At 41.0% G+C, this 112,591-nt stretch overlaps 6 protein-coding genes across 9 annotated transcripts; 4 read left to right on the forward strand and 2 right to left on the reverse strand.

The window, feature by feature from the left end:
• Positions 1–2,065: 2,065 nt before the first annotated feature.
• rbm15 (RNA binding motif protein 15) lies at positions 2,066–5,125 on the forward strand. Its single transcript, XM_006628441.3, has one exon. It carries the CDS (start codon positions 2,244–2,246, stop codon positions 4,854–4,856), a length of 2,613 nt encoding a protein of 870 aa, XP_006628504.1. The 5' UTR covers positions 2,066–2,243; the 3' UTR covers positions 4,857–5,125.
• Positions 5,126–21,609: 16,484 nt separating this feature from the next.
• On the reverse strand, positions 21,610–59,795 carry slc16a4 (solute carrier family 16 member 4). 4 transcript variants are annotated; one of them, XM_015342781.2, is made up of 11 exons: positions 59,201–59,795; positions 57,544–57,609; positions 52,824–52,975; positions 45,524–45,659; positions 44,615–44,747; positions 43,716–43,883; positions 41,674–41,835; positions 39,027–39,665; positions 30,518–30,729; positions 26,872–26,965; positions 21,610–24,259 (listed from the first exon to the last, which is right to left on the reverse strand). In XM_015342781.2, the coding sequence occupies exons 1-11, from the start codon at positions 59,201–59,203 to the stop codon at positions 24,054–24,056; spliced, it is 1,971 nt and encodes a 656-aa protein (XP_015198267.2). In that variant the 5' UTR covers positions 59,204–59,795; the 3' UTR covers positions 21,610–24,053. The 4 variants fall into 4 exon arrangements, with proteins under 4 accessions (XP_015198267.2, XP_015198269.2, XP_015198266.2 ...); XM_015342783.2 differs by having other exon boundaries at positions 57,544–57,614; XM_015342780.2 differs by lacking the exons at positions 57,544–57,609; positions 59,201–59,795 and adding an exon at positions 53,100–53,398.
• Positions 59,796–62,641: 2,846 nt separating this feature from the next.
• Positions 62,642–65,849, reverse strand: lamtor5 (late endosomal/lysosomal adaptor, MAPK and MTOR activator 5). Its single transcript, XM_006628442.3, has 4 exons — positions 65,694–65,849; positions 65,159–65,220; positions 64,434–64,551; positions 62,642–63,688 (listed from the first exon to the last, which is right to left on the reverse strand). Exons 1-4 carry the CDS (start codon positions 65,726–65,728, stop codon positions 63,628–63,630), a joined length of 276 nt encoding a protein of 91 aa, XP_006628505.1. The 5' UTR covers positions 65,729–65,849; the 3' UTR covers positions 62,642–63,627.
• A 15,851-nt stretch (positions 65,850–81,700) lies between these two features.
• On the forward strand, positions 81,701–88,839 carry prok1 (prokineticin 1). The gene is made up of 3 exons (XM_006628443.3): positions 81,701–81,917; positions 84,175–84,300; positions 87,271–88,839. Exons 1-3 carry the CDS (start codon positions 81,843–81,845, stop codon positions 87,388–87,390), a joined length of 321 nt encoding a protein of 106 aa, XP_006628506.2. The 5' UTR covers positions 81,701–81,842; the 3' UTR covers positions 87,391–88,839.
• A 1,603-nt stretch (positions 88,840–90,442) lies between these two features.
• On the forward strand, positions 90,443–95,578 carry LOC102685307 (pepsin A-like). The gene is made up of 9 exons (XM_006628444.2): positions 90,443–90,531; positions 91,717–91,867; positions 92,202–92,319; positions 92,798–92,916; positions 93,020–93,219; positions 93,637–93,753; positions 94,173–94,317; positions 94,761–94,859; positions 95,381–95,578. Exons 1-9 carry the CDS (start codon positions 90,476–90,478, stop codon positions 95,528–95,530), a joined length of 1,155 nt encoding a protein of 384 aa, XP_006628507.1. The 5' UTR covers positions 90,443–90,475; the 3' UTR covers positions 95,531–95,578.
• A 7,009-nt stretch (positions 95,579–102,587) lies between these two features.
• LOC102685508 (pepsin A-like) lies at positions 102,588–108,384 on the forward strand. Its single transcript, XM_006628445.2, has 9 exons — positions 102,588–102,646; positions 103,855–104,008; positions 104,829–104,946; positions 105,067–105,185; positions 105,545–105,741; positions 106,516–106,632; positions 107,172–107,316; positions 107,654–107,752; positions 108,247–108,384. Exons 1-9 carry the CDS (start codon positions 102,588–102,590, stop codon positions 108,382–108,384), a joined length of 1,146 nt encoding a protein of 381 aa, XP_006628508.1.
• Positions 108,385–112,591: the final 4,207 nt, after the last annotated feature.

A 112,591-nucleotide genomic window follows, 5' to 3' on the forward strand; every position in this document is an offset into this window, starting at 1 on the left:
GAAATACATTTAGATGATAATATTTTTAGTATAGTTTAACAAATATATTGATTAAACATAATAGGGTATTGAATAACATTATTGGAAATGGTGTGTGTACAAATGTTAGCCAGCAATTGTATCACTTAATTTTCCATCACACACTCTGGCTATTAAAAATGCATAAGATCCGTTCAAAAGCCATTTTAGCAATTAAAATTGTCATCCAAGTAGGATGATTTTGAACAAGTAAAAGCACATAAATGCAGTTCACGGTTCCCCCTGCTGGTGGTTTGTAGACTTGTTCCCTAAGTAAGACGCAGTCAGCTGTATGATTTGTACATTTTAACTTAAAACATAAGCACATTTATGTCAATACTTTAGAGTAATTATACTGCTTACAAATAATAATAACATTGGAAGTGTTTAAGTAACCCACTGATTTCACCTCTGATCCTTAAACGCTATGTCTTTCATTCCAAATGAACAGAGCCCATAACGACTTAACTGAGTTCACAGATCTGTATTACTACTGCTATCAGGTTTTCAACAATGGAGGCTTGCTCACCCATTTAAACCTGGCTTGTAGTACCCATTATCTGCTGGGCTGTTACTCTCATAGACCACGCATTACTGCCAGTGCACAAGTCCTTCAAAACCTTTGCAAAGACACTGACCTGGGAATATTGCTATTGCTGAGCTGCAAACTTTTGAGAACAGAAGAATATTTCAAACAATTAACAGGAACAGTAAGCATGAAGAATGTTATGAAATTTAACATTCAGATCAAATGAAAGCTGCTTAAAAACTATAGGCCTACCATTCATAATGCCATGCAATACACCATGAATATCAGCAAGGGTTATTCTCAGACGAGGGACAGAAGCCCCTGGGAGATTACAAATAATAAACATTACATTTATTATTTTGATCCTTTCGAAAATCAGGTTGCACTCGTGAAAACACAAGAAAAGTAGGTTGCATAAACTTACTGGCGCAGGAACATATTACTTACATTTAAATGTGTTTCTAATACATTTTTGTGGTTTATACAGTTTACCTTCTAACAACAGGAAATGGTGTGCCCGATTTAAAAATCCCTTTAAACACCACATAGCCCTAAATTACTCCAGATAACGACTGATTTTTTTTTCTTTAAGAGATGTCTTATATTAGTTACATATATTTCAGGAAGACACATAATACACAAATACACATTTTCATGCTACAACTTAATCGATGTAACGATACACATAGAAGACAGAAAGTATATAAAGTATTCGGGTTGATAGACAAAATATTAAAATGCAGGAACGCCCAGCATTTCTCGAACTCTTTCAGTTTATGTTAAAAAAAAAACACTTTGTACTTTGGGTGATAAACTGTTTAGCACGCTTGGTTAAAACTACCACAAATACAGTACACGACACGTAACTGAAAATAAGAAAAAAAACGTACTTTGTTAGACGTTACCATAGCCACGACTCACTAGGGTATGATGTACCAGGTGTTCCGAAAGTGAGAAACTGGAACAGTGTCCTCGCCATTATGGATTCTATTCTACATAGAGTGACACATAATGCAGCTACCACTACTGGAACCGTAATGGCTGCCATTTCCAAAAAATAAAAGAACCTTTGTAAAGCAAATATATGACGGTAGCAGAAAAATAAAAGCTTATCTTCAACGAAGACATTGCTGTTTTCTTATGAAAAAATAAAATGTCTTAACTTTATGTAAAAATACATTATGTTATTTAAGAATTAACATCAGCTTGGACGGGGCAAAGACCCAAGTCATGTGGGCGGGTGCTTTTAACACATTTTGTGCCAATAAAATAAGCTTAATTTTGAGAAAACGATTCCTGTTTAAAACAACGTTGTTTTTAGACAGGGTATAATAGTGCCAAAAATTAAACCGCTTTACAGTTTCTCAATATAAATGCAGCGTGCTACGACTGAAGCCGAGTCCCATAAAGCAACACAAAGACCCGTATTGAGTGGCATTACTTTTAGCCAATAACATTCTCCCAACCGACACAGTTCCACCAGTAATAACGCGAAGGCGGGGTCTATCATGTGTTGTTCCAAAATGGCGTATGCGGGCTTTTTGCTGAAGGGACAGTGAGGGGTGGAAAATAACTTGAATATTTGGCAATAATATAATAAGAAAAGTAACTGAGAGTGGCTGCCCGTGATAACGTGTTTAGTGATTTGCTTTTTTCGAGTGAGTAAAAGCCGGCCTGAGGGAACAATAGTTAAAAGATGAAGGGCAAGGAGAGATCACCGGTGAAGAAGCGCTCTCGGGCCTTGGACGACATCCGAGACAGAGGAGGAAGCCACCCCACCAGCAAGAAAATGGGGACCCTCTCAGCGGCCGGAGGCAGCAACAATGGCAACAGTTCCGTCAAAAGCGAAGGGGGCTCTGCTAGGAGGAGTCTGCTGGCCGAGAAAAGAGAAAGTCGGGACTTCGACGGACACGTTTCCAGCCGGGCCGGGGGCAATCACAGCTATGCCAACGCCGCCGCTAGCTCCAGCAGCAAAAACCACAACAACCTGACTCTCGACCCGGCCGCCACCAGGACCAATTCCCGCGGGGAGCAGCGGCCTCCGCTCACCAGTACCGAAAGTGAGTACAAGACTCTAAAAATAAGCGAACTGGGTTCGCAGCTGAGCGACGAGGAAATAGAGGACGGGCTGTTTCACGAGTTTAAAAAATTCGGGGACGTGAGCGTTAAAATCAGTCGGATTAACGACGAAAGGGTGGCGTTTGTCAACTTCAGGCGGCCCGAGGATGCCAGGGCAGCCAAGCACGCCCGGGGAAGGCTGGTCCTCTACGACCGCCCTTTGAAGATCGAAGCTGTGTACATTAACCGGAGAAGAAGTCGCTCTCCCATTGAAAAGGAGGCTTATGCAGCAGTGGCAGGGCACAGACATTTGCATGCCCAGAGACCTCTGTCCCCCACTGGGCTTTGCTACAGAGACTACAGGCTGCAGCAGCTAGCCCTGGGTCGCCTACCCCCTCCCCCGCCCCCACCTTTACCCAGAGATCTGGAAAGGGAAAGAGAGTATGCCTTCTATGAAGCACGGGCACGCCCAGCTTACAACATCGCAGAACGTGCCGCCGCTTTCCGTGAGGAAGAGCTGATTTCGCCAGAAGATGACCAAAGAGCCAACAGGACTTTGTTCTTGGGGAACCTGGATATTGGCGTCACAGAGAGCGATCTGCGCAGGGCGTTTGACAGGTTCGGGGTGATCACCGAGGTGGACATTAAACGGCCCTCCCGTGGCCAGACCAGCACGTACGGTTTTCTCAAGTTTGAGAACCTGGACATGGCTCACCGGGCAAAACTGAGTATGTCGGGTAAAGTGATCTGCCGAAACCCCATTAAAATTGGCTACGGTAAGGCCACTCCCACCACGCGCTTGTGGGTGGGCGGACTCGGACCCTGGGTTCCTTTGGCTGCCCTGGCCAGGGAGTTTGATCGTTTTGGTACCATTCGGACTATTGACTACAGAAAGGGGGACTCGTGGGCCTACATCCAGTACGAGAGCTTGGACGCAGCACAGGCAGCTTGCACCCACATGCGCGGTTTCCCGCTGGGGGGACCGGAACGGAGGCTGAGGGTGGATTTTGCCGACACGGAGCACCGCTACCAGCAGCAGTACCTACAGCCCTTGCCCCTGCCTCACTACGACATTGTGGCGGAGTCGTTTGTGCACCGCGCTGCCCCGGAGTCGCTGCGGGTTAGGGAGAGGACTCCTCCGCCCTTGCACTTCAGAGAAAGAGAACTCTACCCGGCCACCGATTGGGCTGCTCCTCCAGTCCGGGACAGAGTGAGGGCGGCTTTCGATCCCCTGGACCATCTGGACCGGGAGCGCAGGCCGAGGGAGGCCTGGTCCCTGGAGCGAGAGAGAGAGCTGCAGAACCGTGACCAAACGCGCAAGCGGCGGCTGCTGGAGGACAGCCGCCACCTGGACCGCTCTCCTGACAGCAGCGAGCGCGCCCGAAGGCGTCACTGTCCCTCCCTTGAGCGCAGCCCAGGGGGGAGCAGTGGCAGAGACGGGGGGCGATACAGCGATTCGGAGCGGCCCCTGCGCTCCGAGAGGCCCTCCCCAGCACGGGACAGGCATGCCAGCCTGGAGAGGGCTGCTGGGGAGAAGCGGGGAGGAGAGAGGTTAAAAACTGTCAGTGCGGGGGAAGCGGCTGCAGGCGGAGTCGGGGGTGGGGCAGGATCTGGTGTGGAAAAAGAGCGCAAACGCAAGATCAGCGAGACCAGCAAGAGCCCAGCCAAGAAGGAGGAGCGCTTCGAGATGAGCTCTTCCAAGGGCAGCCAGGGGCTGAAGCAGGAGGCAGGCCAGAAGCTGTGCCTGGCCTGGCAGGGTATGTTGTTGCTGAAAAACAGCAACTTCCCCTCTAACATGCATCTCTTGGAAGGTGACCTCAACGTGGCAACCAGCCTGTTGATCGACGGCTCTACAGGTGGCAAAGTGGCCCAGCTGAAAATCACCCAGCGTCTGCGTCTGGACCAACCGAAGCTTGATGAGGTTACCCGACGTATCAAGGTGGCAGGCCCCAGCGGCTACTCTGTCCTCCTGGCGGTACCAGGGAACTCCGAGGGCGGGTCGTCTTCATCTGAGCCAGCATCGTCCACCCAGAGGCCGCTGAGGAACCTGGTCTCTTACTTAAAGCAAAAACAGGCCGCAGGAGTTATCAGTCTCCCCGTAGGTGGCAGCAGAGACAAGGACAACGCTGGAGTCCTTCATGCTTTCCCTCCCTGTGATTTCTCTCAACAGTTCTTGGATTCCTCTGCTAAAGCTCTTGCCAAAACAGAAGAGGACTACCTGGTGATGATCATTGTTCGTGGGGCATCATAAAAAAGAGAAAAAAAAATCTTGTAATCTATCCACAGCACTGCATGCGCTCTGTTCTGCATTATGGGATACAGCAATCTCTAAATCTGGGGGCTGCGGGCCCTCAGATGTTTTGCCAAAAAGAAAAACACCTTCCTTTTAGAAAAAAAAATATTGATCCACAGGTTTTGGGGGTCCAAATAGCTAAAAACAAAAAGCTCTGAAAACTTCAAATTCATTGTCATGCATGGAAAATTGTTGTTGTCTGTCTGTTTATGCTGTACCCAATCAGATGTTAGTCTTTCGGGTTCACTGGATTAAGGAAGGTAATGGCAATGTGACACAGTGCTCAGAAAAAATTAACAGCAAATCCTTACAAAATTAAAATCCTCTGCAAGTCACCTTGATTTTGTTTTAGGACATTGCTTTGTTTCATGTTTTATCATTATAACTTTCTAGAAGATAAAACATTTGGACCTTTTATCATCTCAAGGATAAAATATATCATTAGACTTCAGTACTTAAGGCTTTGTCAAACATGATAAATTAAAGTTTACAGCCCTTCTAAAATAAGTATAACACTTAACAGCTGTAATTAAAACACCAGTAGTGTTTAACTGTTAGCTAATGATAGCAACGTTTATTTGCTTGATTTGCAGCTGTCCAAATATAACGGGTCTCTATTTTCTTTGTGTTTTAACATTCTCTAAAATATCAGAATTACTACAGCATTTAAAAAAAACATTGCAATTTAAGATCTTAAGTACCTTGCACATTGCTCAGTGAAGTGCTTACCTACCACTCTGGGAGACCCCTTGTAGAGTTCAGCATTTCCTTGTACACTTAATAAATTGTTGACTTTTATTTGCATAATTAACCATGGTTTACTCCAACAGTCAAAGCATTCATAGAATGTGGATATGTGATGACCTACAAGAGCAAATACATTTGTATCCAGTGCACAATTTCTTAAAGGGGAGCTTTTGTTCATACTAGTGCTGAATGTTTTTTTCCAATGGCATATTTCAATATGTGTGATCTAAAGGTTGATTCTGCTCTCAACAGTAGTGCTGTTGTACATCCTTTGGTTTTTTTTTCTAAAAGGGTTGCCTCAGCATGGTCAGCTGCTGGTGATTGGTTATCCCATAATGCATAAAGATCTACTGAAATGACAGTGTTTCAGTTAACTCTCAAGTAGAAAAAACTACAAAGCAAGCCAGTTACAAAAGATGATTTGCATGCAATCCTCTTGTTTAAAATAATCTTCATGGTTCCATCATTTTTAAAAAGTTTATCTTGTTGGTGAAGCTAACAGTAGCACTGTAGCTGGGAGAAGGATGTTTCTGGACAGCAGTGTCTTTGCTTGTAAATCATCCTTTATGGCTGGACCTCAAGCTGAATGTTTGTGCTTGTATTACTTGGAGAGGAATATCTGGTAGGTTTTAGTCAACACTTCAGTGTCATTTTTCTTTAAAGAAACACAGCAACATTTTTTTTAAACAAGAGGCGGCAAAGTTCTTATATAGCTTAAAGTCTGATCAGGGGACCATATGTCTCCTGCTATATTAGATTCTAGGTGAAAAAATAGTGTATTGAGAATTGTTTTTTACTGTAATTGCACAAAGCTGTGTTTCATTTTTTAAAAAGATTAATCACAGGCTGATTTTAAAAAAAGCCATGTCAGCCTTTTCAGTTCCCAGGTTTTTTGCATTCATAACATTACAACACAGGTGTCGGAGCACTTACACTGCATCTTGAAGTCCAACTCTGTAGCAAAACTCATTTCATTTGGGATGAGCATGAACTGTTAGGACTTGGATCACTGCCATTTTGGTTCTCTTGTAGTTTTATTATACTAAGAATTCCACAGGTAAGGGCAGCTAGGTGTAGAAAATCAAAGTGTTGTCCTATGTGTTTTTGGGGAAATGTAGCAAATGAGAAATCCAGCTGCAGGACTTAGGCGTACTTTATTCACATGTTCTGAAGCAAATGTCAGCCTTTTGCCTTTTCTGTTGTAGATTTAAGTAAAACGACAAACCTTCCTATGTGTTACATTGCCATAGAGGAGTGAATAATTATTCCCTCCTGCTTTACATCTGTGAAGCTGACAACCTTTCTTTCTTTGTTGTTTTTGCTTTTGAGTGTGGGCTTGGCACCAGCAGCTGTCGGGGTACAGGATGAATGAATAAGGGTATAAAATGCAACAGAGGTTTAAAGTGCTTGTGCACATGGTTTACAGACCAGACATTTTAGCATGAGCATCTGTGCATTATGCCGTAAAGTGAGCAGCAGGCTAAGGAATTAATGGAAAAATTTGTGTCAACATAAGGTTGGGGAAGATGGTGGGATTTCATGACTGGATCTTTTGGGCAGACTTTGCTAATATCTGCTATATTGACTATCCCCACAGACGTGCTATAAGAAATAACAGTTGTTCTTACTGGAGCTCAAACTGTAGCTCTGTACAGTAGGGGTGTTCCTTACTGTTTAAATTCAAGATATGTTTGCCTTCTCATTGTGAGTGTGAAGCATTGCACATGTAAAACAGCTTTATGACTTCTGTCTTTCATGCAGTGGAACGCTACACATTTGGGTATATTTAATCAAAATTGTGATTATGAAATCCTTAAAACAGTATTTTCCTGTTTGATCTTATCTGGAACAACCCCTATCTTAAAATCTTCCTAAAACCTTTTCAGATTTTAGTCCTTAGTGTTTCATTGTGGAATGTGTCTGGGGTGCAATAGTTGTCTAAGCAGAATGCAAAATTCAGTAAAATAACTGCCTGTGTTTTCTAAATTTCTTTTATGTGGTTGCCTTATGTTCAGAAATATGAAAGGCAAGAAACATGAAAGGCATAGAGGAGTTATCTTAGTTTAATTTCCTATAGTTCAGTCATGCTATTCTAGGGGGTAATTATGGACCGTAAACTGGTCATTGATTCTTCACAAAGCTTTTTACTTTATATTCGGTGTTACCCATTCTCCTCTACAGAGAAGATCACTTTGAATTTTGCAGCCTGCTTATATAAAATTAATAAAAAAAAATGGTTTTACCCCTTTTCGGCTCGGTAAGAATTGGTCAAGTACTTGGAGCATATTGAAAGGTCTCATTGTATCAAAAATAAAAATCTTTTGGGAAAATTTGTTTTAATGCCAAAGCAGTTCTTTGGCAAATTCTTAGCATTTGCTCTGTAAAGCATGCATCTTAAATGTACATATTTCATTAAATGTGCCCTTGTAATAGTGGTAAAGAAAAAAATGCATATTTAAAGTCATAGTTTTCTGCAAATTTAGCAAACCAATATGAAACCATATTTTTTAATGTGGTTAGGTGGGTGGTACTGCTCTGGGAAGCAATTGTTGAAAGGTTAAAATGACTGGAAGCCTGGTGAACAAGGGGAAAAACAGTGTACAAGTCTAGTGTTAGTTATACAGTATGTAGGCCTTGCTTGCATCCACCTTCAATATAGATACTCTTAGGTAGGCTAACATGAGGCTTGAAAGGGGAAGGGTTTATTAGCATAAACATGCTGGGTGAGACTAATTCCAATTCTGTTATAATAACCATTTGAAAGGATAGGTTATTTATCTGGGCACGTGGTTAGCCTGTTAATCTTGGTTAATATTCATATTCCTGCCATACTTAATGCATTATTTTAATCATCTTTACCTCAGTGACTGGTTTTGTGTACTAATGTAGTTCTTTTACATTTAGAGTTGAATATTTGATTGCAGAGTTGTACAGATCATTATCACTGGGACATTTTTAAGTTCATTTTCTCTAAAGCCAGTTAGTGTTCTTGTAGACATTTATTCCAAGCCTTATTTATGTCACAACAAACTGCGGTCACATTTATGACATCTTAAGTATGGAAGAGTGTAGATAAGAAAGCAGGTATTTTTCACTTGTCATTTCCTAAAAGGTATTAAATTATACCTTTGCGTGAAACTGGTCATTGAGGTAGGATGAGTTTGCTGTCTGCCATAATAGTAGGTTAAAAAAAGTTTATTCAGTGAGCTGAACTGAAATTGACATTGAACTGAATGTATAAAGTGATTTGTTTAGATGAAAAATGTCTGTCCAAACTATTACTTTAAATTGAGAATATTGTAAATTTCCCTGAGCTGTCCTTACAATAATTACTGTTTTTCACAGTGGGTTAAAGGTGATATTACAAGTTTCAAAAGAAGTATATGCAGATTTGAAGCTATGCCTGATCTCTCATTGAAAAGCGTATTGTTGGTGCCAATGCCCTTTTATGTTATTTTAATTTTACAGCGAATGCTAAACATTATCTTTGTAAAACATTTTTCTTTGTTGTTGCTGAAAACTTGGGTTCAAATTTGTCTGTTGGGTAAAATCACATGTACCAAAAAAAAGTTTTTCTTCATCTGATGCATTCTTCGGCTTCAAGCAATTAAACAGGAGGACTGGAAATCGTCACACCATCACGATTGGACTGGATAACCGAAAGCTTGTGTAGAATCATACATGAGCCTTTTTCATGAGGAGAGGAAAAAAGCTTTCTGTTTAGTATTTGTGCATTTTCACTAAAATGGCAGCTTAAAAGTTGTGTAACTGCTTTTGTGATGCCAGTTCCCGTGTTTTAAGTGGAAAAAATGACCTTTTGCTTTGTGCTGTGTACACCTGATTTCTGGAAAAATATATAAGGAAACCTTTCACACAGCTAAGAAGTAGCTGTTAACATACGCAGAAAAAAAGTGCATAAGCACTTAGTTGATTTTGTTTCAGTATCAATAAATTGTGTTTCTTTTGAGGAAAAAAAAATCTGTTTCTGCCTGGAAGTGAGTTGAAGACAACTTTTCTGACCTTTTGTTGTTTTGCAAAGGAATCATTGCTGCACTTAAAAAGCCGCGTTTCCATAGGAGCAAAAACTACCCTTTTCAGACCAGGAGGGGGAGAGAAAGAGAGAGGGAGAGTGTGAGCGAGGGGAAAGAGCACCTTTACTGCGCGTTTTCCGGTATTGAGCACCGTGTGTTGCCCCTTTCGAAGAATTCCTGGTGTTGTCTTGTTAATTTTCAACCCCTGGCCTCCCTGCTTTGCCTTCCAGTGGAGGGGTGCTGTAATTGCTACAGTCATGCCATCCCTTGTGTTGCTAGAGATGGAAGTGTCCTGCTTTGCTAAGTGAGCATGGAGCAGGAGACAGATCCGTTCTTAAGAAAACATGGGGAAGTGGCAGCCCTGCCGGCCTGATGGTGACCTGGTTTCGCGATCAGCTCTGATTGAGTGTCCTGGGTTTTTTTTGCAGCACCTAAGATTTGGCCCGACGTTTCCTTTCCTCATTTGAGCAAAGGGATATCCTGAAAGAGAGGAAAAGCAAATCCACATATACCGTTGGTGGTCTCGCACACTACACTTGGGTACTATGCTAATGGTCTGCAACAATGTTCCTGCGCATCTGTGAAAGTCGCCTTGAGAGAGTCACCATCGCTGTCGCACCCTTACGTGATGAGGTGGGGCTGGTTTGTACTTCATTTTCCAATTTGAGGAGCAGTTCCATTATTGTTTCATTTGTTCTTTTTTGTATTATGATTTTATTTTATTTTTTCCCCATTCTAAAACTGAAGGAAGAGGAGTCCCTTGTTTGAGGGCTAGGAGATTTTATTTAAAACACTTTCTTTATTGTCCTTGCTTTGGTTTGAGCAGCTGGCGAGTCCTTTGTTCTACGCGATGCTATACGGAGATTGGAAAGAAAGTGCATGCGTCCTGCCAGTGGCTGTTTTTTTCCTCCTGGCAACCCCGGCCACATTATCAACCCGTCATTACAACATCAGCTTCTTCCTAGTCATGAGAACAAGGAATTTTAAACAATCATTTCTTAGTCACTGTGTTGTCCTGTAGAGGAATCCATAGTTTTTTTTTTGGTTTTGTTTTTTTTTTTTTTCTGTGATTTGATGTCCTCAGTGCAAAGTGTGATCCAACTGGGAGCCCCCTGAGGCATAAAAGCTTTTCATCACCGATCTGCTCAAGAGGAAGCTGTTACAGATGGCTGCCTTCCATCTTCAGAGAGGGCATATTGCTCAACCTTCCTAGTAATGTCTTAACTAGCAATGACACCTTAAGGGTTGGCGCAAGGGATCTGCCCAGAGACATCTTACCTGCTCTCTGTGAGATTCTCAAAGTTGTTTGCCTGGCTGTGGAAGACAAAATGGGCTTTGCTCCTAAATGCACTTGACAGCAAGACGGACGCTGGGCGTCAGCTCCTGTTCTCTCCTGGAGGATGGAAAGTGCATGTAAGGTAATGTGTGAGCTGGAGGGTAGAGTTAGGTAGCTGAAATCATTCAGCAGCAGCACCTTACATAGGTAAGTATCCTGTGCCAGAAGATTTCTGTTGTTTTTGTGGTGAAAGTTTTGCAACATTGTACATATTCAAAAACAGCTGATGGATTTTGTTAAGCTTGGAGCTGAAGTGTTATATGAACTGTGTTGTGATATCAAGTTGCTGAATGCTCTTATCATTTTGTTCTGAAACAATGTAGCAAAGTACATTGTAGGTGCCCAAGAAGAAAATTATAGGTAGTATGAATAGATGCATTGTGAGTGACCCCTTAAGGAAACACTTTAATCCTCTTATGTTTTTTCAGTTTAGTACGTCAAAAAAAAAAATCTAAATTTTGCATCCTTATATAAGTTTCCTCTAATACTACTGAGGTTTAGGGGTAACTCTTCTATAATATGCAGCTGTGCTGCAAATTAAACAATACTTTTTATAAAATAATAGCTTGTTTGCACTTGTCTAAGGCAGCAGTTTAGTTTTTGTGTATCACAAGTGACCTTTATCATGTAGGAAAGTAAATGCTGTAATTATCACTGTTATAAATGTTTTAGCTCAGGGGAACTATCATGGAAACATGGATGGACTGTTAATATGTTGATGCTTAAAACAAGATGGTGATTATAGAGTGTTTTTATTTGGATCCTTAATGCTGATCCACAGTGAATAGGAAATCTTAAGTGATTTCTATGAATATGTATAAAACTTTTTTTTTTCTCCAGTGGACCTGATATGAATGGATGTGTAAACATGGCAAATATATAGTAACTGTAGCCGTTACTGGAGCACCAGCGATTGCCAAATTGTGGACAAATTTGATCCAATTTTACCTGAAGCATAAATATTTGCATTGGGAAATCGCCTTTGAAGTGTCACATAAAAGAGAAGGTTAAAAAATATATTGGAAAACAGCAAAAAATACAAAACTAATTTAAGAAGCCAAACTTATTTGCTGTAACAGAAGATCTTCTCGGATCAGTGCAGTAACAATTTACACGTAAGAGTTCCTGGTCATCACATATGGCCAGCAGCCATATCACCCTGCAACTCACAACTGGCAGCCCACTGAAGCTCAGCAGGTGTGAGCCTGGTCAGTACCTGGATGGAGACCTCCTGGGAAAAACTAAGGTTGCTTCTGGAAGAGGTGTTAGTGGCGCCAGCAGGGGGCGCTCACCCTGCGGTCCATGTGGGTCCTAATGCCCCAGTATAGCGATGAGGACACTATACTGTAAACAGGCGCCGTCCTTCGGATGAGACGTAAAACCAAGGTCCTGACTCTCTGTGGTCATGAAAAATCCCAGGGCGTTTCTCGAAAAGAGTAGGGGTGTAACCCCGGCATCCTGGCCAAATTTTCCATTGTCCCATACGAATCAAGGCCCCCCTAATAATCCCCATCTATAAATTGGCTTCATCCCCACTGATAGCAGATGTGTGGTGAGCGTTCTGGCGGATGCTGCACATTGGTGGTGTTAGAGTGGAGTCCCCATTACCTGTAGGGCACTTTGAGTGGAGTGTCCAGAACAGCGCTATATAAGTGTAAACAATTATTATTATTGAGTGCCAAGTGTCAGGTGTGGTCTTTGTGCAGGTGTGCGAGAACAAGGCTCAATTTATAAATGAATAGTTAGAGCTGATTGACTTACAGCACTGAGGCCTGTAGTTTAAAAGTACAACAGCACTAAGGCCACTCTTGAATGGTGAGCCTCCAAGCCAGTTTAGATGCTGAAGAATTGTATGGAACTTGTATGGTGTGATCTGCACAAAAACATGTTAAGAAACTTACTAGTCAGGAACCAAAGCACTCTCTTGGACATTAGTACTAACTTACTTTAGTGAAGTGTTCAGATAGCTGTTAATTTGTCTTTGTTTTTGGAGGAAAATAGGTTAGACTCTTAATGTTAGTCTTAAAATAAATGTGATTTACTACAGGAAGGTTCACGAAAAGAGGTGGTGTGGTATACAATTCATGTGCTGTTAATAGAATTTCATTCACCCCCAGTCTTCACATACCTTGCCCCATTTGTATTGTTTTAGCTTAAGGTAAGTTGTAACCATTATTCTCTTTTGAAAGTAGACCTACACAGATTACATAATCAGTGCATTGCATAGGCATGGTATACATGGATGTAGTAGCACATACAGCAGGCTGAGGCCTGTGAATTATACCTCCAACGCCTTCAACGGGGAATGTCTGGTGGAATACCAGCAAGGTCTGATGACAGATACACAGGAATGTACAGGAATTGCTAGGCTGCAGGGTCTTTATGCTCTTCAGGCCTTTCATTTATGTTCCAGGCAGCCTCATTTATAAATAGTACCAATCACAGCCATTCTGTCACCTCAACTACTTTTAAGATTCAATTATAAATGCCTCAAAGGATGATTAGTGCAATACAGCTGGGATATTTGTTTGTTTTTTATGAAAAGTCATCTTCCCTTGAGACTCTTAGCTGCCCACCAAAATTTGGCAAGAAGGTGGTATATTGTGAAGGATTAAAGTATTTTGTACAATTTACGCTAAGCTCCAGTGTCCCTTGCGCTGCTGTCCTAAAATAATTCATTATTTCCCCCAGTATTTGTGGTGGCTACATGTTCTATATTATATATTGCTGTCAAGCAGGGCTTTCAGTCACAAAGCAGGTATGATTTAAACAAACACATGCCCTTACAGTATGTCGCAGTTTTCTTGCTAAAATTTGCTCAGGATGTCCTAGCTGCCCCCTTAGGCTTTGTCCAGGCCACACCTGCTGTGCTTGGCTGACTGAGGCCATTACCTTGCCATGTTTGTTTTGCTAGTATTTAGCGCCCTGACTTGTTCATTGTAAGAGACATGATGGGGATGCAGATCACATTACACCATGGGCTCACCAGTGCTTTGGGGGAGCTAGGCAGTTGTGCTGATTTTTCAATGGACAGACTTATTTCACTGCCGGGGCTGTAGTCATGATGCTTCTGAAAGCTCTTACTATGGTTGGGCTATTTTAGAAGGATGTAATCTTTGGAAAACGCTCCAAAGCTTGCTACCGGAGAGAAGTGCGCCAAAGTCTGTTCGGCCAGAATTTATTTGTTCCCTTCGGTGCCTCGTAGGTCACGTCTTGGCAGGATCTGTGTAAAAGTTTCTTTTCTGGAGCGCCCAGTTGGAATGCAGATAGTATCGGTGAACTAAGAATTTTAGCCTGCCAAAGAAAAGGACCTACAGCAATTAAAATAACTGAATGAAAGGCTAGAATGTGGTATGCTACGCAGCTCATTCTAATAATCACAGAAAACAAGGGCAGTATCCATCTATGTAAGCAGGCCCGAATAGATAGTCCCTGTCTTGCTGTCTGACCCTGGAGAATGCTCCGGCATCCTTGAAGGGCTGTTAATCCCTATTCTCCTGCTTTCCGTAGTCACTGGCTGGCAGGATGGATGCGTTTCAGACACCCACTTCTAATCACCGTCGTGGTCAGAGACGGAGCCAGCTGCCTGTCCCCACGGACCAGATTCCGCCTGTTGGAGTTTCCAGAGTCTTTCAGCACTCCGTCACATTTGCTAGCTGTTCAAGCTGCCTGTGTGAAACGCCTCTCAGCTGGCTACGGATCTCTACCTACTCTAGTTGTTCCGTCAGTACAATGGTTTACTGCTGTTAGCTTCTCACTGCGTTTCCCTTCCCAGTTACAGAAATGAGTTATGTTTTTTAACGGCAAGAGAACACAATGGGGGCTCAGCTCACAAGTATCGCAGCTCAGCTAAAACCTGTGGTGCTTTAAGGAGATTGCCTCTCCTGCTGCTAACTTTCTGCTAATTTCATCTGCCAGCAAGGGGCAGTAAGTATGTCCTCTGTAAATGACAAGGTCGACAGTGTTTAGTTTGCATTTAATGCTTATCTTATGTCCGATTAATTTTTAGAACATGGAACTCCCATTAGTGTGAAGTCTATTTTTCCTGGTGAAATGCAGGAGACCACCTTTTCAGAATTAAATATTTCAAATAATATTTCAAAAGAGAACTGGTGGTTTAAGGACAAATCAGTGGTCAGCGGGGTGGTTCTTAGTGATGGGCCCTGCGTTATAGTGACAGCGATTGTGGTCTGTAGACCCCAGCTTGCCAATATTCTCTTTCACCTTTCGCTCTACAGCCAGCGCTGTCTCCTAGTGCTTACACTTAGGAATTTGTTCTGCACCATGAACCCAAGTGTGTGACCCAATTGTTTTATTGTTGTTCTCTTCCTAAAAGAACTTCTAGGAAATCTACCGTCGCAGAGGACTGAACGGAGTCCTGCTTCGCTGAGGTGGAGTGAAAGATTTCAGAAATCTGCTCTGTAAGTAGCAGGTACTGTCAGAGCAATCTCTTTTGGTGAGGAACATTTTAATCAATGCTGCTCATTATACTGCTGCGGGCTCCCTCCCTCCCATACGCCTTGTGACTGCAGTAAGCTGGGAAAGAAGAAATCTTTTCACGTCTCCTGCTGGGCATTCCAGCCAGTTTCGTCTGGCTCTTATTCAGCTGAACTCGGATGTTTTCTCTTGGGTCCGCTGCAAATGCATACTCTTACTCTGCTTTGAGCAGTTTGGGGATACAGTGAGCAACCTAGGAAGGACGAAGGCTTGTACTGAGTGAATTCACCTCTCTCGCCAATACTGTTTCTCCTCCTCACTTTTTTTCTGGAGTAAGAGGCACCATTTGACTTCCATCTTTTTGGTGCTCATATCCTGTAGGCAGGTTCATTTCAGCATCCAATGCTTATGTTCAGGAAAATTATCATTTTCAATATGATTTCATAATCTAATAGTAAATAATCAAATAAGTGACATGGCACACCCGGGAGAGAAAACAAATACCAGAATTCTGCTGTTACAGTGATAAAACCCAGCAGCTACAATGCAGGACCATTTAGAATTGTATTATGGGAAGAGGACATGAAGACCTAAAAATTACAACTCGGCTTTAATGAATGAGCCGTGATTGAAAACCACATGACTCACACTTAACAGTCTTGTAGTCAAGGAGGTCCAGTAAGGAGTAAGTTTGTGAAAATGTTGACTCATCCTAGCCAGGACACTGTAGCAGCTGAAAAAGGCAGAGAGACTGGTTTGTGTAAGCTGACCATACCTTGCAGTGCTTTGTTAAAGGAAAAACAAATCCAGTGTACTGAAAGCAAAAAAGATTTTAAAGTGTCTTCTGGGACTTTTAAGTGGGCCATTCTGAGTGATCATTGCGACATAATACTATTGTTTCAGGGTTTTTTGACAAATGAAGGTGTAAAATGAAGATACTGTTAAGAGTGACCAACGCCTAGTCTACGTTGTGATGTTTTAATGCAGACCTTGACGTCAAAGCGCTTGCTCTTTTTTTTTTTCCAGCTCCTGAATGCTGCTGAGCTAATTCCCTGGCTGCTTGCAAAATGGGAGAGCAGCTCATTGATAATGGTATCAGGTAATCGGGTAAATTTGTTATGCAGCAGCGTGAGGAGAGATTTAAATTTTTCAAGTACTAAGAACAGAATTGAAAGCAAAACAACACTGAGCTGTGTAACATATGCGGTTATGCTGATTTACCGGTTTCTGTTTCATTTAATAAGGTTTCACAGCACTTTCGCTAATCCATTACCTGTCAGTTCTCTGCCACTTTGGTCATTAATTGGTTAAATATGCTGGAATGCTGAAGTATACTTACTAAATAGACTATGGAGCAGAAGGCACCATAGTATATTTAGTATCGGGTTTAAAATTAGCACAGTGGTTTGGTTTGTTATTGTCTGTACTGTAAGGATATTATTGATTTGGTTCAGTGTGTACGTGCTTTTGTCTTTTTTTCCCAGTGCTTAGCCATTGGCTTTTTGTTGCTGCAGTGGCAGAGCAGCTCTGATCTCATATTTACTTAAACATTTTCTCCTGTATATTTCTTAGGATGTGTGCTGTTTCTCAACGTTTTTAGTCTTGGAACAGAGAAGACTACACAGGGAGCCAGTTCCTTCATTCAGAATCACCTGAGACATTAAGAAAGTCAACCCATTGGACTTTTTCAGAATCAACAATGAAACATTAACCAGAGGATGGACACAAGTGAAAACTGTGAAAGTGCATTGAAAACTGACAGGAGGCACTTCTTTACCTAAAGGGTTGTGGGAGTCTGGAACAAACTGCCCAGCCAATATCCTGAATTCTTTCAAAGAACAGCAGGATAAAATATTTGGATTAATTAGCTACCAGTGATCAAATGTGCTAGATCAGCCAAATGTATATGTGCTTGTTGTTAGCCTGAATTAGAATGCAAACATACCATCTCTTTTGAAGCATTTTTCTTGCCCTGGAGAATAGATTGTAAAAAGAGCTCTCAACCTCAATTTACAGAGCTCTGCAATATTGTGAAAGGCTTTTAATGTATTTTAACCAGTCATGTATTCAGTATAGTTCACTGTCCTTTTATGTATATTATGTATATGTACATTACAGCTAATTCTAAAAATTAAAATAATAATGTCCTATGAAGTCCACTTTTTTAGAACAAACAAGCATTTCAGTTAACCTTTTAAGGTAAAAGGCTACTTGAATTTTAGGGTGCTAAATTCTCACATTATTTGTTCTCCCACAGAAATTAAATCAGAAAGGAAAATTCACAGAAAACCAGAAGGTGAGTACACTGTCTTTCTATAAATTGGAATTTGGTTTGTGTTTCAGTTTTATTCAGAGGAGCCATAAAAAACAGAGTAAGATTCTATTCATTTGCAAGAAGTAATGCTAAATGTTTGAGTGTTTTTGTACATCTTAATATCTAAATAAAAGTGTATTTCTGCAACATAGCCTCTTGTCGTATCATTACAGTAGTAAACAGCGGGTACACTCTCTGTGGCTTATTACCTATAAAATAATTAGCTCAGTGAGAATATTTCAGACATTCAGAGGGGTCATCGTAGACAGTCACTGACAATCTCCATTTTCATCACTACAGTATTGATTCTCTATAAAGAAAGAACAATTAAATAGTCAAAGGAAGATGCTCTAATCTAATATGGTGAATAGGGACTGGGGTGTGAGAGGTTAATGAACATTTGCGTTACCTCTAAGGAAGCAGCAGAGGGGTCTGAGCTCTCAGGCTCAGTGTAATGGAGAATAGATGAGCCTGGGACTTAACTTGAACTACCGGCTGCTTTAAAATGGATTGCAGGTTATCAGCTTTTTCTTAAAAAATCTCTCATTTGCCCATCCAAAACTAAGGGGTTAATAACCAGTTGATTTCTCAGTAAATATGCTGCTGGTGATGCACACCAGTTAAGGCTGGAATTTCATTTTAAATTGTAAACGTTTAGTTCAGTAGTTCAGTGACCTAACTGTAGAAGCTTAGTTATAGAAAGGAAAGGGTATTTAAATCTTGTCACTTTCACTAGACATGTTAAAAATTTGTATTTTTTAGGATTTTTTTATGTTACAAAGGAACAATAATAAGTGCCTTAATTCTTTTTTAAATAAACCATTGGCACTTCTAACAATACATTTCAGAATTTTTTTTTACTCCACTTCCAGAAGGCTGTAGGTTTTCATTGTTCCCGAGCTCTTAACCAAACTGATCTAATTGTTGGGCATTCATTTAACAGTTCCCAGCTGTGTTAGGTGCTAGAGATCTAAAGAAACTTACAAGACCTGCTTGGTTGCAGTGCTCCAGTGCTGGAATTGTGTGCCTCTGGATGAATTAATTGCCTCAGATTGGATAACACACTTCTGCTCTGGCCTGAACACATGTAACAGTGACTGTACTGCAAACTGAAGTGTCTTTTCAAACAAATTAGGGTCTAAGAGAATCCACTAATTATGTCAGCTGAGTAAATGGAAGACTTAAGCTGGAATGAAAAACAATTCTAGGAACTGGAGTTTGACAACCTGTACGTTAAGAGGAATCTGAAGAGAGAAGCTGTAGGATAGAGACCTTTAAGCAGCAGTATTGCTGAACCCTGGCTTGTGATTAAGATGGAACTTATTTGCAAATTTTTCAAGCGTGGGACTCTTGAAATCTGATCCACAATAAAATAAAAACTAACTCATGAAAAAAATCGTAAAAAAGTGCAGGATCTGGTAAGCTGGTTTTAGGAGGTGAGTGGTGGAATTTTAGTCTTTGTTTTTTTTAAACAAGTAAAGCAGCCTGTATCCCTCACAGCCCTGGACCACTTCAATGCAGCAGGTCTTGGTAAAATAAACTCCAGAACAACCCATACATGTTCAAAATTTTATTAACATCAACAGTTGGTACATGTTGCTAAAATTAAGACAACCCATCAAAAAAGGTTTTGCCCCAGTCCCCAGAATCTACTGAGCCCAGTAACCACCTGTGAGGCTGAGATTTCTCTCCTGCAGGGGGCAGACTTGAGGAATCCAAGGATAGAGTGGAGTATATATAATAACCTGAAATAACAGTTCTGGTATCACAAAGCTGTCTTCAGCTTTTCTGAGAAACAATACTCCTTTCATTTTATCGCAGCAGCCACTCCAGTGTGGAACAAAGGAACGACTTTCATTCACACCTCACTCACACTTGAGAGTGGATTAACTGCAATCAACACCTGTAACCAAAATACATAGCTGAACATTGAAACGCTCCCACGAAATAAAAACCTTCCAGGCAACAATAGAGAGGAACGAGATAGAGGTCACTACAGGTACAAACACCTCAGAGCAACTTTCAAAATTACAGATATTTCATAAATCAAAAAGATATAAAAACCCACGCATTTTAAAGTATCCACCAGTATTTTTAAACAAAACATAGGATACTTTTAATATTTTTTCTAAGGCGTTAAATGGGTAAAAACAATACTCTTGAAAAATCATGTGTGTATATATAGTGAGGTTTCTATATACACACGTTTCTATGCTTTTAAGCAATTTTAAGATTTCTAAGCAAAAGAAATAGCTGATTGTGAACAGAATGAGCACAGTATTGTTGTCCCAGAAGATACAACAATAGAATCCCCCCCAAAAATGTATACTTTCCAATACAATAATCATGGGGGACTACTGAATTAGGTCCAAATAAAATGCTACATGCATCAAATGTGTGCGTCGTGCTACCACTAGAGGGCAATAATAAATAATTGTGCTGCAATTACTGCAGTTCAATGTATTTACAACTCTTGCAATACTATATAAAAAAAAAACAACCTGCAGTGATTATGGCACACGTGTGGTTCATTCTTGAGTGAAAATGTGTTGAGAGTAACTGATCTAGGAATTTGCAGTCCTTCCTCGGACTCTGCATTTACTTGCACAACTATTTGGTAAATGAAAAGGAACAAAAATGCAGATTACACCTTTGCAAGTCAACAAGGAAGCATCACTGAGTTCCAATGGATCCTGTTGTTTAAAAAGAAAACTAAACAATTTCGAGAAGAGCTTTTTCAACAGACTGTATTTTGGCAACCTTTGAATAAATACACACTTAAAAGAATCGAACGTTAAGAGCTGGGCGTATACACAGTATATTGGTCTCTTCTATTCACATAGTTGCCGGACTTCAAACCCAAGCAGCAGTCTCATGATCATATCAAAGTATCATTAGCCACCAATAAAATGGCCACTAAGACCATGGCATAAATTATTTAAAACAATGTCGGGCTACATACACAGTAACACATGAAAGTTCCCGCAATACGTTTGCGGTGTTTCTGTCATTAGGTCTTTATAACACATCATGAAGAAGGAAACCTCAGGGATCTGCTCTTCAAAGAAGGAGATAAAGAATTTACTAATGAGATGGGAGCTTAATCTTGCAAGATCCCAGGAGGTTACAGGCACTTATAGATAGATTTTCTTCAACATAAGTGTGCTAAGAATTAATCAAAATTTGGAAAGCTGCAAAACGGACAATAGCCAAAATTTGATAAAAGCAATATATCACTAGTAAGGGGACAAGAGAATGGTCTGAAGGTCTGGAGCAGAAGTGTCCAATCCTAGTTCTAGAGGGGGCCTGTGTACCTGTGGGGTTTTCGGGGCTCGTAAAAGAAGCAGCACCAGAAGAGCTGGGGAAAGAGGCTGTTAAACTGGTCCCAATAATTAAACGATGATCTGGACAGCACTGCTCTGTACCTTGGTTCCAGCAAGTAATGGGCAGCTGTACTACTGTAGCCCTATAAAGTGAAGGGCATTATTTATTAACATAGAGAAAATAGAGGATAGTGGAGAAAACAAAAGGGGGTTTTATATTTGAGGCCTATTTCTACATTTGTAAAGAGCTTAAAGCATTTTTTTTTTATTTACAGGGTTTTTGGCATCAATAACAAATTGATATATGAATTAGTGACCGATACTGATATGACTGAAATCTGTTACACTGTTGTTTCCACCTGTGTCTTCATCATAAACTCATCTAATAATAGCTTGTAGTTTTTAGTGAGAAATAGAACACATTCTTAATTGGCACTTTGAGGCGAGACTGCATAACCTTCTGTATGCTGAAGGTGTTGTAACCAAGGCCAGAGTGCAAACAAATTCTAGACAAGCAAGTAGGTCGGTTACAGGCATTTATTAGCACCAGTGATCAAGGGCCCAGTTGGAACAAAAACCCAGGGACTCTGGGATTCCTCAGGAGCTGGATTGAGAACCACTGGCCTGAGTGAAGGCAGAAAAAGAAGACAGTCATAGATTTTAACACGAGGCTGTCTCCTTGGGATTGATGTCAGATGGGGAACATGAAGGACCATTGCAAGGCACTGTCCCAAATCCCCTGGGCCATGAAGGATGACGACAGCTAAACAGCGTGTCTTCTGTAGTGTCCATGTACAGTGCATAACACATTCTACTTTCTCATTTCGGGTACAGAATTGGAATTCTGTCAGAGTGTGTAGACCACTTATAATGGGCTGGTTTCCCTTAACAAGGACTCTCTTTTAAATTTGCCGATCAGTCTGAAAACAGAAAAGCTGTTCAGTAGTTTTTCTTCTTTATACAGTATGTATAAATGTAATTTCATGACCACATGAAACAAAATTCCTCCAATACAATCACACGTCTGCTGGCCTGGTGGAGGTTGTTAGGGTTCAGAAATACACTTCCAAACCAGGCTGTATTAAGACATTATGTGCAATGGGCATTGTTTATTTTGGTCTTGAGCTTTACAGTTAAAGACCCAAGAAAGGCATTGTGCAAGTCCTTTCAGCACAACTAAGACAAAAAGTGTACAGGAAAGGCACTCAAAGTCACACCTAGTAAAAAGAAAGGCATCAGTAAATATGGAAAAATTGGAACTGCCATGATTAAATTTTTTGAGTGAACTGGTACATCACCCAGGATACAGATGGAGCTGTACTGATTATAATTAAAGACCCATATTCTAGAGAAATTTCATGTTCATAATTGAAGATGAGCAGAAAATATAATGAAATGAGCAAGATTAAACCGATAGTTTTATGACACATACCTACTTCTTGGCTGAAGAACAAAAATTGGATGCAATATACATTGACATTGATTAAAATTACCAAGAAAAAATGCACCTCAAATACATTTGGAAGACTCAGGTAATTGCAACAGCTGGATGAGAGGGTGTTGTGTGAACTGTGTGTTTCCTAGGTTACATTTTTCATGTTGCACTTCAGTTGCAAAGCCTTCTCGAGAGTTAAATGAAGCAGTTGCAGAGGATATTAGGCACAGAATTCATAAGAATTTAATTACATGTGGTAGAGTTTTCTGAAGGTTTGTTTTCATGACCCCAACTGCTGTTCATTGAACTCCAGAAGCCTTGGCTGAGTTTATTTAACAACTCCATCTTTGGTTTATAGATTTATATTCTGTCCACTTACTAAAAAAAACCCAAAAGGAGAACAAAAAATCCTAAATGTGTTTTGGCAATGCTAGGTTAAAAGAGAGAATAAAAATGATAACATTAAAAAAATCTTCCTCTCCCATTTAAAAGTAAACCCCAGAAAATCTCATGAAATTCTTCTGCCCTAGCCCATCTTGTTTTTCAATAGCACTTATTATTACATTTGGTAGTGCAGATTTAAAGGCATGCTTTCATTTCTGTTAATGAATTCAGTGTTCTAATGACACAAGTGTAATACATACAGTATATACAGTATCAATTGAAGAGAATGCCTGCACAGCCAAAGAGCTCACCAGTACCGTGCAAAGTCTGGGAGGAGAGCTCAAGGTGTGCTGGGTAGCTACTGGGAATAGGTCATGAAGGTGCTTCAAGAAAGACAGGAAAATGAATTCAAGCTTCTTAAGACAAAGTCTGACCATCTCACATTAGTGGTAACATGATTACTTGCAGCGCATATGGTCTAGGTTGAGTCCGAGTGATGCTGCATCTGAAGACCTGAAGATTGCAGGTGAGCACATTTGTACTGCAGGTTAAGGTAACAGCTTGGGTGGTTGTTCAGAAAGATGCATGGCAGCGCTGCAGGAATGCTGGAATCGACAGCTCGTACAATTCTCAGTTTCAACATTTCTTTCTCGGACAGTTTTGCGCCTCGCTTCCAAGGCGTCTCGGACACTGCCTTGATGCCCCAGCTTTGGGACTCTCGCCATCTTCTCCGTCTTGTTTTTTTGAGGACCGGGCCAATCAGGCGCAATCACGGGCTTTCTGAAGAGTTGCAAAAATCAGCGAGAATCATTTTCTGGACTTAAAAATCCAAATATGAGAAAAAAAATAATTATGATTGTAGTCTCGGTGCCTCCAAAAACATACATCTGGTGCTTATCCAGACGATGGAAAATTGGATTTTCCTTTTTCTTTTGTTTTCATCATCCATGTGATAGAAGAGGATGTTTACTTAGAAAGTCATGAATTGATTTTGTAATGTCTGGGTTCTTTCCGATGTCAAAGGTCCTACCTTTCCCCACGGCAATGAAAGCCTGGGAGCCCCAGTGATGCCCATGTGACTTTCCCAGTCCCACCCAGTTCCTCTCCCCAAGGTTCGGTTTGTGCAGCAGGGTTCCGGTCCAGTCCTGTTACACCACCCCATTCTTGGCAGCGTCTGAGACGAAGCAGCCATTGGTTCTGCACTCCGGCTCTCCGGATCGGGCTGCCCCCCACCTCTTTGCCTTCCAGCTCCGGGCGAGGGGCTCCAGGAAGAGCGAGATGGAGGACAGGAGGTAGCACACCCCCGCCAGGTAGAAGGAGCAGTCGTACGTCTGCGTGTAGTCATACAGCAAGCCTGGAACATACGACATGACAACACGGTCAGTGCCACTGATGGCCAAGTCTCCACCACTGCACAGCAAATACTGTACACCTGCCCAGACAAAAGTGGCCCAGACTGCCGTATTAGACACAATTAAGTATATCGGATATAGAAGACTTACGGACACTTTTACCCAAACTGATTTAGAGATTTAGAGAGACTAAGTGAACTATACATCAATTACAACCCCTGCAAGGTACCATGAAAAATAATTGTCTCCTTGGACCAACCAGCCTCAGTAGCAGCACAAAGAACAGTATGTATATACAGGATGTACTGTATGTATATGCACTTATCTGCCTTTCTTCTCCTACAAGGTAGTATTATGCATTCTCACCACTAGAGGGCAATCACAGTCCAGCAGCTGTCCAGACAGCTGGGCCAGGCCATGCGTTTCACCCTCCTGTGTACCCAAACCTCAAAAGGTCAGATCCTGTGGTTTTCCTGGTAAACTCAGCCACTCTCTATTTCCAGGACATATCCTTCTCTTTAATTGGGGCCCGTCCTGAGCCCTGGTACATTTATAGTGTCGTAAATCACACCAAACTCTGCAAGTCTGGCTGGCTGGTGCCGTTGAGTTCACGTGGGATGCCAGGGAAGTGCTTTCCTTTAACGAAGAGGCCAGGGTTCACTTTTCAGCCCTTCCTCAAAGCCTCAAAGATCATCTTTCATTTCTCTCGCATAAGGCCAGAGGCAGGCAGCCGGTTACCCCTAGGTATTTCTAATGTTAGAAGATTAGAACGTTTAAATAGGTTTAACTGAAAGAAAAAAAATCTGACTTAAACCTAAATATCAGCAATATGTATTTATGGGCTGTGAAATATTTCACATTCCACCACCAAAGAAGTTTGTCCTTCATTGGGCTTGGCTCCTTCTGGCATTTTATATTCAATAATGAAACACTGCCTTTTAAATTGAAGTCTCTCTAAAATAAACTTGTTAATTATCCATCACAGCTGAGTGCTTCATAATTTCCTTTCCTCCTCCTGAAAACTGTAACACCACCACAGCAAATTTCAACTGCTAAGCTTTATCAATTAACACCCTCCTTTCCTAATATAACAGAGGTGATCAGACAGGTTAAAATTTAAAGAATCTCTTACCCAGTTTGATCAATGCTGGGATGTGTTACTTCTAAGATTGAAACTATTTAGTGAGAAACAAACAGTGGAATGGCTGACAAATATTGCATTAAATAGAGAAGCCACCTGCATCCTCAGTCAGACGCTGCTAACATAACTAATGCATGTCAGACTTGGCTTCATTTGAAACAATGAGGTCTAAAATTGGAATTCAAAGAGCAAGCCTACTAGAATGTCCCATAATGACAGATGCGTGGTTACCGGCTGCCGGGCTGGATCTATCAGATTGAGCAGTGCATACTGAGGTCAGAGCCAGAAGTTCAGTCCTTGCTACCACTTTATTACCCGATTTCTTCTGTGCTTCAGAATATGACACAGACTTATACAAGTTAATATGGAGAGACATTGCAAATGCAGAAATGGTATTGGTTCCATCATTCGTTACATTTTAAACCCTGTCTGTATATACTGTATAATGGAACAAACATTTACCCAAAGGGTTGTGTGAGTGTGGAACAAGTTATCTAGCTATGTTATTGAAGCCTAGTGTCTTTCAAGAAACAGCTGGATGAGATCCTTGGAACAATTAATTACTACCAAAACGTCAGATGTGCCAGATATGTAACTCTTTTTATGTTATTATATTAGTCTGAATCATCGTATTAACTGATTCATTTTTGTTTGCTACTCTTTTACACTCTTTATTTGTTTTAGTTAATTCATTTCTTTAAATATAAGTCACATCATTTGAGAACAAATTGTGTTGATTAGCAGTTACCTCCTAGAGTTGTTCAGACAGCGGACAGCACACAGATCAAAGCTATCCTGGGTTTAATGAGATAAAAGCTGCTGCATATGTAACACGCTTTCAGGTGATACACTCTGCTTCTCTCTCTGTGACTGCCTTGGCTGTTATCAGTGAAAAGAGATGGGTGGAGGGCACCTTGCACGCAGCAGTTTCAGTCAATAGATGGATAGCAGACTGCCCAAATCAATCCCATCTGCTTGTGATGACAATTCTTAACATCTCTATGCAGACGGACTTAGAATTTGCCTCTGTTGCTCTCAGGAAGTGTGCATTTGTTGTTTTCGTTATTATTGCTGGTTCATGGGGTGGTAAGTTTTGATTGCTGTAGCAACCCTGCAGGCAATACATATCTAATAAATATCTATAAATATCTAAAGATCCCTGTCATTATTGAGGGATGTTGCTTGGTTTTCCTCTTGTCAACGTGCAGTAAAAAAACATTTGCATGACCACATGTTTTCAAAGACAAAAAATGATTCAGTTTTTCTAAAAACTGTACTGTGCAGTCCCATAATGAAGCATCAAAGATTCCAAAATGGGGGCATGAAGAGGTTAGGGAAATAAAATAGGCAGGAAAAATATTATCGCATCAGGAAAAATATTATTGCATAGACAGTCTTTGGAACACACACAGGGGGGCCTATCCACAAACTGGTTTCAGGACATACCAGTGATTGATCCCACCCATCATTTACCTGCAGTAGGTGGTCCTGTGAGGCAACCAATCCCTACAAAGAACATGGAGAAGCCCATTGAGTTGTTCAATTTTTCCACCCCAACAAGATCTACCTGAAAAGGAAACATAGTAGCAACAATTTATTGATAACCTTCACTCCTCAATCTGTTGCTGGCTGTATTGCAAACACATTCATGTGAATTCAATGTTTTTTATACTCAAATAGGAAAAGGAATTTGATTTGCACAATTTAAGCACTGAAACCAGTGTGCTCAGTGTTCCTCTGAGTACATCACCTGCGTGTGCTTATGGCTACTGACTGTAAAATTGACCTCAGGTACAATGTGATACATGTCAAAATCTGCAGTATTTTTTACTTCTGAGCACAGTTAATGTGTATTTCTCTTTACTCAATGAGAAAAAAGCAGAATGAATTTGATGGTGCCCTGGAAATCTTTCAGGGTGGATATTTAAAAAAATTAAAGAAGTTATTTTTCATCTGGAATCTTTCTCCTTTCAAAACTGTATCTTACCATATCAATATTCTGTGAATCTGAGGTTCTATAAAATCTATAAGACGTTGGGATTGTAAATTTTATTCTGAAAAACAAAGTCTCAAAAGGCCACCTAATTTTTAGTGTTGTACCAGGGAACTGAATGCCAAGTGGAGCAGATCATATTTACCATCTGCTGTAGACCACTAATATGGATTTTATTCTCAATGAACTTTTACAGTGAGCTTAAGAAGTCAAAAGCAGGCTTGTTGTGTTTGTGCTTGTGCTCAGGGCCAGGCTGAGGCATATGTTTCAGATTGGAAAACTTCAAATAGGCAGCCCCATCTCCGGAGGCGCAGGGCAAGGGGAATGCTGGCCGAGGGCAACAAAACCACAGACACAGGGGCTGGCGTATCCAGAGAACGCCATCTGAGAAGGGAAAGTGCCGTTCAGATCGCAGCGTGCTTTATAAAACCTCAAGGGCAAGCACGCACACACATGCGCACCCTCCCTGCGCCACTAAGTGCGGCTGGAATTCCAAATCTCATTAGCCTCCAAAAAGGCCCCAGTGTGGGCTCAACAGCTCTCTTTAACAACCAATTAATTCATAACCTCTTGCCTGAATGCCATATCTTGCACTGCCAAACAGCTGTGGTAGGGGTATCTTTCTGGCTACTCGCAGGCTTTAAGAACACTCTACTCCCTTTAGCTCATCAGTTACTTTCAGGGGCCCTGCTGGAAGACAGCCTCCCTTGGATTCTTCTACAAACATCTGCCTCCAGATCTCCTCATTCGGCTTCCACCTGCCTGCAAACCTATCCAGCTGGTTTGACACTGGACTATGGGTCATTTTAATGTTTTTTTGGGAACTCTTGGGATCCAGTTTGGAGTTGTTTTAATGAACCTACTGTATTACAGAACTGTTAATTGCACATTTTGCATGGCTTGACTCGCATCTATGAACACTGAGGCCTTTCTCAGGGGAGACAGAGGAAGTGGAGGCAGACTCCTTCCGCCTGCCCGCCCTCGAAATTCTGCAGAAATGAGAGCTCACATCCCTACCCGAACTGACATCTTTTCCTTCCCGGTTACGCCTCGATTAGCCACACGGACCCGTTTTCCAAATAAAACGCTCGGTTTAGGTTTCGCCCTCGTTTTAACTCGCTTCGAAGACTTTTTCACCAAAAGGTGAGGAACTCAGAGCAGCTCGAGAGAGCAGCACCCTTCTACGAACTTGTAGGAACAGATTTCTAATCTGAGGTGGAGGCATAACTTCTCTGACCCCAAACCAAAATAAACACGCAGTCTGCTGAACGCATTAACAGGACAAGTCGTATAGTCGAGTCATTCAGTGCCTTATAGATTTTATGATTGATGGCTTGGAGTTCTGAATACGTTTGTATGATACCATGAGAGAAGGAACAAGTCCTGGCAGGAGGCAGCGCCTCAGTCAGTCTAATATAAACACAAGAAGTAGGTCAGGGAGAGGGCCCAGCTGAGTCTAGGCAAAGCAACAAAGCAAACCTTCCTACTCCAGCTGGCGCCACCACCTCCTTGCTGCTCGGCCTTTCTTTCAAGCTGAATCAAATTACAAAAGCCCCAGCTCACAGGCGTCCTTTACTGCACACACACGGTCACTCAGTCAGGCCCCTCTGGCCATCATCAGATGGACATTCCTGCCGAGGGTCGCAGCAGCCCAGAATCTAACCTGGAAGTACTGCTCTGTCAAGGCAAGGATGCTTGAGACAGCAAGAGCCAGACACACTTAAGCATCATGTCTCTGGACAATGGGAGGGAACTGGAGCACTAGAGAAACCCACAGGAATGTGGACAGAACATGCAAACTCCATATACTGTATAAGCTATCCCAAGGCAGAATCGAACCCAGGACCAGAGAGCAGCCATCCCCAAACATGTACAAATTAGTGTATATATATGAAAGAATAGAGACCCCTAAAGTGTGTTTATATGTAGTTCTGTCATTTTTCAGTGTTTTAATTTGAGTAGTTCTCTACAAGGCCTGACAAACATATTTCAAGTAGATTATGTCAAAAAGAAGAACTCTCTCCTAAACAAGGGGATCAGGCTACAACAAGAGATCAGCTCAACATTCTTATTTGTCACCAATGGGTTTTTCTCCATTTTTTCTCAATGCAATAGGGACAGTGGCACGGAGGGCAGCTCAGATGCATCCCGGCTCCAGGGTCCCAGGTTCGGTTCCAGTTTGGCATGTGCAAGTTCTCACAAAAACACAGGATGGGTGTTTGTCAGGTGCTCTGTTTTTTTCTGGCCATGACTGTAATTTCCTATGAGGACACCAAAGTCATGTCCCCGGTTGGCATCTTGTACCATGAATTCAACACACAGTCACTGTGATAAACACCAATACTCAAAACAGCATTTCACGGGACATTCCTGATGTCCCCCTGTCTCTGCATCTAATAGTTTTCAGAATATTAAATTGAGACCATTGCAGATTTGCAGTTCTGAGTGCTGCCCTGCCAAAGATGTTTTACATTAAAACTAAACTGCACCCAGTACAACCAACACCGACTATGGGAATATTGAGAAACAGAATGAAATGAACATGATGGAGTGAATGGCCTCCTGTCATCAGTGGCCTTTCTGATGTTTATCCATACTTGTTAGTACAGTGTTTTTGTTATCGAACAAGGAAAAACCATGAGCAGAAACAGGCCTTAAACATCCACTGCAAAAGACATAAACACGACAGGGAAACTGTGAGAAACTGGCAGGACTCCTGATAAGCTACAGCAAATATGCAGCTGCAGTAAGGGGAGAAATAGGCACCAACTGTACTGTACTATTACTTTTCACTTCAAAAGTGAAAAAAGTGTTAAAAGGGTGAGCTTTGACAAAGATCATCTGCATTTCACACAACACCAAGCATAAAAAGGGAGGCAACACAAATTGCTTTCTTTTCTATGGTTCATGCAGGGTCTGAAGCTTGATGCAAATGCCTAACATTTACACCGCAAAGTCAATCACAATGTACCGGGAGTCTGGGAGGCGGGTGGGTATGTATTTTAGAAAGGAGTGGTTCCGTATCTGGAGAAAAATCGCCCTATTCTTTTCTCATTGGTTTTAGTTTTATCTGTCAGGTACTGTAGCTAGGAAGAGCTACAAAGGAGCTATGCGTGAAGTACCCACTAAGACTGGAAGCAACAACGCCATGTATCCCCCACAGAAAATGGCGAAGAAGACAGCGTAGACCATGAGGTGGATGTAGGTGGTTGCCAGGGGTGACAGCAGGTTGACGAGGCCACAGAGGATCAGGTAGGCCTTGTGGTAGTGGTACTTATGGACCAGATTCCTGTCCGCCACCCAGCCAGACACGAGCTGGGCCACCGTCTCAGTAATACCTGGAAGAGAGAAGCAGTGTACACTTCAACTGACTTACCAAAGCCACTGTGATTGAAACAGCAGCATCTCAACAGTGCTCCTGAAAGGCTTTTTTGAGTTCTTTCACACTCTGACAAATAACGTTCTGAAGAAACATGTACCTTTTGGAAGGGACTTTGTTTGCAGAAAAAAAAGAGTACAGGACTGCATGGCTGACACTTTTAAAAATTAGTACAGTTAAACTGACTCATCATTTTGACAACAAGTGCTCCAATAGGAAATACTCAGGAAGCCACAGTGGATTGTGCTCACCCAGCAACAACACTGGCAGCTCTACGGAAACTGGGGATTTTCTTTTTTAATCTCAACAAACATTTTAAGGGAATCTTCTCACAAGCATTTGCAGGTTGTCGGGTTATTTACAGGTTTGAGGGACACAGAATGACATGTGATCAGGCCTCTGTCCTGCAGGTATTGACGAACACTTGGCAGCTGCTTTATAAAGCATGCTTCTGTGCACGCACTGTATGTCCCCTTTCACTTAAAAGCTTCCTTTACATATATGATGTCTTTTTGAAACTGTATACTATCTGTTCATTACATAACAGCTATAGGAGCCGAGCCAAGTTTAGTGAAATGTTATATATGTATATATTTAACAGTTTATAGTTAGCCTACCATGCCCAGACCGATTCCTTATGCAGAAATTAGTGTGATCAGGATGATTCTTATTTAGAGAGAAAAGTACAAATATTGTTTGTCTCCAGAAACTGTTTCAGCCCTGACAGAGCCTTTTTTAATTACAAAATGTAGTCAAATACCTCCCTTCCTTCATTTTTTTCTTCCACTTCACTCTTACTGCAAGCTCTTTCTTTTACGTTTCTATGCTGTGATCTGTACTTATGGTATGTTGAGCATCAGAATACAACCTAATAATCTTAACTTAATTAGCAGAAATAATTTTGAAATACAGCATAATATACAGTATGATGGGCTTTGAAAGTTCACAAAGTTTAAATGCCTAATTGCAGGCCAAGAAAGACAGTCCCCCTGCACATAGTCATGAGTTCACCATTTTCCCTCATCTGTTCAGGCCTATACAATGAGCTATGAGCTATGAGCCTCAGTAAGCTCATAGCTGAGTCACGAGTAAGGCTCTTGGATATTAACACACTTTAACTTCACTAAGGTCTTGTGTCAGAAGGGCTCGAGGTTGGCGTCTCAAAGATAATAAAGTAAGCAGGTGTTAAAATTCCGAAGAAACCTCTGACATTGCACGCTGACGTAAACAAGTCAAATGAGTTCTCTGGACAAATCCCAGGAAGAAAGGCCCCACAATGACAGTCTCGGCTAACCTGTCAAAACAGAAACCGCCCAATTTTCTTCATTCTGATGGCAATCTCCTCGCCAGCTGACTTTCAGAGGCTCCAACACTTGATAAGATCCAAAGCAGACGACTGTGAGACTAAGCTGCTGAGTTATTTTCCACTGCAGGGTCTTTACTCACGGTACCAGGCCTTAACAACACATTTACTTTGCTTTTCCGAAGTTATCTCAACTCTTTAAATGAAAATGATTTATTGTGAAGTCACAGTGTTTTATGGCAGTTTACACAGTGGATTTTCTAAAGGAGTGGAGCTTCACCCTGACATGGTTTACTCCTCTGGTAACGCAAACTGCATTTTAATTGTATTTCAGATCTGTTTTCAATTTTTTTGAAAGAGCATATGTAATATTTTGTCACTGTCTCCTCCCAGACTCAGAGCATACAGTATCTGGAACTAGAGGGAGTTTTTGGTTGTTTTTATTCCCTCCTCATGCTGCTACAGTTTTCACGGCATCACTAAGTTGTTCAAAGTAAATATGGTGTGTCGGTCCAGACCGCTCTGACTTCACATTCTGAGCTGCACAGAATGTCCTGGGCTGGCCTCAGTGATGGCTGGCTGCTGAATCTAGGGTATAATACTGAAGAAAATAACCTGAGAGAAAGCAAACAATATTTCTTCCTATGCTCTTTTGAATAGCCAAGCTGGTTTAAAAGGGTAAAAAAACATCTCAAAGAACTGTTATGTTCAGAATGATCTTGAAAAAACTGTGTAAAAGGATCTGGAAGAAGCCAGCCAAGATGTTTGTGTGAGCTACAATCCTTAGAAAAGTCATTCTGTGGTAAAAATATAGTACAGTGTAGTAAAGCACAAAGAAATTATTTTAAAAACACAGTAAAGCATGATTAAAGTGAAGGAAATGCAAGGTATAATCAACCAACTGCATAGCTGTAATCCTAATTGTTTATGCATGCCAAGTGCTATGAATGCTTTGATAAATTGACACAGTAAAATTCAGCTTAAACTCTGCTGCAGTTCAATCATTCAAGGTGATCAGCCAAAGACAACATATATCTGACACAGGATGAGATATGCTCATGGAATGATTTCTAAAATTCCTATCTGAAAAGCAAGTGTTCTTCATTTCCTAATTCTGCTGGTCTAAGTTATCAGAACTTTGTACGGTTCCATTGACAATGTCAGGGACAGCTATCAATAGCATTTTGACTTTCAGTCAAAGCCATGATTACTGAATAACTTCCCCTCCACAAAAACACAGAAAAATCAATTGCACCAATTGGCTCAGCCAAGTGAACCAATGTTCAAAGAAATGCTGACAGATTCTCTTTACAGCTGCCAGTCTGTGCTTTATGGTGACCGTTACAGCAAGGTAAAAGTGAAAGTGGGAGAGAAGTCATCAAGGGGATATCTCAATATGCGTGACTGTCTTTGTAATCACAACTACTGACTACGAGAATTAATTTCCTTTCAAGTGTTCCAGTTTCTTAGTAGCTCCACTTCACAACAAATGTGCCTTTTGAACCATCATGCATAACATGTGCTGTTGAAAAAATGAACAGATCAGTTAAGAGACCAGAAGCTAAGATGAACCAGATGTTGTGCTGGCTCCTCAAGAAGAGGAGCTTGACACTAGATGTTTTTAGATCATTATACTATTTTTGTCAATCATTTCAGAGGTACACATCCCTGGTCCTGGGGGTCCCACATCCCTATGGAATGGTTTTCATTCCAGTTGAGCTCTTGGCTACAGTTAATCGAAACCTTCATTAAAGTAATGATTGGTTAATTATAAGGTTAATATGAACTCGGTTTTCAGTTCCTAAATGCATTGAAGGTTGCCTTTTAAATATTACACTGCTTAGGGAATCTAAGATCTGCTCTGTTTGAGTAGAGAAAACATCTACAAAGGTTCCAGTCAAGCCACCCGTTAGCCCAGTTAAGGGCTCAGCTAGAACAAGAAGCAGCAGATGTGTGGTCTGCAGGTCCAGAGCCTGAAATCTCTGCATTAGGTGCTACTGCTGCGTGTAGCCCCCAGGAAGCATGCAGGAGCTGTGCAGATATAGGCATGAGACAAGCTCCAGATCCTGAATCCTATATGAAAAGTGCACAGCCACACCAATCTGGCTTGGAAAGAGCTGGGTACATAGAACTCTAGGCTTTGTTTGTGTTGTTGACACTGAGCTCAGGGGTCTCCTGTTGCAGAGACTTTTTTTAAAATGACAATGTGTTATACCTAGCTTCTCTCTAGCTTCTCTGTAATTGACTCTAGTCATTCTGCTCTTCTCCTCAAACAAGCATAGAAGCTTGCCATGTCCCCTCTTGGACACTACATTTTCAAGAATGTGCTGACATACTTTCATGGAGGTCAGTAGTTTTGGTCTTCCAGCTGTCTCTATCTATACATACATATTCAGTTCCCTTTATTAACTCTCTGCCTGTCCTGGAAGCCCGGTGACACCCCTTGCTTCGCTCCCAGAGCAGCGATTTTCGGTTCCGGCTAAGAGGGAACACAGAAGGACTGGCTGCCACTCCTGTCACCAGTTTTCACTTTTTTCTAGTTTTTATTTACATTTTACTTTCATTTGTCTTTTTTTCTCCTTCTCCCCCAGTTTTAGTTCCAATCACGACAAACCAGATCTCTTGTTTAACATAATAGTCCCTCCAGGTTATGGTTTCTTTGAACAACCTCACCCTTCTGGCCGTGGTGGGGGCATAATTGTTCTGTTGAAGTCCTGCTCTGCTCTTTTGAGTGTCTTGTTTCTTTCCCACTACTATTATTGTTAGTGTCTATAGACTCCCCTGGGCCTCGTGGTGCCTTTTTAGATGAGTTTTTATCTCCGATTTTAGAGGAGCCGTGTTCTTGGTGACTTTAATATGCATGTGGACTCACAGTCTTCCTATTTAGCTTCTATCTTTGGCATTCCAACAGTTTGTTCTTAGCCCAACTGATCACAAAGGACACACCCTGGATTTAGTAATTGAAGACGACTCTTTTGTTTCTCACTTCTCTTATTTTGAACTGTGCCTCTCTGACCACTTAGATATTCCCTTCAAGCTAGAACTCTTCCCCCTCATACTCTGTGAGGTTTTGCAACTGACAATCTGTTGACCAGACAAGTTTGAGAACTCTGTTCTGTTCTCTTCAGCTTGCTTTTCCTACTCTGATCCTTTAAAGGACAAACTTAATGAACGCAATGATGCAGTAGAGTCTGCTAGATCCAGCTGCTTCTCCCACATCATTGGGAACAACCATAACAAACCTAGACATCTGCTCCCCACCATCAACTGATTGCTTAAGCCAAACTGCCCCACCACATTACCTGCCTCATTCCAACTCTGTTCTATACAGTAGCTCCAAGATCGACAACATCCGACATCATATTCTCTTCTGGAGACAAACAACGCATGTTACCTCTATGCCTCCTCCCTAGTTTAACTGGCTCCCTTCTCTCTAGCTTCTCTCTATGTGACTCTGAATGCCTCAGTAAACTGGCTTCGTGTATGAAATCCACTACCTGCATTTAGATCCAATTCCCACAGCTTTATTTCAATCCTGTTTAAATTCACTCTGCCCTATTATCCTTAACATAATAAATGAGTCCTTGAGCACTGGCGTGGTACCAGTGGCCTTCAAAACTTCTGCTGTTACCCCAGTGTAAAAAAAAAAACAACAAATATGTCTCTGGAAACCTAAACAATTTTTGTCCAATATCTAACCTACGCTTTCTTGCAAAAAATGTAACATGCTGTTACAAATCGGTTAAATAACCTTTTCGATCCCCTTTAATCTGGTTTCTTACAACTACACAGCACAGAAACTGGCCTAGTTAAAGTCACTAGTAATCTTCTTATGGCTTCTGATGCTGGTTTACTGGTTTTCTTTCTATCCTTATTCTACTTGACGACAGTGCTGCTTTTGATCCTGTTAACCACAATATCTTTTCTTTCTTGTCTTCAGACTGTTCTTAAATGGTTCAAATCTTGCTGATCACTGTCACTTTATCTCTTGGTGGTTTTAGTTCTGAAATTGGACTCGTTAAGTCTGGTATTCCTCAGGGCTCATCACTGGCACTTATACTTTTCAGAACCAATAGCTACTTGGTCAGCTGTTAAGATTGCACGGTCTAAATGATTATTTCTACGCTGATGATACTCAAATCTACATCCATACTAAACCTGACACTGATGTAGCTGTCTCTGCTATCTAATTACACCTCTGACAAAAACATGGGCTTTTATTTAACTGGTCTTTTGTCTGCCCCTTTGCTTTCCTACTATTTCCCAAACCTCCATCTACTATCTCCTCTCAATGTGTATTTTTCTGTTCTGTAAAGGGCTTTGAGAAGCTACTTTTAAAGACACTATATAGAATAAAGTGTATTGTTTTATGTCACCCGAAGGAGACTCCACAGCTGAAAAGTTGTTTCTTTTCTTCTGTTTTCAGCATGGAATAAAACTTTAGTTGTTCCTTTGCAGCCTACGCATGCTGACGCAGCTACCTACTTGAACTACTTATTATTTTATTATTATTAATAATAATACGCTCTACAGAGATTAGCTCAGTTTTGTAGCTGCATACCATTTTGTAAGAAGAAGCAATAGGTACATTTCCATGCTGCACATTCTCCCTGCTCTTCCACAACTGCAAATAACAAGGGAATGAACGCCCTCAGGGACAAAGGACAATGACAAGTTCACCATGTTAACTAAGTCTTCTCCAAACATTCCCCAGCCCACTTCTTAAAAAAAAACACGTTCAGGCCTTTCTTCCACTGTACCCGTCGCAGACACAATGAATCTCTGTATAAATTCAGCAGCCACTTCAAAGCTCTGCAGAATTTAGAAACCTCCCGTCTCCAAGGTAGCGGCTCCTGTTGGAAGACGTTGCCTAGCGATTTTCTGGGCACCAGCAGCAGCCATAGCAAGGGCCTGTTTGGGAAGCCTTAGCTGTCTGGGTTGAAAGGAATCCTTTGAGTAGGGGGACTGGGCTGGCGGTCTCTACTGCTCTGTGAAGAGCTTCACACGCAGATGGAATCTGAGAAAGCAGGCTGCGTCTCACTCAAACACGGCAGGCACTCACACTCACACAGACTGTTCATTGTGAGCGTGCTCTGTAGCCCAGGACCCCTCCGGAGCTTGGCAAGACCCTGGGGTCGGATGGAACTCAGGATACAGAGAGAGACTCCACCATCCCCTGCACTACCTCCTCCTTGACTGGCCTGGCATCGACAGGACCCCACTGAGATGGGGCCAGTGTGATGGACACTGTCATTCGGAACTGGGGGGGGGGTGGGGAGCTGTTGGCAAAAGCTTAGTTTAGCCACATGCAGTCTATGGGGTTTCACTACTGCCTTAGTCAGCCAGTATGAAAACAAAGCATGAGTACATACAGTTGAGTAGTTGTGATCTCTTCAATCATGGTTTTAAAACCAGGTCAGGAGTACCTAAGGGACTTAAGGCATTTGGAACACAGATAAACCACAATAGTCCAGGTGAACTTCAATTAGGTCACTAGCTGACTAAGCAAACAGCTGGCCAAAGAGCCGCCAGGGCTGGGTGGGCATGAGCCAGCCTGCTGATCCTCAGCTCAGCGTGCAACAGCAGCCCCTGGCAGCTGCCAAGTGTGCCAGTGCTCAGCTGGTACGAACTCTCCCCTGCCTGTGCAGCTAGGCATATGACAAGGGGACGAGCTGACGCCCAGGCACTCGTTACCTTCTAACTGTCGCATGACTGCAGCAGTGAGCCGAGATGATTTGCAGGTGCAGGATATACAAATAGAAGATTGTTGGCCTTTTACATTAGAAAAACAAAAGAGATGATGGCTGAGTCCCACCTGTCAAAAGACTTTAATTCCTCTGTTTTTCATGAAAAATATAAACATTTCACAACTTATTTCCTTGCCAGTGTCAGAGTATCAGAGTAAAGGGGCACCATTAGAAATATAACAAGACACATTCAGATGGGGATAGAAATTAATAATAATAATAGCAGACATTTTAACTCATTGGAATTTATTTCCCTTTTTAAATATATTGTTTATATTGTAAAATAAAAATTATTAGTCCTGAGTCAGTCAAAGACGCAATCAGGCAGACGTGGTGTGAGGGTCTGTCTGGGCTGATACTGGGAGTCTCTTCAGGACACTAGATAGCAGCAGCCTCGTGCAGGTGGAAGGAAGGAAGCGGTATCAACAGAAAGCACTTCAACTCCATTGCTTGGGCCACTGTGCTAAAGTTCAGCAGCTGTTACATAAGACAGCAAACACTGAGCTGCTCACAAATAACTAATGAGTGCAGGTTCACAGAGGGCTTTTCTTAAATCGGACCGCAACTTTAAAACACATTTTCTGGCAGTCATCACTCTATAACAGGCTGGAGTTTAGTGCTTGCAATTCTTAAGGGAATATTTTATCAGTTAAACTGGTAACTGTCCTGTCCTAAGGATTGGTTATGGGTCTCTTAAGAATCAGACAATACTTAATTCTGACTTGTACAATTTTATAGTTTACTAGATACCCATGTGTTATGTTCAGGCATAAATAGACAAAGCATGGCAATGGGTATGTAAGAACCACAGAAATGCATGTTACTTTGTGTCAAAATCATTCAACACAAACTTTTTTCTCAGTTCTACGAATTGGAAAACTCCTCATGCAGGCACTCACACATACAATTGTGTGCAAACACTCATACCTATTTGACTTCCAAATCCTACCTAAAGATAAATCAGAAGCCATGACCCCATGGTAATTTACATGAAGCACCTTTGGTCCTTGGACACATTGGATTCACTTTTAAAAAACAAGAATGTGCAAGTGAGAACCAGTTTTTTCAAACAGCTTAGGCTCCATGAAAAGCAGGTCATGCAAAAGCCATTAAGATTTGACAAAGGAAGGGATTGTGTGTGCAAGTACCAGGTCTCTTTGCCCACAGTAAAATTCAAGCATGGCATGCAATGTAACTGTGACTTACCTGCCACTGAAATAATAAAGGAAGCATCCATGGGGTCAATCCCAAGATTCCTGGCTCGGGCTGAAAGGTGGAAATAGGGGATAAAATAGGCCAGCTGGCTGAAGACCAGTGACCATGTGTAGATGCAGAAGAAAGGGTCTTTTAGTAGTGAGAAATCCAGGATTTTGGTCTTTGGGAGTTCTTCACTGACACTTTTGCTTGTTGACATCTCTATTGATAGAGCCTTGCCATTCTGCTCCAGGAACACCTTCGTTTCCTCTGGCATGTTGTCCCCATTGCAGTCATTCTTAATATGCCTATTTTGGAAGATGCCGTTTTGGATGACACCGTTTTGGATAAGGGTGTTTGCTGGCTCCAGGGTTTGCGAGGCTTCTGGGTTGATGGGTACTTTTTCAGGTGTGGACACGTTTCTCTGCTCTCCTGACATGGAGTCGGTCTTGATGCTGCCGGTTGTTAAAGGAATGCACCCATTAAAGCAGTTCTTATAGTGACCCTGAACTTTTTCTGCTTTGCTTGCATGGTCCTTCAGGAGAGAGGAGGAAGAGGATGGCAGCTCAGGAGCCTTGACACTGATGGGTCTCAGGAGCATTCCAGATGCCACCAGGTTGAGCATGAGGCCTCCTAATATTAGAAGTGCTCCTGTGAAAGAGGAAGCACTTACATGTCAGAAAGCTTTAACAAAATAAATCTATATATATATAAAAACAAATACAAGTGGATCTTTTCACTATTAACTTTTGATTGTTACAAGGGGACTAGTGACATACTTAACATTTCAATTTAATTTAAAGATTGCGAGGAGAACTGGGAGGAGAATTTGCTCTTAATGATCACTTATGATCAATAAATGATCAATTCCAGATCAACACTATGTTTTTGCAATTAACGTCACCTGTTTTTAACAGTTCAAATAACATGACTACATCTGAAATGCTGCACTTCCTAGTACTCTTATAAAAGGAGTTTCTGTGGGTCAAACACTTTGCTTGACGCAAAAAAGTAATTTGTAGTTGAGGCAATTTTTACTAAATCTTTCAGACTTTGTTCAGAGAAATTGGACAGATTTCAGCTTTGAAACGTGTATCATGTTGTTAAAGTACTGTATCTGATTAGCTCCACGGCATTTTGGTATCGTGGGCAAACTGATTACCTACCAAGATATACACACTTTACCATAAAATCCCCTTTAAGTCTATTAAAATGTGTCCTTTGCAGATTCGCAGTGGCAACACACTGGAACACACTGGTGCAGTTGCTGTTGTCTCTGGCTTGGAATCCTATCCTGATCAATGCTGACCCAGAATGGCCCTCAAAGCAATTGACATGACAGCATACGCCAGTTCTAACCAGACTGCTCCTTCCCCAGGGGTAGGTTACAGACAGGATATGCTGAGATCCAAGGACTAATTTTCAGTTTCCCCTTAGCCAGTCCAAACTAGAGGGCACCATTTGTGTCATCTACAGCATGTTCACAGAACAAAGTGACATGTGCAGCCCATTTAAAAGCCTTGAACTGCAAACGGGAACAGAAATAAAAAGATCTAATAGAGTGCATATGGACCATCTTTAAAGATTTTAAACCCTGTTTCAACGGTTGATTTCTAAAGGCAGCAGGCATGCAACTACCCAATATTAATTCAAAACAGAGAAAAATTAGACAGAAAAACTCAAATCAAAAGTTTCAACATAAGAATAAAAACTCAGTAAGGTTTGGCAGGGGCAAGTTCCAAAAAGTACGCATTTCCCACACTAACTTTCCTCTGCCCACCTCTATATTGACCCAAGCTGCTGTGCCAGGTGAGCCTCTGCCTAGTTGATAGTCCATCATGCCAGACTTCCTGGTGTTTTTGTAATCCTGGCGAATGTCCACCAGGAGCTATTCAAACACATTTCACTCAGACTCAGCATGAACTCCGTGACACCTGCTATGTCCTCATTGCAACAGCTGTTATGCATTATAAATACTTACGTTATGTTTTGCCTTTTTGATTAATGGTTCTTAAGGATTATAAATTTTATTATTTGCAATCATACGAATAATGCAAGTAATACATCATATGAATAATATAAGTATCATATACAGATCTGTGAAGGTATTACTCAGACTACATAAAAAAATATTCAACTATTCTGTCTCACCGTTGATTAAGGCTGGTGTTCTGTCAAAGGGGGAAACTCAAATTAATGATCTAGTGCTAGTTCCTTACAAATGTATGTTCCAGTTTTGTTAAGATATTGGAAAGTTAGATGGTTCTCTATTTTTCTTGCTGAGAGATTTGGAGTCATGTACGCCTTGATGTAATCCTCAGATCAAAAAACCACTAACAACTTACTGAGCAGGACTTTTATATACGTTTAATAAATCAGTTTCCATACAACTAATGTTTTATTCCCCCAAACACTAATTTCTATATACTGTAGATTTTATTAGAAGACAGGATTATGTCATTTACCCTTAGCCTCATATTTATGTCCAATAGTGTTATATTATTGCTCTTTTGTTTTTTGATAAGCACATAATTCACTTATGATTCCCCTGGTATCTCCCTTATTTCCCATGGTCTTATTTGGTCCACATACAAACCCAAAGGGAATATTCTAAAGGGAATATTTCATTTTGGCACCAGGCACACAGAGCCCCACATACCTTCCCAGCCATACTGCTCCAGCAGAAGCTGAGTGAAGGGAGCAAGGGCAAAGGTCAGCCCCATCCCCGAGCGGCCAATGGAGTAGGCAGTCGCCAGCCTCTTTCTGAAATACATTGCCGTGACGACAGAGGTGACCTGATACAAGAGAGCAAATCCCGTGCCTGAGGAAGACAATGACAATGTGAGGCTGATAGCACATCTTGACAATATCGAAGCCTAAAATGAAATGATATCTCAGTCAGAGGTCCCAAAACCAGTCCTTTAGAGCCACAAGGCCCGTGTTTTGGTTCAACTTCAGTTTCTCAGTTAAATGATTCTTGCCTGGAACAGGAGACTAAAACATGTTAATCTTGAATTTTTAAATTTTCCAAGCCAATCAGGATGTGGAAAATACTTCCCATTTCTAAAACTACGCTTTGAAGTACTGAAATGTTGATATACAGTATCATAGTGTTAAATTAGGAGTGAAATCAAATTATTGTTTTCTATTGATTATTAGAGTATCATAAGTACTGGACTTCAGTCGCAAAGCTGGCAGGGGAAGTATACATTTTACCAGTATTTCAGAGGCTGTGCACCAACACTAGATAGAAGAGAAAGAGATCAGACTCTTGGCATTTTGGTGCCATCTTGTTTGGGTTGACTAAATTAGTCACCTTAAGTCAATGTCAACCCCAGGCATCTTTTCTCCACCATCAACAGACTGCTAAAGCCTAACTGCCCCACCACATCACCTGCCTCATTGCAACTTTGCAACACATTTTTAGATTTCTTTAGCTCCAACATCGACAACATCCGGCATCACAGGTCAGCTTTTAAGATCACATGGGCTCAACTATCATTTCTATGCTGATAATACTCAAATATACATCCATACCACACCTGACACTGATGTGGCTGTCTCTATTCTATCTAATCTCTGACAAAAAAACTTGGATGACTCAAAATTTCCTTCATCTTAACTATGACAAGACTGAAGTCATGCTTATTGGCACCTCCCCCATCAATTTGTAAAGCCAATTCTGCAACCCTGTCTGTGGATGGTACTGTACTTGAGCTTCAGTCTAAATTGAAAAACCTTGGGGCAATATTTGTTTCAGGCTTAACATTTAACCCACATGTGCAGCATATTGTAAAAACATCTTTCTTTCACTTCAGAAATATCGCTAGACTACGCCCAATGTTATCACTAACTGTGGCTGAAAAGCTGATCAACACATTTGTCTTCTCCCAAATTGACTGTAATGCTGTACTCACTGCAGTATCTAAATCCAGACTGAACAAGCTCCAGTATGTCCAAAATTCGGCAGCCAGAATCCTGACCAGATCTAGTGCAAGTGATCACATTACTCAGATCCTGGAGTCCTTGCACTGGCTTCCTGTCAAGTTTTGTGTAGATTTTTAAATCCTCATGCTCACCTATAAGGCTCTGCATGGCTTGGCAACTGTCTGATCTATTATAACCCTACTTCCCATCTCCCAACCTTCGCTCCTCTAATTCTGGTCTCCTATCTGTCCCCCAAGTCTGTCTACACTTTATGGCTGACAGAGTTTCTCCTGTTATGCCCCTAAGCTCTGGAACTCTCTCCCCAAGGACATCAGAGACTCACCTTCTCTAAACCCCTTCAAATCCAGACTCAAAAACTTCTTCATTAGAAGAGCCTTTACTTAACTGGTTCCATTCTTTACCCCTCTGCTCCTACTGTATTTAGTACCACCATCTACTGTCTCCTCTGCATATTCTCATCGTGTTTTTCTTGTGTATTTTTTATTGTTTATTTTTAATTGTTGTTGTTGCTGTTGTCATTCTGTAAAGAGCTTTGAGAAGCCACCTTTAAGGGCACTATATAAAATAAAGTGTATTATTATTATGTCATAACTGGATCAACTGGAAATTTAGTTTCTGTAGAGGAGACCTGGAGAAATGTTAACATACATCTGTCCACAGAATTAAACAGTCAGCCCAATGAAGGGAAGATGACATGGCTCTACAGGTATGGTAGGAAGCACTGTTGAAGCCCAGCCTCTTCCTCTCACTTACCGACAATGATGCCCATGCTAATGTACAGGAAGATAACGTTGGTGGCGAGGATGCTGGTCAGGAAACCGGCACTGACGAGGACAGCCCCTACTATGGATGTCAAGCGGTTGCCCAGTTTACCACAAGCAACTGACGCCAGGGGTCCTACAGAAGAAGAAGAGAACTGATCTGCAGGAGAAGAAGACGTTGCTTCAGACCGGTTACTGATGACCAGAATTCCTGCTCTTTTCTTCATTTTTCCACATGAAGAGGCTCCATAGTCGAAACATTGTCTTCTTCTTCTCACTGTGGAATTATCCTCTGCTTGTTCCTATTCTACTGTCTTGTCTTACAACAAGTTTTGACATGTTCAACACTCCACTGTATGCAAAGGCTATCACTCAATGCAATATTGTTTAATTAAACAGATGTTTCATGTTGCACCATGTTAAACTGCCTGAAAGTGTTGCCTACCTATCACAAGAGCTGAACTAGTGTAAATACATCTTCCTGACAGTTTACTAAGGCAAGTGGATTGTTTTACCCTTTTACCATTTAAAACAAATTTACTTTCACTGCACTTTCCTTCATTTTACCATGAATGTACTCTACAACAGTGCACTAGACTAATGCTGTACCATAATTATTGTGATAACAGCAGTGTGGTACAGCAGCTTCTGACATTCATGAGGGTAAATCATAACGATGACTTTCTAGTGCAGTGATTTACACCAAAAATGTTTGTTGTGGGAGAATATGGTAAAAGAAAGAAATAAGTACCCGATGTCCAGGAACAACTGTGCTAAAAGTGCTGAAGTGCCATGTTCATCTATTAAAATTTCATAAGGGCTAAGAAAGTAAAACAGCGAGAATAAACTTCTTAATGACAGTGACAGAGCTGTGTGATTGGCAATGCTGACCAGCAGAGAGCCGTAGGCTAGACATGATGGAACCGATCCAGCTGATTTGCTCCGAGGAGCCTCCAAAGGCATCCTGGAATGCCACAAAGAATATCCCAAATGACTTCAGAGTGCCCATAACCAGAATGTTCACCTGGAACAGCAGAGACATATACATAAGTCAGACAAAATGGATGTTACAGGAGAAGAGTAAAACCTGGGACATTTCTTTCTGTTCTTATGAATGTCCTCTATAAGGAACATTTTCTCATTTGAGTGTCTCAGCACATCCTTATTCTTATCTTCTAGAGTGGGCAAACTGTGCTTCATATTAGACTGGCAATTATCCCATCAGGTCTACTGATTCAAAAAACATTCAGAATCCAATAAGCCAATCTAGAGGGAATCTGCTTTGTGACAAATAGTGCAATAATGTTTACTATAAGAACAGAAGAAAAGAGAAAGCTGTAAAGTGCTGAGAATTAAGACAGAAAAGACAGACAAAAAAGAAACAGAACTGTACTTAGAATGGAAATCAGTGTCAGAGGGTCAAAAAACATGGTTATAAAATCACTCTCTATATATTAGCTAATCTGCATTTCTGCAGATACACAAAATAATTGGTTAGTGAGGTGAAGGCAGTGGTTTGGGGTCTCTTTGGAATTCTGTTGAGAGAGCATGAAAGACAGAAAGCTATTCATGGCAAACTGAAATGTACACAGTCCATATCCAGATCTCGAAGAAGCCATCTGACAGAAAGAATGGTCTACCTTTCTCTATTATTCAGCATCATTACACAAAATAGGGTGGCACAGTTGTTAGTATTGCTGTCTCACAGCTCTGGGACCCTGGATTGAATTCCAGACCTGCGGTGCTGCGGTGCTGAAACCTTGTTGTTCTTGATCACCGAGCGCCTCTCCAGTTACTTACCAGAAAGCAATGCAGCACAATCATCCAGCCCCAGCCGCCATCTGGAGGGTCCACATACTGCAACACGACGCCTTCCTCCTCCTTTTTCACCATGGTCTTCTTCTCTCCAATGGCCATTTTGGCTGTCTTGACTTCGCTAGAAGGAATCACACAAGAGTCCGAGGCTTAGCCAAGTTGGAAAGGATGACAGGTGCAAAGGCAGCACAGTGTATCTCAGAAATGGGAATTTATTGTGCAGACATGGCGCAAAACTGGAGGAAGGCACAAAGACAGGTAACTGGGAAATGTACCTCAAGAGGGAGTTTCACAAAGATTATGACATTCAGGAAATGGGTCTCTTTATGTTTGTTTCGGCTATGGTCACTGGGACACTCCAAGGTGTGTCTGAAATGATGGTCTATTTCTGCACCAAAGCAAAGACAAACCAAAACCAGCTCGTCCTCCTAGTAGCTGGGCACCCCAGTTGAGTTATGCCATAGAACTGACTCAATTTCATGCCAAAGATGGCAACACCATCATCAACATGAAGGCTGCCTTCAAAACTAGTTCTTAATTACAAATTACTGTTAATAGTCATTGTAAGAGGTTTCTAAAACTATAAATGTACTTGTCTTCTACAAAGCAAAACCTGGCTGTGTGTTTCACTGTGGTGACAACAAAGTGTGATGTCGACAAAGGCAAAGTGGAGCAATTGTGTGGTAAAAACATAGTAAAACCTTTGCCTGCACAAAACTACCATTCAAATGTACTGTGGAAAAAAGTCACTTTACAATTAACCTTATACCTTATAATAGACCTTCCCAAGGATAAAAAAAAATAATAACAGTGTATTAAAATGCAAGATACTTTAAGCCTTATCTATCTGCAAAAGACTTGAAAAACATGTGCAGTTTTCCCAAAGTTCTGTGCTGCCTGGTCCTAATTATATATGTTCTTTATTTAACCATATGCTGGAACGCCTCTGGGTAACATTTCTGATTTAATCAGAATTCTCAGATTGCCTGGGAGTTCACAAACACATGCCACGTACTCAACTGGGATTGTTTCTGGAGCTAACTCTTTATTTTCTCTGCTCATCCACATGGTCCTGACACTTGTATTGCTTAAAATGGATCATGCATTTATTATGTTCACCAAGGTTACATTTCGCCATACGACTTTTATAACAATTTTCAATGCTTCACTCAGTCTAGCCTTTGTCTAGAGTAGTTAAGATAAAGTTTTATCCTTTTGATGCAAAAGAGTAAGATATTAAATAAATATAAGCATATACAGTATATATAAGCATTCTCTGTAAATAAAGGCACAAAACCTACTTTGGCGTATTAGATGAAGCCTGTTTTACAATAGTGCAATATTCAGTACAAAAAGAAGAGACTAAGATGCCCTGTTAAAAAACACTTTTCCATAGGCTTAATTTTGACAATGTCTAATCACATTCATCCCTGTTTATGCAAAGATCTGAGTCCTGCCACCACCACCAGCAGATTGTGTTTTTAGAACTGAAAGACCCACCAAGTTAGATCTTTAATAAAAGTGTGCGTGCAATAAATTCTTACCTGTTAAGGTAGTTGTTGTTGCACTTCTCAGAGCCAACAAATAGGACACCTTTTGTGGTGAGAATTTCAATATCATAAGCTTGTGTTTAACACAACCACGCTGCATAAATGCCAGAACAATCCAATGAATCTGTGTTTTAGCAGGTAGTTATACAGTATTATCTAAAAAACAGGTGCTTACATAAGGCAGAGTCAAGTCAACAGATGACACAGTACAGTGGACAACACCACACACAGTATATTACAAACATAATAATAAATTCCTTTGCAAATGAATTTCTTCAGGAATGTCTTTTTCACCTCCACAATTTGCATCAGGACACCAAAAACTCAAGAGTGTGAGAGCAGGTGAGACTGGAATGTTACAGAACCGGATAAAAGAAATGGCAGAAATGACCTCCATTATGAAATGGAGGATAGAGAAATGCCCCCAGAAATTCGCTATTCATGGTCTTTAATCTGTTGCATTTGAATGCAAAAACCTCTGAGACTCTGAAAACTAGGGAACTGCTGGTGATAAAAAGAGAGTGAAAAATCATAAATGTATCAAGGTAACAAGGCACAAGTGTTGTCCTGCTTTGTGATATTCTAATGCTTTGGGCCATGCTGCTGAAGCACAACTCCAACACGTCTATAGTTACTGATCTCTGTAAAATTATTAATGTGTAAGAAAAGGGGTAACACAGTTCTGGTCAACCGGTTTACTGTGACCTTCATTGGAATCCATCCGGATCGTCGTGGTTAAATTTCAGCAGGTGTTAGACATTTTTTTACATTTATAATTAAAGTTAAATATTAATTTCCACTCCAACATGCACAGGGATTTTTCGAGGTCTTTGCATATCAAGACCAAACGGGCCTTTAACTAAAGGTTCTGAGAACTCTGGTATTTTGTATCATAGTACAGGTAAAATGTTTTGCACAACATAATAAATCTATGTGGTCAAAAAATTAAATAATAATTAAATAATAATTTTAAAATTAAATAATAACTTAATTTCTTTAATATTTTGGAACCCTGTCACCGTTTTCATATGTACTGTACATCAAACGAAATACATCAACTGTAATTGCAAAAAACATTACAAGGTAATCAAAAAATGAACATATTTTTTCGGCAAAGGCAGGCAGACATTTTATTGAACAGAAAGATAAAATCCTTATACAGATTATCATCTGTCACATGTCTACTGTGAAAGTCCCAGGCCAGTAATGAGCCTGGCCACCACAGCAAACAACACAATCAGTAGATCAGGGACTCACTCGTCGCACCAGGTTGCAGCTGCTGTTGTGTGAGAGTCTCTCCCCTCCTTTCATGCAGTCTGGACAAGCACCTGTTCACTAGTCTCGATGCCAAGCGTCAGGCCAGCTCATAACACAAATGATCAGTGAGGCTTGAGTCTGGCATGCAGGGCTGAATGGCACACTTGAACCATCACATTCTCGTCTTGCAAGAAGGCCACTGTAATACGAGCAGCACGAGGATGTGCGGTGTCCTAATTGAAAAGCTGTCATGTCAGGATGAGCCCACACGAAAGGCAGCAAGCGAGATTCCTTGACTTGTTCAGCATAGTGCCATGCAGTTAGACTGCCATCAAATCACCATGCGAGAAGCTCCATAGGGACAGACACTCCTGCCACACTTGGACTAACACACTTGGATCTCCCCATAGGTCATGCTGAGGTGCTGTGATTTATGGTTGATCATTTTTGGACTATGTTTGACTATACTAAGCTAGTTGGTTGTTCCTGGATCTAAACACCCCAGGCAGTGAGGGACAGTGTGTCAACTCCAGCTTAGCCATCAACACACATCTGGTATGAAGAGTGACTGACTACATTTATTGTGTAATGTACTTTCCTGCTTTTCAACATTTTTTTCACTTTAGCTTTGCTTCATTCATTCTTCACCTGTCTTCCAAAAACTCATTCTGGCAATTTATCCATGAACAGCTTGGAGTAGTTGTTTATATATTGTTATTGCTAAGTTGTTGGACACACCTTGGATATAAGGAATATCTGCAAAGCCTTGGGAGACAGAACATGTGAAGGTACAGCATACTAGGGATATCATCCATGTCTTTTCCTACATTTCTGAAAACACCTTAATGAATTTATTTAAATATTACAATTTTTTATTTTTATTTGAATTAAATATTCTCTTGTTCATTGTGCTCTTCTCCGATATCCAGGAGACATCTTCATAGGGATTAGGATCAACTAAATCCACTTTACTCCAGCAGCTCTCAGCCCATGATGCACTGTGTCTTAAGGAATCCAGTCTCAGGCAGCTTTGACATGATCCAAACTCATCTTACGACATGACATCTGGACCACAGAGCTCAACTGAAGATACACAGAAATGGTTATCTCATTTCGCCTGGTGGTCACTTCTGACACTGGGTCATTCTCTGGTTTGGTTACCAAAAACTGGATTGCTTACCCCAGGTATGTTTTACACATAAAACAACCTAAAGACAAACACGTTCTCATTATTATTCATTTATTGATATTCTAGGCCCATTTTTAGATTATTGCTGGACCACTAGCATGAAACTAAAGTGACCACCACACAACATAACATATTTCTGCGTCTCTTCCTTTTAGCAAAAAGCCTGAGAGCACCCTTTCTTTCCATTACAGGTGGGAAATGGATAACTTATACAGTCCAGTTTATAGATTTTCTGAGCCATGTGGGCCTATCCAGCCCTGGTCATGTCTGATTCAGGAGACTAGTAAGTGGATTAGCACGAAATGAATCAGGCCAGTGTCTGACAGCAGTCCCGCTTCTTTCCTGAGCATTTCTCAAGCAGTCTGGGAGTGAGCAGGAAGGGGAAGGTAGAACTGTGTTAAGTGGTGCTCAAAGTATGATCCATTGACAGACCTATAATATCCTAATCCACAATAGCATGACCCTTCCGCCACCTCCTCCCCACAGACTACCTTTGTAACTAATATTTCACCGGACTCTAGTTATGTGCAAAACGAACGAATATTTTTCACCCAATTAAAAAAAGAGCCATTGCATAACTTATTTTACAAATTGTTACAGTCCTTGCACCTTCTCTTTCACTTTCCCTTTGTCAGCATAAAATGCTGCAGCTAAGCAAATCTTCTTTCTCCTCCTTTCTAATTGGCTGGTCCCTTGATCCAGTGTTGCAAAGCACAGTGAAAGCGCATTGAAGCCATAGGAAACTGCAACAAACCTCCAGGGAAACCATAATAAAAGTGCAATGTAGCCTAATGGGAGTAAGCACAAAACTCAAACTTCATCTTTGCCATCTGCAATTAAAGTAGCAAATCCCGGTGAGTCCAAATTTTCACACAAATGTTGAATCTATTCAACCCACCCATAGTGGTTTCCCTTTAGGTTTTAGAAAGGGATCTTTGTAGGCTTGGAAGAGGATAAGAGGTCACCCATTCCTTGGAGCTCCTCATTTTCTATGTCTTCTATCCAGATCGCTCCAGCCTTTTTGGTATGCAACAGATTGGTATGTCATCTTTACTTAGCCTCAGCAACAGCACAAAACAGTGTTTCGAGGGGGAAGAAAAGTCTGCGCCCAGGGGGGCCTAATTGAAAGCAGAATCTGCTTTACAAGGGCAAGCAGCTGCTTAGGATAAAACCATAGGACGTGGGTCATAAAGAGGGGAAACATTTTCTACCTCAAACTTTTCAAGCTCTGACATTACTGGCAAAAGAGAAGTGACTGAGATGGTGGGGGGATGTAGTTTCAATGCCTGCAGGGATGTAAAAATTCAACCTTAATGGCCTGATTAAAATGCGCACTTTGCATGCAAATGAACATTTTCTCAATGCACAATGAGAAAAAAAACAGGAGGGCTTTTTGCACTAGGTTTGATTACTAGTTTGACCAACTCACTATGGGACAGTGCTCTGTGCCCCATGTCCAGAATGAAGCATGTGGCTTGTATGCAAATCGGTTTTATTGCTGCGTTTTTCTGTTTTTCTAACCCTCAGTCCAAAAGGCACAGTATGGCCTTTATAGAGCAGTGCAGGAAATCTATGACTGTTCGCTGACCGAAAATCCAAACCTCCAACAATTTTCACTGGTCATGTAGCTCCATAAGACGTCATCTTTTAAGCAAAATACAATTTAGGCATAATTACAATGTTTTATAGTTGCTGCTTGTCATTTCATTTTCCATCCATCCATTTCCTAACTGCTTTAACCAATCCAAGGTCATGGGTGAGCCGAAACGTAACCCAGCAAGCAATGGGCTCAAGGTGGGTACACTAGACAGGACGAAACAGAAAACACACTCTCGATCTCCCTCCTAAGGCCAATGTTCCTAAAAGCCAATTATTCGACCTATATCTTTGAACTGGGAGAGAAAAAAGGAGCACCCAGGAGAAACCTACGTAACCACAGGGAGAACATACAAACTCCACCCAGATAGCACCCCAGGAATTGAACCCGGGGGCCCCAGTGCTGTGAGACAGCAATGCTTAGCGCTGTGCCACCCTATCATTTCATTTTAATCAGACTAATTGTCCAGTTTGTAGACAAGAAATAAATGGTCAGTGAGCGAACAAATGTAACAAGCAGAAAACGCAGCTTGTTGAGTATTATGCGTTTGAAAAACGCTGACACGCTGGCATATTTTTCATACATTCTTATTAAGATCACATAAACCACCCTGCTATAAGAGAAGTGGTAAGGAGCTCACTGTGAAATTTTATCACGCTTCGGTTTTGTAATTTGCACCTGCTGTTTCCTGCCAGCTCTGCACAAATTCTGAAAGGCGGACGGATTAACGAGCTGGAACCACGGCAGTGACTAATTACTTTAAACCTGGTCCGAATCAAAGGGAACCCCACTGACCAGAAAAAATTCTTAGCAACAGAATCCAGGCATGAGCAAGCAATCTGGCTAGATGATGTGTTCACCCTTTCACTTAACTGAAATGTGCACTTCTTTCACAAATTGGTCCCTAAAGCTCAGAACTGTTAATCAATCAACACTTATGCTAGATGAGGCACTGCAATCCTTCCCCAGAACCTCTGCTGTTCATTATCCGGGCCTGGTGCAGTTTAAACAAACCTCACCCATTCCAGAGATTCACTCCCCGAGAGAACACTGCTTACAAAATGTGTTAAAAGGATTCTCATCTTGCAGCCCTTCCAAAAGTGTCCTACTCCCAGCCTCTTAGGCTGATTTATTTTAAAAAACCTGGAAGCATGTTAATTTTTAGATATTTACACACTGATTACCCATCCAGTTTAGTATCACCAATTATTTTAAGATGTGGGTTTCTGGCAAAAACCTCCTTAATTTCTTGGGAGAAAACAGGACATGTGGGGGTGTCTACACAAGAGAAGTGTCAATCTCATTAACTACTGCAAGCCTGCAGGCACCCAGGACGTACCAGGATCCTTGGGATAATAAATTCTGACCACGGGTGCTATCCGTGTGGAGTTTGTATGTTCTCCGCGTGTTTGTGTGTGCGAAGCACCAGTCTCCTTCCACAGCCCAAAGACACACTTGTAAGTTAACTGGCTTCTAGGAAAACTGTCCCTGGTGTGAGCGCGTGTCTGTTTATGTCTGCCGGTGGACTGGTTTCCCACCCAGGGTGTACGCCGCCCTGAACCCATTGCTTGCTGGGATAGGCTCTGGCTCCCCTGTAACCCTGAATTAGAAGAAGTGGTTAGAAAACGGATGGACAAACGGAAGGCCATCGTAACAGGCAGACATGAGAGCAAACCGTAACAAGGGACCTACCTGTTGTGCTCTTTCACTAGCATGGTGAAAATGCAGCAGAACTGTACTGAACTGAGTTTCGGAGGGAAAATTATATTCTTTCCGTCATTCTCCCCATCGGTGGAGGAGAGATTGAAGGCTGTGCGCTTGCAGTCTCCAAGGTCTTCTGCAACCTAGACAATGAGAAATAAAAAGTTAGAAACCCTGACAGGAAGGAGAACACTACACATAAGGGATTCTGTGTCCTCAAGGACATTGCCCCCACACTATAGAGGAAACCAGCAAAGACCTTCGCACCCTGTTCGCTGTGCTTGCCTCCTGTGGAGCCATCCTGATCTCATAGTGGGACCAGACACAAACCCCCAAAGGCATGCACAGAACATCTTTGCTTCCCAGGTCGTCACTGCTACTGACAATGGCACGCATCAAATATATACAACTTGCATGCTAGAAATCAAAAGCTAGAATTATCTTAAACTAGGTTCACACATTCCTGCAACATTCACTGGTCTGTTAATACCTTTCTAACCTTTCCATTTATTTACAGATTGCTGCCATCCGTGCATTCTCTGGAATTTGTCGCTCAAATTTCCAAGAAAAAAGCCTCCCCCTCCCCCCCCCTCACCTTCTCATTACCCACTATCATGTTTTCTTTCATATTCTCCCTTTGCCTCAATCCTGCCCTCTGTCTCTCTCCTCTACATCCAAAACACTCTTCTCTTTTTATCATGGTAACTTTTCTTTCTTTCTCTTTTTAATGTGAAATTAACCTCTACTCGTTCCTTTGAATGTCCAACACTGTCCAACAATGTCCAGCCATTTAATGAAAGATGCCAAAGTACCGGCTTCAGCAATATGGCTGAGTAGCTTGTTCCATAATCCCATGACGCTTTGTGTAAAAAGTGCTTCCCATTCTCAATTTTAAATACACTTCCATGTAATTGTAATGCCTTCATCAGTTACACACACAATTGTTTGTAATGTTCAGCTTGTTACAGTTTCTAAACACATGACTCGGACGAAGAACATTGCAGGTGTGCTGGATTCAAGAATTCAAATTCTTTGGTTATCTGAAGAAATTGAGGAATGAGGAAATTCTGGGCTAAACCAAAGCCTTGTGGCTTCCCTTGATGTTTGCTGCAGTGTTGGAGAAAATGTCAGGCGGAGTCCGACAGGCATTTCAAGTTCCATCCACAACACAGACACAAATTTGGGTCCCACAGAATCTTATTCTGTCCTGCCTGATTTTGTCAAGTGTGATTTTTTCCGTTTTAACCTCAGGGCAGTCTGGAGAAGCAGAATATTTTGGTGGTGGGAGGTCCCAGTTAGTTCTGTTTATTCTTGATGCTAATCCAGCCTAAGAGAAACGGACACCGCCCACACTGCATGCCTGCAAGCGCCCTCTGTGAGCCGAGGGAGCCCTGACAACTGATCCCATCCCACCCTTGCGGTGCTGAGACAACCTTGCTCACTTGAGCACCGGCAATGCCTTTGTCATACTGGCAGGAAGGTCTCAGAGGAGAGGTGTGGTGTCAACGGACACACCTTTGAACTAGGTGCGTCTTTAAAATTGTCGATGACAAAAGGGTCAAAAGGGCTGGCTGGGCCTGTAATAAGATCTGTCAACTCATTAACCCAGAGGTTAAACTCACGTGCGATGGCAGTTCCTTAAGGGAAGGAGCAGGAGCAGGAGTCCCTTTTAAAAGCTGCCCTCCCAGGACAGCCACAAAGACAACGATGAAAACGAGCAGGAGCAGTTTGTGACTGACTGAAATGTTGCTGAATTTTTTGTAGAAATTTAAACTGTACTGAAAAACTCAAAAACGGAGTATGGGAACCAACAGAACTGGGAATGCCCAGTATATATATACTATTAGACTCTCCCAGACTCTAAATATCACCTAATAATACATTGCTGGTAATTCCAGGATCAGTGTGTACTTTGTACTCTTCAACCCCATTTTTACCACCAGCCCTGCTCATTGGCAAGTTTCAAACCCATCTGAGATCTATTGGTACTGAAGAAGACAATTCCATTACCATTGATTGTGATATCAATTTTATATTGCTTGGCTACAGATAGTTTAATCCTGACTTGGGGTTCTAGTCCAGCAAATTAGAAAATTGGGAATCTGGCTCATGCTTAAAATCCACCACTTCAGGACCACTGTAACCCTTTCAAACTGATATTAATTGTGCTTGTGCAGCTGCTGATGTCCAACCCTGGGTGTTTCCCACCTTGCAGCCGTTGTTTGCTAGGATAGGCTCCGGCTCCCCCACAATCCTGTAGTATTCTCAAGCAGAGTCTGGGGCTTGAGAAGCAACCAGTTTTATTATGCTCTGTAAGGGCATTTTCCAGAAGTGAATCTACATATTTTCCAGTGCACTGAAGGATGGATGCTGTTACATCCGTTTGTTTAAGGAAATTCCATTCTCAAAAAATCCAGTCTAATACACCTCCTGTTCTTTTATTTTTCTTCCCTCTTTCTGACTGTGAACTCCCTCTTTCTGGGTGTTTTTCTTTTTTTTCTTCATCTCCTTAAAGGTTATGTTTACATCGCATCTTTGCACTCACAAAACCGAAGAAAACAAAAAAGCCTTGCTTTTTTGGCATGAGACTCATTTGTGATTTAACTACACTTGTTTGCGTTTACACGTGAAACTGTATCAGCTTGAGGTGGGTCGATGTGAAGACCAAACACCTCCAACGCCCTTTTCTGTTCTGTAATTTCACATTGTTCGTGGCACTGAAGAGAACACATTGAAAAAAAACATTCAGCGTGTGTTCTATACCTGACATCTTTATTTAGAAAGCCCTGGGTAATCACATAATGTTCACCTGCACACTGCTTATTATCTAAACTTCCCAGAGTAGCAGCTTTGTTCCAAAGTATTAACTTTCTACTTCTGGAATAGCAGAGTAAAAGAGACCAACAGTGCCAATTTCCTGGGCAATCATCATGGCTTACAGAGCAATTTCACGATCCCCCAAAAGCAATGCTTTTAGTCTTTACTGCCAGGTTACTTTTCTTATTCTGATATTCCAGAACTCTTCACCAAGAGCATTTGAAGTCTCTTAAGATTTTCCCTTCAGTTACGACAGATTTGTTTTAATGTTGGAGCCCTGCACTTACAGCTTGACTTGCAAACAAGAGTGGTGATAGAGTACCTGTTGTTCTTCCGTTTCTGTGTTATTGTACTCCAGAAATGAACTTCTAGATGTACTGCTGCCATTACAACTCTTAAACAAACTCCAGCGTTCACTGAGAGAAAAATAGAAATCTGGGAGACCTTAATTGAAAACACATGCATACTCTGCCTTTCCAGCAAATTTACTGTTATATCACTGGTGAACTGGGAAATAATTTGGGTCATTAAAACAGCTTTGCAGTTTGAACGGAATCCCTCTTTCTCAGGGTGATAGCACACCACTGGTTGAGAGAGCGCTGCCCTACTTTTCACTCTAAAATAACAGTATTCACAAGGAACTTCACTGGACCCTATTTCTCAATTGATACTATATGTCACCCACAGACAGTTTCCCACTATTGTTCCATACATATCAGGAAACATCTCTGAAAATAATTTACCTACTCTTTGTTTTTCTTATTAACACCTCCATTCATCTTAATTTTAAACTGCAAGCTTACAACAGTAAAAGAAATGTCTCAATAATTCATGATTAAGTGAAATTATGCTCTTGTGTAATACTAACAAAAATGTTAATTTTGTGACTCAGTTTCAGTGTCACTAGCAATAGTGGTAGTATTAGTTGTAGCTGCAGCAGCTGTTCTTAGTTTCAGTTTAAGGAGTTAAACAGTTTTAGCTTATTTTCTGTATAAACTGTGTATCAAAACCAGCGAAGTGAGGATAAAATCTTATAAAAGTTCTAACAGCTGTTCTCAAAACTTGGCCTTCAGTGTGGCAGACTGAAACATTTAGGTCAGTGTGAAAGAAAAACAGAATTAAGTAGTGGGCTCTGTATTCACAACCCAAAAAAAGCATCCGGGCACAGCAGTGAAAGGAAACGAGGTCTGGTCAATAACCGCACTAACAGGACGGGCTTCCCAGGATTCACCTGATCTGCTTGTATTCTGCTCCTCGTTACAGTTTGTCCTTATCACCAGCGTCGGACCATTGATCCGTTTTCTGCTGACCATTCCGCCTCTACATTTCAAAACGTTCCTGTTGCACCACAGTCCACAGACAAAACCAACACTAATAACTCAATAGATTTTGCACGGGGGTCCGCATTTGTGCAACAGGTTTTAAAAAGCTGTTTAAAAAGGCTCGGTGGAGACTCCTCTCTGTAACATTAAACGGAAGACGTGCGTTATAGTGGACCGTGAATCAAGCTAACCGCTCACTTAGGAACGCGCGCGTTTTACTAATATGTGGTGCTTGAAAGTGCTGCGTACAGTTTGTTTCTGACTGTGAACCTAACATAGAAATACTGCATTTATTTAACAGCCATCAGGAATTCAGAAGAAAAAAAATATTTCCTTCAAGAAAAAAGTACATTTCTACATTAGAACGTAAAATCTATGGGGTAACTGTCAGTCTGATATTAACTTACCAGAAGCTTTTTTCTTGCGGAGAATTGTATATATTTCATTTCAGAATAAACGATCTTGTTCTTAAATTATGTTAAAGCTCCTAAAAATGGCATCTATTTGTGTATTCGTGAACCCGTAAAGCCGGATGGGATTACACTGTTAAGTGGGACAAGGAAACTACTCACCAAGCACTCCAGTCGCTGCCGTGCGCTAGTCTGAGAGTCGCCCCTTGAGTGCCGCATCTCACACGACTGCGCTATGCAGAACAGATTCAAAACACAATCAATGCATGTGTTAGATCGATTACGTCAGGAAAAAAAAACGTTACGTCATCCATGGATGCCGGCAGTTTGGTGCCACGCACGAACAATTCAAGACGAGCGAGTAATTGAGTGTGGTACAACCGGTAATTTAAGGTCGCATTTGAGATGCGGAGATGTATACCGGCGCAGCCCCTCATCAGCTTTCCTTCCAGCGCCAGAGAGACGTCCGATACCTATTGAAACTATTACACTGTCCGAAGGACTTGAAGAAGGACAGGATTTAGTTTCATGAACGCCGAATGGAAAAAAATGCTTGATCAGTTGTTGTTTTTTTTTATGTAACAAACTTCAGATGAAAGTTCTTGTTTTACTTTGTGGTGTTCTCTTCCACTTGTCTGCGGCTCTTTATAAGCGCTTATTCCAAATGTTTGAGGTTCCAGGAGGTGGTTTGTGACTTGAACATCGCCCGGTTTCATGTATTTTTTTTTTTTGGGGGGGGGGGTCTCCGCCTTTTTAACTCTTGTTTCTGTGCTTGAGGGTTTCGTCCGATCACCTCCCACTCGACTGTTCACACCTGAAAAGTTCGAGAATCATAAGCGCAAAACCGCCTTCACTTCATTTTGACTGCAAATGCTGCAATGGAATAAATATGTCCTGATGCATTTTGAAATAACGAATCTGATATACTGAATAGCTTGGTAGTTGTCTGACTTCACACGTCGGGTTCACGTTGACTTCACCAAGCGCTTTCCCACATAGCTCGAAACATTTCCAATACACACATGAAAGCGAAGCACACCTTTGAGAACCGACGTGTCCATATGCGCCGGCCTTTCCACGGCGAAGGCCAGAAGGGGACGGAATCCAGGGACGTGGTTGTGACAGTCAAGGATAGGCTGGGATGATAAACCAGGTGCAGACAACCCAGTTTTTCAACGACGGCCTCCAAGCGTTTCAGATACCCTTTAATTAGCACTCGAGTAAGACAGACCTGCAGAACAGCTCTTTTGACGTTATAGTCACTTAATTAGTCCATTAAGGGTTGAGACGGAATGAAAATCCGGAACGGATATCGTTCTGCAGGACGGGAGTTGCCTTCCCCAGCGACAAGGAATGTAACAGACCCCTGCATACCAAAACAAGTGGATGATAATAATTTATAGGCACCAGGGGGAAACTGCGAAGGCTACCAGGAATACAATTATAATTACTCGCTTTCAACATATTTATTTAAAGTTTCTCCTTTCCTTTCTTAAGGAGCCAGAATTCAGGGTGGAAAAAATAGGTCAGGTCAGCATTATGCGAGCACTTGTCGGCCTGCCTTGACCTAATTCTGGATTTCGCGCAACTGGACAGCCTACAATTGCTTGGAATTGTATCAACCCGTGGACAGTGTTAGAACAGGCTCCCGCCGCATGCGGGTATCCCAGCCACAAATCTACCATAACTGACTCCTCTTGGAGTATAGCGTGTTAAAAAAGAATCCGTCACCCCCTGACATGATTAAAAAAGACATTCATAAGACTGAAACTTTTTCTGTTATCAATAAACGTACTGAACAGCATTCAAAGGGACTTACCATCTTTGCGTAAAATTCTTTTCAACAGAGAATTAAATCTTCGTCATTGATACAGGCGAATTCATATATATCATGAGCGCGTCCCGTCTTCTATATTGTAATTAATTGGATCTCCCCTCTCCCCTCTCCCAGGTCCGCAGAAGAGTAAAGCAAGTGCCAAATTATTTGACAATAATATCGCTTTACCTTTTTTTTTTAGGAAAAACAAAAGCGGCGGAGACGCAGAAAGGTCGCCGCCGTCTGAGAAGTTAGTAGAGCTGCCCGTTCAGTTACTTTTGCAAGTAACCTTGCGGGAAAAAAAATAGCGGCGGCCACCAAGGAAGCCTGCGGTCTCGCGACCATGTGACCGAGGAATGTTACTCGCTCCGACCCGCAGAAAACCTGCCCGGAGCGCGCGCGCCACCTGACTCCCGAAAACGACGCGTTTCAGCGACTGGAGGGACGTTAAGAGGTTTGGTGAAAAGGACGACCAGAAAGAAAGTGCAATTAGAAACGAATAAGTTGCCATGGGAAACCTTGTGAAGCTCTGAAAAGGAAATATTTCTTTCCCCCTTTTATCGTTCCCTTTATTTTCGAGAGCCGCTCTTAACCAAGTGAAGTTCGGTTGTCCAGTCGCCTCAGTAAATAATCATTAATTAAAAAAGACTCGTTCCATCTGGATTGCTGTACAGTTTGTTCGCGTTTTTGGTTAACGACATATTGTATAGCGATTGATTTAACCTAAAAGAGAACTTGCGGAACTTAAAAGAAATATGCTTTTAGAACACAAAAATGTGTTTTAAACTAAAAAAAAAAATTAAATGTGTGGTCAACATCCTTAGCAATTGCTTGCAGGGGTCCTATTCTGCACAGTGTACGGAAAAGTCCTGCTCTGCTACCTTTCTACAGCAGATAAACAGAAAACGTGTTCTGATTTATCAATGAAGTGCTTCTATAGAAATTAAGGGTGATTTTTAAACTCTGAAAATCGGGTTTCAATCATCTGAAAGTTGAAAAGCCAGTGGAGCTTTAGTGCTCCACGTGCAAGACATTTCTAAAGTACTTTGATCATTTTGTCACATATCACCGATCCCGACCCCCTGTTGTTCCATTCCAGAAATCAGGCGATATTTCTGTGTCCCCAATGAAGTACCCTACTCTGTTTGCTTTGCGATAAAGTTTGCAGAAAAGGGAGCTGGCGAGTTTTTCTCGCCTTTTGACTGGGGTCAATTGAGTTCTCTCTTGACTGAAGCAGAAAGGGGCGAATTAAGGCGCAAATCTCCCAAGAATGACCAATTGCGACGAGTCCCCCAAACTGCCCCCACGACACGGTGTCCTTTTTAAATGGACCGAGAACGAAAGAGGATGCGTTCCAAATGTATGTAGAATTTAAAAATCCAAAAGAATTCTGTATGATTATGAAATACATTAAGAGTGCATTCGAGGAGTGAGGCTTGGTGTGTTAATCTCAAATCATTAAACAAAATTCGTGAATTATTTAAAAAAAGTTGGATTGCAGGTAAAACACGTCATAAGTAATACGTCAGTTCATTATATTTTTTTCTGAATCAATTATAAATACGTCATATTTTATTCACATTACTACCAGTTCAAGAATTCAGGTTATTTTAATTTTAACGAGTAACACTTTAAAAAATGATAACCAATGAGTACTACACATTTTATTCTCTGTCAGTGTTTTGGATAATTTAATTAGTTAATTGTAATCACCGTTCCATGTGTTTATGTAGCATCCCCCCCAAAGTATCAGGTGTTCTGCATATATACTGTACAGCACCCAGCAAGTCGAGACATGAGAAACTGCTTCACCAGCTCTATTAAAGGGGATCTTCGGACAAGTCCAGTGTGGAATGTAACCAGGCACTGAGCCCAACACAATTCCTCATACGTGGAGCTTCATGAGATCTTTAATGGCCAGGTAGTCGAGATGTCAGTGTAATATCTCATGTGATGGATGCCATAATGTCCCTGGCCGCCCCACTGGGGCATCGGTTTGGCACATCCGGCCCACAGGGAAGAGTGCCACCTACTGGTCTGCAAGAACCTCAGCCAACAGCAACCTGGTTTTTCCAAGAGATCTTTTACCTTTTCTGAGCTCAGAAGATAAGGATCCACAGCACATCTTGACACTGCAGGAGGTGTTGAAGAAGTAAGGGTAGTTACAGAATACAGAATGGTACGCGTGGAAAATAATTGCTGTTTCAACCAAAAATGACATGATTGAGTTATACAAGTGTCTAATTGCTGACTTATCCATAGTAAAGGTAGGCAGATGCAACCTTGTACAGCCAGTTTGTAACCTGGTTATTAGATTTTCTTTCCATAATCACCTATAGTAAAACACAGTGAAGCCTTGTAGAAACCATGGTTAAAGCAAAGTGACTGCCCCCATCCACAAAGTCAAGCTTCTAATTAGGAGTCATACATTACATTCCTTCATTCCCTATTCCCGGAGTATTTCCAAGGCGGTTTCCAGGTCGACATACCAGACGAGTTGATTGGAATCAAATTCTTATTTACGATGACAACCGGAGACTCGTTTCTAAAGGGCCTTTCCTGGAGCAATACGGGCAAAGCACCAGTAACAGCATTGCCACATGGATCTCAATGTACGGACCTCCTGTCCGGAGGCCTGACCACAAACCCGTGCTGCTGCTCAGACGCAGCTTCCTTTAGCGCTATCAGGTTTTCACACTCACCTTCCAATAACTTCACACCCTTGCTTAAGACCTTACCCAAATCTCAGGACTCCTTCCAGTCTCAAGAGCCCATTCCTCCACAGTCTCAGAGTACGTGCTCTTGACTGCAGTTTTTTTTTCAAATTAGCTTCTGGTGATTCATGTCTCTTTTTTTAACTTTTTTATGATGTTCTTTTGGTCTTGGCCACCAATATTTCAGTAATAAATTAAAAGTCTAAATATACATGAATATGAAGGGAATTAATTTTATCCAGCCATGAAGGAAGGTCCTCAGAGGACTCGACCTCTATGGCATTTCAATGAGAATGCGCTGCTGTAGCCCAGCTGTGCAGGACTGGTCTGCCCTCTCCTGGCCGAACCCTATTACTACAGTTGGCACATGCTGGGATGCCACCTATAAGGAGATCAGCAAGGTCACAATTTACAGATCAATTATATGAATAGGAACATTTTAGGGCTAAATATAAGGCTGAAAACAAACACTAAATGATACTCACAAATTATTGCAAAATAACAGTTATATTAGAAATGACAAAAAGAAACCCCTTAAGTTAAAAATCCAGTTGAGATCTACAGAGAGATGCGGAATTATCCTTAAACACTTTCATGAAAAGAGATTTCCAAGCAATGATAACTTCAGTCTGTTGATTCTTCAACATTCTTCAGAGCAAAATACTATAAATAAAAATGAAAACGGGATACGGTAAGAGATGAAAAATTAAACAAGCCAAACAGTATCGGGTTACAGATTTCAACAGAATTTTATTCTTCAGATATTTCATAGTTTAACATTACCTCTGAAATTCTGTCCAATTCATTTTCTTGTTTTCACTGGGAAATGAGTTAGAGTTAAACATTTACAACTTAGGTATTAAATGCAGGAAATCCACCACACACTCCCTCTATTGACTGTCTCGACATAGACATGAACGACACAGAACTCGCAGATAGCAAAGCACAGCAGAAAACATGCTTAATGACAAAAAGAGTTCAAATCCTCTGCTAAGTGCCCAGTGTTTCTTTCATAAAAGTCATGATTCAAACCAACAAATCATAAAAATATGCCCTTCATTTCTATGATGTATGAGATTTTGCTACCTGTCCATTTGAAAGTTCCATTTTCTGCCACTGAATCTCCACCAATGGTGTGGTGGACAAAAACACATTTAAGGGTAACCTAGAACTTGTTTATTAAGACTGAAACTAGCAAATTGTTTTCCCAGCCCAGTGCTGGCCAGACTATGACATAGCTGTCATTTGCTTCAGTTTTCAGTAGCATGACCTCATGCTATGCACCTTTTGGCGACCTTGGGCAAAGTTCAGATCAGTTGAACTTATGAAACATTGTACTGTACCTATCAGGGAGGCAGCCAGCAGACATTCACCTTGAAAAGCTCGTGTACATACACAAGCATTCCAACAATCCCCAAACTATTTGTAACTAGTTGCTCATTAAAATGGAGGAGCTGAGCACAAATGACTGAGAAATGCAATGTCTAACTTTGTGTCTGAATGACTGACGCCATCCTTCTATGAAAACAAAGCAATATGTTACTAAACTGTTAACACAAGAAATTGTATTCCAATGGTCTCAACATTCAAATGCTTATTCAGTTGTTTTTTATCTTTATTGGAAGATGACCATTTGGAGTTTGTTATGCGCTTCATAAAAAAACAAAGAAAAGGGGGTGGGGAAACAAGTAAAGTGTTTTCTTGTTGCTTGAAAAATCAGGATGCCATCTTGTGCACAGCTACTGTAATGGTGCCATGTGTCCTTATTAAGATGTTCCTACAGAGAGAAGAGAAAGTGTCTTTCATAATTCAAGAATAAATAAACAAGGACTTTAGTTCCAGGAATAAATGACCCCAAGCATGAGATGAGAGAGGTTTAAACATCCTCTTTTACAACTAGTGCCATGGTGTCATAAGACCTGTTTAATGCCCAGTTCCTCAGAGCTTTGGAAAAAGAAAAACTTTGTAGATCTGAGACAGGCAGCTCCTGCAGTTTTCATTCGCCTCTGACATTTATTCATTTAAACAAATGAAATATTTTAGCCAAAAAAAAAATCCTATTGTTTTGGTCTTCCGTTGTTGAACGGTATAGCCCTTAAGGAGTGAAGTTCTCATCCCCACTGCAGAGTTTTCAGGGCGCTTTGTAAAACTCAGAGACAACTAACACCCCAGTTTCTTAGTTCAAATCCACAGGGTGGCAGTATAAGCAAAGAAGCAAATACAGAAAAAATCCCTTCTAACAGACACTGAACACAAGCATTTTGTACCTACAGTAGCATGCCTAGAGAGAAATGGAAAGAAAATGTGACAACATGTAGAAAGGTATAAGAAACGTTTTGCAATCATATAGAACATTAAGTAAGACGACTCTGCATAAATTAGGCAATGTAGTTGAACCGCACCAATGAGAAACGAGGCGTTTTTAAAGAACTGGGTGTAACTTAATGAAATAGTAAAAGCCGTGCACTTAACAAGCCCAATTGTTCAGCGAGGCAGAGTCAGAGCCTCCTGCCCCCTCTTACCCAGCATCCGACTCCAGGCACACCGTGGGGCAGTCAGTGTGGTCCGCTGTCAGCTGGGCCGCCTGCTTGGCCAGCACTGACACCACTCCGCCGTGCTCATCAGACAGCGTGCCGCGGCCTAATGGCAAGACAGGAGCAGCAGGAGAGGGCAGGTCAGAGCCGGCACACAGATACCTGAACCCTGTGTATTGAAACGACTGCGCCCCCCTTTTCGCCAACACTCAAAGTCACAGTTGTGAAGGCACTGCCGTGCTTGTGGAAGCTCCATTCGTGCGTGAACAGCAGCAAGGCCATCTGATCTCCGTGCTGAAGCTTCCCATTGGACTAATGTACCGTTCTGAAATTCAGGACTGCCCGTAGCTGCGACCCTCTCTCCTGGTCCTAGAGAGCTCCCTTTTTAAAGGGAACCCAATCCATACTCCTTCACTCTTCAATAAATGATTGATTTAATTTCGCAAGTAACAGCTCAAATGGAATGAAAACCAGAATCACAGGAAGCCTTCCAGAACACGAAGGAAGGACCACTTCTCTTTACTATATTTTTCATTCTGCAGGCATTACAGAAAACTCTATGCAACTGAACTCTTGAAAAAGGTGGTAAACTGTAAACAGATTAAGTAAATTAAGAAGCACTGCGGCTCTCCAGGACTCTGAAACAACAGGTAGTGGCAAAGCGATGTTTTCAACAAAGCAGCACAGCCCGTGGGACAGGTGTGTGTACTCACAGCCCAGGTTGTGGCCCTGCTGGTCAGTGCAGAGGATCCCCACGATGGCAGGGTTCTTCATTCTGACAGGCAGAAGACAGATTTGTTTCATTTAAAGAGCGCGTATGTACCCTGATATCGCTCAGAAAGTAAAACGTTTGAAGTCTTTCTCTGGCGACATTAGTGGTAAAGGCAGGCGATCAACTTTTGGGTCAACGAAAAATAGAAATACTATAAAAACAAATATTTAAATAAAGCCATATTGAAAGTAAACAAATACATTATTTTAACTCAGATAACTTGTTAGTGAATCCGTGGGTATCTATTTTTTTTCTTTCAATACTAGGGTATGAAAATGTAAAAAGGAACTACTTTAGTACCGTTTTTGGAATTAGCCAATTATGTTTAGAACGATTATATATTAAAATCGCTGTCTATGTATAATTTATATTTAAAAAGGTCAAATATTTTAGATAATTAATTATTCCAGATCGCGTTTGTTTTTTCCCCAAAGTAAAACACTTAAAAAGCGGATTATATTAAAAAAAAAACTCACGTATCATCTAGATGCTGTTCTAGTGTTGACTCCATTCTTTAAAGGCTCACAGTAACATAAATTACAAAAATAAAACAATGTAAATTGTGGAAAATACAGCACAGAGACGTTTTCCTCACTATGGGCAGCAGTCAGCTGACAGTTACACACGTGACTAATACCTTATACGGAAGCCCACAAGAGTCAAACCAGCGTAGCGATATATACGATTTAGACAAAAGTATTGAGTCAACCTCAGTGACCACGTAAGATGTAGTTTTTCATGTATTAAACATTAGAGACACTATTAAACATTAATCAGCTTTTTTCCTGCCATCCCATGGAGTGAAAAGTGAAAAAGTGTTATTATTATTTATAATTAATAATTAATTAATAATAATAATAATTGCTAGAATTGTTTAGAAAATCAGAAGGCGGCACTCTGCGCCACAAAGAATGACTCACTGAGGACTGTTGGCAGGGTATTTGGATGTGAACTCAAACTATGAACCTAGATGTTCCTAAACATGGCCATCTTCATTCATCAAGTTTGAAAGGGTGTTTAATAAATTCTGAGCTTTGGGAACAAACATTATAAAAATACAGTGGATGCACTAGAATACAAATGGTCTTGATTTGTTTTTTTTATTAAAATAATGAATTGAAGTGATTAAATTTAGAACAGTTCATCCCTATACTCTTAGAAATGATGACTGACACAGTAATGATGTTCCTCCATTATAACTTATGGTCTGATGAGGATGGTATATCTCACACTGCTATTAAATTAAACAAACCTATGAAGAGAAAAGGCATTACTTTCTTGTAAACATTTGGATGTTGGCATTAAGATTCATAAGATTCTTAAATTGCTTTCCATAGTACTTTCAGGTCTGCCACCCAAAATGTCCTACAAAATCAATTTCAAAGGTAACAGCAAGGTGACAATAACACTGTTCATCGCAGTTTATCAAGAGCTGACGTGAGTCTCAGATTAAGCTCTTACATTGTTTTATATTACATTCTCGGTATGAGTGTGGCTGTGCCAGTCGCCCAGGTTTTAGAGAGAACATCATTTGTGCCTACAACTCTGTGTGAGTAGTGCAGTGTCCTGGCCCACAGAGCGCTGATAAATAACCCTGAATTAGTCATGGAGGAGTGATTCAGACCTAATCAGCCCTTGGCTTCATTAATTTCCCTGCGAGGAAGAATTATGGATTGAAATTGGAATCAGGCCAGCTGTCAAAGTCATTGATCAGGGAGCACAGAGATCTCTATTCTTGTATTCAGCTCCCACTCTCCTCACATGCCCAGCTGTGGATTGAGCAATGCAAACTGGTCACTGTACACAGGGGAGCTTCAGCCGTATGACCATCGTACTGGTCGCTGTAGTTACAAACACAAAACAAATCATGATAATAGTAATAAAAAAGTTTTATTTTCCTCAGAAAATACCATTTTAGTTATTTTCCCCATTTTATATTGGAATAAAACAATTCAGGTTTGATTTCCTTAAGCATTACTACTATACATTTTAATGTTTTTCCTATGCCTGTTTTTTTAATACATATCATGAAGGCAATGTCACAGTATCTTTATTAGTGTAAAGTACAAATGAATGAATGTACCATGTATAAAGTATATCATTTAACCTACAGGATATTGTAAACATATTAATATGGTAATCATCTTCCTGTGTTTCAAATATGCACAGTACATGTGTAATAGCGTTTCACTTGTGTGTTGTTAAATCAATTTTTCACTCATTATAGACTATTTTTCTCAGCTTCATAACATGCCTGATCATGGACTAATGCACCATACAGAGCCTTTCTCAGATGAGCTTTTTGACATTAACAGTCTTTAACATTAAATACTGGATGGACCCATAATGGAAAGGTGAAGAAGTGATGCAAACTGGATGAACTCACCAGCCCTCTCTTCTGCGGTATCATGGGGATTCCTTTCTAATTTGCAGTAATGATACCATATCTCGTTATAGTAAGGTCAGCCACAACTAGAATTAATTATTTTCCACGCATCTACCCTTAAATGGGAATGCAATACAGCATACAGCATCTATCTCAAGTCTGGCTATTTTTAGTCACACTGAAAGTGCATTGTATTTCATCTAATAAAAAGGATTACAAAAGTCCTCATCAGGGCATTTTACCGAAAATACCATCCAAGCTTCTGCACTTTTAGATATAACCTTGTTACAAAAAGGCAAGCATACATAATAAAGATGTTATCTACTGGGATTCATTATACTCAGCTTCTTTCCTAGAAAAGCAAAGGAGTTGTTATGTACAGGGATTTTATCAGAGCTAACCCATCCATCCCTACATGATTAAGATTCAGGACTACTAGAACTGTCCGCCCTTGGAGACAGTCAGTCTATTCCTGACTACACATTTTGAGAGGGAGATTCTTGCCTGAACTACATTCCCCAGAAGGCAGTAGGGGTAACTTGCCATCCTCAGTCAGCTGACTATTTGAAGGATGACAATTGGTCAGGTTCTGTTTAAAAACACAGAAGAGGAGTGGCATCCAATGACCATTGACCTCTACCAGCTCGAGATTTAGCAGAGCTTGAGCCAGGGAAAGAATAGAGCCTGGAAGGAAGTGAGACTGTTATTTGAAAACCACCTGAGAATTAGGTTTGGCATATGAAGGTGATGAAAGGGGAAGGTGATCTGCCCTTGATCAACTGTAGCAATTCAGGGTGTTTTGGAGGGATGGGAGGTTGTGCAATATTTAATAATGGAATTTGCCTTTCAAAGATCTTACATGGCAGTGCTTGGAAACACCAGGAGCTGTCAACAATTGACTTTCTCCAGGACAAATTTCTCAAGCCAGTCTACAGGCCCTTACTGATTTCGCAAAAAGCTGTCTTTGTTGTGATTTTCGTCTTTAGAGTCCCTTGTTAATCTGTGGGTTCAGGCAATAACATGGACTTTTTGAAACAACAGATGTGTAGAAAATGAAAGATCTCCATCCTGTTCGATTTGTAAATGTAATTAAAACAGTAGTATTTAGCATTTCTGCTATGGAGTTGAAGCAGACTTTTTTTCCAAACGACAAAGAAAAATGAGTTGATCACAAAGATGTCTCAGTGATTATTTCAAATTTCTTCTAAATTCTTGTTTCTCTCTCCAGTTTTCTTTTTAACACAAACTTTTTTGCACTTTGTTGAACTCTTTCTGAATGTGTCCTAAGCCAATTAAAGATGCAGTATAAAGGATGTTATGGGGGGGAGGAACAGTTAACTTCTGATTTTATTTTTAAGCTAGGAACAGAGATTTAAAAACCTGAATTCATCCTGTACCAACCACACTTGTGCACGTAATAGTTGAGGAGTTTTACTAAGCTCTGCTTTCTGATTTTCATAAATATGGATTTCTTCAGTGCTGTACCAGGATTCCCCTGTTATAACTAATGCAGACCCACTTTATTCAGACGTACCACCATCTGCTTGGCCCTTCCTCAGGTCAGCAGTTCACTGCAAGACCACCGATAACAGCATTGCCACGCGATCTTCTTTACAGATTCTCATCTCTTGTGAGTTCAGTCTTTTGAAAAGAGCAGCTCTATTTTAAGCATTGGTGGGAGTGCTGTCTGAAACTGCCTTGTGTCATGGTTTCAAATGGATGAAACTCCTTATCGCGAATCTATGCTGTACAATAGGTCACCAACAGATGCACCATATATCCAGAGATGGTGACTCGGGTTCTTTTGTGTTGATACTGGAAAGTCTTTTTATTGCAGTCCGACAGGTTTAGCTGGGCTGTTTCAGCTTCACACAGCTCTTGGTGGCAGGATGGTTTGTTTTACCTTATCTACCCATAACGTTTCTTGTCTATGCCATGTTGGAAGAAATAATGCAAATTATTTTCATTCAAGAATTTATGACAAGTGTTTAGAGTTTAATGTTTGTATCCATGTCTGTTTTCTGAATCTTGTGTCAAATGTTTAAAGATTGCAAACATTTTCTTACAAATGACTTCCTCACATCCACAGGGTGCTCTGGTTTCCTCTCACATTTCAAAGGCCTACTAGTGGGTTAACTGGCTTGTGGGTAAGCTGGCCGTGGTGTGAGTGTGTGCATGTCTGTGTCTGTCTGTGTCTGTCTGTGCCCTGCGATGGACTGGTGTTCCGTCCAGGGTGTGCCCTTGTTTGTGCCCATTGCTTGCCAGGATAGCCTCTGGCTCCTCCACAAAACCAAATTGCATTAAGCACTTCTTTTTAAAAAGATGAGTATTGAGGTTAGTCAAGTACTGTAGAAAAACCCAAAACCCAAAACTAGTGAGGCTAACTACCATATCATTCTAATGCAGCTCAAACTGACACCAAGTATTCTTTGCAGCATGAGGTGATCAGAAAAACAGATACATTATGGCATTCAAACCACAGGTTTTCCATCCAGGATCATAGCTGAGGTGAGTGAAGGTTCCTAGTTACAAATCCAGGGGGTAAGATCTTAATTTTCATTGTTGTCTCTCTACCAACCAGTGACCTTTCTTTAAGACATTGTTATTAATTAACTAATGGAACATCTGCTCATTCTACTTAGTCTGCAATTAGTTGAGAGACAGGACTGAGCCATCTATCATCAGAGGCTCCAGAATTTTCTCCTGGTTCATAGTGTTAAGCAGGTTGTTACGGCTATTTACGATGCATCTTCTGAATCTCTGAAGGGAGAGATTAGTGCTGTTTCATGTAAAGAATAAAGCAGTCTTCATGTCATAACACTTACAAATACAGTCAGATTAAAACTAGAGTAGTTCAAAATATCCTCTTTTTTGTTGAAAATACTGAGGACAGGTTTTCATTATTTGAGTTATGAATAGTGTATGAATTATTAATTTATTCCTAAAACCACTAATGGAGGTAAATTCATTTACTCTTCTTCTTATTATAAAACTTTGAGATAATAATAATTGCATTTGTATAGAGTTTCTTCTACCCTAAAGGACTTCATAAACAGTACATGTGAGGGGACCCACTTCATCCACTTCTGAAGTACAGCCCCCACCAGGGTGACGCAGAGCAGCCATTCTGCCCCAGCTGCCCCCCTTCACTGATTGAAATAAGGGGAACTTTAGGGAGACCAGATCAGGCCCATAGTAACTCCGGAGTTAAAAAGACAAACATTGCCACGTGTTTTTTAATGTTCTTTAATGTTTCGTTTTAATGATTTATTTCTATGTATTTCATTTTTTGGTTTTGGTGATTTTGTGGTAGGTATTTGTTTCTCTTGAGGAAGTACAGTAAGGTCACCCTAGACGCAGCTGCTGCTGTTGATTTGTATTCATCAGAAGCGCCACTTCTCAGATGCAGGAGATCAAGTGTCCAGAGGCCAACGACCACATTTGCAACCCATTATATACTGGTTTATGGCTCTGATTTATCTTGAGCTCTGGTATTATTTATTGCAAAGTATATGTTTTCTTCCCTGCTCTTTCTGATGTATAGCTTTAATAAACTGCAATCTAGTGTAACATTGTCATTATTTTAGCAGCCTTTTTAAATCTAACCTGAGCAGATACCCTTTGTGTCTCTTCTGGAAGACAGTAAATCACACAGTTTAAAAACCTTCTTCGATGTAGTTCGTATATATGTTAGGATTGTATTTGAAATAAATAACAAATTACAATACTAAACGTTGTTATTTTTCATTTAGCAGCCATTAAACTAGTTCAATATTGTAGTTAGCACAATGTCAATAACTTATACTGTATATTGTACTACAAGAAATCGGCATTAAAAGCATTTAGCTTTTCAATAATACATAGTGCATGGATATAATATTCTTTGCTTTATTATATACAGAAATCTCCAGAGAAATAGAGGATTATTTCTGGACATTACAGTCACCTAGTTTGAAGCAATCTTAAACATCCCAGAAAAACACAGAACTAACACTGTATACAAAATATTAAAAATATTCAGCTTTTATATGTAAGCCAAAATGAGAATTTTTTAGCATGTATAATTGTAAAATATAGTGCTCTGCTCTTACATACAGTACAGTTGGTACCTAGAGGCAGTAAAATTGTTTTCCCAGAGTGCACCATTAAAATCTATAAGGCACAAATTTGTTTAATACAGGTTTCAGGGAAAATTAATAAGAGTGATGATTAAAATTGCTTTCAATGTCTTGGGAAGATGAAATTAAAGAGAAGGATGCTGAAACGTTTTTGAAAACCATTTTTTAAATATATCTAAACTTTAACTTACTGAACATTATAAAAAAGCTATTTCACACATTAATGTGTGATTTCTGAGCAATGGCTATAGTACATTTCCAGGGATGTTTAATTTATTCCCAAGGTTTTGCAATGGCTGTATTCTATCTGCTTTGGCCCCTGTAGTTTGTATCATGATTTACCAGCTCTCTGTGCTTTGCCGTGATAACACTGGGCTTAACCACCATCACTCTGCTGTTCCCTTGTCATACTGCAGTAAACATTTATCAGGAGCTGCACTGTACAGTATATTGTAAATACATTTTGAAAAGTTAGCACCCTTCAAGCAGGCAACTTATTCTTTATTTCCCCACAAACCAATCTGCTTTTTAGCCTGCGTCACACTGCCAGCAGGGAACTAACTTATTTACCTCTTAACGAAGATGGAAGATTGGTCTGTGTTTTTTTAACCCCAGACATTATTCTACAGAATCATATAAATAAAAAGAGATTGCTAGTAAGAGCTAAGCTGCATATCTGATCCAGAGACACATACTAGATCTTGGGAGTGTTATCAGAAGGATGTATGACTCCATTCAAAGAAATAATGAACCAGTAATCCTAATGCATTTACTGGGAATGGTATTTGGGCTGTTGAGATGATTATCAGGGCTAGTTATCACTCTTAAATGTGGGTCTGCATTACATTTTTTAATGTTTCATGCATGGAGGTGTGTGGTCCTGTTTGTGTGCTTGGCTGGCAGCCTTAGGGAGTGTTGCAAACTTGCAAACTAAAGGGCCAATCTTTGAGAATTCACGAAAAGTGGACCAGGTTATTTCCTGGCATGAATATCTTTGTATCTGGGATGTAAAAGATATTGCACCATGTCAATTATGTGATGGAGATTCCTTTCTTTAGCGTGACAAATATAGTTTTATTTACAGAAAATATGAAACCAATGTGTGTCCTTTAGGTGCGCTACCTAAGCACAAAATGAAAAAAATGTAATTGTCCATTTCAATTACAAAGTTCAAATTTCAGTTTAGTCCAATCTCAAAAGGCTTTAATGACAGCAAAGATAGAGACAGGATTTTGAAGTTTATCCCATTAATAGTAGGACAGCAACTACTTTGTAGCTCCACAATAGGACACTGGTTGTTCTCCTATAAATTTCCACAGTCTTGCAGCTCTTTGCATCCCTGCAATAAGTTACAGCATCTGTTTATTATACGTTTAATAGTTTATTTCACTGACCCTTTTATACCACACAACAGACACTTGCACCCATTAGCTGAGTAATATTACTGGAACAATTCCGGTGAACTACCTTTCTCTACAATACAACAGCAGTATCTCATCCACAACCTTGCAGTTATAAGTCGAGGGCCATAGCTCAGTCCATTCCATTACTTGCTATATGAGCCTGTTGCTTATCAAGTACTGTATAAGAAATGGAGAACCGGGTTGTATTGAAATTCTGGAATGGAGCAGATTGGAAGAGCCAAAAGTTAAGTAATCCCCCTGGAGCCAGTCTGTCATAGAGGGTAAACACATAGCACACAGTGACAGGTAAAAAACAGAATTATCCCAGCCTGTAAATCTCCAGATTGCCACCACCCTGTTTTTTTGAGAATGGATGGATATTAGATAGAGCATGTGGCGAGAAGTTTGATTTACTCTCTTATTCTCCAAACTGAATCTATAGTCCATTTTTCCTGTTTTTTTCTGCTTCAACACAAAATACACGCAAGCTCATTTGTAGGCAGTACTCGGGTAGTCTTGACACAATATAGCAAACCTGAACACCCTGCCTTGAAACTAGTAGTGTTCTGCAAAAAGACAGGAAAAATAAAGTTGTTTAAACATTAGAATTAAATGTGAAGGGTGTGAAATAGAAAGCCATCATTTTTTTTGTATTAGCCAGAGGTGGTGGCAAAATTTATTTGTTAATATATTATTGGAGAGACAGATTTATGATTGAGAACAGGTTTCTGCAGTGAGAAAGAGATGCAAATCTCTCTCGGATGTTGGCGCCTGTAAATATATTGCACAATTTCCCCCTGGACATTATTCCCTCACACAGAAAATAAGGCTGTAATAAAAGGACTTCCACAAAATGTATTTAGTTTAGGACTTTTACACCTGATTCATTTTTTCAGCACCCATCTTCAGATTTGTTTTCTTTTTTATCTGAAATGCTATAATTTACAACATCTTTTTAACTTCCAGAGAAGCAGGATTGAATAGACAGAGTGTTGCTGTTACAATATGTTTGGATTTTCACCACAAAAACTGAGAAAGATGATCAATTCTATTGTATATGGTTTTTGGTCATTGGTTTTTCGAGAGGCAGAGCTGTCATTTCATCTACAGTACTGCATCATTTACTTTTAAAAAGCAACAAAAGAATTTACCAAAAAAGTAAGTACACAGAATACAAAAGATGATACTAATAATAGATAAAATGACATTTGAAATTTAACACCGTATTTCCTAAGGTGGACTTGAGTAATCGTATAAAAGTCTAAATAAAATATTTTTTAAGAATGTATTCAGATTTAACTGATTTAGTCTTTTCCAGATTGTTGCTCAAAGTTGAGAAATGAAATGAAATTCTGAGCAGGGAAATGAAGAAATTCTTCAGTTTTTTTAATGACAGAAAATAGAGGAAAACTTTGCATTAACCTAACATGGCATCTATCCATTTTCAAACTGCTTTATCCAATACAGAGTGACAGGGAACTGGAGCCCATCCTGGAAAACAACCGTCGCAAGGTAGGATACACCCTGGATGGGGTGCCAGTCCATCGCAGCTTAGACACACACTCTCACACTCCCACCAGGCCCAGTTTTCCCAGAAGCCACATGTCCACATGGGTCCAAGACCCACTCCTGGTAGACTCTTGCAAGTTAAGTCTAGCTCACCAGTATGTCTTTGGACTGTGGGAGGAAACCTATGCAAACACAGGGACAACATACAAACTCCACACAGATAGCACCCCAGGAATTGGACCCAGGGCTCCAGCACTGTGAGACAGTGATGCTAACCACTATACCATCATGCCGGCCCCCCAGGAAGGCACGTTATTCAAATAATTCAACTGCAAACCGCAGCCTATGCAGCATTTTTGAATTACCAAGGCTATTTTCCTGTATGTAGTCTTTGCTGAGAGAGCACTGTGTCATTCTCTACAGGCTGCAGCTCTTCCCGAGACACATCTTCGTAAACCTCCTGGTCAGACCCTGACATTACAAATCTGGCGCGATCTGCTCTATACAGTACGTGCTCAGAGATGAAAACTAAACGTCTTGCTTTTGCTGAAGCAGCATGAAAGTGAAATATAATTACGGAGCCTGAGCGTTTCTAAAATTCATCCTCATGCAGCCACGTAATACTTTGCTGACTAACAACCCCCCCACCCCCACCCCCTACCCCAACCTCTCTCTCCAGCTTAACGTGGCTCTTCAATCAAAAGGTCTGCTGACGCAATTCATCCAGGCGTGACACAACAGCAGGGGGAAGAACTCGCCCAGCAGCCTGAAGTGTTTTCTAAATTAAGTACCAAGAAAAGATAAGCAGAGTGGACAAAAATAGCTGATCTTTATCATTCTGCTAAGGCCAGTACTCTGAAATGCATTACACTCCTTAAAACTGCTTTGTCTGTGATATGGGGGAATATCTAACTGAAGCACTGAGGCACACCTGTTATTGAAAACTGTATAGTGTTCACATCAGTACTGCTCAACCTTTTCAGATTGTCTTGTGGAATTTCAGCAGAGCAAGACCATATCCCTTAACATTCAAGCTCGGTAGAATGTTTGACTTTCATTAAGTTAAAAATTACAAAGGAAACAGATTTATTTCACCCAGTACTGTTTGTTGTGGTGGCAGGTAACAGGAAGTAGTTTGGGATAAGCACGCACACAAAAAACATTATACTACTATAGCTATTTCAAGAGATCAGGGCACGTCAATTATTTGGCTTGGCCACGTGCTGAGAAGAAAACTTGACCAGATATCAATATTTGCCCTGAGATGGACACCACATGGCACATGAAAACCTGGAAGATCCAAAACCACCTGGTGCAGGATCATACAAGAAGTGCTGGTCAAGTTCACTCTCTCTTGGAATGAGACACAACATGTTGCCAAGGACAGAAATAGGTGTTAGGAACTCAATGTGTCTTTATGTCCCACATGAAAAATGTAGTAGTAGTGCAGCTTTTTGCACACCTCATTAAGATGGCCTTCCTCCTTCACAGGAATCACAGGATTGAAATGACAATACAGTGCATTTGTTGATAATATACGCTATTTCAGGACATACAGACAAAACTCTGCACAAGTAGTGCTGTAATTGGTGAAATGAAGGCTCATTTCGAATGAACCCATCTGGCTGGAGAGACGCTATCCTGGCTGTGTGGACAAGGAAGTCAGACAAAAGAGGGGCTGTATTTTCAGTGACACTGGGCTAGCTGAAATGTGTTTGAGCAGACAATGTTGGGAAAGAAAAGATGAAGTCTCACATTTGTACCTTGGTAAGTATGTGAATTGAAGAGAATTGGTCATTCTCCCAAAGCTTTCATTATGAACCTCATTAAGTGTAACAGGTTAATCAATAGCTTTCAGGTATTGCTGATGTTTAAAAACATGTGACTTATACATGTGACTAACTGGAGTGGGTCTCTCTGGGACCAGGGTTGGAGATCCCTGCTCTAAAGAAACTGGATCATTTCCAATGTTTATAGCCTATGGATTGATGGCTTTTAATATCAGCATATTCCTCAGTCAACATGCTAATAGGAAAATAAAGTATGACAAATGCTGTATATTCTTCAGTTAAGTGCCTAGTTCAAATGGAGAGCCATGATGCATTGATGATAAGGGGCAGTAATGTGACTGCATCTGAATAACTGCATATGAAATCTTGAGACGGTGACAACCTGGGTTTAAAAAAATAATCACAAAAATGCACACTGTTTCTTTTGCCTTTTCTCTATACTACACTGCTGTGAGCAGTCGTCATAGCAAACACATTCGCAGGGGCAAATGATCTGAAAACTCTGTCTTAAATGAGGCTTCAGGCAAGCAGATTGGAAAGCAAAATCAGAGAGCATACTTTTTTTAAGTAAAGAGCGTGGATTTGAAAAACAAAAAATGTTAAACCGAGCAACGAGAAAGTCACACGAGTCAAAGGAACAGAGCTTGCGTATGCCTTTGTTAAACCTACTGGTCCCTGCACATAAATATAATTAATAGTTACATGTCCAGTGGGATGCACGCTAGCACTAAGTCAACTTTAATTTCACACCATGTAATATATAGTGTTTGATTTAGCAATGGTATAAGTTACTTTGTTAATTAGTTGTTAATTAAGCATGCGGGAGCCGAAGCGTAGCTCATTTACCAGAGGGCACTGGCAGAGCCTTCTGTGTGGGTAACAGAAAGACCCTATACTGCCCGCCGTTAAGCAAATGTCACTGACGCGGGGGTCTCATGTTGAAATGCGTCAAAGAAATCCATCCGAGTTTAATCACGGAGAGTATTTATTTGTGCTTTTCCAGCTCATCTGAAATTTGTGCGTGCATTTCTTTTTCTGAGAATGCTGTGGGACCATAAAGCGGTCTAAAATGTCAGGCTATATCTGAAGCAGAACAAATATTAAATAGCTTACACTTATTTTTTTGCCACTGTAATGGCTTGCACAGTTTGCTTGAGTGAGTACATCATGCCAACATGAATGATATTGACTCTCTAATGTCACTGACGAAGGTTAGATGTATGATGAAAGATAATTTGGAACAAAATCTTCCACAGTGATATAATCAAGACTGCCAGCACTGCAGTGCTGCTGTCCATTCATTTCAACAGTAGAGTTACCACCTTCCTGTCTGATCTCATGAAATCTCAAAAGTTACACAAGGCTCAGCCTGGCCAGTACTAGCACAGGAGAGGAGGAAAGCCCAGTTGCTGCTGTAGGTGGTGCTGTGAACCAGCAGGTGGTGCTATTTCATCTGGACAAGAATTTCCAAACCCATGCCCCAGTATGGTGACTGGGAACACTGCGCTATAGGAGCTGCTGTCTTTTCAGAGAACACATTAAATTAAAGTCCTGCCTACTTAGTCATTAATAATCCCATTGCCCTGGAAGAAGCAGTGGTGTTAACCCCGATGTGCTGCTCAGCTCAGCTCTGGGCTTTTACAATCTGCTCTGCCTAAAATCCGCCCTTAATTCAGCCAGTGACACAATGTCTCACTCAGCATCTGACTGCAGATGGGAACTGAAACTCAGTGATGGGTGATATGGATATGGATATTGTATGTAATGTTGATTTGGGAGTTTAGTTTTTTGTTTTCCAGTTGCATAATTGAGTACATGTACTGTATAAGGGAATGAAGGATGTTTTCCCCCTTCACACCTCTGTGGAGTTCTAATGCTTCTTTTAACAGCAATTCACCCTCACCATCTCCTGCTCTGTGCAATAGAGAAAGGTCTTCATTTCACAACTATGCACCAGGAATGAGGACTTAAGTCTTTATGCATATTAGCACACACACTTGGAGATCACACCAAACTGCCAGTGTGTATTTTAAAGGAAAACATTGCAATTCTTCTTTTTCACTACATTATTGAAAATCTGTTTACATTTAAATTAATTTACAGTAGCCTAATCAACTAATTAAAGAGCTTGACTAATCGAAGGGGTTTTTCAAAAACCCCCAAAGGAGCTGGAAGTCTGTTTGACTATCCAGGCTTTCTTTTTAGAAAAAAATAAAGAAATCAGAGTCCACATAAATCTTTTGCCAGCTATCTGTCCATTGCACTGCTAATGAGGTAACTACACCACTAACAAATTACACTATTTAGCTGTGGGAGAGAAATGGGAACAGAAAATGCACAACGAAGGGACTGTGATAAATGTCCCCACTATAGCAGGACAAGAACAGCCTTCAGATAATATTGATACATGCTGACGAGTGTCTGTTGAAGGCAATCGACCAAACCAGCCCAAACAGTGACTGCTCTTCTTAAAGACTGCAGCTCTTTTTCCTGAATTAAATAAAGCCTTTCTCCAAGATGTTATGATTATTTCAGGTTCATATATCTAGGACATATCTGTACTTTTTAACATTGTGGAGACATGATGAAAAGATTTCCGCGCCAAGATTAAAGTTCTCAGTAATTAGTAAAATGTCCTCATTAGACTGAAGATCTGTTATGGGGGTGGTGGAGGGGCGTTGTAGGAGAGCAAGCACATCTAACTTCTATCCATGCATCCTCGGTTTCCAGTTTTGAATATATTTGAAAAAACAGGCTTGGCTCGGATGAGTCCTACCCTCGAAGCAAAACTAAGTGAGCCCCTCCCCCAGAACAACCCCACAAGGAGCAATATGTTCATTTTGAGTGTCGTCTACTAGTTATTTATTGGCTCCCCAGTAAAATAAAAACTTGCACTGACCTGTTTGTTGTCCTGCAGTACAGATTTGGATATCTCTTAATTACATCAGATAAAGACAACTTTAATTTTGCGTTTCTATATATACTGGCTGTGGAGGTTGAGAGGGGATTCTTGTTAAAAGTGATTATTTAGAAAGGCTCACTTCACTGTAAGGGAAATTTAGATTTGCAATACAGCATATTTTGACAGGAGTTTTTAATGAGGGCTCCAGATGTTTAATCACAGACTAACAGCAGAGTTGTTCTTATGCAGTTTTACTTTGAACGTTTTACTATTTAAAGCAACATCAAAATATAGACTAGATTACACATCAGTTTAATTTGCTCTGTATGAACTGGGCATCCTTAACAAGAAGCACTTCTTGACAGCGAGAAGAATATGATGTAGTCATGGAACAGGATATACTTTAGACATGGCACCTGTGGATCCCAGCCACATCTGTGGGGTCCTGTGGGAAAGAGTCCTTCCAGCTTCTCTGCTGACAACAGGGTAACGAGACAAAAGACCTGTGGAAACATGTGCAGGGGGAACATGCAGACCTCACACCTCACACGCATGGGCACCCATGGGTGGGATCTAACCCAGAGCACTGGGCAGAAGGTCTGACCACCATGACAGTGACATGAAAGCCCAATAAATACCCCTCAATCAACGTTCTTATGAGAAAAGGTGTGTGATAGGCATGGCAAGTTTTTGGAAACACCCAAGTTTGAGAGATACCCACGTTTCCGGAAAATGGCACACCTGTTCCTTGAACAGTATTGGCAAAATACAGGCAGGTTCACCATATGGTAGTGTGCTGCCATCCTTGGTCTGAATCCTAATCTCCTCTGTATAGTGAACGTTGCTGTTCTGCTCAAGGCAGGGCCCAGGCACTGTGCTATTGATTGGGTAGGAATGAGTAGATATCAGTACAGCCCTAACGAAGCCCTGCTTTGTTAAAATAAACCCCCTTAGATGTGAGATAAAACAGACTTGACAAAGCTCCAAGTCACAACGTGGAAGGGCTGGGCACATGTTCCAGAACTACAGTAACCCACTCCATAATTATTACAATTTATCATTCAATTGCCTGTCAGTGGGATCAATGTGATGGGTTGATTCAGAGAGTTTCACTGAAATAAATTGGAATTCCTGCAAGTTGAGCAGCCCCGATTTAGAATCATTTGCTTTTGTACAGTCTCTGGCCATACTGTGAATACCCCCCGTGTGTCCGGACTGATTGCACATTAAACACCTGGGCCACTTCCTGCTGTCTCTGTGCTCCTCTGCTGCGCTGAATAAGCTAATGAAATAGGAAGCCACCCCTCCATAAAACATGCAGGGGCGATAAACCCGACAGAACAGTGCTGATGGATGTCTGGCAGTTAAGGAGCCGTGAGTCTGAAAAGACACCGCGTGCCCTAATTCTGCAGATCCATCACCACAACTGACAGCACTGAATATATCAGAGGCCTAATGAAGAGCGCCCCACTCTTTCAAAATCTACCTTTTTGATAATGCTGTGCTGCTATGCATATACATTTTTCTCAAATCTCAAAACCAAACAATATTAGTAAGGACCTGTGTACCTATTTCCCTCAGTCTCTATTTACAATTCCTCCACCACACCGATGAAAGTGATAGAAAAGTACTTTGAATCTCCCCTCACGTCTAAACAGCCTGTTGTGTTTGCTAGGGTAATTATCCTATACCCTTTCATTTTAAATAGATCTTAGAGTTGAAATGGCATTTAATGCATTATCTCTTATTTTAAATTACTTTGATGGAGATAAGAGATTTGTCTGTCACTGAGATTTAATCAAAACAAATGGGTCCCAATTCAGCTGCTTTCTCTATATTAACAAGTTTCTACATTATTTAGTGAAATAACTAATGTTTTATGTTTTTGACATACAGTACAGCTTAATTCTGCGCAGATGGTATTTTTGGAAGTTTAGATGCTAGATGCTCTGTTCTTTAAGATGAAGAAACACTCGATGAGCATATCATCTTCCTCAGGTAGAACGTACACAATTTCATTCAATAACAGCTCTGTTCCTGTTGTTAAAGTTAGCAATGACAATACAGGGAGTCCTTAGTCCTCCTGTCAGAGTAATAAGTCAAATCCTGTATTGACCTGCTGCACAAGCGATCTGACAGTAAGTGGAATAGCATTACATTTGAGTCAGTGTCTATTTAGCTCTTCAGATAAAAAGCAACACAGGACACCCAATGAGTGAAGACTTTTAAGATTAGGGGAGGGAGGTAAGGGGGGTGGGGCTGTGAGTGGGTTGTGGGTTGTGTTTGTAGTGGTAGTGGGTACGGGGGGGAGTTTGGGGGGGGGGCATTCAATAAAGAGACAGCTTGGCACCCTGCTTTCAGAATTCACAGGAACACAGAGACGCAGAATAAGAGAGCGAGAGAGACAGAGGCAGAGAGAGTGAGAGAAAACCGGTGAGCTGTCCACTCCAGCACATCAAACTTGAACGTCCCATCTGAGAGACCCTAGAAGACCCATCACCCTTTCTTGCTCCTGCTATGATGAGAACAGTGCTGCTCCTTTCTGCCCTCCTGGTGTTACTGACCTGCTCCCGATGTGCAGTGATCACAGGGGTAAGTCTCTCTATACATTTAACAAGGCATTTGTCTGACTCTTGCCTTCAGCATGAGCCCAGGTCTCCAAGCACTTGGAGAAGGAGCTGCTGGGATACAATTAAAACCCAGACTATTTTCTGCATGAATTTATGGCTTGTAAAAATATGCAGAGTTAAAGTATTCTGCTCACTTAGATGTACCTATAAATACAGTAAAATAACATGCTATTAGATCTTAGGTAATTTTTGTTTTTAGCAAAAATTGCTCAAACGGAGCAATAGAGTTTAACAGAGAGCAGCAGAGAGAACAGCAGTTTGGCCACGAGCGCAGCTCTCAGCTGCGCCTTCTGGGGAATTATGTTTCTCCTCTGTGTCTAATTCAGTACTCATCTGTGAGACTTTTTAATGTCCTAAAGAAGAGCACATTGGGGAATGAGGCTGGAGTAATGTCTTTAGCATATGAAACCCTGATGAGACTTATTTCTAATTTTGAAAGAAAAATGTGTTAAAACCATTACTTGTTATGTGCACTGTGCACTGCAAATTATTTTTTAAATCTACTTTACTCTTGAAGTAAGCATAACACAATGGTAAAAATTCATTTAAACTGCAATGAAGAACTTGAAAGTGGGTGAAAATGTTAAGGAGGAATTTAAGCGGAGCTGTGTCAGATCCACCAAGTCCATCTTCGGTATTATGCAAATGAATTATTGACAACAAAAAACATTTTCATCTTTTTTGGAACAACATTAATTATTGCTTTTACGGTGTTTAGCTACAGTCCACGAGTCTGTATTGTTTCATAATGTCAGTGTCATACCATTGCAAGTCCATTGTAATTCTGCTATCAGTAATCCAGCAACAGACAGCACTAAACTTGTGCAACAATGGAAACATAATGAACTTGCTATCAACACAAAGACAAATCTCCAACTGCAACAAATAAGCAAAACTGAAGTACCTTTGTCTGGACATATCTATACACTCATCTATAAATCATACCCATTCTGTCAGCTTTGGTCTTTATTTGTAGCTGGATGAAAATGGCATTTATCTATCATTTTAACTCAATTATTTCTCTATGGCATATTGTCTGTAAAGGTTGCCACAATTAGATGTAAATTCATGTATTTTTTAATCATGGAGTATCTTATGTAATTAACCAGGTCTGTCGACCTACAGTATATATTTTTCTAGGAAGCTGCAGAAAAGTAAAAATTTCAATTAGGCTTTCATTTGATTCAAATAAGATGTAATTATTTCATAGTAATAACAAATAATACAGGTTTATTCGAAAGGTCTAGAACTAACTCATACTTTGGAAACAGATTTCAGCAATTTTTTTAATCTTAGTGCAGTGTGGCTGAGGCAGAATGTTTCATCTTTTTAATCTTGATTTAGTCAGTAAAGTATTAAAACTGTTTACTTTTTTCAGAGGGGAGAGAAACCCATTAGACTGGTGTTGTTATTGACAGAAAGGAAGCTGGAAACATAGACTAGAGAGCAATCATCAAGCTGCTCCGCTGAACTTAAAAGTTTAGATGTCTTGTTTCTTGGTTATTGTGTAGTTATTTTGGATTGAACTGAGAAGTAGGCTGATATCTTCAGCTGTGGTACCAGCAACGTGTGGTCCCTCTTTTTGAATAGTGAGTGCAAAGCTCCTAGAGAGGAAAGAGAATGCAATTGATTGAACATTAAGTTGCTTTAAGAAGAAATATACCTCAAGATCTTATTGTCACTTGGAAACAGTATTGTAGCGTATTTCTACAGTATACCTACAGATTTGACTTCAGATTAGAAAGGTGTTCTGAGTGTCTTCTTACCCTTCTCCCTGGAAAGGAGACAATAGATGATGGGGATGTACTGCCAGCAATGCCCCTTGCCCCCTCCAAAAAATCTTTACCAGATCCCTGCTCTGCATGCTGCAGAAATGCGCTTCAGAACCTCTATTCTCTAGCTCTTTGCAAGAGCTGTTATGACAAATGTCTGGTGTCACGTTCCTCCTCTGTCCCTGTGAGGACAATTCAGAGAGCTGAAGAGACCCAGGTTCAACTTCAGGAATCCTCTTCTCCCCCACCCACTGCGTCTGGGAGGGCAGTAACTGCCTACAATGAACAAGGGCTGCCCCTTTAAAGATCCCTGGAAGGAGAAATGCTGTCTCAAGGACCGTATTGGGTTTGGTGGCGTGAGGAGTCAGAAGAATCTCTCCTCATGCACTGGTTTGAAACAGCGGCCTTGTTGTAACACTGTTCTTCTTTCCCGTGCCGCACGCCCAGGCCTGTGAGAGGGATGTGCAGTGCGGGTTGGGGACCTGCTGTGCGGTCAGCCTCTGGCTCCGAGGCCTGCGGATGTGCACGCCACGCGGGAGGGAAGGTGACGAGTGCCACCCCTTCAGTCACAAGGTATGCCATCAAGAAGGCCTAAGACCTGCCCTCATCGTGCTCTAGGAACGTCATGAACTTGCTCTCAACAAGTGCCTGGGGGAGACGCACAGTACCAACAGCTTGCACTCATCTTTATGGTGGGTGTAGCTTCAGGCAAAAACGGGTTGACCGAGCTCTACAGGGAGAAACCATCTAGTGGTATCTTCAAGGAACAAGTAAAGGTCTATTCCATGCTGTCAAGAAAAGAAAAGAGACACAGCATTTTGGCTGTGGTGCCTTCTTCAGGTGTGCGAGTCAGATGACAGAGGGCAGTAATCCTGAGTGCACTGCAACAAAAGACACGAGCACTGCGATACCCGACGAAAACACAACTGAAAAGAAGACTCCACAGCTGAAACGTGTGTTTCTTCTCTTCAGTATGGAATAAACCTTTACTTGTTCTTTTGCAGCCCACACATGCCGACGCAGCTCCTTACTTGAATTTGAATTTCTAGTGGTGTCTTCTCAGAGATTAGAAGGGAGGTCAGTTGTAATATTCTGGACGAACATTATCAATTGGTTAAAGTAATAAAGCCGGAAGTGAAATCTCTCAAACTTGTTATCTCGTAGCATTGTAGGGAAATGCAATGTGAAATAGAGATGGGGTCCACTAAAGGAAACGTAAGCACCATGTTACTAAAGGGCCAAAACCTCTTGTAAGATGGAAACGAGCTCTACAGGACCTTTATGGTAAAAGTATGAGACCCTGGGCTCTGGGTATGGACCTTAACAATTAACGTTAAAATTTGAGGAGACTGGGAATCTTGCTCCAAACTATCACAATCGCTGTTCTGAATTTTAATTGTGTTTCATTTTAGTTTCATCCTTGTAATGCCTATTTTGTGTTTCACTGTTGAATCTGAAGATTTATTTGGTCAATACCTTTAAGGTTGTTGAATATTTGAATTAAGTCCCCAAATCTTCCTCTTTTCAAAAATAAAACTCTTTCTATTTGTCTATGGAGGACAGCTTAGGATCAATTCCAGTGCAGTGGTGTAGTTTTTAAATTCATGACACAATATCCCAAATAAAGTCTTCCTTGGTGCAATTATGCATAGTACATATTTTCCAGCATGTTTTTGAAAGGGGGAGGGGGGGGAGGCAAAGGTTTTAAACCCTTATTTATGTCACCCATGTATAAATGGATACATGACATGTAGGAGCTATCAACCTGTGTATCAGAAAGCTGCTTATTCCTGATGAGAGCCATGGTATCCTGGAGCCTATCCTACAAGCATGGGGCATAAGTCAGGACTACATGCTAGATGGATGCCTGTCCATTTCATAGAGGGACAATTTTGTGGTACCAAATAATGAAGATGGGAGGAAGCGGGAGCACTCAAAACTGTACAGTGAAGCTCAGGGAAAACATGCAATCTCCACACAGATGATGCTCCAATCTAGACCGAAGAGCTGTGTCACAGCAATGTCAACCACCACACAGCCTTGGCATTTAAGATTAGTTTGTAGAAATCAGTAATATAACCCTTTTCTTCTTTTACCCTTTTCTAAAAAGAACTATTCAGTGTGCTCTAATCCTGCTAAGTACAGATCTTTCTGCATACAGAGATAATCATTCGGCACACGCCCAGTCTGAATCCCTTCTGACGCCTCCATATTGTGTGGCCCACTGAGGGAATTGTTCAGAAAATGTATGAATTTGAGCCATAAATTTTCTCGTTATCTTAATAGGCAGTGAGGGCTATAATTTAGAATGGTGTCCCAGAAAGTGGGGGAGGGCCCAATTATTTGTGATGGATATAGTTGCATAGAAGCACCCACTAAATCACTATAAAGAGGTTATCAAGCCTGGCTGGGTTCCTGTAAAGCAGGGGCTGCAGGTGAGAGAGGACAGTATACTTAGAGGACTTTCTGTGTCGGTCCAGATGCTGCTGCAGCTGCAGCAGTAAAGAAAACAGAAAGGACATCTTTCCAGACAGAGCTGGATGAGAGGGCTTGGGGAGGTAAATTATCTGGGACGACAGAGAAAGGGGAGCTCAGAAGGAAGAATTCATTTGCTTTTCCCTTTGTGGGTATTAGCCTTCAGAAAGTGAAAAATTTCCCTCCGGTCCAGTCATCTCTGTAAAAAGAAAAGGTAGTATCAGCACTGATCTCCGGAGAGATTTCAGAAAAGCTGCTGATAACTAGATATTGATCTCACCCCAAGCGACGCACGATCCCCTGAATAATACATCACTTCGCTGGCGGATCTATTGCTGAGGATTAGTGTAGCTCTGAAGGAAAATGCCATGCTAGGAAATGGTAGTGGATTTCCCCAGAGAATCCACACAACAGAAGTCTGTTCATAGGGATGGGATTAGAACGTCCTTGCCTAATCTCTGTTTTTTTACGATTGGAGTGGCAGAACTGTACAAAAGCACTCTTGGGGAGTCTTAAAACAGGACTTCGCTGTCTGGTACTTTAAACGTCAGGCCAAAAATCTCCTAACATTTTCAGGTTCAAAACGTATCCAGGACAAACAGGTGACTTCTTTTTCAAAGGGGATGGATTAAAAAAATAAACTATTTTACATTTCTTTCTTAAACTCACAGTGAAACATGAAGACTAATTTCTCTAAGCACCTTCAAAATCAGTCCTCTGCTAATTTGCACACATTTTCTGCTGTTATCTGACTTAACCTTGGTATTGTTGTCTGGAGCCAATCTTTGTATGATAACAGGGATGCCTGCCCAGGGTCCTGGAAAGTATTCTGCAGTCATAATTATTCTCTGCATTTTGTAATGGATTAATTTAACTATTTATTAAGTTTCTGTGGCACAGTTTAGCTTAACCTATAAAACCTGCAAGGAAAAGGCCCCTAAGGATCAGGGGAATGTCTCACTTTTATATAATCCTAGTTAAGATCTATAGTTACAACTTGTACCCACAAGGTGGCGCTGTATCCTGCTTTGTCTTTGCGCTGACTTTGTTTTGTCTGTTCTCATACAGGTTCCTTTCTCTGGAAAAAGGCAACACCACACGTGTCCCTGTCTGCCTCATTTGGTCTGCACCAGGTTTATTGACAACAGATACCGGTGTACTGACAACTTCAAAGACATAGACTTTTAACGACAAGGAGAAAACAAGGAAGGAAAGAGAGGAAGGGAAGGAAGGGGGTCGCTGGGGAGGAGATATATTTCTGTGCATTATGATGAAAAACAAAAGAGCCCTGCAAACACAACGCAAACGCGCCTCTTTCCACTCAAACGTTCAGATAGTGACACTACACTAGAGGCTTCTGGGAAAACCTCAGTCTGCACTGATGTCTTTTCATTTAGTTCACTGATTCATCTTACTTTTGATGTGCTTGATGTACATTTGCAGTTTTTGTTAATGTTTTAAGCTGCTCCCCATTTAAGCAGTGATACCAGAACTGTCTGGGTGAAGCAGATTAAGACAGAAAAGCATCTTCTGAATGTTGATTCTAGCATGTACTGGAATTACTCAGACACTAAGAGGTTCATATCACAGAGCAGTGCTTTAAGTAATTGTTATTCCATGTGAGATATATAGGGAGAAAATTTTCTTACTCTTCAAGTCATTTCTTTACCTTCTTTAGTACTACTTCTCAGCAGCACAGCCAATGAAACAGCCCCTTCGAAACATAAACGATTGGTTTATTCCAATGGGATTTCTTTTTAACCAAACAAATCTGTAAATGTCTTACACTCCACAACAGATGCTGTAATTTTTTTTTGCTAATGGCATTTTGTATGTGGTAAATGATAATGAGCAGTTAAACAGTAGGAGCTTTGGATACCTGATCAAGTCCAAATTCTTAGTAGGCCTGAGCTGAGGTCAGTCAGGCAGCAGAAGTATCCAGTTGGCAAGTAAAATCGTTGGACTGCTGGAGCTCAGCACATGTCAGACAGCATAAAGACCCTCTGGAGTGTGATAAATCCATCCTGTTGAATCTGTACAAGGAGTCAGGTTGCAGCATTGCTGGGAAAGAGGAAGAGAAAAACCTGTTATATAAAATAAATCTGTATCTACTATGAAATTGCTAAGACTGCTATTTTATTTATTGATGGAATCAGATTAAAAATGTTTAAAAATTACTATCATCACAATTGTAAGGATGTTTGAAAATAAATTCTTGACCTGAAATTTGTTGTAACATCCATATAACTTTATTAAAGTGCCATAAAGGGCACATTCCTATTTTTTTAATGTCATTGTGATACATACAGTAAGCACAGGACCAAGCAGAGTTTAATTCCATGCTAAAAAAAAACAGAAAAAAGGAAAAAACAAATTTCAGCAGTGTAACCCAATTCAAGTATCAATTTGTATTTAAATTATCTTCAAACCTTGGTATATATTGGAATAATATGTTATTGTAGTTTCTGGATAACTTTTGGCTGAAGGCAAAATAGAGTTCCATTTGTTTATATCGCCTTAAATTATTTTACTGTCTCTACTGTGGGAAACACCCCTGTGGCCCATTCTTAAATAAATTAACTTTTATCTAGGCTTGATGATGACCTGCCTCTCTTTGCACAAATTTCTTTGTTGACCAGAGGGTGGCAACTACAGTTTTCATGCACCCACAGGGAGATAACCCTACATCTTGAGCAAGTAATGTTATGGAAAAGTATATAGGCCAAGGATCTTTTAATGGAACATTAAGTGCTGGTTGATAACCTGACCTTGTTATTTTCCATCACATTAACAACTGCTTCTTAGAACACTTCAGGGATTCCTTCTTATTTTGCTTCAGACTTTCTTTGTTTTAAAGCAGCAATACACAGGACAGATGTCTAGTGAAATTCTGAAAGTCTGGAATGAATATTTGAATTCCTATTTAGAACCAGGTTCTGGAATGCTTAACATAAATCTAATTTACTGAATTACAGTTGTTTTCAAGGCTTTTCAACTTGGGAAAGCACTGCAAAACATGGAGATACAATGAAATCACCTAGACAAGGAGCACTAAAAATCTAAAGGAATATGAAGAAACAGACTGGCGTGCAAATCCAGAGAACCTGCTTCATGGGAACTAGATTAGATTAGGCCTTTAATGAAAAAGGATGGGATTTTAAAGCTGCACTGAAATTGAAAGAACCTTCATGTTTCTGAAATCACACACCTTTGATGACCTGCAAAATGTTGCTTAATTTCTGTGTGCAGCAAGGCAATACAACCACCAGTTTATTTAATAAAAATAAAATAAACTTAATCTCTGGTATTTTTGTTTAAATAATTCAGATGTTGATTTCTTTTTTTATATGCTGGTTTCTATGCTTAAAAAGCCTGCTGCATTTTCATTGATTATGGCCCATCTTAATTCACACACACTGGGTCCAAACCACATTAGTGATGTACATTGGGTTCCTCACCTCTTCTGATCTGTGGCAGAAACAGAAACCTGCTGATCCACATGACTGTATGCAGGAATTTAGCAATATAACTTCATTTAAAGTGATGCACTTAGCTTCCATGCTAATTTCTTTTAAATGATGAGCAACCAAATAATCCTCACCCATCTCAAAATCTCCTTGTGATGACTGTGGCAAATGTGCGGTTTTCTAACAAAAGATGCACTTACATGTACGCTTTTCTTTAAAAATATTCTAGAAGCAATCAATCACTGGCTTAACTGAGGTTCTCCATCTATTAGCACAATATAGTCTGTATTTCACTGTGGTTCATTTTCTAAAGTCAATGGACTTTCACTGGTAGCTGATTTGCGGTTCAGTAAGATTTGTCACACAAGTTGCTTGCTTCTTATCAAGAGCCTCAGACATGGTCCTTTATCTGGCTGCATTGTGTGCGTTCAACAGCAAAAATCAATTAATAACAAAGACACAAGAGTTTCATGAAAAATTATCAATATAGAAATCTGTTGCACTTGATAAAAACATGTCGCTTTTTTAGAATGCAGGGTCAGTGAGAGAGTTCACGTGTCTCCAGAGCTTTGTTGAACTGACTGGGTACAAGCACTAGATAAGCTGGGCTTTCTTTGCAGAGAAAGTACGATCTCTCCCCGAATCACAAAGCACCCCTTCCTTGTTTGAGGGCTTTTCCTGTTTGAGGTGTTTTCGAGATTAAGGCAAATGGGCAGGTATAAAAGGATGCCCTTGAGATCTCGGAGAGCACAGCAAGACCCAGTGTCCTGAAGAGCTTGTGAGTCTGCTGAGAGAGACGTGACAGGATGAAGTGGGCGATCGTGTTGCTGGGCCTGGTGGCCCTCTCTGAGTGCATGACCAAGTGAGTACTGCAAACATAGGACAGCATGCTGAAGCGATCACACGAGACAACGATGCAGAAATGAGCACAGGCTCAAGAAAATTAACCTTAGGATTTAGTGTAGTTTATCAGCACTTTTACAATAGTTTACCTGTGGCTTGTGTTGTGTTTCGCAGGCATGCCTTCACCATGCTTTACTACAGAAATAACACGGTGTGTTATGGTGAGCCTGCCTTGCACACATCAGTAATAGTATGTAATGACAGACCCATAATCACAACAAAAATATGGTAGAAAAATCAGTGAAACTCTTGTAAAAGTGTAAAAATGTTCGGATAGAGCTACACATGTGAACATTCAGGGGGTAAGTGCAACCCATGATGTACAACAGGTTCAAAAGAAGCAAAAAGGGGGCTGGGTAACATAGTGCCTCACTTGGAAATCATGCAGACGCTCATGCAGAAGAGGAACTACGTTTTAGAATCATGTGTGATAGGTGTCTTCCTTTTTTTTGTGGTGGCAGTGGTGGCTGCTCATTTCAAAGCTGAAGGACTTTGTAAGTGCCAGTGTAAGAAAGCATTGCAGCAACTTTTTTATATGTGATATTAAGGTTGAGCTGGTTTATCTGGATGCATTACATCCCTTGAACAGTAACAATGTGGCACACACAGACAGCTTCTACCTGTTGTTTACTGCAAAGGTAACTTAGAAAGCTATAAAGCTTAGTTCTACCTGTACTGCACCTGGTCACCCTCTGTTCACTGAGTGCACCTCGTTAATGATAAAAAATAAAAATGTTTAATCAGACTCATTCTAAGGACTGCAAGAGAAAACCTTTAAGTGAGCTGTCTGAGGGAGATAAAGAAACGTTGGATGTATTATGGGCATACTTTTAAGAGAAGGAAAGGGAGGTCAAGCTATTTCATTCTAGTCCAACACTTTGCCTCTTGTTTTCTAAGACCAGTTGAACTCCAGGCATTGATGAAAATCGCATGTGAAAAAGGAGATAAAAATCTTTTCTTGCTCTTTTTCTGCTTTTTCATAGCACGTGTTACATTCTTTTGCTAGGTTTGCCTTCTGGCATTTAAAATGTATTTTTTAGGTAATAAAGAGCATTGGTTTGTTTTAACCATTTGTTCCATTGGCTTGAGATAATAAAGAGATGGTTGGTAATGTCCAAATCTGTGTGCTGCTGTGCTCTGACAGGGTGCCCTTGTTGAAGAGGAAGTCAATGAGGAAGGCGCTCATGGAGCAGGGCAAGCTGGAGGAGTTCCTGCAGAAATACCCCTATGATCTGGCATCCAAATACTCTCGCTATGCCACCACCTCCAACCTGCCCATGCACAACTACATGGACGTAAGTGCACTCCATTGCCAAGGAGAAAGTGATGATACAAATATGCCCAGTTCATCTTGTCCCTAGGGGAAGGCGGTAAACCTGTGTCTTTTCAAACCCAATTGCACAGTGGAGAACGTGTGCAAATTATAAGAACATCTAAAATATATAAGAACGGTTTCAAATGAGAGAGGGACATGTGGCCCATCTAGCCCATTTGGTAGTTAGTAACTAATTGATCCTAGAATCTCATCCAGCCATTCCTTAAAAGATTAATTCTGATCATAGGCTCGGCAATCAAAGGTGTATTGGTATTGTTTGCTTGCAATGGCTCTTTTACTATGCTTTTTTCCAGATCGAATACATTGCCACCATTTCCATTGGAACCCCACCTCAATCCTTCATTGTTCTCCCGGACACTGGCTCTGCCAATCTCTGGGTGCCTTCCATCTACTGCAGCAGCCTTGCCTGCTGTAAGTCCTGCCAGCCTTGTTGCTCAAATAATTAGCAATAGCAGTGACACAATCATTATGAGCGTTACTTCTGTTCTAAAGATATGCGCATCTTTATAAAAGTTGTACAGTAGATGTAGTTGGTACCAAATTACACTGTTTTTCTTCAGTTGCTTCCAATTACATTCTGGACAAATTAATTGATAATTAGATTTTTTTTGCATGGACTCATTAATGATGTCCATTTAGTCCATGTAAAATTGCACTGACTCTGTAATGATTACCTGATTGTTTCATGTGGTGAACTTTACTACTCCCCTATCACATCGCAACAATGTCGATACTGTGGCAGCCCCATGGTACTACATGAATTGAAGAAAATGACTCAAAGCTACTTTTCTAAAGGGAGAGAGCAGAACTATTGATGGAAATCTTAAGCTGTGGGTCAGTAAAGAGTAAGTGACACCGCTAACAAATATTCCCTTCTGAATGCTTTCAGCGAACCATCACAAATACAACCCTAGCCTGTCCTCCACTTACCGTGCTCTCAACACCCCTGTGTCCATCGCCTATGGCACTGGCAGCATGACAGGCTTCCTGGCCTACGACACCGTCACCGTAAGCACTTGTCATCAACTTCCTCCATACTGTATTAAACAAAAGTGTTATCGAAACACCTTTGTCTATGAAAGTCTATTTTCTTTGCTGTCTGTGTTGAAAGGTGGGCGGCATCATTGACTCCAACCAGGAGTTCGGTCTGAGCCAGACTGAACCAGGCAACTTCCTGTACTACAGCCCTTTTGATGGCATTATGGGTCTGTCCTACCCCTACATCTCTGCCTCAGGAGCCACTCCTGTCTTTGACAACATGATGCAGCAGGGTCTGGTGTCCCAGGATCTCTTCTCTATTTACCTGACTAAGTGAGCCACAGATATTTTTTAACAATCTCTAGTTCAATTATGCATGGGCATGCACCGATGTAGTGCAGCATACATTAGTGAATCCAGGCTGCAGGCTGGTATTGGCAACAATACTTTGTGACCTGCTACCAGTATGTTTGAGGATGTTCTTGTATTGCACACCTAACCTTTGTGTTAACCAGGGCTTGGTTTTGAACCTAAACTTTAACCAGGCTGTTCAGAGGCACAAAAGGTCATCATGAGCAAAGGTGTTTTTTTCACTTCATGAAGCACGATACTTGCATAACACATAATTTCTCACCTGGCACAGTTTAATTAGCTTAACGTAACCAGGTTTAAATTCATCTGAAGTGCTTTCTCTTTGTGTTATTAAATCACAAAACTCATCACTCAACTGTGCTGTTTTTGCAATGCTAGGAATGGGGCCTCAGGCAGTGTTGTGACTTTTGGAGGATATGATTCATCTTACTTCACCGGCCAGATCAACTGGGTCCCTGTCACCTACATGGGCTACTGGCAGATTGCCATTGAGAAGTAAGACAAGCCTAAAATTAATCAAATTTCAAATAGGGACATTTATTATCACAATCAGCACACCAGAGCCAAATAAGAGGAAGAACAGTTGAATTACTCACAGAAATATAAATAATATAAACAAACTGGCACTGTTATTTTAATTTCATAGGTTTGTCCATTTTCGTTGAGATAAATACCCCACCTAATTGCTGAAAGCTGCTAAAGAAATACATTGTCTATGCACACCTGTTTGCGCAGCCACTAACTGCTTTTCTTTGTCACAGTAGGACAGGTTTTGTGTCAGTGTCACCTGCTGCAGGTTATTGACAGTGACTCAGGGTTGTGAGGTGGCTATATCCCATTTTTCTGCTGCTTCAGATTCTGATCAGATTGCCCCTGTTACCAGTGTGGTAAGCTGTGTTGTTCTTGCTTTCCAGTGTCATGGTTAATGGACAGGTGGTGGCCTGTGCCCAGGGATGCCAGGGCATTGTGGATTCTGGCACATCCCTGATTGCTGGACCCCCATCTGAGATCTCCACCATCCAGCAGTATATTGGTGCCACTCAGAACAGCTACCAGCAGGTGAAGTCATTTAAATGGACTTCTGCTTTCATTGGCTTCCCTCTGAATGTAGTGGATTTCTGTAGCTTAGTGTTACAAAATGATGACAGGTTGGCGGTGAGTTGTTACAGAAGGAGACAACACCCTCACCTGTGACCTGTGACGGTGTAGAATATGCTGCAGAAGAAGATCATTGCTCTGAGGCAGTGAATTATTTCATGTTGTCAAGGGCTGAGTAGACCTACCTACAAGATCGTTCTGTTGCTTCTTTCCAGGTCTGTGGAGTATCCTACTCATGGCTGATACAGACTCACACCCAACATTTTAATCAACTTGGAAAATCAGGCATTTCCTAGTATTTAATGTTTCTTGTGCAATTTTCAAGATGTAGAAGTCCAGACATTATATTATTGAATGGTCGATAGTTTTGGAATGACTGACATCGAACCTTTTTGGTTTAACAGTATTCTATCAACTGCCAGAACATGGGTAGCATGCCTAACGTGGTCTTCACCATCAATGGTCTTCAGTACACCCTGACTCCTTCTGCCTACGTCCGCCAGGTATGTGACCCAGAAAGCATCAACTAAAGGTGTGACAACATGGTCTCACCATGCACTTTCCTGGAATGTGCTTTTCAATAGAAAACAATATGTATGAGATCAACCCATATGTATGAGATCACGAAATCAAATCCAACTGATGTATGAAATCAACCTATTTAAAACCGTAAATTGGCGAGGTCCTTCATTCTGGTTGTGTTCTCTTTTATAATCCTCATAAAAGCTAGATAAAGATATGAATGTCTTTCCATGCATCTTCAGTAACCACTGCAACCTTTGAGTGTGTCAGTGATCTAGAGTACAACTACATCCTGGATGGGACCCAGTCCATCACAGAGCAGAGACATGGTTTGTGACAAAACTGGAGCACTTTTTAGACTACTGTTTTCTTTGTTGCTGTTGTTTTATCATCTGGTTGAGGTATCTAGACTGTGGTAGCCAGGCTGAGTTAATTAATACACTGGTATAGTGAATTGGTTACTCTGGCAGTATCCATGATAGTGCTATTCTGGGATTCGCAGCTCTACGGTGCCTGCACCAGTGGTTTCCAGTCCATGGCACTGCCGTCCGCCCAGGGAGACCTGTGGATCCTGGGAGATGTCTTCATCAGGGAGTACTACGCCATCTTCGACAGAGGCAACAACAGGGTGGGCCTGGCCCAGGCTGTCTAGGATTTAGGAGCCAGGGGCACGTGTTGATCCCCGCTCCCCAAATCCTGTCTCATCTAATCTTACTAGCTATTGTTTTCCTTGAAAGAATCCAAAGAGGAAATATAAGGCCCAACACTGACAATAACAAAATGTACAGTTCACTAGGAACAACAACAACCAAGATCAAAGCGTGATGAACTATTATGGGGCGGATATTGGCTTAACCTCCTGACCAAAGGACGAGGAGGCCAGGACCCCCCCGCAAGGTAACCAAGGGGCAGTTGCAGGGGTAGACTTGGGGTGGAGGTGGGATGCAAAAGTTGCACGTGAGGGAGAGTAGGAAATCACGTTGGTATTTATAGCGTTTGGTGGAGGGAGGATGACAGAAGCGATTGCTAATTAGTGACAGCTGAGTACGATTGAGCTTGGATGTTGCCATCCCTCCTGAACGTTCGTTATATAAACTCCATTTCATGTCCCTTGAAAGTAATAGTAAATTCAGTGCCTGTTTCGACAGTTTAAAAAGATTGAAACATTGTGCAACATTGCCCCATCTTCTGTTCTGTACTCTCATACACTGTTTTTCTTTCTGCAATAAAAATATCAAAATCATACACTCCTCTGTTCTTTTTTTCATTGCTACCATTTAAAACTCTTATGTAGCACCAGTACTATAAAATATTCATCACTGCTCAAGGTCCTCCACCTGCCTCTACGCCTGTATATCAAAAACACAGAGTTGCATATTGCAACATTAATAATAATGTGATTTTTTTGTCCTCATGTTTAATTTAAATATTTTTCGTGTGCCCATTCATTCTTGTACACTTATACACTCATCTGCACTTATACAATCCAGTTCTGGATGTTTATCAGAATTCTATGATATGAAAGTAACTTTGGGGTTTGTGTTATTTTTTACATTGCACACTGGACAGAGCAGTAGAAGCTTACAGGCTTCCAAATTTCAAAGATGCAGCCCTGCAGCTTTAGTATACCAGGAGCACAGAGTATAAGGGGGACTGTAATTTTTCATGACAGAACTCTTCAATGGTTTTATATTCGAACTTTGCCATTTGGAACCAAATTTAGCCAATGAGCCAACAAGCACCAGTTGTGCCTCAGTCTGTCATTCGAAGCAGTATAGTACATTGCTTTAGCATGTGAAACATTCTCCTCTCAAGCAGAATCCTCTGATGCATTTTCTTTTATTGAACTACCACAACTAATCAATCAGCTTTGTGCATTAAACCATGGGAAAGTTACAAACAAGAAGGGTCTTTAGCCCAACTATCCTATTTGGTAGTTTGTAACTCAATGATCCCAGGACCTCCTCCAGCTGTTTCCTGTAAGAAACCAGGGCATCTGCTTCAACCACATGGCTGGGTAGATTGTTCCAGACCCCACACACCTTCGTGTTGTGCAGTGCGTCCTGTCCTGATCCAAAGATCACATCCAGCCATTTCTTGGGAGAAGCCAAGGCGTCGGCTTCAACAACATGGCTGGTCAGATTCCCACAACCCTTTGCTTAAAGAAGAGCCTCCTGTTCTGAGTTTTAAATGACTTCCATACAGTTTTCATTCATGTTCACTGTTTGTATTTATGTTTGTGTTGATTAAGAAGTAACCCATTTGGTCAAACTATTAGGATAATAATACTTGGAATGAAAGAACACTTGAAGTACAGTAAGTTAAATGAAAAAATCCTTAACATTATAAAAGAAACATTCATTAATAAACTTTATAAGATAGACTTAGGATCTAATTCCTAGGCAAATGCAGTTCTGATCTTTGTCCAAGTGTTACTAGAGTCCTGCCTTAATTTACCTCAAAAGCTCTGCAAGAGCCATAGCAATAGCAAATCTACAGTATATTGTTTTACCTACGAACCCCCTTCTCTGATATTCATAATCTTGAGCCATCTTCTAAAAATGGATGGGGCCTAGCCCGTCCCAGTCCCTCCCGCAAGCTCAAAAAATGTGGTTTTCACCTTTTTTCTTTCTCCATTGAAGACTGTGAGATTCACATTAAATGTTACAGGACATTTCTAAAACTGAGAACTACTGGTCAACATTTTCCATTTTCCATTACCTACTTGAATATTCTAAAGCCAACAAAGTGAAACATAAATCAGAACATTTCAATATTGAAAAGGGATTGTGCTATACTGAATGTTACTGAACTATGTACAAAAAATTAAGATTTTAATAATGATGTAAAGAAAGAAACACAATTTGTAAAGTTGGTAAAACTGGTAAATTGTCACGAAATAATTACCAGGTGTTCTTGATATTCAGAAAATTAATATCTTGCAGGTGATTTTATGAGCTTTTATGAGAGGGGTGAACAAGATGACTCACTTGGCTAATGGATCAGACACCAGCAGGCTCACTAGAGTATAGCCTGTTAATGAATCAAAAGGGAACAGTTCTATATATATACTGTAGTGATCTTCCTAGGAGGCTGAGTTAAATGTTAATCCCTACCTACGTAAAACTTAGTATAATAAAATTATTGCTTTTCTATAAAATTATATTTGTGTTTTCAAAGAATAAGCCAGGAGTCCCTGTGAGGCTTTTCTGACATTTAATAAAACTACCCATGTCTCAGCGCACAACAGTTTCTTGACTTTATCTCCAGCATATGTAATGAGTGCTCTGAGGTGTTTATCTTCATCATAGGAATTCCAGATAAAACTGACAGAAGAATTAGGGCTTTAAGGGCGTGTTTTGCCCTACAAATAGGTGGCATATCCACATATAGAGCTGCTGACATCTTGAACAAACTATCCAGCCATGTTATTAAACCTGATTTTCCTGGGTTATGTGAAGAAATGGCTCAAGTGGGAATTTTGAGTCAATAAACTACTAGCAGCAACTCAAAGAAGATGGACAATATTCCTTCCCCCCATTCCCTTTCCTTTCCTAGGGCCTTTGCTGTGTCCATGAAGGGAGAAGTGGGTGAACTCCCTGTGGGATATTCAGGTGTTTCATGAGCAATTGTCATCTGTAGCTTGATGAAAAGCTGTCATTTCTGTCGTGTTTTCCTGCATAGCCTTCTGTTGCGTTAATTCACTTACTGTATATAAGTCTGAGAGAGGATTAGGTGAAAGAAGAGGGCTCCTTCTTGCATGGGGATTTATAATTATATTATCCCTTTACTTTTCTTAGCAATAACCAATAGATCAGCCTACGTCATGGGCAAAGTATGCACGTCAATGGCCATTGCAGTTTGCATTGTCATTTCATAAACATAGCTATATTTTGTGATTCTGTTTTTTTTTTATTTTATCTCTGCTTTATTCACTATGCCCGCAAGCTAAGGAGCTCTTTCAGGTGCCTAAAAAATGTCCTCAGAAACTACTGCAACAAGGGAATTTGCCATTGCCAAAAGTATCAGACTTTGCTTTTCTGTAACAACTCCAGTACTTGCAAGCCGTGAATCTGGAAATGCATACATTCTTATCTGACCTGATAAGACATTTTAGGTGTTCAGTCTTAACAAATATTAACTCTCTGCTGTAGTTAATTCAACAACAAACTCTAGAAAGAATAGTAATACTTAACTAAATTAGTTTTTAGTTTAATGTTTTTAGTTTAACCTAATATATGAAGGAATGAATGTCTGTGCACTGAAATCAAGTGGTAACACATAATTAAGGGCTCTGTATTTCAGAATTTGAGAAGTTTTAATACAAATCCAATATTTGTTACATATTAGATTTCCCTCTGTCTCTATTTATGATTTAACTCTCAGCATTACGCCATCTGGGTTGTGTTCTAGTATGATTAAATTACTAGATAAAGGAAGTGACTCTAACTTATAGAATCAGGCTGGGCATTTGATAAAGGATCAGACAATTTAAACCACGTGCTCAAGCATATTTTCAGGAATGAACGATGAGAACAAAATTACATTTAAAAAATTAAAAGTCAAAACCTCCCCTGTCCCAAAGTCTCTCTCAAATTGCTGTTTTTAATTAAATCCAGTTGTTTTACCTGAGGGGTAGAAAGACATACAGTATTTCTTCCAGAGCTTGCACCAATCTGACACCAAGAAACCACACGGTCAGCATAAGTGTCACTAATATTAATGTAACAGCAACAGCACACAGTAATTTAACTCCCTGAATTAGTCAAGGTCTAAGGTGTAAAATTTATTATGAAGATGTTAGATTAAGAGGTTGTATCAGCTTCTGCAAAGGAATAATGATCTGCAAAGGAACAAGGGGTGGTTAAGTCAACACAGAAAAGTAGCATGAATGAGTAAAACTTGGAAAGAGGAAACCAAATGGACTTATTAAAAAGAAGCTCAAGAACAGGTTGAATTACGTATGATTTTGCACTTCCGGTCTCTTATATATAAAAACTTGCCTGCTGAGCTCCTGTTAGCAAATGTTTTTTCTCATCCCTCTGACCCAGCTCAACTTTCCCAGCTGCTTCCATAGCTCATTCCTCACAAATGAGGGGAGTCTTGACAAATCTGACTTCACAGCCAGATAAGTGAACACCAAACACCAAAATATTAAGTACACAATCCCTTTATATTCATCGACCTGTTGCATCGTGCTTACAATTTGATTGAACTGCTTATTCGTTTTTTGGACTTTATCAAATGTAATCCTTTCGGTAACCAGATGAGTCAATGGATAGAACACCCTCATTTGTGATGGCAACCAGAATATTTACACAGAAGGTCATTTACCAAGCAAGTCAAGTGAAGTACCTTGCCCAGTAGCTCAACAGCAGCCTGTATCCATGACCTGCCAGTAGACTAGGGTCAAGAGCCTGCTCCACTTCCACTGCTCCACAGCTGAAAATATATTGTGAAGTTAGTGTACAGTATAGCACAGTTCTCTTTGCCCTGTCTCCATCCTGATGTATTATTCTCATTGTCTCTCAAAGCAGTCTGATGACTAAAGTAGTGACTGGGGACATCTATTCATGTGTGGATAAGACAGTCCTTAATTATGGCAAAAGGAAAATGATTTGACTTTGCACAGTTGGATTTGTATGCTTCATATCAACTGCACATTTGAAATAAATAATCAAGCACGACTCTAGCAGTCACATTGTTTGTTAAATCCACAAAGCCTGGTTTGCTTTCTTTGCTGTTATCAGTTTGATAGTTGCTGACCAAGGGCAAGACATTTTATTAAGATCTTCATTCTTTGGCAAAGGAGAAAGGGTGTTCTTGTGTGAAAGACTCACATTATCTTGTATTCCCTGTAATATCTAGTGCTGCATTTGTTTGATGTACTGTACGTTCCACGAACCAATAACGTGATTTACATTTTATCACTTGACAAAATATATTGAATAAAGATTAATGCCAGATTTCATTTTAAAAAATGCCCTGTAATTTTTTATTCTGCATATGTATCATTGTTTCAAGTCAGACATTGCTAAAGGGTTTTGTATATTGTTGTACTTAACAAAAGAACCTCCATATTGATCATTTTAAAAGAAGGAACAAGTAATAGGTTTATTCCATGCTGAAAAGAGAAGAAAGAAAACACAACGTTTCGGCCATGGAGCCTACACCTGAACAAGGCTTCACAGCCAAAACGTTATGTTTTCTTTCTTCTCTTTTCAGCATTGAATAAACCTATTGGTTGTTGCTTTACAGCCTACGCATGCTGACACAGCTACCCACCTGAACTACAGTATTTAAAAAGAAGTGCTACTCACATATAAACACACAGTATGGCTGGTTATGCTTTTAAAGGACTCAGAATCAGAGACAGAGACACACAAAATAATTATCCAGAAACCAGACCTGTAAGGCAGACAGGTTTTAACTTGGATTGTTATCTCTCATCCTAGCGTTAATCCCACATCAGCAGGGTCCGCTTGTCAGCACGCCCATCTTCATTTGGTGGTTTGAACCAAATCTTTGAGCTGACGTTGCCATTAAATGCTACCGAGAAAATACTCCAACCGGCGCGTCGCACCGCCTGTCGTCGGAGTAATGTAGCCAATTCATAGAGGGGGATTATTAGGAGGCATGGGAAATTTGGTCAGGACGCCGGGGTTACACCCCTACTCTTTTCAAGATTTTTAATGACCACAGAGTCAGGACCTTGGTTTTACGTCTCATCCGAAAGACGGCGCTTGTTTACAGTATAGTGTCCCCGTCACTATACTGGGGCATTAGGACCCACATGGACCGCAGGGTGAGCGCCCCTTGCTGGCCCCACTAACACCTCTTTCAGCAGCAACCCTAGTTTTTCCCAGGAGGTCTCCCATCCAGGTACTGACCCGGCTCACACCTGCTGAGCTTCAGTGGGTTGCCAATTGTACAGTAAGTTGCAGGGTGACATGGCCGCTGGCCCATTTAACTTGGATTGTTATCAACACTCTTTTTTCCAAAAGAAAACACAACACATCATTATATTGTAACGCATACGGCCTCCATTGCTTGCGAGAGCTGGCTTACCAGAGCGGTGACGTCACCGGCCTTCCCTGTGGATAATAGGGACTGCAGTCAACAGGCTGAGGGGAGATTTCCCTTTGGCTCAAGAGGCTGGGTCCCTGTTGAGTGAGGCTGGAGGCCCGGGTTCGAGTCCCCGACGTTGGGGGGCTGACCTGATGCGGCAGCGGTGAGGGTGCCCATGTGAACCCCGAAGCGTTACAATATGATAGAAATGGATATTAAACAGCAAAAATGAAATATGCTTAATTTTGGCATTTATGTGGTAGATAATTTTATTTTGGTGTGTCTTTGCCTTGTTGGTACTAAAATGTGCCCATTCCAGGGCTGCAGTTATCCATTATCATACTAACCTGAGTGTTTTGAGGGAGTTCTCAAACATTCAATGACACAGGACACGTGGCTCGACTGAGCACCTATTGTTCCAGACGTTCATTTGTACACATTCGCAGTTACATTGAGAAAGGACACACCTCTTTATTATTCCACTGCTTATCGCATGACCTGAAGGCTTGTTGGGTTTTCTTATCGTGGTAAAGTAATGGAGGGTCCTATTGTGACCCACAGGTATAAAAGGGTCTGTCTCACCCCAGCAGGACACTCTCAGCCTTGAAGTCCAGCGGGAGACTGTTCTGAACTGCAGCACCATGATGAAGTGGGCCGTTGTCCTCTGTGCCCTGGTGGCTCTCTCCGAGTGTATGCACAAGTGAGTTCCTCTTGTCTATTTCATACTGTACCTTACAGCAAAAATTACAATGGGATTCAAAATATTTCCACTGCAGAATGCTTATTCTTTCTTAATGTGTCTTTTTGCCAGGTCCTCTTAACATTCTTCTTTCATTTGCCTTCCGCCATCTCTGTGCCCTCTCATCACACACCACTGTATGCTTCATGCTCTTAAAGAATCGATGCAGGTGCTTCTGCCATGACCTTCCTAGGAGGCTGAGTGAAATATTAATTTCTACCTGTGTAACTAAGACAGATACCTGAGGTTTTCCACTTGTAGGATCAAAATGTTCAAGTGTTTTTGTTTTGGTGAGTTGGTCTTTATTAGCTGCAATTAAAAAAAAAGATACCATAAGAACAAAAAAAGTATAACATAACAGCATCTCCCCTTCCTCCTGCCATCCGTGGTGACCTTTTCTACGTTTCCAGCCAAAGGTCCCAACGCAAATGTGACTCATCAAGTGGAGGATGGATGAGCAAACAGGAAAAAAAATCCCTAATAAAAGTTTATAGTGGTATACTATAGCAAGATGCCAGTAAAGTATTGGAAAGAGCGTGACAAACTATGAGGTATTGGAAACCTTAATACAAACTTCTTGAAACCATGGGATGGCAAAGGCAAAGCATTTTATAGTGAGAAGGGGGAAACCATGAGACAACTTTCAAATTTACGTGCAAATTCATCACAGCTGGATTTGAAGAACTACTTACAGATGTTGTCAGAACAGATACTTGGCAATGGTGAACAGACGAATCTCATGGGAGAATGTCTGGATACAGCCTGCAGTTAGCACGGAAGCTCAGTTCGTTAGCACACGACACACAGAAGCCAAGTCATTGGCTTCAGCTTTGCACTTTCATTATGTAGCACAAACATACTGTAAATTCTGCCTGGATTTCTGTTTTATCTTAAGCATACCGATGGGTTGTGCCCTGCCAGAAAAGTACTTAGTGTAAATTTCATTGTGTAAATTAATTGGTACTGTGGTGCCAACACAGACCTAGAACTATTGCTCTTAAGGGCTGCATTGTGAATCTAATCTAAGCTAACCTGGTTTTAGAGTCACGTGTCCGAGTCTTGTTAAGGTCTCGTTCCAGTCACTTGAATGTGGAAGTCTCACGGTCTGTGTATCCTACAGTGCAAGATAGGAGAACTCTGGCTAACTTGTCTGTATTCTTTGGTTCCAGAATCTCATTGATTAAAGGGAAGACAGCTAGGGAGGCTCTGGAAGAGAGAGGCTTGTGGGAGGAGTACAGGAAGAGACACCCCTACAACCCAATCATCAAATTTGACCCCATTGCTGCCGCAGCTTCAAATGAGCCCTTGACTAATGACGCTGATGTAAGCATTATCTCTCCTTTGTACCTGAGTATATACTGTACTATTAACACTGAGAATGTTTCTGACAAACGTATTTCCTATTCTGATATTTTCTACATATTTTAAGAAGTAACAGAATAATATGGCAAATGACCTTAAAAAGGATTATTTTTTAAATCAGAGTAAACATCTGTTGTGATGTACAGTATATATTTATTTACTTAGCAGATGCTCTTACCCAGGGTGTATACACGATAGATACATTAAATTAACTTTAGGTAACTAGCAATCCTTTGCATACAACAAGATAACTGCAAAGCTATGAAGACCATAATGGTCATAATGTACTGTACACTTTAACTGGGTTTCTTCCATTGTTAACAGTATTGGAAACAATGAGATACACTCTATCAATATTGAAGAGTCCAGAAAAAAAATATGACTTAAAATTGGGTGGGGTATGATGTGTTAAATGCAACAAACAAACCAGTAAAAAATTATTACAGTTCTGATTCTTTTCGTATAACGAGATCGTAACTATTATATTACTGTATAACAGTTAATGTATAATGTGTTATACTTTAACTGTGATGAAAATAATATGTTATGGCTTGCTGTGTTGTTTAACTAATTGTTTAACTAATTTTGAAATATATTCAACTGTCTGTGCCAGTAGTTAACCAGAATGAAGTCTGCAATGTTGCTGTCAGTAAAGCGTCTTGGATTGTTAGTGGACACACATTTGCTGCAGAGGCTTGCGTCTGCTTTCCTTTTCTTTGGTTGCCAAAGCTCAGACCATCCCCATTGTCTGCTCACGCTCCGTTACTGTTTCCCACCACAGCTGGCCTATTATGGAGTCATCTCCATTGGAACTCCCCCCCAGTCCTTCAAGGTGGTCTTCGACACCGGATCCTCCAACCTGTGGGTGCCCTCTGTCTACTGCAACAGCGCCGCCTGCGGTGAGTCTGTAAAGCACATTGCCTGAGCCTGCCACATGTTCATGGAACTGGGGTGTCAGCAATGCAACAGTGCGCCAAGCAAAGCCATGTATTTGACTGTTGCTTAAATTCTGTTTTTAGGCAACCACAATACCTTCAACCCCAGCCAGTCCTCCACCTACCAGTCCACTTCCCAGACCCTCACCATCCAGTATGGAACGGGCAGCATGACTGGAATCCTGGGATACGACACTGTCACCGTGAGTGTGGAAGCACCATAACTTTAAATGTAGGGTTGTTAGTCTGTGCTGGAATGGAGTATGAAACCAGCAACAATAACGACAATAGGGATGAAACTAATGTCAGCATGAGACCGAGTGGATAATGTAAATACCATGCACTTAATTTAGGTTTCCATACAACTCTGACTTAAAATGAAGTGAAAAAAAACTTTAAAAATCTATATCTAGAATCTAGAAATAAATTATTGTTAAGGATATGTAAGATCATCATGGGTATGGCAAGACCCTATAAGAAACATTTCCTTATCATTTTATGAGGACATGCTGGTGTCCTTTGTACAGTAGGTAATAAGACTTCTTGATTTTCTTCTACAAAGGTTGCTGGCATTGTGGACACCAACCAGATCTTTGGTCTGAGTGAGACAGAAGCCAATTTCATGTACTACATGGAGGCTGATGGCATCCTGGGCTTGGCCTTCCCCTCCATTGCTGCCTCTGGGGCCACCCCTGTCTTTGACAACATGATGAGCGAGGGTCTGGTGTCCCAGGACATCTTCTCCTTCTACCTGAGCCGGTGAGGAATCCCAGTCATTGTGTTGTCAGGAATTTCTACAGAGTACAAGGGGAAAGAGAGACTGGCATCCAGACTATCTGCATTGGCACTAATATGTGTCTCTGGATACTTCCTGGCTTTGTAAAGCAAGGCATGATCTGTGATCTGGATTTAAAAACCATAATTGACTTTGCTAGCCACACCAGTCCCCTGGTAGAGTAAACTATTAATGGATACTAATTAATTCTTAATGTTATTTTGCAGTATGATTGTTACGGATGTCGGAAGAGCAACCTGTGGAATGGCAGGACGCAAAAAAGACCCAACGTGTATCGGCGAAATTGGGATTAACCCAGGCTCAGGAGATCAGACGATGCTGGGAAAAAACCTTTGCTCTCAGGCTGTGGAGGAGACGACCTGGTGCTATACGGGTCTCAAGACATCCGAACCCTCAGGCTGAGCCCCGGTTAATCCCCATTTCGCCGCTATCCATAGGGTCTTTTTTGCTCTCCTGCCATTTCACGGCATGCCCTTCCGACATCCTTAACAATGATATTGAACAGGTACAGTATTTTTAAGATAATATGAAGCTAGACCAAATCGAGTATGGTGATATACAGAGTGACTCAGTTAACACTTGCCACCTGCTTCACAATACAAACATCTCCAGGACACGGCAGCCTGAAACTGCTATGCACATGTGCTATGGTTAGTCCATGTTAAATCAATTACATGTGCTGTACAATATATGGAATTAGCATGCCTGAGGAGCTCTTTTGTCCTGTCTTTCTCCAGCAACGGCCAGACTGGCAGTATTCTGACTCTCGGTGGAGTTGACCAATCCTACTACAACGGCCAGATTAACTGGATCCCTCTTTCCTCTGAGAGCTACTGGCAGATCACCATGGATCAGTAAGCACAACTTGTCTTCTTTTGAGTTTATCATTCTCTCTACTGATTCAGACAAAACCAGCCCGTGCAGTGGCACACTCATAAATTCACCTCCCCTGTGCTGTCAGCAAGTATTGGACACACCAGGACATGCTTCTGAATTTTGAAGGAGCTTCATTCCATTGTAGCAACTTTTCAGACTAATACTTGTTTTTTTGTTTTGGCACAATCTGTAGCCAAGTGTAAGTGTTCAAAATCCTGAAGGGCACTCACCCAGTCAAATCAGGGTGTTTTTCAAGATGAGTAGAACAAGATCTCTGTGAGATACATGAGGAAATTAATCTTAGGATGATTGAGGACATAAAACAAGGCGATTACAGGAGTCTCTGACAGACTCCCTTGTCACTCTGATAAACTCTCTGGGATCCTTTCAGAAACAGACCTGATGAAAGTTTTAAGTCATTCAGCTGTTATCTAAAACTCAAGCAATCTGGACTTTCTCCTGTTTCTGACTGTTCTTATGGTCTATGTCTGATGCCAATGTCTGTGATGACTTGCAGGGTTACCATCAATGGCAATACTGTGGCCTGTGCTGGTGGCTGCCAGGCTATTGTGGACAGTGGCACCTCTCTGGTTGTTGGTCCAACTAACGACATCAGCAACATCAACGCCTGGGTTGGAGCCTCTCAGAACCAGTATGGAGAAGTAAGACCCAGTTGACTCCAACTTTGTTTTTCTCCTTTTACCAGCATGCAGTATTCCAGAAGTACTCACAGTTTAAAGCATGAGATCGTCATTCCACCTCTGTTTGTAGGTGGCCTAATTAGGCCTAATCCTGATCATTAGTTGAGTTTAACACCTTTCAAAGGTCTTTACTGGTTGATGATTTAAAAAGGCACTAAAATCCTGGTGAATTCTGGACAGGACTTGTGCACCTTGGGTTGAGACACTTCTACTTCACAGCAAATTGCTTTTGTGTGTCTGATGGTGGGGCTGCTTTTTGGCGTTTGGCGGGATTGAGTCTGGATTTTTGTTTTTCCAGGCTGTTGTGAGCTGTTCCAACATTGGAAGCATGCCCAAGGTGACCTTCACCATCAATGGATATGACTTCACCCTGCCCGCCTCTGCCTATGTTTTCCAGGTTCGTAAGTGTTTGATTTGAATGATCCCATATCTAACATATATTACTACATATTGTAACTCCACTGACATACATGTGAGGCTCATACAAATATAACAAATAATACAATAATACAATACAACTGCAATACAATACCATAATACAAAACAAGTTTTGAGAAACATCACTCAATTAGGGGTCTTCCAGTACCATAAAGGATGCCATCGATTACCAGTTCTGATCACTTTGTTAGATTTAATTTTGCTCTGAAAGGAAAAGGCACCTCCCCAGGTCTGGATAGAAAAAGTTAGAATAAAAAGTGTCAACATTGTGCTTTTTACATTAAAAGTCCGTACTTAACAAATGTAGCCTTTGTTGCACGTTGAATGACCTTGCCTTTGTAGTGGCAGACCAAGTCAATTTACAATCAATTACAGTGCCAAGGTATTTCCCACCACCCTTTGTGTAAAGACCTCCTTCAAGCCATGACCTCTGTCTTTGTTCTCTCCCTTCAGAGAAGCAGCGGCTGCTCTACTGGATTTGGCAATGGTGGAAACGACCAGCTGTGGATCCTGGGTGATGTGTTCATGAGGGAGTACTACTCCGTCTTTGACAGGGCCAACAACAGAGTGGGTCTGGCCCAGGCTGTCTAGTCTGGCCATGCTGCAGCATGTCCGCTCTCCAACACTCACAGTGAGCAGCAATGAGGCTGCTGTAGAGCCCAGCCTTGGGTCAAAACACCATCAGAAAAGCTCCCTATTTGTCAATACTGTATGTATAGGATGAGACAACTTAAATGCATCTTTATTTGTAATCATAAAACTGCAAAATATAAACTGATTCTAGCAATAAAAAGTGTCTCAGTTTCTTTTTTCCCTTGGGCAGACCTCAGGAACAATTCACCTTCCTTTCTTCAGGGTTGTGCCCAGGCTGATAAACCCCAGTGCTCAGAAAGCAAAGTGTGATGCTGTTTCACCTCGAGTGCATTGTGTTGGCTGCAAGAATTAAACACACAAATTGAATGTACAGTAGCTCAAAAATTGGACTATATAAAACAGACTCTTTCTTTTACCAGTGAGACCAGGGGGTTTCTGGGGTTGGGTGAAAGCCCATGAGGCAGTTGGGTTTGGCTTGGTAATAATAAATAAATAATGTATTTAATTTGTTGAATTATTTAATTCTAAATAACAAAATCAGAATTTCATGACACACTGTTTTTGTTTTATTACTTTATCAACTACTATAACATATTTGTGAGAATTCAACACAATTAGTGTATTTTGTCAATATCTACTGATGGAAAACAGAAACGCAACATTTTCTGGAATGAGAACACTGTAGTTATAGCTTATGTACTTTCACCAAAAGTTGACAATTTGTTTTAAGCCCTCTGACCAGCAATACAGCTTGTGCAGTGAGGCATTGCAACTTGCCATTCACATGAAAGCTCGTTAGGTCCACTTTTACCCAACGAGGTCCAGGTGGAACAATGCCTGATCAGGTCACCTTTTAAAAGGCCTTAAATCAAAGCTTAGGTCACTACAAGAAAAAGGCCACACTTAGTCAGTTTTCTGTGCATTCCATAATGCCTCAAATGTCACTAGAAGCAAGGTAGAGGGCCATTGGCATGCTGCAGGCAGGAATGTCATGTGCCAGCATTGCCAGACACTATGGAGTAAGCCGATCCACTGTGTCCTGACTGCAGAGAAGGTTTCAGCAGACCGGCAGGACAGATGACCGACTAAGATCCGGTCGCCCTCGAGTGACCACACCAGAGCAGGACCGACACATCAGACAGGTCAGAAGCCCTCTGCTCACACCTCCTAGACGTCACACTCGACTGGCTTGGCCAGAGAGAGGCTGCAATGGACTTGTCAGCAGTGGCATCAGGTCCTCTTCACGGATGAGTCACTCTTCAGTCTGTTCCACGCACATGGGAGGGCCAGAGTGTGGAGGAGGAGGTGTTGGGTTTCTTTTTTCCATCAGTATATTTATCTATTATGTTTTGCTGCTTTGTACCCTGCAAAAGACAACAGTATGTGACAAACTAGCTAAATTCTCATCAGCTAAACTGTCTATATGATCGGTGTTTTCTCTAGGATTTCCAAAAAATATTCCACAACTCTCTTTCTCAAACTACATATCTTTCCGTGTGGAAAAATCAAAACTACTAAGACTATGGATTTGATATATTCCCATGTTCTTTAGTTTCTTTAGCTCATCATTTAGCTTCTTAAATGAGTAAGCCTCGTTTCATGAATTATTTCTCAGAATGTGGAATTCAGTGGCACTCTGTCTTTTAAGGAACACGTTTCAGATTTTGAATTATTCGCTGACAGACGTGATTCAGTAGTACAGTTTTGTTCAGTGTATTAGTGAATCGAATGAACAAATCTTTTTATATGATAACTGAACTGAATAAAATCACTTTCATTCACTAGAGGAACTGAACTGTCCTGCTCTGGTTATGGATGATCCAAAGCCTTGGGGTTCTACTGCCACTATTCTTGTTCTTCAAGGGTTTTGAGTGCCACAAAAGTGACACAATTTGCAGGAGCCATATTCAACTGCGCTACCTAGTGAGTTAGAAAAACTCTTCTGCCTACATAGGATGACAGGCCTCCTAGCATCACCAGCGCAGTCACAGACCATCTTACCACAGGTAACGCTACTTGGTCTGCCCAGCAGTTTCTACTTTAGTGTCTTAAAGACCTCCTGCAAAACTGTAATCCAAGCCACTGCCTTCCCTTTCTACCTTTTCCATGGGTAGCCATTCAGCACTGCAAGGCATGCAACCATGGAAAATTCCTACAAACCCCCAAAATTAGCATAATTGGCTCAAAGTCCCAGGAGGCAGCCAATCTCTCACTTCCGGCAGCTTCTCTGAATTAGTCTGAATCCCAGATATCTTGTCTCTCGACAAAAGAGCGGACATTTTCTGGTCCTGATGAGTTCAGGCCATACACCTGGACAATCACAAATGCCTAACCCAGATGTTATAAATAAGCCTCAGATATAGGTGAGGACACAATCAGATACTGTATATCCACACCAACTCACTGGTCAATGGTCTGAGACAGCTGATTCGGACTGCAGGAGCATTGTACATAGTGAGAAAGGAATCTATTCCAACTCACATAGCTATAAATTGTATAAATTGCCTTCTCCCTTAGTTGTTTGCTAAATACCAATTCCAGTAACTACTGGCCAGAACTACTGTACGAGTCCTTGATGTTTAGCATCCTTATGGATCAACACATTCATCTATGCATCTGACACAACACTGGTTGCTCCAGTAGCTCCACTCCACTGGGAAAAGTCTTGCACTCATGCATGCACAACCATATCCCTGTCTTTAGGGATCTGATCTTTCAATTCCAGAAGCCCATGCAAAACCTACATGATCCATTCTTCTTTTTTAGCAGCACAACTGCCCATAAGGTACAAACGTGTATAAACCCTTTCTCCAACATTCCATGTATCAGTTGATGCAGGGATATGGTGAAGCAAGGTCTTCTACCATCCAAGGGCCTCCTCATGGGCAGCAAGCACCTCTTGTCATGTATATAGAAGGGCCTCCAGTAGTCCCTGTTGACCCACAATCAGCTTTGAAGGAAGAAGGCAACATTTTTCCTCCTCCAGATTAGGAGGACAGCCCAACCACCTCCACCACGGAGACATCGCCTGGAGAAAAACATCTGAATCACCATAAACATGATCTTCACTAGTTCTACTCACTAAATGGAGTTTATATAACGAAAGTTCGGGAGGGATGACAACAACCACGCTCAATTGTTCCTAGCCATCAGTAATTAGCAATCACTCCCTTCATCCTTCCTCCACCAAAAGCTATAAAAACCAGTGCAATATCTCTCCCTCGCATGTGACTTTTGTATCCCACCTCCACCCCAACTCTGCAGCGACCCCTTGGTTACCCTGCGTGGGGGTCCTGGCCTCCTCGTCCTATGGCCAGGAGGTCGCCTTTGATGTTGGGTGTTGTCATTCCTAGTGAATGCCAAAGGTCTCTGCAAAGGATGTGAATGGAGTTTCTGTAGACAAACAGGGTCCCTTCATCCCTTGGACAATCCTATACAGTAGATCTGGTCATCTGCTGCTGCATTGTTATTTTTCCAGCAGCCTCACTGACTTGGCAATATGATGTGGAAATGAGAAAAGATCTAGTAAAAATGGTTTGTAACTGAATGTTAAACTGATTTTAAACATTCAAAATGTCTCTTGTTGCTCTTGTCATTTGTTCAAAGGATATTTGAACCAGGTGTGAGCCTGGTCAGTACCTGGATGGGAGACCTCCTGGGGAAAACTAAGGTTGCTTCTGGAAGAGGTGTTAGTGGGGCCAGCAGGAGGCGCTCACCCTGCGGTCTGTGTGGGTCCTAATGCCCCAGTATAGCGACGGGGACACTATACTGTAAACAGGCGCTGTCCTTCGGATGAGACGTAAAACCGAGGTCCTGACTCTCTGTGGTCATTAAAAATCCCAGGGCGTTTCTCAAAAAGAGTAGGGGTGTAACCCCGGCGTCCTGGCCAAATTTCCCATTGGCCCATACCAATCATGGCCTCCTAATAACCCCCATCTATGAATTGGCTTCATTACTCTGCTCTCCTCTGCACTGATAGCTGATGTGTAGTGAGTGTTCTGGCACACTATGGCTGCAGTCGCATCATCCAGGTGGGGCTGCACATTGGTGGTGGTGGAGGGGAGTCCCCATTACCTGTAAAGTGCTTTGAGTGGAGTGTCCAGAAAAGTGTTATATAAGTGTAAGCAATTATTAATTATTATTATTATTATATTATGTACATGTGATACATATTTCATAGTGTAACATTAAAACACTCGTAAAA

This window comes from Lepisosteus oculatus, chromosome 5, assembly GCF_040954835.1.
Source record: "Lepisosteus oculatus isolate fLepOcu1 chromosome 5, fLepOcu1.hap2, whole genome shotgun sequence".
In the NCBI taxonomy this organism is placed as follows: domain Eukaryota; kingdom Metazoa; phylum Chordata; class Actinopteri; order Semionotiformes; family Lepisosteidae; genus Lepisosteus; species Lepisosteus oculatus.

What these genes read in the sequence shown, in the direction of transcription:
- slc16a4 (XM_015342780.2), bottom strand. Translation starts at nt 53,228, where the DNA reads ATGCGTGCCATTGTCAGTAGCAGTGACGACCTGGGAAGCAAAGATGTT. An exon ending in AGGCAAGCACAGCGAACAGG is followed by an intron (nt 52,976 to 53,099) that starts GTGCGAAGGTCT and finishes CTCATTGTCTAG; the next exon opens with GTTGCAGAAGACCTTGGAGA. An exon ending in TTGTGCTGCATTGCTTTCTG is followed by an intron (nt 44,748 to 45,523) that starts GTAAGTAACTGG and finishes CTGCTGTTCCAG; the next exon opens with GTGAACATTCTGGTTATGGG.
- lamtor5 (XM_006628442.3), bottom strand. Translation starts at nt 65,728, where the DNA reads ATGGAGTCAACACTAGAACAGCATCTAGATGATAC. An exon ending in GAACAGCATCTAGATGATAC is followed by an intron (nt 65,221 to 65,693) that starts GTGAGTTTTTTT and finishes TCTGCCTGTCAG; the next exon opens with AATGAAGAACCCTGCCATCG. An exon ending in TGCCTGGAGTCGGATGCTGG is followed by an intron (nt 63,689 to 64,433) that starts GTAAGAGGGGGC and finishes TTCTCTCTGTAG; the next exon opens with GAACATCTTAATAAGGACAC.
- LOC102685508 (XM_006628445.2), top strand. Translation starts at nt 102,588, where the DNA reads ATGATGAAGTGGGCCGTTGTCCTCTGTGCCCTGGTGGCTCTCTCCGAG. An exon ending in CTCTCCGAGTGTATGCACAA is followed by an intron (nt 102,647 to 103,854) that starts GTGAGTTCCTCT and finishes CTTTGGTTCCAG; the next exon opens with AATCTCATTGATTAAAGGGA. An exon ending in CTCAGAACCAGTATGGAGAA is followed by an intron (nt 107,317 to 107,653) that starts GTAAGACCCAGT and finishes TTGTTTTTCCAG; the next exon opens with GCTGTTGTGAGCTGTTCCAA.
- prok1 (XM_006628443.3), top strand. Translation starts at nt 81,843, where the DNA reads ATGATGAGAACAGTGCTGCTCCTTTCTGCCCTCCTGGTGTTACTGACC. An exon ending in GATGTGCAGTGATCACAGGG is followed by an intron (nt 81,918 to 84,174) that starts GTAAGTCTCTCT and finishes CCGCACGCCCAG; the next exon opens with GCCTGTGAGAGGGATGTGCA. An exon ending in GCCACCCCTTCAGTCACAAG is followed by an intron (nt 84,301 to 87,270) that starts GTATGCCATCAA and finishes GTTCTCATACAG; the next exon opens with GTTCCTTTCTCTGGAAAAAG.
- rbm15 (XM_006628441.3), top strand. Translation starts at nt 2,244, where the DNA reads ATGAAGGGCAAGGAGAGATCACCGGTGAAGAAGCGCTCTCGGGCCTTG.
- LOC102685307 (XM_006628444.2), top strand. Translation starts at nt 90,476, where the DNA reads ATGAAGTGGGCGATCGTGTTGCTGGGCCTGGTGGCCCTCTCTGAGTGC. An exon ending in CCATGCACAACTACATGGAC is followed by an intron (nt 91,868 to 92,201) that starts GTAAGTGCACTC and finishes GCTTTTTTCCAG; the next exon opens with ATCGAATACATTGCCACCAT. An exon ending in CTCAGAACAGCTACCAGCAG is followed by an intron (nt 94,318 to 94,760) that starts GTGAAGTCATTT and finishes TTGGTTTAACAG; the next exon opens with TATTCTATCAACTGCCAGAA.